At 48.2% G+C, this 144,179-nt stretch overlaps 1 protein-coding gene across 3 annotated transcripts; it reads right to left on the bottom strand.

Annotated features, from left to right (window-relative positions):
* Positions 1-1,112: 1,112 nt before the first annotated feature.
* SCARA5 (scavenger receptor class A member 5) lies at positions 1,113-120,279 on the bottom strand. 3 transcript variants are annotated; one of them, XM_045986107.1, is made up of 9 exons: positions 119,940-120,279; positions 115,801-115,913; positions 91,768-91,896; positions 48,998-49,672; positions 39,628-39,708; positions 37,454-37,552; positions 35,381-35,437; positions 11,682-11,879; positions 1,113-3,229 (listed from the first exon to the last, which is right to left on the bottom strand). In XM_045986107.1, exons 2-9 carry the CDS (start codon positions 115,910-115,912, stop codon positions 3,093-3,095), a joined length of 1,488 nt encoding a protein of 495 aa, XP_045842063.1. In that variant the 5' UTR covers position 115,913; positions 119,940-120,279; the 3' UTR covers positions 1,113-3,092. The 3 variants fall into 3 exon arrangements, with proteins under 3 accessions (XP_045842063.1, XP_045842070.1, XP_045842054.1); XM_045986114.1 differs by having other exon boundaries at positions 11,682-11,876; positions 115,801-115,918; XM_045986098.1 differs by having other exon boundaries at positions 115,801-115,918.
* Between the last annotated feature and the right edge of the window lie 23,900 nt (positions 120,280-144,179).

The following is a 144,179-nucleotide window of genomic DNA, read 5'->3' on the forward strand; positions in this document are numbered from 1 at the left end:
CCAACTCACCCTCCCCTCCCCCAACTAAAATAGGCTAAAGAGCTTTCAAGAAGGACTTTCAGTCCCCTAAGTAATTCTCCCACTCAGCCTGGAAGGAACTCAAATGATTCTCAGCTCTGCCTGAGCTCTGATAATGGTACTTTCCTCAGATGCTGTTTTAGCTGGTCTCATGGGCTTCACACAGATTTGTTATTCAGCTGACACCCTGAGGGAACCCTATGAACCTATCTGGAAATTTCTATATATTGTTCTCTACTCTTGAACACCATGCCCTGCAAATTCCAGCCACCTTGGCCTCTCCTATCTCCAATCTTTGTTTCTTCACCTTAGTGAGATTCCTGGACTCAGGGCTCCCCTCAAGTATGCCACAGTTGGACAGAGAGCTCAAGTCAGGGTAGGCTTACCTCACTTGTTATCATTTCTCGAGGATCACAGTCTTGTGTTCCATGTTGTCCAATGTTTGAAATTATATGTCTCAAGCAGTTTGGACAATGTTCTGGTTACGACAGAGGGAAGATAATTATAGTAAGTACCCTTTCATTCCTAAGTAAGAACTCTGGAGATGTGAGGAAATAGTTAGGTGTTCTTTCCCTGACTGAATAAAAATGCAATTCTCCTATAAGCTGGGCCTTGATTTTTCTGTTGCCTGGGACACTTTCCTTAGGTTACGTACTAAGGCTTGAGACGTCATGTTCCACCATGTTCTTGGTCTAGACTGTGTTTATTGTCCTCTAGAAGTACAAAGACAGCTTCTCTCTCTCTCTCTCTCTCTCTCTATTTTAAGAGAGTAACAGAGAGTGAGCAGGGGAAAGGGGCAGAGGAAGAGGGAGAGAGGGAGAATCCCAAGCAGGCTCTATTACCCAGAACAGAGCCTGACACGAGGCTCGATCTCACAACTCCGAGATTATGACCTGTGCTGAAACCAAGAGTCGGAAGTTTAACAAACTGAGCCACCCAGGCACCCCTGAAGGCAGCTTCTCATAAGCTGCCCAATTTACCAATCCCCAGTGAGAAATAATCAGACCATCCAGTTTTTACCAGTCCTTCCCACACTCACCAGAATTTCAGGAGAAAGAATGGAACACAAAATTTGTTAGTGACATGTTCTTAGCTTTATTGAAATTCTTCCTTACAAAAGGTCTTATGTATTTTAGGCCAGGCCTAATTTCTTTTAGTCCCTGAAATCCAGGACCATGGTTATTTCCATGTCCTTTTAAGTAAATATGTAAACTAGTGACTTTTCGATTAAGGTTCAAACACTTATCTTTGTGATTTTTATTTGATGTAAAACGAGACTTGTGTTTCCCCAAATGAAAAGACCAAGTCAAAAAGTTTTATGGGTCTTCATTGATGGGATAACTGGATTCTTTGCCAGAACTGAGCTGGAATTTATTTTGTTCAATATGACATCTTCCTACCTTCAGCATTTTTTTTTAACACAAACTTTGTAATGCTCTGAGCTATGTAGTAAAGAGTGCCGTGTTTATATATGCATACATATATTGGTTCTGGAAAAAGATGCATGAGTACATGCGTGTTATGTAAACATAGCAATTGATCAGGAAAGTCTCTGATCATTAGGACATTAATGGATAACAAGCATATTGTAAGCAAAAAACCACCAATAGCACATATTGGTTTAGTTGTCAGCCAGGAACTTTGCTAGTCCTACACCTGGAGGGTCCCAGGTGTCACTTTCCCCAGCCAAGCTGATGCTCACCCCATGTGACAGGTATTTGTGTATCTAAGGTCTGCCTCAGTCTGTGACTCCCCAAGGGAGGTGAGTCCGTGCCCACTTACTACCATGTAACTTCCCTAGTCCTAGAACATGTATATGGCCTGCTTTGACCTCCTCCTCATGTCAAAAGCAGAATATGATCTCCCTGTCACTAGGAGAATGGAGCCAATTGAGGACTGGCAGAGCCCAATGGCTCCTTCTTCTCTGCCAGAGGTGATAGGTAATCCCCATCTCCCTATAGGATCCACTAGGACATGGGTCCTGATCACAGGAGCACTCCTGAAGCATCCTGGAAGCTTCAATACCATCACCTCCAAACAGCTCTGAGACTCAAGTAACTTGGCCTTAACCCTGACTGCCAGAAGGCTGAGTATTGGTCTCAGTTTAACCCAGACAGCCCCCATGTCACCTTCCAAATAAGCCTTCCTCCTAGGTCGGCGGTTGGCCTGGAAGCCAGTCCGTGTCTGATTTTATACTCTGTAGGTTTGGAGTATGGAATCCTGTCGTCCCACATGCCCTACACCCCGAGCTCCCTGCTCAAGCCTAGTAAAGACACACTGGCATTCAGGTAGAAACAAGGGTTATAGTCATTCTCAGTCTTCCAGTTCCGGCCAGGTGAACGGGTCAGCGGAGTGCTACCCAGAGGTAAGGTCTCACCCCAGCTAACAAACCTTGTGGGAATGCTGCCAAGTGGATACATGAATTTAGCACCCAAGATACTGTGTAGTCCACGCAGTCGTCACTCCGTGGATGTCAGTGTCAACATCCAAGCCAGGCTGTCTCCTGCAGGGGCTGTCATTTCCCTCTCCCTCCTACTGGGGCACGTCCTCTCTCTCACTTCCCGAACTAACCATGGTGTGCAGAGGCAAAGGGGAAAGAATGAATCATTTGGTACAGTCTCTTGCTGGGAAGGAAGATGTTGAAACTCTTGGCCTAACTAAGGGAATTACTCTGAAGAGTAAATGACCTGTGGGGCCTCCCTCCTGTCTCCACCTGCTGAATTTCTCTCCAGCAGACTCTCAGCCTTGAAGCGACAGACCAAAAGTGAGCATGGGTATCGGTGGATGCATGGTGCTGGGAAGGCTGGGCAAAATGACTGTCCAGTTGACCAGGGCATCACAGGCAGGGACCCTGGTAGAAGGGAGAGACAGGCAGCAGATCCCAGAGTTGCACTTTGGAGCTGATGTCCAAGAGGAGAATGACGACAGGCCACCATGGTCCTGGGACAGGGATATGGGGTCCGGGGATTGCCAGGCTGGGGAGGGCAGAGATGAGGTCCCAAGTAATGACTCCGCCCCAGGAATGCAGGAAGGAGGCTCGGCAGCAGGCCCCAGACCGTGGACCGTGCCCACTCTCAGTGTCTGTTGCACGTCACCCCAGCATCCTCAGCATGCCCGCAGTTTGTCACCCCCCATTTGGAGAAACTGCAGCGGAAGAGGGAATCTTCCGTGCCCTTGCAGGCGACGTCATCCATCCAAATCCTCCCTGTGCCTGTGGGGACAAGTCAACACGGTTTCTTAGCAGACATGCAGGAGAGCAGGACAGAAGACAAAAAGGGGCATTGCCGTGTCTGTTCTTGAAGAGACTGTCCCAGGCTCTGCCAGCAATTCTCAAATCTAGTGGTGCCCGCCTGCCCTCTCCACCCCACCAAGATCAGATACTCATTTTCTAGGCTCAGTTTCTTGGAGCCAGGATAACAGTAACTGGGGTGATGGCAGTATTTATGTATTTATGTCAGATATCTCACGTCTGATCCTCCTCCATCTCCATCATGGGGCTGTGGGATCAACATCACTGCACCCATTTTATAGATGGAAGGCTGAGGCTCAGGATGCAATTGGTGGTTGGTTGCTCAGCTCCTAAATGGCAGGGTCTGAAGTCAAGGTCAAGTTGGTATGGTCCATGCTTTAGTTGCAACACCTCATGGCTTTTGAGATGTAATTTCTATCAGGCTTTGTTGATGAGTACTCAAGCATGGCCTAATCTGAGGGACAATGTCTGATAGATCCTAGATGAGACAGATTCAGTGCCCCATATCCAAATAGGTCAGGGCCAACATTACCTCCGATGTTTTGAAATTTACAGCAAATGGTTCCATCCTACAAGCGCAAAATAGTAGTGCTAGAATGGCAGGGGATCCCCAAATTTAACATTATAGCCAAACATTTCTTTAACGACAGGCAGAAGCATCCCTAATCAGAAGGAATTAGGTCAGTTTCCAATGTGTAAGGTCCCTAACACAATCTACTGGAGTTTTGCCCACAGCTAGTCTGTTTACCCAGATCTTAAGGGGACACCCTTGCTGGTCTGATAGCATGCTTTAGTTAGCTTTCCCAGGAATGTCCCAGAGCCTTGGGAGCTAGAAACTTGGCACTGAAGTTCTTCATTGAATGTCAGAGAAATAGGGCAGCTGGGTGAGGCTCCAGGAGGGAACAGAGAGGGACTGTCTGGGGTCCGAGGGGTCAGTGGAGAGGGGCGTGGGCTGCACCACAAGTCACCTGGAGCCTCCACTGATCAACTGGCAGGACGATCACTCATGGTTCTGGTGTGTTCTCTGTGCTGAGGGCCATGCCAGACCCCAGATGATGGGAGCTGGTTTGGGAGCCCTCTGGAAATATTACTGAGCCTTAGGACACCCAAAGAAGCAGCGGCCTAGAGCCTGGTTGCTCCAAGTATGGCCCTGACTAGCTGCATCAGCATTGTCTAGACCTTATTAGAAATGCAGAACTTTGGGTCCCACCTAGGACTACTGAACCAGGATCTACATTTTAACCAAGAGGTTATGCACTGAAGTTTGAGAAGAAGTAGGGATCTACAATAAGTAGGATAGATCTTAATTCAACTCCCAGCCCCTGGGACCCATTTCAGTTGTAAAACTGGGAAGGGCTTCCCGAGATGTGAGAAGTTCAGTGCTAAAACCAGGTACATTCTAGATAGACCACAACTGTTGTTCACTCCAGGACCCTAGCTCATTAGGTCTATGAGCTGGACTCCAAAAGCATGAGGTCAAAGGTCACAAACCAGCAGTGTCAAGCCGAGCAAATTGGATGAGGCAATACATTGTTCCTGATTTTTAAAGGGCTTTGAAATCTACCAAAATCCTATAAAAAAGGTAGCTCAGGGATTGGCACTAGCCCTGTCTCCTCCTCACCCCATCTTCCAGCGCCCAGACAGCTTCTCCTTTCAGAGGCATTGTCGCGACAACTACAAAAACCTTCAAACCGCCACGCACTCTTGAACTGCATGGGAGAATTCTCTTCACAAAGAACATCCAGGAAACACCGAACCCATTTTGCTGCCCACAAAGTCTACCGCGGGAGCTATGTAGTTTAGACGAATTTTCGTTACGCAGGGATTTCCAGCGTCTCTTGTCACGGGATGGCTGAGTGGTTGGTGAACGTGGGGACAGAGCTGGGAGGAGGAGAGGCCTCCTTCCGCTCTCTTGGCCGTTGCTTCATCACAAGAGCCTCTTCCCTGGCCCGGATACCCTGTGCGTCTTACACAATAAGCCCTTTGAGGCCGAGCAATAATTTGCAGATTAAATGTCTCCTGGAAAACACATCAGTTTACAAATTACCCAGGAAAAGCCTGCAGGCCCAAGAGCTCTGTGGGATTAGTCACACCCAAAACAAATAAAGAAGCCAATAAAGGAAACTGACAAATACAGAACAGGCCCCTTTGCGTACATAGGCTCAGGAAACTTCAAACTCTGGTGGGTGTTTTTGCCAGGGAGTTCGGGCTATTGTTCAGTCATAGAGGAGTTCATAAAATAAGAGTAGGGTCATTAAATCAACAGTGCTGGATAGCGATGGCCATTTAACCTGCAAACCAGCCCCCTGTTTGCCATGTCAGAGCCTGGAAATCCCACTCTGTGCACCGATAGAACTGTGCTTTAGAACTGATATCTGAGGACTTAAAGTGTGGCCCCAAGACCAGGAGCAGTCAGCATGACCTTGGGAGCTTGTTAGAAATCAGAGGTCTGCGTCTGCCCAGACTTGAATCAGAATCTTTTAAAGAGGATCTCCATGATTCACACACACATTCAAGTTGGAGGAGCCCTTCTCTAGATGAGGTCTGTACTTCCACATAGCTGTCTCCACAAGCTCCAGAACAAAGCCCTGGGATAACTAAGCAGGGTAGGGTGCTCTGCACCCCACTGCTGGAGTCAGAAAAAGGAAGCAGTAGGGTGACATTTTATCTTGAGGAGGCAAGGTCGGGATCAGAGGCCAGCTCTTCTGACACTCAGACACTAGGGGCTGCTTGAAGGTGATATTGTTGGGAATGAGTAGGTGGAGATTTTATTTTATCCTCCTCATTCATTCATTTGTTCATTCATTCATTCAACATATATTTGAGGGTTTATTCCAAGCTCAGCGCTATTCTGGGTGTTTGGACTGCATCAGCAAACAAAAAAAATGATGGAACAACAACAAAAATCTCTGCCCCATAGAACTAACTTTTGAGCTTCTACATGTTTATTTTCAGTAATATTAATAGAAGGACTAAGTTCAGGCTCCCCTCAGAGCCTCACACAGAGGTAACGAGGCTGGTTTAACCAATAGATATTTAAGAGATGGGAAAACTCAGAAAGATTAAGTGACTTGTCCCATAATGACTAAGGGTTAGACACCATGACCCAGGCCTCTGAGCTGCAGGCAATCTGGGACCCGTGCCTTACGGGAATGCAGTGCCCAGCACGAACACCAGGCCAAGGGTGGCAAACTGTGGACCGCTTTGGCCCACTGTCTGCTTTTGTAAATAAAATTTTATTGGAACATAGCCCCACCTGGTTGATTATATTTTGTCTATGGCTGCTTTCCTGCTACAAGAGTGGAGTGGAGTAGTGAGAGAAACTATTGGCCCACAAAGTCTAAAATATTTATTTACCTGGCCCTCTCAAGTTTGCTGACTCGTGCACAAAGCCATCTCCCAGTATTTGGATTTTGTCTTAAAGGTAATAATAAGACTGGAAGTGAACACTCCCAGTTCCATCCCTTGCGCTCTCACCTACAAACCTGTCTGCATCTGTGCCCAACCTCACGTCTTCTGTCTGTCTCCCAGAAAGATTTTCTCTGCAGATCCAAGACTACCTCCCAGCTGGGCTACGTGTGGCTCCTCCCCTGTCTTCCTGGACCTCTTTCCACCCATCCCCCACCATCTGCTCTATCTGCATTTCTTCCCTCTTCAACTATTCAAAATTGAAAAACACCTTTACAACTCTCCCACATGGTGTTTTCCTTGCCCTTTTCCCCGGAGAAACAGATACTTTGATGATTGAGCCCCGTCCAGGGAAACGTCCATGGTGCCAGACCCCTAAGAGAAGGGCCAGGGATTGGAAGTTTCTTGTATTCTACTGGGGAGGATTCAGGTTAGGTGGGCACAGAAGTTCCTTCCTTCTTCCCTCCCTTGTCCCCCCGCCCTTCCTCCCTCCCTCCCTTCCCACCTTCTCATATTTAGCCGGTACCCATGAAGTCTGAGCCACAGTCCTGGGTTTGGGAACTGTGAAGGTAAAGCCCCCAAGATGTTCTCACACACATCAGAGCTCAGGAGGTGCCATGACAGAGACAGGACGGGAGGGGAGCTCGGAATAGGGTGGGGCTGGAAGTCACCAGCAGAGCTCCCCTCAGGAGCTGATGACTGGGCTGATTTTAAAAGCTGAATAGGAATTAGCTAGACGAAGAAGGAGGGGAAGGCATTCCAGACCAATCTCGGGAAGATAAGGAAACGTAAAACAGCCATGAGAGCTCAGAGAACGCAAGCGTCCACGCTAGGGGGTGAGAGGGAGGTGGGAGGCAGAGGAGGAGAGGTCTCATTTTAGAAAGGACTCTGGCAGCCACCAGGAGGGAGGTGACAGGAGCTGGGCTGGAGGTGGAGGTGAGGAAGTAGCTGGGGGAGGGTCATGGCCACCCCTGCACCCAAGCCGACTGGCACCCGACCTCCTCCCAACACAGAGCGGAGGAGCGAGCACACAAGCCCGCGCTCTGTTTGCTGCTTGACACACGTGATCTCATCGAGCAAGTGCCACAATCCTTCTAACTTGGAAAGGCGCAGGCTGGGGGAGGCGATAAAATCTAATCCAGGCCACCAGCTGGAAGGGGCAGCCTGGAGATTCTAACCTGGTTGGACCCACAGCCTGAGCTCCTAACCACTGCTCTACCCTGCTTGGGCTCCTAAGGCAAGAACACTGAGAACAAAGAGCAAGGGACAGAAATAAGGGACACTGGAGAGCCCTTACCAGATGCTGGTAAAAATCTATGGGACCCGGGGACTGGCCACATGAAGGGTTGGGGAGAGGGAGAGAGCAGGATGGGGGACAGGCCAGCAGTCCTGGTGGGCAGGGCAGGAAGCACCCAGAGGGCACAGAGAGAAGCCAGGCCATGGAGGGAGGGGCCAGGGCTTGGGAGACTGAGGCTGGGGATGGGCGGGCAGACCTGGATTAGGAGTCGGCCCTAGTGGGAAAGAGGGCTGTGGTCAGAGGGGTAGCCTGGTCTGAGGCACAGCCCCAGCGCTGCCCGGAGAGGTGGTATCACCTGCCCGCTGCCGCCATAGCCACCACGGCACGAGAGCCCTTCCCATGCTGTTGGGAATCAGTAAATACACCTTCCCCTTCCCTCTATGCTGCGCATGTTGAGTCTGGAGAGAATGGTTACTAGGCCTGTGTCCCAGCACTGAGCCTAGTGCCCACCGAGGGGAGGTGCCTAGAAGCTGCTGAAGAAGCAGGCAGAGCAGCCTGGCTTCGGGCCAGGACTCAGAAGAGCCTCAGCTGGATCAGCCCCTTCTCATCCCCGCTGTGAGCCCATTCATAACACCTGGCCAGCTTACCTGTCGAGGTCTCCAACATCACATAAGACTAGACCGTGATGGGGAAATGACAGCGCAGATGTGATATGCGAGGGGAAGGGAGTCCGACTTTGCACTGACTGGTTTAAAGTGATGATTTCAGGGGCTCCTAGGTGGCTCGGTTCTTTGGGAAGTGAGCTCTTTGTTTTGGCTCAGGTCATGATCTCAGGGTTGTGAGATTGAGCCCTGCGTTGGGCCCTTCACTCAGAGGGAAACTGGCTTGAGATCTCCCCCACCCTCCGCTTCCTCTCCCCCTCTCCCCCTCAAATAAATAAATAAATCTTTGAAAAAAATAATAACGTAGCAATTTCAAGGCTTCTCCACATGTCACATGCTACAAAGGTCGGGGGGGTTTGAAAGAGGCCATGCATGGGTCTGTTTGGGACTAACACTGCCCAAGACATAAAGACCTGTCTTGGCTTCTCTGAAAGAGAAGCTACTTCTTCCCTGACAAGGTTGGACTTCCACTCACTAGGAAGGAGGTCCTCACTGAAGCCAAGAAGGGAAAGCAAGTTCGTGTTCCTCATGTAAACGGAGACAGCGTTTCCGAAAGAGACACTGAAAGCCGGAAGCTTTCAGTGGGAGGAAAGCGCTCCCTCCCAGTGGGCTGGCCTCTGAGGAGCTGCACTCTGGGAGCTCCCCATGCGCCCTGGCCTTGGCCTTGGGTGGAGAGGCCAGGACGGGCGGGGTCGGACAGCTGCTCTCTGCCAGCTGTCACAACAGATTTCACCCAGAGTCACTTTCAGTCACTGGGATCGGCTCTGCCTGCTCGGAGGGCGGTAACAGAGTACCATCTACTGAGGGGTTTCTCAACAACAGACGCGGGTCTCTCCCAGCTCTGGAGCTCAGAGTGCCAGCCGACTGGGGTCTGAGGCAGGCTCTCTTCTGGGGTGGAGACCGGCTACTTCTCCACGTATCCCTGGGGAAGGAGGAAGAGGGAACTCTTCGGGGTCCCTTTTATGAGAATGCAAGTGCCATCATGTCATGACCTGATTGCCTCCCAAAGGCCCCACCTCCTCATCCCATCACGCTGGGGGTTAGGATTTCTGTCTGTGGATTCGTTGGAGACACAAACATTCAGTCTGTAACAGTGCCTGAGGTCTCTGGGCTGAGATTCTGAATCAGAGGGGCAGCAGCCCCTGGTGGGAGGAGGTGAATTCTGATTGAGGAGTGGAGAGTGCCACGTGGCTGTTTTTCTCTCTCTGGAGACAATGCGTCAGACCCTCCCCTCATGCCACAGTGCCACACCGGGAGTCCCTTTAGTCACCCGGCATGGTGGGTCGGGCAGCCATGGTGTTGGGCACGACAGGGAACATGCCTGGCTTCCCTCCATGACCCAAAGAGGCCCCATGGCCGGGCCAGCTGTTCTCCACAGGTCACAAGGGGGACCTGGCAACCGAGTGCGAGTGGATCATGCCAAATCCTTCCCCACACCTGTCAGAACTTGGGTCCTCCTGATAGGTGAGCAGGAACATTCCAGGTCCCAGGGGGCTCGAGCTGGAAGGCACATCACAGAGTCTGCAAGCCCTTTTAAGTTACAGACGGGGAGGCCAAGACCCACCGTGAAGGAGCAACAAGATCACATAGCCACGGGGTCAGCACGCCCTCCTGGGGGGGTGGGGAGTCCTGCGTGCAGTGCATGTGGGACTGTTGTTTTAGCTGGGAGTCCACACAGCTTTCTTGGAGTTCAAGGTCTGATGGAGGAAGAAGCGTGTGTGAACGTGAATTTTGTATTTGAGTGTGGAGATGTATGTGGTGCCATGGATGTTTAGCACATGTCGGTAGGTGTGTAACGAGTGACCCCATTTTATGTGTCGCTCAGGCGGTGGTCAGAGCAAGCAGGCCACGGTACAGAGTGCTCTGTGCTCAACTGTTTTCCCTCGAATTTCTGTGTTGAAGTCCTAAGCCCCGGCACCCCCGAATGTTGCTGTTTGTGGAGACAGGCCCCTTAAAGAGATGATTAAGGTAAAACAAGGCCATTGGGGGGGGGGGGGTTCTAATCCAAGATGGCTGTGTCCTTAGAAGAAGAGACACTGACACACACAGAGGGAAAAATGGGTGGAGACATAAGGAGAAGACAGCCACGGACGAGCTGAGGACGGAAGCCACGGGAGAAACCAAACCCGCTGACACCTTGATTGTGGACCCTCCAGCCTCCAGAACTGTGAGACAACAAATTTCTGTTGCTTCAACCCCACAGGTCTGTGCTATTTGTTTCAGCGGCCCAGCAGACTAACACAGGGAGCTAGCGTGAGGGACACACACGGTGCCATGGGTGGGGACTGGAGCTGGGCAGAGCTGTCCTCCTCAAAGCGGGAAAGGGATGGGTGGTTCAGATGAGCCATCTGCCCAGAGAAGGTCTGCACCCCTCCCTCATAGTGTCTTGTATCATGGGCAGGAAGGGAGGCGGGCTTGAGCGTATTGAAAGGAAAGCAATCAAGATGTCACATGAAGACTAGACGGAATTACTGGAGATACTCACCTGAAGAAGCAGAGATCCAGAGGCGGTCAGGGACGGCTCATGGAATGGATGAGAGCCTGGCCTCCTAAGCCACCTGCTAGGGTCTGAATCCAGGGTCTGCCATTTGCTAGCTGTGGGACCCAGGGCAAGTTATTCAACTTCTCTGTCCCTCTGCTTCCTCATTTGGAAAATGGGGATGATATCTGTATCTACTTCCTAGTGTTGTAAGTGTTAAAGGAGTGAATATTTGTAATGTGTTTTGGACCAAGCCTGGCCCACAACGGGCACTATATAAGTATTCAACACTCGCTGTGCACCATCGGAAAAATGTAACAGAGCGAAGTGGGAGTGGATTTGGACCTGAGACAATGGGCTGAGAACGAGAGCCCACAGGGGAATCCGACAGGAGACAAGAAATAAAAGGAGGTCAATTCAAGGAAAGGAAGAATGTTCTAATAAACAGAACTGTGTGAGGACGTGCCAGTTGCCTGGGGGACAGCGAGCCTCTCACTGCAGGAAGTATGGGGGGCAGAGGCCAGGTGCCCCATGCTGGGACTGCTGTGGGGGGCACTCAGGCTCTGGGAGGAGACCGATGAGACTCCTGGGCCCTCTCCCCGGGTCCTTCTCCCCCAAAGGACTTACCTTGCCCAAACCGAGCTGTCCTGTACACCTCCTCCACGCCACGGAAGCCCAGCATGCGGCATACCACGTCGCCGTCCTTCTTGTCCCAGCCGTCGTCGCACACGGTGCCCCAGCGCCGCTCGTGGTACACCTCCACGCGGCCCTCATGCGGCCCCGAGCCATTCACCAGCCGGATCATCACGGCCTCCACACTACCTGCTGGGAGCAGCCCACAGTCACTGCTGTGCTCTGGACACTCCTGGGACCTGCCCTGCTTTCCCTCTGACCCCCACCCCACCCCCTGCATGGGCCAGAGCTGACTCAGACCAAGACCAGAACAAACCCGGCTGGGTCTCCCCCGGTCCCTGATCGACCTGCTTCTCTCTACCTTTCGTTTCTCCTTTTAATAGACTTCCTTTTGGGGGACACCTGAGTGGCTCAGTCAGTTAAGCTTCCACCTCTCCCTTGTTGCTCCGATCATGATCTCAGGGTGATGAGATCGAGCCCCGCATGGGGCTCTGTGATCAGCGCGGAGTCTGCTTGAGATTCTTTCCCTCTCCCCCTCCCTCCCCTCTTGCCCTGCTCCCTGCTGTGGTGGACGTGCCAGCTCGCTCTCAAATAAATACATAGATAAATAAACAAATACATACATATATATATATATGTATATACACACACACACACATATATATATATATATATACATATCTTTTAAAAAAAAGATAGACTTCATTTTTTCAGAGCAGTTTTAAGTTCCCAGAGAAAGTTCCCATCTCCCCTTTGCCCCTACGCAAGCAAGCCTTCCCCCACTATTACGAGCCCACACCAGAGGGTTGTATTTGTTACAATTGGTGAACCAACCCTGACACGTCATTATCACCCAGAGTCCACTGTTTACCTTAGGGTTCCTTCCTTCTTGGTGTACATTCTATGGGTTTGGACAAATGTCTAAGGACATGTATGCAACCATTACAGTATCCTACAGAGTAGTTTTATTGTCCTAAAAATCCTCTGTGTTCCTCCTCTTCCTCCCTCCCTACTTCCCAGCCCCTGGTGGCCCCTGGTCTTCTTATCCTCTCCATAGTGTTGCCTTTTCCAGAATGTCTATTATACAGTTGGAATCACACAATATGGAACCTTTCCAGATTGGCTTCTTTTACCTAGTTGTATCATTTAGGTTCCTCTGTGTCTTTCTGTGGCCTGATAGCTCATTCCTTTAGAATCCTGAAGAATATTCCATGGTCTGGATGGGCGCAGCTTTATGTATCCATTCACCTCTTACAGGACACGTGCCTCCAAGTTTTGGCAATTATGAATAAAAGTGCTTTAAACCCTCCTGTGCAGGTTTTTGTGTGGACATCAGTTTTGAACTCATTTGAGTAAATCCCAAAGGAGTGTGATTCCTGGATTTCTCTCCACCTTTTGGGACCTGGTGACCAGCAGTCATACCTGCCAGGGAGGAGAGGGCAGGGGGAACAGAGAAAACCAAGGGAGGATCCAGACTCTCCCAGCAGGTGGCCTTGCTGTACAGCCCAGTAGCTGGGGACGTCCCCACGAAGTGTCTCAGCCCTGAGTCCTGGCATTCATGCCTACTTTCCCACTAGGCCGTGAGCATGAATGTGAGAAGCCAGACATACCCGGGTGTGAATTCTGTCTCTGCCACTCACTGTCTGTGAGTGGGGGACAGTAGTTCCTCAAATCTAAGATGCACTTTTTGGGGCACCTGGGTGGCTCAGTTAGTTAAGCCACTGCCTTCGGCTTAGGTCATGATCCCGGAGTCCTGGGATCGAGTCCCGCATCGGGCTCCCAGCTCCATGGGGAGTCTGCTTCTCCCTCTGACCTTTTCCCCTCTCATGCACTCTCTCACACACACTCTCTCTCAAATAAAGAAATAAAATCCTAAAAAAAAATAAGATGTCGTTTTCGTACGGCACATCACTATTGTATGTGCTACTAAGAAGGAAAAAGTTCTGCCAGTGGCAGCGGCAAGTTACGTCAACTGTGAGATGCTTCCAGACTTCAGAGATGTGAAATTGTGTGTCACAGAACCGGTGAGACGTGGCAACAATCCATGAAGAGCTCAGAATAGCACCTGGCACACAGAAAGCTCTTCTTTCTACCTGAATGACCTTAAGAAAGACTCACAGCCTCTCTAAGGGTATGTTCCCAAGTGTGACATGGGGACAACAGGTAGGGCTATTGTGTAGTCCAAACGAAACCATGTGGGGGCACCTGGGGGGCTCAGTCGGTTGAGCGTTGGACTCCTGATTTTGGACTCATGATCTCGGTGTCGTGGGACTGAGCCCCAAGTAGGGTTCCATGCTCAGCACAAAGTTTGCTCATCCCTCTCCCTCTGCTTCTCCTCCTGCTCATGCTCTTTTTTATTTTTTTAATTTTATTTTATTTGAATTCAATTATTTAACATAGAATGTAATATGAGTTTCAGAGGTAGAGGTCAGAGATTCATCAGTTGCTGATGACACCCAGTGCTCATTGCATCACGCACCCTCCTGAATGCCCATCACCCAGTTACCCCATCCCCCCACCCACTCCCCCCCCCCTTAAAATAAATACATGAATAAAATCCTGAAAAAACTAAATGAAGTCATGTGTACAAGGCTTGGAACATGGTGCCTGGCACACTGTAGACCCTCAGCAAATCCTAGGCTTCTCCTCCTTCTCTCATGGCCAAAACTCTATCATCTTGATCAATAAACTCTACTTAGCACAGAGCCCGGCTCTAGGAAATGAACAGTAAATGTGCTACATGGAGGAATGAAGACTCGTTCCTTTGCAGGATGAAGCATTATGTTATTTCTCCAGGGGGCTACCTGGGGGGCTCAAAGAACACTGGAGCACTGAAACAAGCCTTAAGATCATCTCCACACCGGGGAGGTTCTGGCTGGGAGGTCACAGTGTCGGGCCATTCATGCTGTTAGTGTCGGGTCTCAGGGCAGGCCAGGCAGAGTGCAGGGTGCCAGGTCGAAGTAATAATAATGCTGCTAGTGGGAGCTCAGGTCCCCTCATGTGTCTTCTAAGGCCTTTTCACCATCCAGTGGTGGGGTAGCGGTCTTCATCCCTCGGGGACCAGAACTTCCTCACTTGACAAGATATCGGAGTGGTCGTTGGGTCTTAAATCTAGTCACACATCAAAATCATTAAGAATGGCCGTGAAATGCAGATTCCTGGGCCTACCTGGACCTACTGGATCAGAGGCTCGGTGGTGGGAGTCGGGGATCTGTCATTTTTAGAGCTGTCCCCCATGATTTCAAGGTACTACACGTATGTGCACAGGCATCTGGGAGTGACAGCAGTAGATGATCTGTAAGGTTTTTTCCAGCTCCATTGTTCAGTGATTCTAAGGCCAGGGAAGAGGTGGAAGAGGTCAAAGTTGTCTCTTTTTCGTTTTTCCTTTTGCAGCCAGAAACCACTTGGGATGTGCAGGACATGTAGGGTGGAGGTGAAATCATTGTACCCTGACACAGTGACACGTGAGTGCCATGATGGCGAAAAGACCCTTATGTGAACTGCCAGAGAAAACAGCAAATCCCATCAAGTTCCCTGCCCAGTAAGTACTGCACTCTCAGACCATTTTTTCCTTCTTTTTTTGGCCAGGTGGGCTGGGGGATCTCCCCTTCCGATGACTGTGACTTCACAGGCCCCTGGAGGAGATGGCAGGATTGATAAACCCCACGTCTGTACCACATGAGAAAGGAAAGGAGTTAGAATTGGCCACAAGTTCGTTATGTGCTGTCTGGACTGGGGAAACCCCAAGAATATTCTGTACAGGGGAACCAAAGAAGTCACCAGAAAACCACAGCGTTCTCAAGGTGCTGAAAGATCACAGATGGATGACTCTGGAAGGCTTCTTGAAATGTTAAATGGCATTTTCTACACGTCCTTCATCCTCGACCATACTCCTCATATGGATTTGTTGAAAACACAAGCTCATACCAGGCTGTCAAGGCTGAGGAAGAGCAAGAGAACATGGGAGTCCTGGAGAAGGAAAACACGGAGAGAAGCTGGAAGGCAGAGACTGAGTCTGAGACCGAGAAACTCCCCAGGGAGCGGTAATGACAAGCTAAGCTGGAGGCAGCCCGAGCAAATGAGGCCTGGCCCCTGGCTGGGGGCTTGCCCTGGGTGGGTTGGCCAAAGCTGAGATGTCAGCCCTGATTTCTCACAGACCTGCCTCGCCTCTGTCAGCAGTCTGTTATGGTGGCAGTGGGCCACACCAGGCCAGCCTCCAACAGAAGCCTCAGTGTGGGGTCATAAGTAGAAGAGAGAAGTGACAGGAGAATGTTGTGGGTCTCAGAGCAGGCCAGGCACAGTTCAGGGTGTCAGGTCAAAATAATAGGAAGAGGCCGCCTGCGACCCAGGAAGCCAAGGCTGACGTTCAGAGTTCCCCCATATCCTCCCTGCTCAGGCCAGCCTGAATTCACTTCATTCATGTCTTTGTTTAGAAAAATAAATGACTAACCATCTGTTCAAGACTTGGTCCTGTTCTAGGAGCTATGGATATACTCTACCCTTAAGGACTGGTGTTTTATTTTATTTTATTATTTTTTATTATGTTATGTTAGTCACCATTTAGTACATCGTTAGTTTTTGACATAGTGTTCCATGATTCATTGTTTACGTATAACACCCAGTGCTCCATGCTCTACTTGCCCTCCTTAATAACCATCACTGGAAGGGCTGGTATTTTAGCGGAAAGACTAGCAGTAAAACTGGGGGTAGGGTGGAGAAAGTAACTATGGCCAGGTAGTAATGAGTGCATGGACAGGAACAGAAGCACAGAAAGGGGAGAGAGAATGAGAGGAGGTGCTATCTTGGTTGAGGAGACAAGGAAGGAAATGGAGAGCGAGGGTTTATGCCATTTTAGGTGAGGAGATAAGAAAGTGAATGAAGAGGGGCGCCTGGGTGGCTCAGTGGGTTAAGGCTTCTGCCTTCAGCTCAGGTCATGATCCCAGGGTCCTGGGATCGAGCCCCGCATCAGGCTCTCTGCTCAGCAGGGAGCCTGCTTCCCTCCCTACCTCTGCCTACCTCTCTGCCTACTTGTGATCTCTGTCTGTCAAATAAATAAATTAAAATCTTGAAAAAAAAAAAAGTGAATGAAGAGTGACAGGGATACAAGGAAGGGAATGGAGAATGAGGGGATGTGCCTTCTTGGAGACAGGGAAGGGAATGAAGAATGAGGGAAGATGCTATCTTAGAGAGAGAGAAACAAGGAAGGGAATGGAGACTGAAGGGAGGCGCCATCTTGGATGGGAGGAAAGAAGGAAGGTCTTCAGGAGAGATCTGAATGAGCCAGAGGAGTACATGAACTTCCCCATCTCAAAACAAACAAACAAACAAACAAACGCCCCCAAAACCCTCATTGTGCTCTGGCCTCAGCTTTTCTTGTGCTTTAAATTTCAGTGTGCATGTCCCATCTCTAAATCCTCCTTGCATACCCCACACCTGGCGGGGGCCTCTTCTTTGAATATATTTATCACTTCATCTAATGATTGCCTATCTGTCTTCTTAGGACGCTGTGAGCATTCTGGGGAGAGATCACAGGGCCTGATACAGTGCTTACACATCAAGATGTCCAAGCTCTGCAAAATGAAGGCATGCATGAATGAATGAACTCAGATAATAGACCCAGGTGGGCGGGTCCTGTCTATTGGACATAGCTCCTCAGAGCCTAGGGCTTTGGTATGAGCCTGGAGAATCAGCCGTCAGGGCATCCCACAGCTCCAACAACCACTTTATGACATCACAGCCCCTTCTACTCACTCATTCACTGACGGCTTCTTCTGGTGGGATGGTCCTGGGTTCTGGACCCCAGGTCGAGGTTATTGGTACAATGACTATACATTCCCAATGAGAAAATAAGGATGTGGTCTGTCATATGATATGGTGGGTACTGGAAGAAATCTGGAAAATGTCATCTGGATGCTGAAATATTGGAATTCCCAGGAGTCTTCGATGTATATGGAAGAGGCAAAAGAATACTTGGAAACAGGACAACTTCAAAAAATTAGACCCATGTGGTAACCATAATTACGAGACTCTCAGCATCAATTTCAAGGCTGTCTCTCTGGTTTATGCCCCACAATCCACATAAGCCAAGCAAAGTTGTGGCCCTGAGGACTACCCCACCCCTCAGACCCTAGGTTGGCTCCTTGAGGACCCTGGAACCTGTCCCCTGTAACTTGTTCCCAGATTCTCCAGATTCAGGGTTTCTTCTCACAGTGGAGGTTGAACACAGTCACCCGCTCATGGGATGCGGCATGCCCCAAAAGAATTAAAATGATTCTGAAATCCACATGACCTCCCCCGGACTCAAGGAAACGAAAATTCTGTCCTAGTTCCGTCTTGTAGAACTTGCCACTCAGTCTGGTTTTTGCCTCCTTTTCTTTCATGTAATAAAAGCTCAGCTCTGTGGGTAATTGCCTTGGGAAAACCACAGGCTGAGATTTGATCTGATTATGCAGCAAACTGCCCCAATGCAGGCCCTTGGACCGTCCCAGGGGCTGTTCCATGGACAATATCTCTGGCCTCCCAAGGAGTGGCAGGGGAGGCCACAGGCAGGCATGGCCACAGCCCTGAGCGGCTACCTCCTGCAAGGTTTTGGGGAATCACCAAATGACTGCAACAGGGCCCCCCTTTCTGGCCTGGGAAGGATGTGATGACTCGGTGTAAGGTTGGGGTTTCTGTGGGCAGAGAGTTTGAACTCTGCCTTTTCCCAGCAGTTTCTGCCCCAGGGCAAAGCTTTCCCACCAAGCAAACAGCCACCCCTCGGAAACACTCTGACACAGATGTGGTGCCTAAGAGGCGGTTTCAGCCTGGTTTGTGACCCCCCGCCCAGGACACTTCTTGTAAGTCTGGGGAGCGAGTGTCTTCCTCAGACACCTGCCCAGAGTGGTCCACGAGGAGTGTGTGGGGCCACTTGAGGTCAAGGAGATACCTCTCTGCACAGGACAGGAAAGGAGAATGGCAGGCAGACATTTTGGATGGTACAAAACTCAGGCACGCCTAGGCCAACAGAAAGAGGGCTGGCTCTGGTGGAGGTCAAAGTGCAAGAGTCCTCCTGGCGACCGTAGGCTTTGCTGATTGCATGTGACTCCCTTAATAACTGCCTTTGCATTGTCTGACAGGCCCCTTGACCTCTTTCTTTCTTTTTAAAGGTTTTATTTTTTTATTTGAGAGAGAGAGAGCATGAGCAGGGGGAGGGTCAGAGGGAGAGGGAGGAAGCAGACTCCCCGCTGAACAGGGAGCCTGACATTGGGCTCATCCTAGGACCCCAGCATCAAGACCTGAGCGGAAGGCAGACGCTCAGCAGACTGAGCCACTCAGGCACCATTCCCTACACCATTTACCTCTTTCTTTACATCCCACCTTGGGGGGCCCTGGAAAATCCTTCCTGAGCAAAATGAAAATCAACAACCCCACTGAAAACCCGGCCCCCCACTGATCCCTATGTGGATATCTGATTTTCATTCACAGAGGGAACCCTCTGAGTTCTCTTGTTCTGGGGTCTCTACCCTGCAGACTGGACCCTACCTGGATATGTACCCACGGCTTGCAAGCGGAAAGGGCAGTCATGACCACAAGCTCTTTGCAAAAGGAGCACACTCTGGAAAATCCGAGGTCAAGGGAAATACCAAGGAACTCTTCCTCATCCAAAACCTGCAGGACAACCTGGAGAGTTTTCTGACTTGAGAGCTTGGCCTGGTCCCTGGCCCGGTAAATCTTGGGCAGAGTGTCTCCTAGTACAACCCCAGAGTAGGGACATCCAGATGTTTACAAGATCAGGCCTCTGTGTCTTTTGGCTCTGCTGCCAGATTGGGGATCAGAGGTGCTCCTCTTTTATAGAGAGAAGCAGACAGAGAAGAGTGCTTTCAAAAAAGCTCATATCGGAAGTGGTGACTTCTTTGTCTGGTTGTGTAAGCCTAGGGGAGGAAGCTGATGAACAGGAACCCAGGGCAGAAGACCAGCACTCTCCAGCTAGGCAGCCTCCCTGCCCTCTCCCAGATCAAAAGGATCAAGCATTTCTCCAACAAATATTCTAGAGTGTCGGTGGTGCTAATCTCTGCTTGGAGCTTTCTGCCTAGCTGCAGCTCCAGACCATAGAACCCACCTCCTCATTCCCTGACCTGCTCTACTGACCCTGCCCATCACCCCGGCCACTGCTGGGACCTGCCACGAGGCCCTGGTCCATCCTCCTGTGGGAGGACCCCAGACCCGCTCCAGTCTTGGCCTGGCCCCTCCATCAAGGGGCAGGGGTGCTGAGGCACAGATGGGGTCAGAGCGTGGAAAAGAACAAGCCATGGTGTCCGGACTGGGAACCTTTACATACTCTGGGGCTATCTCTAGCAATGACTTCCTCAAGCTTAGTGGGGACTACAGACAACTGCAGAGAGCTGCTTTTAGTCACATTGTCTCAAACGATGGGGAAGCCTAGAATGCCAGCTGCCAGGGACTTGGAGATCACACAGTACAAACTGTTTGTGTGATACTTGAGGATACAGAGGCTCAGAGAGGTGATGGATCTTGCCCATGGTCATCTCATAGCTGGGTATAAGTAGAAGAGCTGGAACTTAACCCTTGAGCCAATTCCTGTCTATACCGTTCCTTCTTCATTTTTCACGAGTTCACTCACTCTTTCTGAGCTCTCTCAGGGAGCAGGGGAGGAGTCCCCTGATTCTGCCTACGACTTTGATGCGAGATGCCTTTTGATGGAGAAGCACATTAAAAATAATTCCTTTAACCTTTGAACTATAATGCTTCTACCCTCAATTCGTAGGAACAGTTTGGCTTCTCCTATGTCTTACTGGAGGACCAAGAATGCGGGGATGCCCTTGTGAAGCACAGCAATTGCCGAGCTTGTATTTGAAGATGACCGTGTCTCTGTTTCCAGGGCAGGGGAAAGAGAAACCAGGCTTAGCTTTTGAGAACAGTGCTAATATTTACTGAAGTAAATTCTACCTTCTGTGCACAGATTTGGGGTGCTGAAGATGCATTGTTTTTAGTTCCTTATACATGTCTTCATCAATGTATGTACTTCTCTCTCTCTCTCTCTCTCTCTTTTTAAAATTATTTATTTGACAGACAGAGATCACAAGTAGGCAGAGAGGCAGGCGGGGGCGGGGGGAAGGGGGGAAGCAGGCTCACCGCAGAGCAGAGAGCCTGATGCGGGGCTCGATCCCAAAACACTGGGATCATGACCCCAGTCGAAGGCAGAAGCTTTAATCCACTGAGCCACCCAGGCGCCCCTGTATTTCTCTTTTTAATGATCCATTTACTTATCCATCCAGATGCATTTCTGGAATCCTACCACCTTCCAGAATTATACTAGGGGCTAAGGATGGATAAGTGTCGTCTTTGCCCTCAAGCCTGACTAATGAACTGATGGGCTACAAGGGATAAGAGCACAGAGTGTCAGAGCTGGCAGAGGCTTCCCGAGTCCAAACCCTCACCTAGAGATGAGGGAACTGACATTCAGAGAGAAGAAGGAACCAGCAGTCACCGGGACATCAGATCTCTTTCTTTCTAGACCACTGCTCCTTCCAACACAGGGCATTTTCAGTACCGCCTAAGCCATAACACAGTTAGCGGGTCTGAGGTTACACCAGTAACCAAGACGGTGGCAGGCTGGCACTCCCCAGACTGGGGCACTGCTTGAGAGAGCTCAAGCAAAGCCTGGGGTCTCTGAGAATTAGGGAAACATAGCCCATGTTCCCTCGGGCAGAAAAATGGGGCTTTGTTTGTCCATGATCCCGTGATACTTACTATGGTGCCAGGTTGGCTGAAGATGCTGATTCAGTGTCGGGTGGGATGGAGGGCAGATGGGTCGATGGATGCATGACTTTGCTAGTGGGTATGATCGGAATCCCCAGCTGAATGCCTCATGTTTCTTGTGTCTCTCTGGGTCTTTCCTGTATCTCTGCTTCTAGTACCTTTAGTGCCTGACTGTGCAGAATGGGCCTGTGCCCATCCACTGATCCCATTAGCTTGGGCAGGAATGGTGTTACCCCAGGATAGAGGCCATGTGCTGTCCATACACACACCGACTGGGGGCCCTGGTCCTGGGTTGCATCTACTTGGGCTGTCTTTCTGTAATTCATTGTAAACTCCCTACTACTGCTTGATCTCTAAGTATTGATCCAGTCCTGGGGACACAGAGGCATATACCCATGCTTCTCCTCGGGACACAAAAATGCTACAAGGCAATTCCAGGCCATCCCTACCAAGCACCACAAGAGATCCAAGACAGGTGGTGTGGCATGGTGAAGAGGAGGAGGGGACTGGTGAGGGCTGGTCAAGTGCTAGTGTTCTTAAGTCTAGAGGCATTAAGATACTTTTTCTTCATGTCTTCACCTGTCGTACTCGCTGCCCAGGGTTGTTGAAGGCACATCAGTGACAAAGATTCTCTGCTTGACCAAACCCTAGGCAGGCTCCTGAGTCCTCTCAAGGAGGCCTCAACTTTGACCCATTAGGTCTTGAACGAAACAGAACATAATTACTAACAGCTCAAGACCATATCCCTGGAATGCCCCCTCTTTAACGTGCCTCCTTTAACGTGCCAGCCTTAGAAAACCCAAGGCTTCCAAAAGAATTTATTGTTTGTTCCAGGCAACACCTGAAGATAGGGCCCTGTCTCCCAGGCTCTGTGGGAGGGAAGGAACCTAACTTGAATAAGAACCAGTTAGCAAACCTAGAAGGATTTTCTAGGGACCCACCTCCTTCCTGCTTTTTGTCATTTTTCACTCTTCTGACTCTTCTGAATCTCTACTCACTTACTCCCTCTTCACTCATTCTCTCTTTAAATCACCCAGTCTCCTCTGTACACGTGGAAGTTGAATTCAGTTCACACTGGCCTCTTCTCCCTATTGCAAGAGTATGTTACTAATTTAAGATCTGTCCTGACCACTTTAACTAGCATCCAGCTTTGTTTATCTCTGACATCAGATGCGATAAGACCGGCATTAGACAAGGTCAAGGTGTACGTCACGCTCCCCGCTTGCGAGCACTTCGTTACATGTGCGTAATGCCATGAATGACTGGTCTGGCTCAAGACCGCGGACCACTATGAGGATGATTAGCAGGACCACCCAGATTCCCTTAGGAACGTGAGTTGGGGGGATATGGAGATAAATGAGCAGAAGCAGCCTCAAGAAGAGGCTGGGGCACTGAAATTAATAAGCCACGTTGGAGATGAGACATAGACTGAAGCCACAAACCCCAATTGCTGTGGCCCCCAGAACTGCCTTGGATTCTGGATGACCTTTGCCTCCTAGACTCCGCAAGGCCTGTTTGTATTATGATTCCTGATCTTCCAAAGTCTCCCCCAGTGGCTTTACTATAAGCCCCATTACTTGAGACCCAGTGAGTCTGGTCCTTGCTACCAAAGTTGCCCAAAGAGAGAACCTGGGAACGCCAACCATCAGTCTAAGGCCTGGTTAGCTACTTGCTTCTTGGGTGCTGGGTGGACATGGGAATTAGGATGGAGGAGAACACAGTGGTGATAATCCCTGAGGGGAGGCAACAGGGGAAAGTAGAAAGAGCCTGATTCTGGACTCAGGAACAGGGTTCGAATTCTGGCTCCACTATTGGCCAGATTCAACCTCTCTACACCTACCTTCTTCTTAAAATGGGTATAATGGGGGTGGTTGGAAGCCACATCACACGTAAAGACCTTGGTACATCAAGGGCACCCGTCACTGGGAGCACCCCCCCCCCCCCACTGGCTGTCCCGTACTTTGCCTAGCAACTTGTGGGTCAACCCTGAGAGGTCTTCATGGGTTGCTGAGGATGCCTGATAGACAGTGGCCTGAGCTGGGATCATAGCCTTGAAAGCTTCTTTGCGAAGTCAGCCTGCTGTGTGGGGAGTGGGGGCGGGGGGCTCACCCCTCCAGTTGGATTCATCTCCTGACTTCCTCTGCTCTCCCCAGAGCTCAGTTCCTGGCTTCTTAGTATATTAAGGGAGGGGGATAGGGGCGTCAGCAGCAGTCTGACTCCTGCTGTCAGCAACTTTCTGCTCACTAATGCGAGCTGAATGTGACTCCTGAAGCAAAGCAGCTTCAGAATGGTCCAGGAATGCAGCGCTCTGGCTGAGGCTGCTCTGGGGCTCCAAGCACAGACCTTACAAATCTAATAGGTGGGGTTTTGCTTCTCGAAACAAATGTTTCTTTGCTCTCTTTGCCTTATAAATATATACATAGGGAAAGCAATTTCCCAACGCAGGCTGGGTCTAGTCCAGATTCGCTTGGCTCTGAATCCTTGAACCCCAGAACTGGAAAGAGCCCTGGATGTCAGTCTTGAACCCCTGATCCCACTTTAAACAGAGGAATCCTCTCCACTCTGTACCGGTCTTGACAGGGGCTCATCCTGCCTCCCGTGGGAGCCCGTTCTAGGAGTTTACAGCCAGGATCTGGTTTCATTTACAGCATGCTGGCATCTCTGGATGGCCCCAGGGGTTTTCATCCAGATGACTCCCTACCTTGTTTTCCTCTATATGCTTCGGGTTTCATAGTTATTGGGAAGCAAAAGGCAGAATATCTTCCTCTTTCTCCGGCATCTCGTGAGAGCACAACCACGGGAGTGGTTTCATCACTGGGTCCCTCAGCAGGTCTGAGAGGACAGCTTAATGGCCAGTGGCTGCCATCTCATAACCGGTTTCCAGGACTGGGCTAGGCTTAGAAATGTCTACTGCCCATGGAGCTTGTCTGCCTCTGGCTCAGAACTGCCCCAAATCCAAATACGGCCAAGCCATGTTCTAGACAGCGCCCCCGGAGATTTTAAATCAAGGAAGGCCTCTGAAGGGAACTAACACATACACAGGTCCTATGACATACCAGACGCCGTGCACAGTGATTCATATGTGCATTCTCTCATTGATTCTTCAAGACAGATCCATGAGTTTATCGTGAATTTCACGTCATAGAGGAGGAAATGTGCCCAGAGAAGCCAAGCAATTTGCCCAGGGTCACACAGCGGATACCAGGGAGAGCCAAGGAGAAGATCAAAGGCCTTTCATTTTCAAACCACAACGCCAACTACCAGGCTAATACTTCAGACAAAATTTAAAAACGGCTGTCTTCTTACAAAAAGTGCTTTTCACCTACCACCCAGCAGCCCCACGGGGTCTGCAGGAATTAATGTCTTTAAGAGTAAGGGAAGGAGCCTTGGTGTTAAGGTGGTTCTGAGGCCTGGGCTGCAGGTAGGAATCATGAAGGGGATGCTTTAAAATCTAGCCCTGCAGGGGCTTTGAGCAATTCTTGGGTAATATCTGCGCACCTCGGGGTGGAGAAACACTGCATGAAGAACCAATCGGGCATCAAGCCCCGGCTATACAACTTACCAGTTGTGGGACCTTGTAAGACACGTAGGAATCACCTCCTCCAGGAGGGCTTCCCTGATCTGTTGCCCCAACAAACACTCCCCACATATTAGCAATATTATACCATCATTCCTTCTTTCAGGTTTGTGTGTACTCATCAGGGTAAGCTCCGTGAAAGGGAAAGCTGTTCAGCACCCTTGTGGTCCCCATCTGTGGGAAATGTGGTCGGTCCTCACTTGTGGGCACAGGGCTTAACCCATTGTACTGAGTGAGTGAGTGATCGGATGTATGAATGGGATTCACAGCTTTCTGCTGGGCTCCAGGAACAGAACTGGGCTGGGCTCTGGGAGACTCTGCTTGGCTGTGCATCAGAAGGGCCCCCTGGAGCCCAGGGCACTTTGCTTCTAAAGACTAGGAGAGGAGGGAAACCTAGCCTGAGTCCGAAACATCACAGCTCTCTTCCATTTGTTTATCCTGCCTTTCAGGCCAAAGCAAAACAAGTTAAAAGAAAGGAGGTTGTGTAGAATAGAAATAAACACATGGGGCTGGGAAAATAGGCTCTGATTTTCTGCAGCTGCAGAGTAGAGCCCCGGGGATAATTTGGACCATCTGCCCATTAAGGAAGTTGAACTTTTCATTCTCTTGTGAAGAAAGAACTCCCCATGGCCCCCGCCAGCCCTCAGCACAGGGGCTCTGCACGCCCCCCCCCAAGGTGGGGGATGCTGGGCTCCAGCCTTCTCTAGACAGGACACTGCTCTCTTCTCTGACATCTGTGGGAAATGTGGTCCTTATGGGAAGGACAGAAGCCATCCCACAAGCAAACTAAGGAATTTCTGGTCAGGCTCTGCTGGAGGGCATCACTTTTAAAATGCGGTCTGGCCTGTGGGTGTGTTTTATAAAATGTTACTTCCCAGTGGTAATCTGCTCTTAACTTAATATGGTGCTTTGTGCCTCTTCAAAGCACTTTTGTGTCCCTGGTTTCATGTTGATCTTTGCAGCCCTCCCCTCAAGAGGGTGGTACTTATAATACCCATTTTCCAGGGGGAGAAGCTGAGAGTCAGGGAAGGAAGTATTACACGATAAAGTGGCCACACTAGGGTCTGTCTCCAGCCCCAGGGGCCACTGTACTTGGGGCTCACATGGGGTGCTCGGGCCTTTGCTTGGTAGAAAGAGCGGCACAGATACTCCCAAGTTAGCACTGAGCTTAATAGGCTGGATTTTTTTTTTTTTTTAACTGTTTTTAATGTTGGTCTTCCCAACTCTGTTGCCTATTCTTTTGGAAACTGGGAGCTAGTCTGGTCTGATTTTCTTTCTCCAATGCCTTGCTCATGGCTGCCCAGCTCCTCGTAGAGGTTCGCGCTGATGTGTCTGATCAAATAATAAATGCTTTTCCTGCCCAGCTCTGAACCAGGAGCTCACCCCATCACACTGGGAATGCCCAGAGGGGGATTTGTGGGAATTTACAGGGCAGCCCAGTGGAGAGGTGGAGTTCTTTGCCCTGCTTTTGCTGTTGGGCATCTCAAAGGGCACTGAAGGGTCAATGAGTGGCAACAGGCCTTTAGGAGGAGAAAGGAAGGCAGTTGAGCCAGGAGAAAGTCAAAGCCACCGAGCTCTCATTTTATCACGCCTATAGCTGTAGGAGGCTCCAAAGTTTATATGGGATTCCTCTAAAGTCTTTGTGGACCTGCCGCCTTTACCTCCAGGTCCCCTGTCCAGGACGGGTGGCCTTTGTTAAAAAGGTACTTTCCCCTCTGCCCTCACCACACTGTCCCCACCCTGCCCTGTCTCCTCTCTCAGTTCCATTCTCCTTCAAGTTCAGGGTCTGAGAGTCCTTGGCTGGGATGCTTCCCAGCCCTGCTATTATAACTTTTTGAAGGCAGAACCTGCCTCCAGCACCACGTACACCGTGTTCTAGATTTATGACCTTGGGCGAGTAATTTGACTTCTCAGCAGAGTTTCCCCATCTATTAAATGAGATAACGATACATGCTTTAGAACGTTACTCAGAAATATGTGTGAGCTCCGTGACTGGGGCGGTTGATTCTCAAGAAATATTGAACTCAATCTAAGACCCAAGGATCATGCTGGGGGTGGGGGAGGTTGGAGGGGAAGTGCGAGGACCGAGGCACTGCGGCAAGGGACTGGCCCAGCATTTGAGTCAGTGAGGAAGCCAGCCGTGACCCCCACCTCCCCACCGCACCATCCACAAGACCTCCCAGGATGTCCACGGGCTTGGCCTCCCGCTTTCATCTTCTCTTTCTCACATCAGAACTCTACAACAGAGCCCTTTCGGAGACAGACAGAAGGCTAGGACTCAGAGAAGTCGGTCCCTCTCGATAACTGGTTCCAAGGACACCCCAGCGGGGTTCGCCATTGTCCAAGGGCAGGATGGGAAGCGGAGCCACTTATTTAATACAGAGGTGGCTATGGCTGACTCAGTGACGTCACAAAGCCCACACGCAGACCTCCCAGGTTCAATCCGCAGGGCCTTGGGCAGGCTCTACATCCAACATCAGAGCAGGGAGAGCAGGGTGGTGGGATTAAGAACAATTCCTAAGTTTGTTTGAGCTGCTTTCTCCATAAACAGTTTAACCACGCCTGGTTTTAATGTATGCCTCAACTGAAAACTTCTTCATACAAAACCCACATCAAAGACCAGAACTTCAGTTCTTCCGTGGTTCCAAGGTGGTGGTGTTACAGAAAATTCGCTGTTCACCTTCAGCCTGAGGTTTATACTACAAAAAGAGTTTTCTTCACAGGCGTCTGGGTGGCTCAGCCAGTGAAGCGTCTGCCTTCAGCTCAGGTCATGATCCCAGGGTCCTGGGATCGAGCCCCATGTCCGGTTTCCTGCTCAATGAGGACTCTGCTTCTTCCTCTCCCTCTGTCCACCCCCACATGCTCTCTCTCTCTTTTTCTCTCTCAAATAAATAAAATATTAAAAAAAAAAAGTTTTCTTTGGGGCAAATCCCAGAAACCACCATGTGTTTGCCAGGGAACTGGGAATGCCAGTCCTTGCGGGGGCTGCTTCTAGCCTCCTCTTGGAAGGATGAAGACAGCAGTGTCAGCTAAATGTGGGTAATAAGAGCAACAAAGGCACGGCATGTGATGCTCCCTTGCTCGCTCACCCTGAAACGAGTAGGTGCTTCGGGAACAATCGACCTCTGCTGGCAGTATGAAAGAGCCCCACATGTGCTCAGTTAGAAGGAGCAAACCTTCCCAAATTTCACCGACACACCTCATCCCAAATTCCTAACATTAGTTGCAAACCAGGGCTTGCTTCTGTTCCAGCTTGCCCTTGGCAAGGGCCCTCGGTTGGGTCCTGCTTTCACTTAGCTTGTCTGCGGAATTGGGGTACAGTTGTCCCTTGAACAACACAGGTTTGAACCACGTGGGTTCACTTATACGCAGGTATTTTCCACTAAATACAATACCATTCCGTGTATATATGTTTATTCGATTCCTTATAATTTTATTTTCTCTAATGTACTTTATTGTGAGAATAGAGCTTATTGTGAGCCTGCTAATGACCTCTTAGCACTCCTCTGCCTCCCAGAGAGCACCCATTCCCGCACAGGGGCTCTGCCTCTCCTCACCCAAGCAGGTTTTCCTCACCAGACCCACACTGCAGCTCTTCCTCGCTCCCCTTTTAGAAGACACCAATAGTTTCCATGCCAAGCACTCCAGCACTCACTGCCCCCTAACCTCCCCCGCCCCACTCTACCACCTGGTTTCTTAAAGGAGCCAGATCTTTTGTTTTTTCCAGGCCCTCTTGAATTTATCTTAAGCCAGTCACACCAAGGGCAGCACAGATTAATCTGAACTGAACTGTTTTCTGCACATAGTGATTTAAAGCTCTCCTGAAAGGGGTCACTAGGAAGCTTTCAGGAAAAGTCGGTAGATTTGTTTTTGGAAGGCTTAAGATAAACTCTTGGCAAAACAGAACGTCTGGTAGGCCAGATCCCATCCTCTGCAGAGAATAGGAGGTTAAAAAAAAAAATGAGGACATTGCTGTAGGGGAGGCTGAGGGCCTGGCCTCTGCGCTGCCTTGCCAGTGGGGCCAGAGGGGACTTGGGTCTCAGGCTTGTGATTCTGCAACCTGTGCTGCTCCTCTGGAGCTCACGTCTCATCTTCTCCTCCAGAGGACTTTCTAAAGGGGGAGCAGCTCAGCCAAGAGAAGGAGCAAGAGCAGCAGAGAAACGTGGACTTGGAATGTGGACTTTTCTGGGGGAGGGAGAGTCTGCCTACTGTGATCCTGGCCTTGGTCTCAGAGTTGAGGGTCACTGCAGATGGCTGAGGCTTCGTTTTCATGACCTTGACTTGTGACCCCTTGGTCCCAGTTCCAGTCTGCTTCTCCCCCTGGCCAGTCACCTCCTGTTGCAGCCGTGTCACTCCCTGCTTACACCCATTCTGGCTTCCCAGTGCCCAGATGTCAACCCTAAACTCCTGACCACTCACCCCCATATACCTCTCTGGCCATAAATCTCATCACACCAAACTATTTGGGTTTATTGGGCAATGCTCTCCTGTTTCATGCATGGTTCTCTTCACCTGGAATACCTGTGCCTTCCACACCCACCTGTTGGACGCCATTTTGTCAAAGACACCTCATCAGAGGATTCCCACAAGAGCAGGCAGAATTCACCTCAATATATAACATCTACGATAGTCCTCACCACAGGCCACTGTGATCGTGTGTTTGTGAGTCTTTCTCACGTGCTAGACAGTGAGCTCCTCAAGATGAGGCCAGACCTGACTCCTCTTTGGTTCCCCAGCCATCAGCCAGTTCCTCAGTACCAGTTTGCCAAAGAAGAGAATAAAGCAATGCTCTCCTCCCTAAATGTTTCCTTCCTGTCACGTTTTGTCTTTTCTTTATGATGGAAGTGAGGGAGATCAATCTGTCTCACCTCTGGTCCCTTCCATGGCCCGCTCCACACCAGCCCCAGTTTCTGACCCACGGGCTTCTGGCCTTTGCTGTCTCTGTCATTCCTGCTCAGTTTCTACCCTGTTCTCTAGTCTATCTACATCCTGGTTGCTCATTTCTGGCTCTCTGGCGCCTCCCACTCTGCCTCAGCCCGGACTGAAAGCAGCGTTTGCCACGGGACAACTTTTCCAAGTGGACCCTGTGTCCCTATGCATTTTCAGTCACTAGACATAGACTCAGGGGAGGAGACACTTGACTATCTCCACACACACAAACTTGTCCCCATCTCCACACATCTGTCCCACCCACGCTATGTGAGGATAAAGAGAAGGAAGGAAGGGTTATGCGACCTGAATGAGTGTGTGAGGGCCTGCTGTGTGCCGGTGCAGCCGTGGATGTTACGCCAGTCAGGCCCATGGGCTCGGGTGACCCAGACCGAGGGAACAGGGGAAGCAGGCCAGGGCAGGGCTTTGCTGGTAGATGCAGAACCCCTGGTATGAAAACTGGGCTCTGGCCTATTGTGGAGCCACAGGTGGCCAAGGTGTGGTGAAAAGTAAGCAAACTCTGAGACAGGAAAGAAGACCTTCGAAGTGAGAATTAGCACTTTCATATCAAACCCACTGAGAAGAGACAGTGGGCCACGAGGACCGCATGCTGTCAAAGGCCAGAGAGAAAAAAGGTAGTCCCAGGAGGCTGCAAAGGATGGAGAGTGGGCTCGAGGCCTGACAGGCCTGATTTAGAAGCTGGCTCTGCCTTTTATGAACTCTGGTGACCTTGGGCAGCTTCCTTCTTCTCTACCATTAGCCTCCCCCTCCCTCGAAAGTGACAGAGCCATGCCTCCTGAATAGTACTGTGAGAAGTTAGTGAAATATTGTGCACAGAAACTTGACTCCTCTCCATATGAGTTACATGGCTGATAGTAATAGTAAGCGAGTGGTTAATTTTTCTTAGAAATGTGGTTTACTTTTAGAGTGTGTTGTTGCTGTGGTATGAACGTTGTATAAGGAATTACAGACATGCACACAGTTACATTAATAAAGAAATGTATTTGCATATAAAAGGTCTAGAAGCTCTGTTTCTCAGGGCCAGCAAGAATGCTAATTGCAGGTGCCAAACGGATTCCCCGGGCACCCTGGGGCAGCTAAGTGTAAGTGCAGGGATGGGAAGAAGGGAATTCATGTACTCTGAAGGACTCTTTGCATTCCTTATTCTAACACAGAGACAGAAATATTTCAGCAGCTGTGGAAAAAATTGCCTAGAAATCACCTCCCAGTTAATTTCTTTTGAGCTTACACTACACAACAGGGGGCTCACTGCTCTTCCCCCCTGCAAACTTACTTCCCTAAATACTGAAAACACACACAACGTGTTAAACATTTTTCAAGTTTTCTGAGATGCCACTGAGAACTATCAGCAAGCACTGACTTAGAATTTACCCCTGGGTCATTCTGCATATTTTTTTTCCACAGGAAACCAAATTGAGGAAAAGTTTTCAAACAATTGGAACTTATATCCTGCTTTAAATTCATGCTGTGAGACTTAAACAAAACTGGATCCTTAACCCGCCCCTGAGCTGCAAAAATATTATTTATTTTTCCTGCAAATGGACCATATATGAGGGTAAAACAAATGTCTTTCTGTCTTGAGATATGTATATGTAACTTTTTTTCCTGGCCAAATTCCCAAAAGCCAAACATCTAACCGAATGACTGGTATCAGCCTTGCCTAAAAAGAAAAGAAAAGAAAAGAAAACTTGACCTCTTATAAAGCAGAAATCAGATCTGGATTCTAGACTCAGTCTGAACCATGACCTGGCCATGGAATGTGGGGATTCTCTCCAGCACGGTCCCTATTCAAGGAATGGGGCGGGGGGGGGATTGGGGGGGGGCGCTCAGGAACAGGAGAGGAGTCGGTCTGAAACCCCATTTGGCTCTAGAATCATATGACTCCACATCAAAGCATAGGTAAACAATCGCAAGATCCTATTCTGAAAAATATTTTAATACTGACTCAAAACACGGTCCCGAGAAATCCTCCGTAATGCCCTCGTCAAAGGAAAGCCCCCAGTTTAGGATTCTGACCTGTGGGGTGTGTAACTTGGGTCCCTCATCAATCCCTTGATGTAGTAATATCCCCACCTGCTGGAACTTTAGGTTTTTGCTGCTAAAGGGGGGAGGTATTTGGTAAAGCTTCCCCAGGCTGAGTTACCTGAGGAAGGTTCCTCTTCCACCGTGTTCCTTTGTGGAGGAGGCCAGAGCTCTGGTTCTGAGTCTTCTCCCTCCCACTAGATCTTATGGTGGGGCTGCCCTGGGCTCTGGGAATGACAGAACCTCCCAGAAGCGGGCATTCGGTGCTCGTCAGAATTTCCACACTTTCCTGAAAGATGATCTTTGGCTTCCTCCTCAGAGTCTGGGTCCCAGGGATCCAGTTAACGCCTCTTGGGCTGGAGATCCTTAAAAACCAAACCCGGAGTCTGGGTTTGGTGTGGTCAGAAGCAGGCCACTGGGTGGAGGCCATGGGAAAGCAGCACACCCGCCCCTCGTGTGGGGCAGTCCCTAATTAAGTCAAAGGTTTCCTTAAATCCATATCTCCAGGTGAGGGACTCACTAGGGGCTGACTCTTCAAGACGGGGTCCTAAGATCTCATTCCAGAATTGGAGAAGCCAGAGGCCTGGCTTTTCTGTTCTGCCTCAGCTCCTGCCTTGGGAGAGTTTGCCTTCCACTGAAAGCCTCTGGAAGCAGAGGCAGGCTGGCTGGCCCATCACTTACATCCTATGCTTCCTATGTGACTCCCATGTTCCTCTGCACCCTGTGTAAAGCCTCCTATCTGTGGAGCCATCTCTGCTGAGCCAGCTCCCTTTCCAGGTCCATCACCCATGGAGATATTTTTGGGTCCTGTCAGAAGACTGCCCTGAAAAGCTTAGAGCTTTGCGTCAAGGCCACCATCTGAGCTCTGGGCTCCAGGGAGGGCGTAGCCTCTTCAGGGCAGGAAAGAACGCTGTCATTCCCTGGGGACGGGCTGTCCTGAGCTGACATCAGCCTTTTGTGGTGAGGTCCAGAGACTCCAGGGCCAAGTGGACACAATGCCTTTCCCCCCTGCTCCCCACCCATGCCTGGGGGAGCCCCACACCGCTGTGGCTCAGCTCCCCACACTGCGCCCTCGGCCCCACAGCCCAATCCCATCGCAGAGCCCAGCCAGCCTGGCCAAGAGAAGCGAGGTAAATAGTAATGAAAGAGTCTTTTTTGGATTCACGGTGACTGGCAACCAGCACCTCTTCCCAGGCTAGCAGAGACCTCCTCTCTCCTCTCAAGTTGATTGAGGAATAGTTGCCAAAGAGTTCCTGACAAGAACCTCCTGCTATGCGGGCAGCATTGCCGATCTCAAAGGTCATCTTTCCACAGTTCCTCCCTGCCTGCCCCCCCATCAGGAATTTTTTTTTTTTTTAAGATTTATTTATTTGACAGATAGAGATCACAAGTAGGCAGAGAGGCAGGCAGAGAGAGAGAGAGAGAGGAGGAAGCAGGCTCCCAGCCAAGCAGAGAGCCCAATGCGGGGCTCGATCCCAGGACCCTGGGATCATGACCTGAGCTGAAGGCAGAGGCTTTAACCCGCTGAGCCACCCAGGTGCCCCAGGAATTTCTTATTTCACAGAGCTAAATGCCACAGTCCTCCTCAGCTACACTGGCAGCCTTCCCTCAGAAAGCAGTCACCACACAGAGCCGAAGGCAGCACCCCAAAGACAAAGTACAGTGCCCAGTCCATTAGATAAGTGTGACTTGGATCTGTTGCAGATGTCCTAGATCACAGCCAGACTCCCTTCTTTTGTCTTCAAAACTCTCCTTTTGGCTCCTAGCAAAGTCCACCAGGTCTCCTCATCAAGCCAGGACACTCCCACTTAAACCCATGGCTGCCCTAGAAAGGGGCTAAGGACAATACTAGAAAGGCTGCACCGCCTGAATTATTCTGTGGATTCTAGCATCTGAGGTAAGGTGGATGCAGTGAGCCCAGGAAGCTTAGGCATAGCTTGTCCTCAGGTATGGCCACCACTTCAGAGTGACAAAGTGCTGTCACGTACATTTTTCCTGTTTGATCCTTTTTTTTTTTTTAAAGATTTTATTTATTTATTTATTTATTTGGGAGAGAGAGATCACAAGTGGGGTGGGGGAGGGGGAGAGGGAGAAGCAGACTCCCCACTGAGCAGGGAGACTGACTCTGGTCTCAATCTCAGATCACCACCTGAGCCAAAGGCATGTGACTCAGCCACCCAGATCATGTGACTGAGCCACCCAGGCACCCCTCCTGTTTGATCCTGAATCACTACTCTGGGAAAGAGAAGGCCAGAGGAAGTAGGAGGCAAGTTCAAGTTTCAGGAGATCTTAGAAAAAGGTGTTACTTAGGAGAGAGGTCTCCTTCTTGGTTCTGCATGACTGGGATGGAGGTATGATTTTACTCCTAGAACTAAAGACCAGCCTTTGGGAAACCCTTGGTCTGGGTCCAGTGTGTGAATGTGCAGTGGCATCAGTCCCTGAGTGTCACAGCAGAACCTGGGTGCAGGTGCTCTTTCCCCAGCCCGGTCTTCCCAGAGAGCCAGGACTGGAGCACAGATGCCCCAAGAAGGAGATCATCTGCTCATGGCTACACCAGGAGTGGCAGCATTCCAGAGTCCAGCAAATACCATATGCTGGTATTTTGTTAAACCTTGGCTAGGAGACTCATTCTTCTCTGATAATATCCCTGAGGTTCTGTATGTAGCCCTTTTTGCGGGGGAGGGGGGTAGTAAGGGGAAGAAACCCTAGAAAACAGTGTCACAACCAGATAGGCTGGCCTCCCTTGTCAACATGTGAGGGAGAACCCTTGTCAGAAAGACCGCCATTTCTAGACTCGGTGCTCTGCCCAACTACGAGATCTCCAACATCACTGCTCAGTTCAAGGCAAAGGAGGAAAACAAAAGGGATTCTTCTTTGCCTCTGCACCTTTCCCCATGTAAGCACCAGGGAAGTCAGCATGTCTGAACTAATTTCTGGGTATCACACAGAATAATAATATTCAACACATACTGAGTCCTAACCACAGTCCAGGCATTATAATAAGCACTTTATGTGAATTAACTCACTTAATTCTCACAATGATCCTATGAAGTAAGGATTCCTCTTGTCCCCATTCTATAGATGAGGAAACTGAGGTGCAGAGATTTTTTAGCTATCTCGTGAGGCAGGCAGGAGGGAGCACAGGCAGCCTGCCTCCAGATCATTCCATACAACCACTGGGCGTATACCATTCCTGGGTTGCATCCCCTGGAGTACAGCTGTCTCTTACTGGGCCAGCAGAGCCTTGAAACTGGGGGTGGGAGTGGAGAGCTCCTCTGACACTGGAGCCCTGGCCCATGGTTCCAACCTCCCATACCCCAAACGTTTGGGGCTGCTTGAATTCCAGCTGCCCCAGAATCCAGTAACCCCAGTAGGATGTCCTTACCAGCATCCCCCGCTCTGTCCCCTTTGTCTCCTTTCTCTCCTTTTGGGCCTCGGTCACCTGACACAGAGGAGGAAAATTGACATTAGAGTGGAAATAAATCCTGACCATGGATAAAATATTATGTGCAAGAGACCCAAGACCTGAGAAATTCTCACCGGGAGCCCCCAGCCCTGGAGGGCCTGGCAAGGAAGGAAAGAGAAGAGCTTGAGTCAATTATGCTACATGCTTTGGTCACCCCAGAAGGAGGTCAGGGGGTTCATCTGAGAAATTAAGTTCCCTCTTAATTAAAGTGTGGAAGAGCAGTGTCTACTAGCACAGGCTAGAGTTGTGGTTTTCAATGGGAACAAGACAGGGCAAAGCTATTTCTAGTAGGTAGTCAAGGTTTTAGAAGTACATGGCCAAGTTTGCTGTAAGAAGCACAGGAGGAAAAGATGGGGAAAGGTCTTTAGTTACTTTGGGAAGACAGAGGTTATACGTCGGGCAGATTTACCATGGGGGGGTAGGGGAGTCTGGGAAACATGAGGGAGAGCTTCTGGGGAAACTGTAGAATTTCCTTCTCAGGATATGGTTGAAAGGACAGAGCTCTTTTTCCAGCTAGCATCTTGCGCTCCAGAGAAGTAGAAGGTCCTGACACCATTTGAGGGGGCACTAAAATGACCAGGGAATTCTATTCCAAGTACTTCCAGAAAGGTATCTGCAAGTCAAAATCCTGTGGCATATTGTCTGGTGCAAGAAGCCAGCCAGCAAGTTCCAGGGAAGGATGCCTATGTGATCCAAGTTTTGAAAACAGAACAAAACAAAGCACCCCAAGGCAATCATATACGTAAATATGAATATGCTTAGAAAAAGATCTGGCAGGGTGTGCCCCAAAGTGTTTACAGTAGTTACTCTAAAGAGTCATAGCGTAAGGGACTCAGGGAGGGGATTCCCTTTTTAGTTTCTACTTTACATACTTCTGTATTGTCACATTTTTTAAACAAGCACAAGCTCCTTTTGTAGTCTATTTTAAAATCATTTTTTTAAAAAATGTCCTTCATAAAAGGGAGGAAAACCTCAGCCTGTTTAATCACTAGAAAGGAGCCTAAAAGTTCCCAGTGATCCAAGATGCAGCGACCCTCCTAGACACGGGGTGAGAATGATGAATAGTACTCTTTCTTCGTTTTCATCTTCACGAGGGAGGAGGTCAACATGGGGGAACCAGCACCCAATTTCTTCATCTTGCCCTGCAATTACAGTAGAAGTCCATGCACTCTTGAAGAGAATATGGAAAGCCGGGCACTGACTAACACCGTAGATGCCCCCTGACAATGAACGAGGGGACTGCCTTCAGGACGAAAACCAATTCAGCAGGAACACTATCGGCAATGCAAATCTGAGAACTGAATTAAAGTTTCAAATACTGGAGGAGTTAAAAGCATGGGTCGGACTATTGGGAATCTGGGGGTACGGGGAAGGAGGTGGGTGTCCTGGGTCTGCAGCCCCCCATTTCTCCTGTGAGCCTAGTCTCCCAGCTTGGCTTCCTCTGGCTACACCACTGACCTGCAACCCCCAGGGACATTGGCGTGCATTTCTGTTGCACCGGAGAGCAGACCAAAGTTTTTCACACAAACATGACCCGTGTCATCCTTGTGACAGCCCTGTGAAGTATGGTATCGTGAGGATTTCTGGGTTCGGGACAAAGAAACGAAGGTTTAACAAGGCTAAGTGTGGGGCACCTGGGTGGCTCAGTGGATTAAGCTGCTGCCTTTGGCTCAGGTCATGATCTCAGGGTCCTGGGATCGAGCCCCGCATCGGGCTCTCTGCTCCGCGGGGAGCCTGCTTCCTCCTCTCTCTCTGCCTGCCTCTCTGCCTACTTGTGATCTCTCTCTCTGTCAAATAAATAAATAAAATCTTAAAAAAAAACAAAACAACAACAAAAAAACAAGGCTAAGTGACTTGCCCAAGGTCACTGAGCTAGATGGTCAGTGGCAGAGCCAAAAGGCAGATCCTGTTCATCCACTCCAGTGTCCACACTGGAACCCAGGGGGCTAGTGGCAAGCAAGGCTACATGGGGACTCGGGGATTTGTTATTACCTTTGAACCCACGTATGCCCATGGGTCCCGTGGCTCCCATCTTCCCATCATCGCCCTTGGGGCCTGGCAGTCCTGGGGTGCCTCTCTCCCCTGGAAGACCTGGGAAGACAGAGGACAAGTTGTAGAGCGTCAGACTCAGAAGTGGAAGGGTCTTTGCAGGTCATGATCTGGCCCAGCAGTCTGCCTCAACCAGACATCCCGCTGCAGCTTTTCCTTCCTGATTCCTCTCAGTTAACTTAAAGATGCTGCCAAAGCAATTGTCCGAATGGTCAGCACAAGCCTCCCCCCCGGCACCTTTTATCCAGTTCGGCTGGACCTCTCCCTGCCACCCCCTGAAAGGTCCAGTTCTATTGTGAGTGGTAGCAGTGGTGCCCTATCCATTTGGGAGATGTCCCTCTACCTCTAGCTATGCTGGAGATTTAAATTCAGCAAACTTTTTTTTTCTTGAGTACTTTCTGTGTGTCAGACACTATTCTGGAGTCTTCTCATAAAGTATCTCATTTTATCCTCACCATAAATTGAGGCATTATTTCACCTATGCGACAGAAGAGGAAACTGAAGCCCAGAGAGGTTAAGTAACCTGCCCAGGGTCACACAGCAGAGAGTAGCAGGGGTGGGATCTGAGCCCTGGCCTTCCTGAACTGAAAGCCTGTGGTTAGTCAGCTTCGCCTCATGCTGGATGAAAAGGGACTTACTGGCATTTAGGGTAGGAGGAAGATGAGACAGCACCCCATCCTCCTTAAGAGAAAAACCACGAAGATCCCTTCTGTGCTATACATCCAAAGAGATATAGCAAAGGGGACCGTAGGCTGAGGAGGAGGGAGAAAGTCAGCAAGGCCAGTAAATGGGATGGATGACCTGCTGGCAGATCAGGCGCCGGGGCTCCTGGCCACGAGGCCCTGTGGCCACTGCCTGCCTTTCACCATGGAGAGCCAGAATCAACAAATGCTTTCACCCAGTGAGAGCCCTGCGCCCCCAGAGGCCTGACCTAAGCCCACAGTTATCTCTGTAAAGCAGAGAACTCTTAATTAACTGATTACTTGTTCTTTCCTGCTTTGAATGTGAACTTGGCTTTCTCTGGTCTTTTTCCGTGACTTGGAAAAACCTATCTTCCAGTAATTATTTCTCCAGAGCTAACATCAAATGTCTGGAAGAGGACGCGTGGCCCCAGAGGATGGTGGGACCTCAGAGAAGGGCTGATTGGTTTCTTTTTTCCTGCCTAATGCAAGATACCTGTTTGGAGTCCAGCTGCCTTGTTGCTGTAGAATTCTAAATCTAGTATGAGATATGCCCCGAGCTCCCCATCGTATAATTTAATAAGGCAGAAAAGGAGATTCCACAGCCCTGTGAGTGTCCAGGCATCCTTGGTTCTAAATTTGAGGAGTTCCCCTGGAGGGGAGCCAGGGGTGGAGGCCAGGTCACAGGCTCTCCTTCTACTATCTTCTGTCCCCTCTCTGGTTCGCAACCTCGTCAAGATTTAGGAAGAGGATAGTTAAGAGATACAATCCCTGACATAAACAGACATCTTTCCCTGAATAAACTTCCCCTTTCCTTGCATCATTTAGAAGGCTTTGCACTCTTCTAGAAAAATGCTGCTCACAGCAGAGGCTCAGAAGTGAACAGACTGGGATGCCAAGTCAGATAGTCACAGGACAGGAACTTCTGAGACAATGAGTCAAAGAAGAACGCCCTCTTTCCAGAAGGCCAGGAGCCACCCTCCCTGCCAGACCCTGGACCTTCAGAGCTGTCACTCATGTGTTCATTGATCTGGGCAGAATCAGCAAGCAGGAGGGAACATCCAGGGTCTGGTGACTTGGGAAACACTGCAGGAAACAACACACTTGCAGAACACTCTCCAATGCTTCTGAAGGCCTTGGTCATGTGAACCCTGACTCTTGGGGTGGGAAGTGGCTTCAGGGAACTGTGAGCCTCTCGGGTACCCCTTTCCTTCAGATCCCGGTACTTTCTATGAAGAAGTGTTTGCTCCATCCTATGGTCATACCTACAACCTATCAGTCTCTTGACAGAACAGGGCATTTGAAGGTAGGTTGAGTGGGCACTCTCCCAGGGAACCCCATCACCAATGTCAACAAGAAAGTAGAGGGCCAGGGATGGAATGGGGGTACCCTCCCCTTCTTCGTATGTGCAGCTTCCTCCTGGGGCTTCCCAGTCACCTCGAAGTCCAGGTAATCCAGGGATCCCAGGCTCGCCTTCCTTCCCTTCATCTCCCGGATCACCTTTGGGGCCTGGTGGTCCTGAAAGGGTTACAAATGGCACCAAAGTTAGAAGGTAGCTTTCTGGAACAGGACACCTGTAGAAGAAACAAAACCTCTCTCTTCCAGAGAAGAAGGGTCAACATTATGCTTTGGGAGCACACAGGGCTCCGCCTGCAGGGAAAATCAGGGAAAGCTTCCTGGAAGAAGTGTTATCTAAAATGAAATCTCAAGGAGTAACAGAAGGTGGCTAAGTAAAGGGAGGACTGCATATCTCTGATCTACCCCCCACCCCAACAAATGTACATGCTGAGGCCCTAATCCTCAATGTGATGGTGTTTGGAGGTGGCCCCTTGAAAGTGATCGGGTTTAGATGAGGTCATGAGGATAGGGACCCCAATAAGAGACACAAGACAGTATTCTTGCTCCTTCCTTCCCTCCCTTATCATGCTTGGAATGCTCTTTCTCCCTCTCCCTCTCCCTGTGCCATATGAGGAGACAGCGAGAAAGCAGCCACCTATAAGCCAGAAAGAGGGCTCTCCTCAGAACTCAACCATTCAGGCACCCGGATCTCAGACTTCCAGTCTCCAGAGCTGGGAGACAAAGTTCTGCGGTTTAAGCTCCTGGACCGTGGTATTTAGTTAGAGCAGCCTGGACTGACTGAGACAGAATGAAAGGGAGAGCTCTGGGCGGAGGAACAATTCCTATAAGAGCTTAAAGAAAGAGACATGTGAGCCACTGTGGGATTAGAGCTGGGATCACATGATGGGATGAGAAGGGTGAACAAGTGGAGGTCTTGGAGGCCTGGCTCAAGTGTTAGACTTGACCCTGAGGGCGCCAGAAGCCACAGCGGGGCATGAGGGAAACAAGAGTGTGATCTGATCTGCACAGGAAGAAGATGGCTCAGGCCGCCATGTTGGAAAACGGCTCAGGACGGGAGGGAGCACAGACGCAGGGAGGCCACAAAGAGGCTGCACCTGGGTGGGAGGCGGTAGAACTCTGAATTAGGGAAGTGATGGTCCAGAGGGATGTGAGCGGCTGTGTGGAGGCAGAACAGACAGACGTTGGCTAAACTTAGGTGAAGGCGGGGGAGAAGACCATGATCAGGTTCAGATTTCTGGCTTGAACACCTGAAGGGAGGAAGCGGGTCTAACTGTTCCTGAGCAGGGCTTTCTTCCAGGGTCAGGTGCCACTGTGGCAGGGATTCCAGCCTATGTGACTGGATCCAGTCCCCACTACGAGGCTGAGTGTTGAAGTTACTTGTCTGAAGCCACACAACTGGGTAATGAGAAAAGGAGCACAGGTTCCTACTCTGGTCTCTCTGGCCCCATCCCTGCTGTCTCACAGGAGATAGCTCCCCATTCCCAAAACACAGTTTGACCTTCCCACCCCCCAGCCTGCTGCCCACCAGGTCAGTCTCATACACTTATCTCGCCCTGCCTTGTCCTCCACTCAGGACTGTACGTGTTCTCTGTTTCCTAACAAAATTGCCAGCTCCATCCCAGACATCCCTGTCCTAGCTGTGAAGATCCAGATGCCAAGCTCCCTGCTCCTGCTGCCTTGTGACAGAAAAAGACCAAGGAAAATGCCAAAACCATATTGTACTGAATGGAAGAGCATCCCTCCAAATTTCATGTACACTTGGACCTCAGAACGTGACCTTATTTGGAAACAGGGTCATTTGCAGATGTAATTCATTAAGAGGGGGGTGATCCTAGAGCAGGGTGGGTCCTAAACCAATAGCAGGGCTTCTAGAAGAAGATAAAGCACAGACAGACACCCAGGGAGAATGCTATGTGACAAGGGAGGCCATGTGTCTACAAGCCAAGGAATGCCAAGGATTATCAGCGACCATCAGAAGTTAGGAAGAGGCCCAGAAGAATTGTGTCCTGCAGCTCACAGAGGGAACGTGACCCCGCGGACACCTTGACTTCAGACTTCCAGCCTCCAGCATGGTGAAAGAATCAATTTCTGTTGTTTCAAGCCACCCAGTTTGTGGTCCTTTGTTACGGCAGCCCTAGGAAACCAAAACATGTACACTCACAGCATAGCAGCGATGGATTGCACAATAAATATTTGATGAATGAATGAGATCAGAGGGTGTTAATACATACAAAACAATCAGGCGGCCAAGATCGAGATGTACTGATACGTTCCAAAAGTTGGCACCGTCCTCAGACCCTAACCCAAGTTGACAGCTCTTTAATGATTCAATGGCACACACACAGGGGAAAAAGCAATCAACAACTTAAAAATGCATGCGTTACACACACAAATCATTTAAAGGGGACTGGGTTCTGTGGCCATCTTCCTCTCTTCTATGAAGAAAAGCAAAGTGAGCCTGGCTATAGCAATCCCAGTTTCCAGATGACAGCGTTTAGACACAGAACCGGCTTAAAACACAGCGTTTAGAACACATCTCAGATTACACGGCAAAGGAAAGGCTTAGTGGAAGAGCAGATGAGCTTCCCACCCCTCTTCCAGCAATCTCTGTCAGGTCAGAGGGCTGCCTGGATGTCTGCGCCAGTACACTCCCCTCCTTGTCACTCTCCTCTGTCCCTCCACCATCCCCAGGTGGAACTCAGTGCTTCCAGAATCAAGTGGGTCAAGGAGGCAATGGACTGAGCACTAGTATTCTATTCGTTGTCCTGTGGGCATGATTCAATGTATAATCTTCCCAGGGGTAATGCTCTGCCCAGGGAATGGCCCTGGGGATGGGGCCTCAGGGTGGTGGAGATCCTCCAGAAGGTAGGTGTTGAGTATGAATATGGAGTGTCTTGGGTTCAGGTCCTGGTTCTATAAAATCTAAGTTAAAATTCCTTCCCAGACATTTGAGGAGTCAGTGGATTACATGACATGCTGGATATAAAGGGGCTTGATAACCTTTGAGTGGCAAGGCCATGCTGACCATCTGTACCCCTACCCCTTTCATAACGCTTCACCAGAACTATCCCAAGACCACCATATATGGTCATCTTGGGCTGCCCCTGAAATAGCCTTGCCAAGCTTGGCTGGCTCTTTCAAGGAGATGCAGGTCTGGAAACATCCTACACGACGTGGGTATAGTTTTTAAGACCCGGATGAGTGGTTCCTGAGGGCCTGTACAGGAGATGAACTGGGAGGGAATGGGGTGAACAGCAGAGGTGGCTGCTCTAAGTCATACCCTTAGATGGAACCAGCCCCGCAGACTCTGAAGGACCTAAACTGTGGCCCGTGTGAGCCTCATGGGGCCAGGCTGCCATGGGCTCCAACGACTTCAAGGTCGATTCAAAGATTCAAGGTCTTCTTGAATCACTTCTGCCTGTGGGTAACGCACACCTGGGGTCTGACTTCTTATCATTTCCCTGGGAATCCAGGCCACAAATCTTTTTTTTTTTTTCTTTCCAGGCCAAAAATCTTGAGCCTGTTTTGATTCCTCCCTTTTCTCTGTTCCACACACCCCCTTGCTCACCAAGGCTCACCATCGGGGTCATTCCCATGTCATGCCCCCACCTCCTTCCTCTCAGCTACCACGCTCATCCAGGTCTTGCTCCCAGCCCTTTTAAAGACCTCCTTGCCTGCGGTCTCGCTAAAACCCATGAATCGAGTCAGAAGCTAGTGAATTCACCGTCTCTGAGCTCCTTCATAACCCAAGGGGTCAGAGCCCCTCTATTGGAGACCCCTGCAGATTCCACACCTGACCCCTTCTGCAAACTCAGTCTGATGCTTCTGGATACAAGCTTCCTTTCACCTCAGCAAAAACATTCTCACGTGTCCCCGGACACCCACCAGATCTTTTCTATTCCAAAAGCCCCGTCCCCCCTTGGGCCTGACGCTCACCTCCACACATACCCATTCTGATCTTTTAGGGCCCCTGGGCAGAGCCCCCAAATCTGAGAGCTGGAAGGTCCCTCAGGCATGACTGTAGACAAACTCCTCAAGGGAGCACCCCTGAATCTGGGCAGGCCACCCTGGGCCCACTTCCTGGGACCCATCACTCATCCTGCACCGTGGTCCCCAAGGAGTTCAGGCCCTCTGCCTCACACACCGCAGAGAGTCCACTAAGGAGTTCTGGGCAGTCCTAGAAGCTGTTACGGTATCAGTGGTCCTAATGGTACCCAGCTGAGCTTTTTAAGCTCTTGACTCTTGACACTGTGACTTGCTCATCTCTTCTATCACTTGAGTAGGCCAGAGCATGCAGGTTGTCTGGGACAGGGAGGAGCGGGGCCTACTTCTCTGTTGGTCCACCTCCTACATGGGGGTTGGGGAGGAGGAGGAGGAGGGGAAGGGGAGGAGGTGGAGGAGGTTGGAGAGAACCCTCTGGCCCTGTGCCCGGTGCCCGGAGTGCCCTCCCAGAGCCCACCCACCAGTCCAGTCCTGTCCTCCCCCATCCTCCCTCACTGCCCCCAGTACAGCTCTACCCCCTGAGAGGGCTGCCCCTGGGCTGCACCAGCTGGAAACTTCTCCTGAACGGAACGAAGCGTATGTGACTGAGCACTGGCTACTTCTGGGGCCCAGCCAACAGGGAGGGAGAAGCCATCCATTCTCCCTTCCCAGATCCTGGCATGAGCAATGGGGGGGGGGGGGACGCGTCGGGGCTGGAAACAGGACAGGGACAGCTGATGAAGTGGGCCTGAAGCCAGCAGAACCGAGACCAAGATCAAAATACAGACACTGCCTGCTGCACCACACACGCTAATCCCGGCACGGCTGACCAAGGTGGAGTCCCTCAGTTAATTACTCTCCTTCCCCGCTTGACGTCACTGGGGCCCTGGGCTGTCAGCTTCGCCTCTAGGGTTTTGCACGCTCTCCCCCTTCCTTCACTGAGTGGGCAGTGCCCATCAGCAGCATTACCCAGCCTAGGGGACACTCAGCCCAGACCCACAGGGGCTGCCCCCTCACGTCAGCCCATGCTGCGGGGCCAGCTCTCCTCGGACCGCACAGCCTGAAGCTGAGGCCACTGTTTGTTTTTAGGCCAGGCTCTCCACTCCCTTTCCAGCAGAGAGGCTGATGCAGAAGGCGACAGGACAGAGTCCTCTCGTTCAGCCCAGGGAGCTGCTGCCCAGTCCATGCTTGCCAGGCCTTAGTGGGACAGAAACGCTCTTTACAAATGGCCCGGTTCACAGAGATCCTTGATCCCTCCAACACGTCCCTGCATGCTAGAGGCCAGAGTCGGAGCCCAGGACCCGAGGCCTCCCTCCATCACGTCAGCCCTTTACAAACACTGCTGCGTTCTCCACTGCACGGTGTGCTTTCTTGAAAAAGCAGCTCACACATAAATCTGTCCTGCCAATAGCTTGTTTTCATGAACTGAGAGATGGATTTTCAAGTCCCAGCTGGATCACCGGCTTGGGATTTGACTTGGACAAGTCATGTCCCCCTCTCTGGGCCTCAAGTCCTCAACTGTAAAACAAGAGGAGTGGACTAGCTGATTACAGAGCCTGTTACTATTGTACGGCTCTATGATTCTGTAACTGTCCATCTAGCAAAAAATATGGTGGAGAGTCCAGCCTTCCTGCCTGGCTCACACCCTCCTCCTCCTGGATGTCTCCCTTTCCTGGTTATCTCCCCACTCCTGGTATGCCTCACCTCTCTGGTCATCTCCCCCCTCTTGCTATGTCCCCCACTCTGGCTATTTCCTCCCTCCTGCTATGCCCTCCCCTCTGGTTATCTCCCCACTCTGGGAGGCCTCCCCTCTCTGGTTATCTACCCCCTACCCTGGATGTCTTCACATTCTGATCATCTAAGTTCTCTGCTTCTTTCCAACCACAGACAGGTTTCAACAGACATAATTAATACTGAAAATCCAAAGCAGAAAACAGAAAGCACTGCTGTGAGTGTCCACAAAAGACAAGCCAGAGACAAAATTCATAGAAAACTGTATAACGAAGTGAGAGAATGAAGCCACTTGGGGTCAAATCCCAGAATAATATAAATAAGGTCATGTTTGAAAAATACACATAGTTGAGTATTTGTGGATTCTGCAGCCAAGGACAAAAAGTGGAAGAGTGTGAGTGTGTGTTTGTGTGTGCAAGTGTGAGTGTGTGTGTGTGTTTAAGGACTAAGAGAGGAACTGAACAAATTCAGGGCAGAAAGGCCATTCCAGAGAGCAGTATGGAAATGCCTAGAAGTTTAGCAGGTAACACATCCCTTATCCAAAAGCCAGGACAGAATTCTGTCTCATTAAAGTTGAATGGTAATTATATATGTCAAATAGAATCCTTGGGAATCATACCAGTTGGGTACCTGACAACCACGAGAGAGGGAGGAGGTGGGAAAGGGAGGTGCCGATGTGGTGGTGATCCTGGGAGCCAGAGGGACTGGGGGGCATTCATCCCCAAAGTCCCACACCCCATCGAGAAGGCAAAGCTTGAGGACTGGAAGGCAGGCGTGGGCAGGACTGAGGTGAAACTTCCAGTTCCAGGGAATGGAGTGTGAATCTTAGTTTAAGAACCAAAGAAAGACTACTTGGAGAATCCCACTGGAAGAACCTTCACGAATGGATGCCAGAGCTGCTTCAGTCCAAGCCAAGGAGAGGGCACTTGGAAATTATAGAAGCAGGCAGGCTGTGAGATGCTCAGTGAGGCCCAGGAGGAGGCACCCCCAGGAGGCATGGTGATGTCTGCTGACTGCAAGAGGAAGGAAGGGGCGGGGTGGGGACTACCCCTAAGGACCCCCAAATGGAATCCAAGGGACCATGCTCTCTTCTCCCTTCATTGCTCAGAGCTGGCAACTTCCCACCACAGGAAGCAGGATGGTCAGTGACAAGAACATGGATTCCGAACCAGAAAGATTCACATTCAGACCTTGATTTTGCCACTTGCCAATTGGGTAAGAAACAGTGGGAAAGTTATCCAAGTTTCTCATCTATAAAATGGGGACAGTAATACCGTTCTACAGGATGTGAGGATCTGTAGTCTTTAACGGCTATTTAAAGAATTAATGTCTGGCTCAGAGTGAGTCATAATTTGGTACCATCGCTATTATTAGTAACTACCTGACAGACTGCTGTGGGCAGAGGAGGCAGAGGAAGAGAGAAGGCGGGAAAAACTAAAATCCCACTGGTGGGGATCTAGAAGAACAAATTCTACGTCCTGTTCTCCTTGATTCCTGAGCATCCCAAGACAAGAAAACCAATGCTCTCACTGTCCAGGTTCAAGACCTAACGGTTGCTTCACCAACATTTACGGGGTCCCAGTTACTGTGCTTTCGGGCACTGGGGGAAGCAGGGGGAATCCGGGGGGTGGGTCGGGGTGGAGTGCAGTGTGGTAAGCACTGGCCAGTGGGTTCAACATCCTGGCCTGATCATTGAATTATACACTTCAATGGGTGAACCCCCCAGCATGTAAACTATACCTCATTAAAACTGTTTGAAAACAAAAAGTCCTGGGTCAGATCATTACCAGCTGTGTGGCCTTGTGTAAATCAGGCATTTCCTCCCAGAGCCTCAGTTGTTTTTCTGCAGGAATCCTACCCTGCCCTCAATAACAAAGCCCGCCTTCAACCAACCTCATATTCGGTCGTGGGGACCTACTTTAAAACAAAATAATGTACCCTAAAGCTCTCTGTAGACTGGAAAGGACTGTGCGAATGGGAGACCCCATCATTCCTACTTTCTGCTCTAATACACGGAGAAGCTCAGAGGAGGGAGGCTTCGTGAGCTAGCAGGGTTGCGGGAGGTGGGTTTGAGTGAGATCTGAAGGATCAGTGGGATCTGAATGAGGAAGAGGAAGAGGAAGGAGGCGCTGCAGCAGGAGGAAGAGCTGGAGTGAAGTTTAGGCTGTGGGAAGGACAGGCTGTGTCTCTAGAGCGGTGACAAGATGTGTCCCACTGGACCAGATGCTTCCCACGGGGGAGAGGGGTGGATATTGGCTGTTTATGGACCATACACGACCCAAAGAATTAGACAAGTGAACAATTTCTAGAACATTCTATATTTCTGGTTTCTTACGAAAACCGGGAAGACTCTGTCAATGCCAGGTCCATATTCCAGCCTGGCCCAAATGAGGTGGACCTGCCCTAGCTCCTACTACTCCCTGGACACCAAGGTCACTTTACTCATGGGCATTGCTCAACCTGCTCCTACACACTGTTCCTTTTGTAACCTCTGGTAGATTGGAACAATCAGAGGAGAAGGCAGGGAAGTCAGGCTGGGGTCAGGTGTGCGATAGAGAGCACACCAGCTCTGGGATCAGAAAAGCCTGGGTCCACATCCTGGCTCCGTAACCTCCTGGCATGAGGCTGTGAGCAGCTTCACGAATTAGTACACTCACCGTTGTTTTTAAAAGACATTATACGGCGGTAGCTACACTCGTGGTGAACATAGCATAAGGCATCCAGAATTATCTAATCACCATGCTGTACACCTGAAATTAATGTAATGCTGTGTGTCAACTATACTTCAATGAAAATGTAAAAAGAAAAGGCATCATACAAGGCATGGTTCATACAAGGCACCGTACCTGACACAGTTAGTTTTCGCTGTGATATCATTATTGTCTACTATCAAGCTAAGGAGTATTTATTGAATCTGGCAGAACCTGGGGGGCCATGGTGGAGTTCTGACCAGGGGGGCAAAGTGGGAAACGTGCATCTCACGAAAGGTGCCTCTGATGCGCAGGGCAGATAGCGGCAGGAAGGTATGGGGAAGAGGAGGGTAGGGGACCAGTTAGGCCTGGAAAAGAGGGAAGCTGGTTCTCGAGTCTGAAGGCCTTAAGCAAGAATACCAGAGGAGGCCTACACATTTCTGCCATCATATTTAAGAGTCATAAATGAAGCTAACAAATTGTTAAATAAAATATTTTCTTCCATCTCGATGAACATACTTCATAACTTGGCCTGGAAGGCCAAGTTCAAATTTGGGATTCTCCAGTTCCTGGGTGCTCTATGCAATGGAACACCATGACCCTGAAGGAGCACCTCCCTGTTCCCCGCCTGCACCTGCAGCCTGACCCCTGCTTTTCTGCAGCCAGAAACACTTGGAAGCTCCCATTGGCACAGCCAAGCTCTTGACGACCTGGTCCCCCATTAGCCACCCTTGGCCATTCTCATGGGTAGAGGGGGGTGGGTGGACGCTGAGTGTATTCTCCTGGAGGTGGAAGGGAGGTTAGGGTTAGCCAGGGGAGAGACCCACACAGGCTGGAAAAGGGGCACAGGCCATTTGGGTAGAAAATTCCAGGGTCCTGTAGGGCAGGATTTAATAGACGGGGCATAGACTCCTGATGGCAAGTGGATTGGGGGAGGTGGGGGGGGGGGGACTCCAGGGCCCTTGGGGAGGGGCAGGCAGGAAGAAAGCCCCAACAGGCAGGTCCCAGGCATGGGCACTGCGGGCTCGGGTTTGCCATGCGGCTACCTTTGGCGAGGGAGATGTTCCTCAGCGCGATGGAATGCTCCCAGTCCTTGAGGCGCAGGTCCTCGGTGACCGTGTTGAGCAGGGCCAGCTCCTGCTTGAGCTGCAGCTCCATGCCCCTGTGCACCAGCCGCAGGCGGCGGGTGTCCTCGCTGGCGTTGCTCACCAGCACGTGCAGGTCCTGCAGCCGCGTGGCGTGCAGGGCCACGTCGTAGGACAGGCTGTGGTTGAGGCCCCGCAGCGCGCCGCCCACGTCGGCCAGCTCCTCGCCTAGGACGCCCACCCTGTGAGCCAGTCCGTCGAGCAGGCCGGCGTGGCGCCGCAGCAGCAGCTGGCTGCGGTTGCTCTCCACCTGCAGCTGGTACAGCTCCAGCTGCGCCGCGTCGCTCTGCTGGCCTGTGCGGTCCCGCAGCAGGGCCACCGCCTGCTCCGTCTGTGCCGCCTGCGCCTGCAGCCCCCACAGCGCGCCCTCCAGCCGCTGCACCGCGCCCACCAGCGCCAGCAGCGAGTCCGACTGGTTCTGCAGCGCGTCCTGGGCTTTCCACACCTGCTCCGTCAGGTCCGCCTGCAGCGGCGCCTGCAGCAGCCGCAGCTGCAAGTCCCGGAAGCTCTCATTCAGCCGGTTCACGTTCCGAGTAAGCGCCTTCAGGTCGTCCGGGGAGCTCCGGGGCCTGGACACTGCAGAGGGGGAAGGGTAGAGGTCAGCTCTGGTGGGGAGGGTCCCGGGTACCAGGAGGCTGGCCTGGCATGTAGTAGGTGCTCAAGAAATGACAGATGAAGGGAAAGCAGAGGGGGACTCGTAACAGATCCCAGGCTCTGTGCTAAGCCAGTGGTCCCCAAACTTGTCTGCCCATTAGACTCACCTGGTGAGGTGTCCGGCCCACAAATACGGTGATTGAATTGGTCTGGGGTGTGACATGGGCTTTGGCGTTTCTAAAAGAACCGGAGATCATTCTAGGGGGCGCACTAGTCCTACTCAGCTCCCCATTTGTCTGAGGTCAGCCCCTGTGCTATTGTCATTTCTATATGCAAAACACAACTGGATATCAGCAGTTTCAGGTGGCTAGTCCTAAGATACTGAGTGTTAGCCTCTCAATGTTAGGAGGCAGATGCTATTCTTATCCCCCTTAGGGCGAGAGCTGTTAAAAGTCACCCAAGGTAGCACACGGCAAGTAAGTCATGGAGCTAGGACCCTACCCCGCAGGGCTTGCTTGCATCAGAACCGGGGTGCTCTCCTACAAAGTCTGCTCCAGAACTGATTGAAGAAGCCATGCCAGCAGCGGACTCAGCCCAGCTCTGGGCAACACTGTACTTCCCAGCATCCTGGGTTCAGGGTCCCACCCCTTTACCCCTTCCCTTGCCGGGGCAAGGGCCCCTTTGTGCAGGTACAGATGCTTTTATATTCATCCCCTCCCTTCTCTGCCCCCTCCAACCCTTTTTCTACATCGTCTATTTCCCCGCTGAAGCAAAGAACCCATCTCGGTGACTTCTCACCCTTTCCTCTCCAAGAGGTTTCCTTTTCTTGGTGATAAGCAGCTATTTTATAGTACTGAGGGGAGAGATGTGCCTCTTACTAATTGCATCCTGGTGTTTCCTCGTAGAAGCTTGCGGACCGCGCTGACTCAGGTATACCAGAAACCCTGGTGCTAGGAGCCTCGGGATGCCTGTGGTGTGTTTGCTGTGCACTGGCCAGACCTGTACCCACCACCACTAGAGAAATGGAAACTACTAGTAGAAGTGGGACAGGGTGGGAGGTGGGGGCAGATGAGGCCCAGAGGGAATTCTGCCTTGGAAATCTTGGAACTGGCACAGCAGGGAACTTCGTCCATAGCCTGTTCAAACACTGAGAAATTGCGATTAGGATATCTCTCTTCCAGAACCTCAGGCAGGGAAGGGGGCAGATAGTTGTGCGGCTGCTTGAGCTACACGAAGACCGGCTGCCCCCATGCTTCTGGAGAAGGTAAGTCATTTCAGATTAGATCCAGAAGCCCAAAGTGCTAGGTGGGGCCTCGAAGTCCCCATCTCAGCTTCTCCCTCCCCTGGAACTTTAATCTCCAAGAAAACCACATGCCAAGTGGTCACTCATTTGACACCTACTTTTCTTGCTCCAGCCACATGCATCCTCAATCTTTACAATCTGCTTATACCACCTCTCTGCCTTCAATCACTTCTGTTAGAATGCTCTGCATTCTCTTCAGATTGGAAATTTGCCTTCCTGTAATTTCTATCCATTAACCCTGCCCTTTGGGAGGTCACATAGACATAGTGAAATATTTCTCCATAAGACAGGTCTTCAGAATTTCAAAGTTTCTGGTTGAAAATCTGCATTTCCTTCATCTGTTCTCTCCTGACTAGGTTCTGAACCTCCATACATCCTGGTGGCCCTCATCTGCCCGCACTTCAGGGTGTCCATATCCCCTTAGAGGCGGTGCCTGATCTAACTGTGGTTTTCCAAGATGTGGACACACTGGGCAAAGTATGGCAGAAGGATCGTCTCCTTCATTCTGGGCATAACACATGTCATGTGGCCCAAACTGGTCCCTGTTGAGCTTCATCTGTCTGCGCTTTTCAGACCTTAGCCATTGAATTGGGATCTATGCGGCCTTCAGTGAAAATTTCCCCCAATTTCCAGTGAAAACACAGAGGCCAAGACAGTGTAAGTGAACTGCTTAGTGGCATGCTTTCTGCCTCCTGGTCCAAAGGTTCCCACCACTGCTCCATGTTCTGGAAGCGTAGCTGAAGCATTGTCGATAAAAGTAGAGGATCTGGGGAAATGAACCCATGACCCAATCACCACCTAAGTAACCACAGGAACTGTCTGCCGAAGAAATCCTCACAGGGCAGGATTTGATTTTTTAAAACCAGTGTGTTTGGCCAGTATTTGATCCAGATTGGTTGGCAAGTGTTAGAGACAGGGTGGCTGGAAAACAGAAAGTCCGATAATTTAGTTACAGTCCCTGCCTGTGATGGCCCTGGAGTTCAAAGAGACACTACAGCTTATCGGCTGCAATAGAGAACACTGTGGGCTTTGCAAATTCTGGTTTGAAACGTGGGATTTGTGAGTGACTAAGGGGAACAGGGCAACTTACTTGCTTTAAGTTCCAGGCCTGCCTACACCATGAAGCAGACAATCTCCTTTACTCCCCTTCTCTGTTGGCTCCCTGCTCCCTCCTTCCCTCCGCAGGTGGTGCCCATGCCTGACAGGTGCTCTGTGCCTTCGAAAGGTCCTGGCCTTGCCCAGCAGCCCCCTCCCCTGAACCTGCCAGCTCTGGGGCCCCCTCTCTCTGTCCAGGAAACTGGGCTGACAGTTGCCCACGTGGTAATGATTGACAGTGGGCTACCCCTGCCCTGAGAGTTCATTTGGGTCTCTTATTATTGTTCATTGCACAACCGGTGTTAACATACACCCAAATAAAAGAAAGAAAATAATTCCTCCACAATCCCACAGCCTCCAACGAAGCACATTGGTCTTCTTTTTCTTGCTCCACCCATAGGCATCCCCATTCTTTACAATTTGATTTCGGAGTTGTTTTTCTTTTTTTCCTAGTATGATTATTTCCCAAACATGTTCCCATCATTCTCTCTCTCTCTTTTGTCATTATAATTTTGGTGGCTGCCCCCATAGAGTCCATCAAGGGCATGTGTTGAAATTTACCCATTCTCTTACCGTCGAATATTATTTTTTCAGTCATGGACAATAAATGCAGAAAGGGCTCTCCTTGTTTTGAAAATGTTCCTGACGATAAATTCCCAGAAGTTAAATTAGTAGATCAAAGGGTATAAATATTTTTGTGATTCTAAAGAACTCCAGCCAAATCACTTCCCCCAAAGTTACATCTATTCATGTGTCCATCATGGATGTTCTGGGGTGCCTGTTGAAACAGGCAGATAGAAAATCAGTGCAGCTGAGTACCCCAATCCTCGTATTATTAATTGCACAGATGTAAAACAGCACCTTATTATTTTTTATGCTAATATATTTGCATTTGAGAAGAGAAGTGGCCTTTTCAAGGTAATGCATCAGCTCAGAGGAATGGTTTTGACATTTTAGGTACCCAGGCTAATCAGAACAGAAATTACTTGGAGGGGTAAATAGTCTCTGGGCATCAAATCATGCTGCATAAGCCCAGGGCAGCCTCCCTTTTTTTTGGGCTCACTTACCCACCCCAGAAAGAATTATCTCCTTCCAACGGTCACAGCGTGTTCTCACCCCACACCACCACCACCCACCCCCTTCCCCCATTTAATCCCTTCCAGATGTTTGCTGTCCTCAACAGGGAACAATTCTTCCTTGAGTGTGACTCTCCTAATTCATGTTTATGCAAACAGTTCATTTATCTCTCTGCCTGGCATAATTTCTTTTAACGTGCTTTCATTATTCCTCGACGTTAATACTTTTACAAGGGGGACAAGAAATCATAGAGTAACAGCCATAACTGGCATTTCCTGAGGACTTGCAATGTGCTTTTCACATGAGTACACTCAATCACCTAACAACCCTATGAGATAAGTATTACGAGGACCCTCATATTCCGAATGAGGAACCCGAGGCACTTGAGGTTAAGGAGCTCACGAGGTCACACAACCAGGAAAGGGAGGAGATCAACCTTGGGTCCCAGGCAGGGTGGTTCCAGAGTTCCTGGCTCCTGACCCCTCTGCAGTAACACTAAAGGAGGGAAGTCACAGAACCATTTTTTAAACAGAGACAGGCAAATGTGGACTAAGTTTGGAAGGTAGTGAGTTCCCCATCGTAAACCCAGGCGGGAGTCAGGCTGCTCGGCAGGAATCACGCAGACATTCAAATTTGGATTCTGATTCAGTGCTGAGGGCTGAATCCTAATTCATGTATTCCTGCATGTAATAGTGTACTGATATATGATAAATGCCTTGGGGGCTGCCTTAGGCTGCACCTGAGGCTAGGGGGCTTGCTCACACACATCTCCTGCAGCCTTCTTACCTGCACAGCCATCGAGCCTTGCCTTCCCACCTATACCCTGGCCCCGAGTGAGCCCTCCATTCCATAGTTGTCCTTTGTAGTCATGGAAACAAAAATCACATGCTGGTCATGTGAAGGTGCTCCAGATGTGACTGACCTCAGGGCTGTCTTCCCCAAATGCCTGTGGTATACCTGTCATGCCGGCAAGGCAGAGGACCTGGTGTGGGCCGGGAGGAAGAAAGCCAAGCATTCTGTTTGATGTTTAGTGGCCTAAACCTTGGGCCACTTTCTCTTTGTATGAAAGTTCACTTCCATCACCTCCCTTAATTTTCAACATAACTCACCTTGGGAGGTAGGCAGGGCAAGTATTCATATTTCATGTGAGAATGAAAAAAAAAAAAGAGGCTCACAGAAGTCAAAAGATTGCTAGGAGTATAAAATACGGAAGAATCGGGGTTGTGGGTCCCTTAATCCAGCCCACTGTCCCTCTCCACCTGCTGCTGGGATAGTCCAGCACATGCTGAACTCCAAAATCTATATGGGAAAGGGCAGCAGGTGACATTTATTAAGCACCTGCTTCCTGCCAAATTCAGTTTTTATCTCTTTTTTTTTTTTTAAAGATTTATTTATTTGACAGATAGAGATTACAAGTAGGCAGAGAGGCAGGCAGAGAGAGAGAGAGGAGGAAGCAGGCTCCCAGCCAAGCAGAGAGCCCGATGCGGAGCTCGATCCCAGGACCCTGGGATCATGACCTGAGCTGAAGGCAGAGGCTTTAACCCGCTGAGCCACCCAGGCGCCCCTCAGTTTTTATCTCTTACAGGAGATTCTCTCTTTCCAACAACCTCACGGAGTAGGAATTACTGTGCCCATTTTCAGGTGAAGAAGCGCAGGAAGGTAGCAGAGCACGAAAGCAGGCTCAGCCTGCTCAGTCTCTGAAGGTCCTATGGGCTTTCTCACTTTTCCTTCCCTGCACAAAACAGCGTAGGGCATCTGTCCCTTATCTTTCCAGGGGAGCGTGGCTGGAGGGCTCTGGCAGGCCACCTGAGCGGAGGCCCTATTCCAGCCTGCAAGGTGGGAGGACTAGTTAGTGGCTCGGGAGGGCACCAAGTGAAGTGGCATCTGAGCAGTCTGAGGGGAGGTGGCTCATGTGGGGGATGTGGGGGGGTGTTGGGGGGGGCAGATGTTAGAACAGGGCTGGAGGCCATGCGGTTCTCCTGTGGTCCTCCCAAGCCTGTGGGCAGGTGGTATCACCATTTTATAGAAGAAAACACCAACACCAGAGATAGTGAGTAACTAGCACCAGGCCCCCCTGCCACAGGAGCCCACTCTTCTTCCATTGTGCCACGCAGTGGTACTGCCTTGTGTTCATTTAGGCCGGTGACACTGCAGACAGGCAGGCAGGTGGGTATCAGAATTTGGAGATCGTATAAAGCACCCATGTGGGAAAGGATGGGGCTGAAATGAAACAGCAAAGTGAGCAAGTGGATATAAACACCAAGGGAAAGAGAAGGGGCCTTCTTTCAGGTGTTCTGCAGAGCTGGCTTGAGCGTGCTGAGCTCTGGATACCTGTGACATTGACAGAAAATGAAATTGAAAGTGGTGCATAATATTCCTCCTGAATTGCCGAACGATGAGGATCTCAGTAGAGCTTTAGCACTTAGAGTGATGCACAGTGTTATTAGGGTTCCCCTGACGTCGTGATGCAGGAGAGAAGCCAGGCCAGCCTCAGGGCATTCCCTCAGCCGGCCCACAGGTCTCCAGGCCAGAAAGACATTGTGCTGGCGGCTTCATGCCCTGTGGTCGCCAGCTTGAAATTTTGAGAACTTTTTCTTGGAGTCTTTGTAAGTGAAGTCTGATGGGGCCTTGGCTCCTCAGCTCATGTGCAGCCCCACCTCCCGCCTGCCTGGGATGAGGCCTTGGCCTCCCACTCCCACCCCGGGGGCCCCTGCAACCCTCTCTTCTGCCCCCATGGGGATGTCAGGGTGCAGTCAGTTCCTATGAGGATCTGTACTCATGCCTCAGAATCCTTGTGCCTGTTATTGTCATTGTAAACAGCAAATAAAAACCAATGTGACAGGTGGTAAAACAATAGAAGAAAAGAAAGAGCTTTTTTTTTTTCCTGTTTCTGGAACAGGGAACCCTGCATTTTCATTGGTGCCCTGGGCCCTGTGAATTATGTAGCTGGTCCTGGAGAAAACTAACAACCATTCATCTTCTGGGGCCTGTATAGCAGCCCTGAATAGTTAAATCCCAGGCAGGTCTATCTTAGTTGGCTCGGGCTACCATTAACAGAATACTAGAGCCTGGGTGGCTTAAACCACAGACATTTATGTTCCAATTCTGGAGGCTGGAAGTCTACGATCAAGGTGCCAGAAGGGTTGGGTTCTCCTGAGACCTCTCTCCTTGGCTTGCAGACATGTGTCTTCTAGTTACATCCTTTTCTCTGTATGTGCATCCCTGCTGTCTCTTCCTTCTTATAGGGACACCGGTCCTATTGATTAGGATCCCACCCTTATGACCTTATTTAACCTTAAGGACCTCCTTAAAGACTCTATTCCAAATGCAGTCACATTGGGGGTTAGGGCTTTTACATACGAATCTGGGGCACAGGGTAATTCAGTCCATGGAGTGTCTTTAACATCCAGTTACCAGGAACTACACAGGCATAGAGAATGGGTTTCTGTCACATTCTTGGGGATACAGAGAATAATATTTAGGACTAGCATGTCCAATCTATTCTTCCAAGCAGCTGTGCAGTGAGAAGTGATCAGAACAGGACAGATCTGCAAGGTGACTATTGAGGGGAGAGGGTTTGGTTCATACTGTGTGAGGTTTCTAAGGTACTTCCAAGCAGAGGTGTCCAGAAGGCTGTTGGAAGTGGGCCCCAACCAGGAGAGAGTTTGCAGCTGGAAGTGCAGATTTTGGAATCCCCAGCCATACATATATGTGGGATGTCAGACAAATCAATGAGGTCAACCCTGATGACAGGACAAGTCTTGGGGTGGGACTGGTGTCCTGAGGGGAGAGGAGGAGGACCTGTACTACCGATGAGCATTAACAGACATTCTGTAATGCCACCTCAGACAATGAGTCCCTCGGTGCAAGGGAGACATGTGGTCTCCCAGTCTTCTCCATATCTAAGCTCTCAGTTTAAAGTACTCCATGAAGTTTTGTGCCAACACTGGAGGCAGTCATGTGGTTTGGTCAAATAAATGTCCTCACATTTGTGGCTGGCAAAGAGCCAGACGGGCCAGGAAACAATGCTCAGCCTTTCAAGAGGTTCTGCATGGCTTATGTTCAATGGGCCATCCCCCAGGGACCAATCACTTATAGAGAGATGGGGGACCTTCTTGGCAGCCACAACCCAGACACCAGGTGAGCTGTTTACTTCTGTGGGGAAACTATGAGTTCGTGTAAGAAATCCTGGAAGGATCAGCTCAAGAATTATGACCAAACTGGTCCCTCTTTACTTAGAATGCCTTGTCTTTCCGTAACTATTTGTCTTAACCACCATTAGTTCACATTTCTGAGAAGCCCTCCCAGAGCCTTCTCTACTCTCAGCTGGATAGAATTGTCGCTTTTATCTCTATTATACTAATAATCACCATAAAATGCAATGCAGGAGCTAATCATACCCATCAGCCTCTCCCGTTATCCTGAGAGCTCCAGGGGCCAGGCACCATATCTGTTCATAGACCCCGGGCACTTGTTCAGGGATTTGAGTGGGGAAAACACTGGCAGGAGTTACAACAAAATAACCCCTTTTTTTCCAGTATAACTTAAAATTAGAGTACTGTAGGGGGTTGAATAGTGTCCTCTCAAATTTGTGTTTACCTGGAGCCTCGGAATGTGACTTTATTTGAACCTTATCTGAAAATGTCATGAGTAAAGGTAAAGTCTTACTGGATGAGGATGGGCTCTAAACACAGAGACTGGCATCCTTAGAAAAGAAGAGGACACACAGAGACACGACATGGAGAAGGCGGCCATGGGAAGATGGAGAGATGCCGGCACAAGAGTAAGAACAACAAGGACAGCCGGCAGCCACCGGAAGCTCGGAGAGATGCAGAAAGTGGATTTTCCCTCTGTACCTGCAGAAGAACCCAACCCTGCTGGCGCTTTGCTCTCACACTCCTCGCTTCCTGGGCTTTGAGAAAGTGTGATACTTTGCCAGGGAGCCGCAGGAGATGAATGCCGGAAGCCCTAATCCTCAGTGGGACGGCATTTGGGGGTGGGGGCTTTGGGATGTACTTAGGTTTATTTACATATTTAGTTATTTTTAAAGTTATTTATTTATTTATTTGAGAGCCAGAGAGTGAGCGAGAGAGAGAGAGCACAAGCTGGAGGAGGGGCAGAGGGAGAGAGAGAAGCAGGCTTCCTGCTGAGCAGAGAGCCTGACGTGGGCCTCGATCTGAGGACCCCAGGATCATGACCCAAGCTGAAGGCAGTCGCTTAATGGACTAAGCTCCCCAGGCGCCCCGGTGATTAGGTTTAGATGAGGTCCATGAGGGTGGGGACCTCATGCTAGGCTTAGTGTCCTTGTAAGAGATCCCATGAGGACTCAGCAAGAAGATGGCCATCTGCAAACCAGGAAGAGAGCTCTCACCAGAACCTGACCATGCTGGCACCTTGATCTCAGACCTCCAGGCTCCAGAACCATGAGAAATAAATGTCTGTTGTTTAAGCTATAGCAGCCTGAGCAGAGTGAGCCTGGGCCATCAGTGGGTGGTCTCAGTGCAGCAGCAGGACCACCAGGGTGGGGAGGGGCGTCTTTAGCTAGCCACATAGGTGTCATCCAAAAGGACCACCTGCAGGATGAGGGCATCTCAGCCATGAGACGAGTCAGTGAGCAGGACTGTACAGCCTAGCCTCGAGGGGCGGAGCTGGGAAGGGCAGGCTCGACATAAGTACCAAAAACAGGAGCCAGTCCTGGAGCTAGAGACATAAAGAAATGGAGCCCACTGAGGCGGAGAGAGTGTGAGGGGCTCAGGATCCCAGGACAGCTGGCAGTACAGTCAGGGCGAGCCCCAAGAGTCCTGGGGCTCTTGCAAGGTCACATCTGGATTCTAGAACCAGCCTTTCACCAGATGGTGGGGGGTGGGTTGCTCAACAGCGCCTGACCTTGGCCACATGTGGGCATGGGGAAGGACTGAGGCAGGGGAAGCAAAGCAGATGGGGAAGGCAAGTATTGGGGGACGTTCATAAGAACCCAAAGAGGAGAACAGCAGATCGGTACATTTTTGGTGAGATGGATCGATCTATCTATCTATCTTTAAGTACTGTACACCCTTGTTTCCAGCTCAGCAGGATGCCCGGGATAAACATTTACAGGTTGGACATGAAATTCTTCTTTGCTGGTGGCCCTCCGCACCCAGCCCCTAAAATACACAAGAGGGAGCCAGGAGCTTCAAGCTGCAGCTCAGCAACATGGGGCCCCTTGAGAAAGAAGCCAGACATGCTCTCTGTCCTTGGGCGGGTGGCCTGTGTTTTCTGATGCCCTGTCAGGTTGGAGACTCATCAACCAGTGGCTCTCAGGGTGACAAGTTTTGCCTGCGGAGGTCTGGTGTCCTGACTGCCTATGTGCACTTTATCAGGTCACTGACAGGCAGGAGCAAGCAAAGGTAGACAGTTCTGAGCCTCAAACGCAAGGTCCAGCAAACCGGCAAATGGCGAGGACCACCTGCTCACTGGGATTGGCTGCAACCCAGACATGCAGCCTTTGCAAATAGATGCTGTCTCTGGCCCTTCGGTGAACCCAAACCGCGAACTGGAGTGTGCACGGACCATGCTGGCTAATGGCCAGCTAATGGCCATAGATGCTCATATTAGGATGGCCTGGCACAACCGCAAAGGGAGAAAAATATTTTTTTCTACCAATATGTTTTTTCTACCAATATATTCATTGCTTTCTGCAGAGGTGTGGCTGGATACCCTGCGCTCCTGGCACAAGGGTTCCCTTTGGCGGTCCAAACAGATGGCGTCTCTGATAATTCACCACCTGTTACTGTGGAAACGAGATCCAAGATGAGGTATAAATCAAAAGACTCCTATTGAGGAGACTGTCACCAGGATTCCCATTTCAAGAGTAAGAGCATCTGAAATCATGACCAGAGATGTCAGGAAACGCAGTGTTTTGATGGCATGCACACATCTAGGAAAGAGACTAACTCTTTGTGAATTCACAAGTGGAATTAGGGACTTGCTGTTTAGACCAACGTGGTGCCTAACAGAACTTTGAACTAGGTAGGCGGTCAGTGAATAAGCTGTCAATGATTGAGTGAATGATTCGGAGATGGAGAGCATGCGCCTGCCTCTCTTCTCAGACATAGAAGGGCTTGGAAGAGCAGTGATGGATGGAGCAGCCCTTGGGCCCTGCCTCACACTCTAAGCCCACATTTGATCCACCCAGAGCCACAGGGAGCCATGAGCAGGCGAGTGAAAGCTGGCAGCACCTCACTGCATCTACGCTGTCTTCTCTTGCTCTCCTCCAGGGCTTCTGTGACGTCTCAGAATTGTGAAAACCACCTGGACAGCATCCATGAATGGCCTTGATCCTCAGAGGAAACCTGCCCTATGGGGTCAGGGGCCAGTGGATAAAAGCTCTTAACAAGACAGGCAATTCTGCAGCCCTTGCTCAGTAGATGTCCTGGCAGGACTGGCCCCCAGTGGCCATGGTGGAGACCAACTCAAGGACGCATCCTTGTATTAGCTTTAACCTTCTTTCTGATCTTCCCCATCCCCCACTCACTGCCACTTGCCAGGATCACTTCTCACAATCAACTTCCAAGCACATTTCTCGGGCTCGAATGTCCATATCCCAGACTAAGACAAGAGGCATCCCTTTCTCCCTCAGCACGAGGTGGCTGGCTCTTTTCCCATCTTTTTTTGTTTGTTTTTTCGTTTTTTGTGTCTTGGTTCCCTGTTGTCCCAAGAGGCCACAGATAAGTTCGAAATTAGGATATTCATTTTTCATTCATGCATTACCTCCTCGTTCAATACCTTGCACAAAGTACTGACTCGCTATATGGGTCTGGGTGATAATAAATACAGAGAAGTCTAGAATGCAAGCTTTGCTATAAAAAAAGTTATCATTTACTTAGGGAGAAAACTGCACACCAAAAGAAACCTGTTTAAAATTCTTCTGTTCTACTGTGTTTCAAAATGTCCCTTGGGAACAGAACACGTTAAACCCAACATAAAGATTATCTGAAGAAGGTAGATACAATTAGTGTAATCAGCGGACAATCTTCAGTAGTTGGGGGTAGGGGCGGCTTCTGTTTCTATTTTTGTCAGATGCCCCCATCAGCAAAGCGGAGAATGAATTGGGGAGGTCAGAAACTCAAGGAGGAAAGCAGGGTAGGAAGGCTGTGGTCCAGGTGACAGAAGAGGGTCTAGAAGCAAGACCAGGCCTGTCAGGATGGAGAAGAAGGGCACACAGAAGGCACGATGCAGAAATAACATTGTCAGAACCTGGTGGCCTCTTGGAATGGGAGGCTGGGAAAGAGGAAGGCTTCAATACCACTGAATGACTTGGCATCTGGCGACAAGCCATCCTCAGCCCTGCTGAGCCAATACGCAGCTGATGACCGATAGCAGACGACCAAAGCTGGCAAGAGTAACGTTGCAGATGACGAAACTGAAATCCAAAGTTACTGTAATAGACGTGAGTGATTACGCATGACAGAGGACTGCATACAACAGAGACAAATGTGGTATTCTGCCTTTACGGTCAGATTCTGAAAGAGTCTGGAGTCCACATTAGTCAATCGGTATTTGTCAGATTTCTACCTAGATCTCGGTCACTCCATACACCACGCCATGCCCCTTAATCATCAAAACGACCTGTGAAATAGGCATTGTTATCCCTGTGTTGAAGATGGGGTAGCTAAAGCTTACAGAAATTAAATCAATCTTCCCCAAATCTCAGAGTCAGGGAAGGATGAAGGATGAACCCAGGATGGGAGCCTGGGTATTCCGATGCCAACTCCAGAGTCTCTCTCTCCACTGGACTCTCCTCTTGGCTTCACATCATGGTGGGGGGAAAACAAACAGGCACCATGGAAAAAAGAAGTGGGTTGTTATAATCAAGTGTTGTAAGAGAGATTACTGCTTGTAGTTATTCTAAGTTGCACCTGAAATCCCCCAGTAAGCTTCAATGGGTCATCTAGGGACAGGCAGGTCTACTATACATTGTCCCTGTGGATGACTTGGTTGTTGTTTCCCTCTCTCTTTCTGGTCTTTATTTTATTTATTTATTTTTGGTGGGAAAGATAAGTTTTGAGAACACAAGTAAGTGTGTTTTGCGTCTGTGGTATCTGTGTCTGTTCAGGCCACCATCACAAAATATCACAGGCTGATGGCTTAAAGAACAGACACTTGGTTCTGGAGCCTGAAAGTCTGGGATCAAGGTGTCTGTGTGGTTGATTTCTCCCAAGGTCTCTCTTTTTGGCTTGGAGACGGCCAGGTTCACCCTGGGTCCTTTTCTGGTCTTCATTCTCTGTGTGTCTGTGTCCTCATCTCTTCTTATTATAAGGACACTAATCATATTGGATTAGGGACCATCCTAGCAACTTTATTTAAAGACCATATCTTTGAACAGAGTTACATTCTGAAGTCCTGGGGGTTAGGGCTTCAACAGAGGGATTCTGAGGGAAACACAATTTAACCTATGACAAGTGGTAAGTGAGGCCCTTTACTGGAGATGAACTGGGAGGGAGGCGGGGTGGACAGTAGAGGTGACTGCTGATTTCCAAGCCTTAGTCACACCCTTAGATGGAAACAGGCCCACAGACTCAGAAGGACCTAAACTGAGGCCCTTGTGAGCCTCATGGGCCCAGGCTGCCGGGGGCTCTGACCACCAAGTGCTTCTTCAAATCCTTGCCACATGTGGGTAACATACACTTGGGGTCTGACAATTCTGCTTAGAAACTTAAAAATCCTCTTGTGGGGAATCTTCTTCAGACTTCAATGGGGCTTGTGGGTCCATTCTTGCAGTTAGTGCCAGGAAGTGGCCTTCAAAAACTTCATCATTGAATATAGTTCTAGAAACAATAAAAACTTATCCTGACAAACCCAAAGCCTGTTCTCAAAGCACTCGTGGAAAATGGAGTCCCATTTAGAGAAAAGTGACAATTTGCCTGTGATACACTGATTTTTCCTAGTATAGCATTTCAGAGTTTAAGCTAAAGTCCCCACTGGTAAACAATATAACCAAGCCGCCAATCCATAATGACAGGATACAAGAATGAAGGGTGTAAATACCACTCTTCTAGAGCCCAGACCTATCCTTGGCAGTTTTCATCCTATTTGAAAAATAAAGGGATTCCCCCCCTTCTCCCCGCCCCCTTGCTGGATTTCCCTTCAAGCATGACCTTTTTTTTTTTTTTTTTAAGATTTTATTTATTTATTTGACAGAGAGAGATCACAAGTAGGCAGAGAGGCAGGCAGAGAGAGTGAGACGGAAGCAGACTCCCTGCCGAGCAGAGAGCCCGATGTGGGACTCGATCCCAGGACCCTGAGACCATGACCTGAGCCAAAGGTAGTGGCTTAAACCACTGAGCCACCCAGGAGCCCCAAGCATGGCCCTTTTTATTCAAATGTGGTTCCTACCCATCACAAAGCCAAAGCTCCTCTCTAGACTCTCATCCCATCACTGAGCTAGCCACTGACCAGTTACATATTTCTAGAAGCAAACAAATGGCTTGAACTTTATTAAGAACTGACGTGAGATAATTTCAGCACTTATTGCAGAAATATCCTCTGCTTATGTAATAATCAGGCCCAGAATATTTAATAAGAGGGGACACTTTCACTGAGCCAGCCCTTACTGACCGTCAGGCATAGTGCTGGATGCTTTCATTTTCATTTCATTTTTATAGCAGTCCTCAGAGATAGATGTCATGGGGCAACTTACAGTTTCTGATCTACAGGCCCGAGACTCACATCAATGTGAAAAATATATGCAGGGGGGTGCCTGGGTGGCTCAGTCAATTGAGTATCTGACTCCTGATTTTGGCTCAGGTCATGATCTCAGGGTCATGAGATTGAGCCCCATGTCAGGTTCCAGGCTCAGCACGGAGTTGGCTTGAGATGCTCACTCTCCCTCTGCCCCTCCCCCTGCTCATGTGCTCTTGCTAAATAAATACGTAAATAAATAAAATCTTGAAAAAGTGTTGTGTATGTGGTAGAACAGGCATTTTTTGTGTTCCATGACCTTAAAGAGCACGCCCCTTCTCCTTGCCTCACCCAAGTCTGGGTCCATGGTCGGGCATTGGAAAGAATACTTATGTGGCTCTACAAAGACTCTCCAGGGCTGACCACTGTGTTGGAACTGAGGTCTGGGCTTGTGAGGTGTGGCCAGTCTCTTTCTCAATCTGATGACATTGTTCCAACTTCCAAGCTCCCTTTGCTGAGTCCCCCAGCGGGACCTCTTGTCCCTGACCTTCTGACCCACCAATGTGCGTGGCAGCTCTCAGCAGGAATCAAATAAGCAAGGCCTGAAAGTAATCTTGGCAAGCATCTGGATGCCGTTCCTTACTTCACAGTTAAGACGGGGTCCTAGATAGAAGGACCCTCTTGCCCCAGGTCAAGAGAGAGGTAAAAGATGAGCCATCTGTTGAGCTGGATGGAGGAAGAGAGGAAGGTACTCCTGAGTACAGGTGTCTACTTAGTACCAGACCGTGGGCTGCGTGTTGTTAACTATTTTATCTCATGTGATGTTTCGAGATCATTGTTGTTCATATGTCCAATTTTAGATGATATGTGTTCTGTATTGTATAATATATTACATATACACATAATATTATATATGTATAATATATAATTAAATATATAATTATATAAAATATGAACAGATAAATAGATAAAATATTATATATGTATAATGTATACAGATATATAAATTAAACGTATGTTATAATTATATAAAACTTATGTATTATATGTGTACATATAACTGTTTCCTATATATTATGTCTTGACATCTTAAGAAACCTTTCTAGGTGGGGAGAAACTGCTCCTCCTGGATCTAGCCAGTTCTAGAGATTGCAAAGGGCCCAGCATGGAGCTCATCTTTGCTGTCCAATCTGGAGCCACACTCCTCTCTCTGGCTCCCAGAAGCAGTATTCCTCTGTCTCCATCATCCCAGCAACAGGGAGGAGGCGAGCAGAGACCACCTCTGTAGCCTAAAGTCCACCAAAAAGATCGAAACTAGCCAATCTTAAATTACGTTCCCTGCGCTGCCTTGCCTTTCTCACAGAAACCACAATAAAGGTCTTGCTCTCCGGTTCCCACCACGCCCCCCTTCGGCCTCCTGCAGCTTCCCCACGTGGCCTTGCGTGGGCGGCAGTGCCTCCTATCCCCAGGACCCAGATGTCCACTAAACTCTGCTTTCCTGGGCTTCTCCTCTGTCCCCTCTTGTGTCCTCACCTGACTGACCAATTCAGAATAAAAATACAAAACATGTTCACGTGTCCAGGTTTATAGGGAAAGCCTGTGGAGATTGAGTGGCTCATTGGAGACGACACTGCGGGTAGAGGGCAGAGCCTGTTTTCAACCCCAGCTCTCCGACTCTGCCCTACCCCCGTGCGCGGTCCACCCCCCTTGCAGGAGCCTATTCCAGGAGTTATGGGAGTCTCACTCCAGCTCCCCGTCTGCCCCCAGCCAGTCACATGAGGCCCTAATCTGACATTGGTGAAGGCAGCAAGCATCTTTCTTTGTTTCTATCTTTCTGGACAATTTGTTCCATAAGTGCTTGTTTTCAAACAGCTCCATATCAGTCCCCCAGGGTTTCCACCCGGCTCTTGGTTGGACGATTTTCTCAAACCCATCTTTCTTCCCTTCTTGAGCCTGTCGTAAAGTACTTTAAGGAGGTTGGAAATGATTCTCGCTAAGAGGCATGTAAGGAATCTGGGCCACACTTGCCAGGAATCTAGGCACTTACTGGGTTTCCTCTTCTCCAAACAGGAGGCTGGCAGCCCCGTGTCGGAGCTCTCACGTTGCGGTTCTTCCAAAATCAGACTCCCGGTGCAGTAAGATGCTTTGAGCTGAAAATGACCTGAATAATCATTTACTTCTCATTTTCAGGTGAGGAAATGAAGGTTAAGAAAGGGGATATGAAATGGTCCAGGTCATCTAGATGGTTGGCGGCAGAACCGGGGCTAGGACTCATATTTCTGGAAACCCAGGTCCCATCTCTTTCTATCAGACCACCTGCTCTTCTACCCACCCACCCACCCACTCATCCATCTAATCCATCCACCATCCATCCATCCATCCGTCCCCGCAAATTGTCACTGACAATAATGCAAAAAGCATTTCCACCTACACAGACAGAGCTTTTGCAGTGAAAAACCTTGACACTAAGACTAAGAGTTACATTGAAGTATTTATTGGTCCCCAGAGCATCTTGAATTATTAGCTTGGGTATCTACAGTATTGCAAAAGAGGCATCTGAAATCCTGCCAGTGACAATCATCAGTTCCAATGTCATATCATGTGAATTCAGAGCCTTCCTATAATAGGAAAAAATTTTAATAACAACTTTAAACATACTGTAATAAAAAAAACCCACTGCCTACATGTCATGTTTACAATGTCAATTTAAAAAACTGACAGCTTTGTGCGGACAAAAAATGATATAAAAGAAGCAGATTTTAGAATTTCATAGATTCTAAGACTTAGCTGGGTCCTTAGATGTGTTAGAAAAGAAGGAATACTGAACTTACGATCCAAAGGCCTGCCCATCACTTAACTAAGATTCATCACTCTGAATCTCTTCCTTTCCATCTAAAAGTAGAATTAAAATCGTCTACCGTAGGGTATTGCTGTGAGGACTAAAGAAAAGAATAAACTTTAACTGAGCACTTACTATGGGCCAGGCACTCAGTTATGTGTTTTACGCAGATATCATCTCATTTGAGAAGAATGTCTGTAAAGAAAACCCCACCTATATTGCAAAGCCCTGTTCAATTTCAAACCATTAGTATTCACATATGCCCTCTGCTCCAGCCTCCCTCTCTTTCTTCACGGAGGGTCAGATCTGTGGGTGTTCGTACTCATTACAGAACATCAAATAGGAGTTTACATTTCACAAAGCACTGTCATGCACTTGATCTTTTTCGTGTTTGTTACTTTCTGGTGACCTGAACACACAGCTCTTCACCTTCTTTGCCCGCAGTGTCCCCCAGTACTGTTCACCCCAGGACCTGTAATCATTTGGTACTTTGACAAGAGATCCCAGAACATCGACTCCCCTCTTTTCAAACCACCCCTAAGCTTGTTGGGTCTTTCACAACTGATCCTGGTAACTTACCCTCCTCCATTTGCTCCCCTCTGGCCATACTTGAATCACTGTTGGATCTGGATTCGGAGCTGCTTTCCAATGTCCTAGGCCTCTGAGGGAGTTTACCTACCTCTCTACACATCAAAGATAAACCCAACACAACTGCTTGTAACGCCTTTCCTTGCTTTACCTCTTGGACCACATAATACTACTAGAGAAGTATGCGGACTTAGCCCAGGCTCATGTTCGTTTGAATATCCCTGGCACTGAACTACTTAGAGTCGGTTGGTGGGCTGGGGAAAAAAAATCCCTTAGCTGTCATTCTAAACCTTCTCCAAGCCCCCTAGTGCCCAAGCTGGCTTTAGCCCTCACTGCTTGAAGTTAAGCTGTACCTACTTTACCAACATGAAAGCCACTTAGCATGAACTCTATGTCCTCTGCACCTCACACCTCTCTGCATCCACACTGTTTCCTCTGGAATCAGAGGGTGAAGCATCCAGATCCCTTCTGGAGGTGACCTACAGCCTCCGGGTTCTTTGCCACACCACTAGCTTCCCACAGAAAGCATGTGGGGGAGATGCCTGTGATTCCTTCAAGGACTCACGCACAGCTGGAGTGCTTAGTGTGAGGGTGGGCAGGATGTGTTAAGGAGTTACCTCCCAACTAGGGAGGATCCCTCACAAGAGAGTCATTTAAATATTTGAAGACAGATCTCCTTTCCTTAAGGTTTCTAGTCCCTCCACCAACAGAGTCATTTTTTTAATGTGTTTCAGCTTGTCTGTATCAGTGTAAAGGTTTAACAACTTGTCCTCCAGGGGAACAACAAAAATCCCACTCTATAGTGTTTGCCAATTTCTGAGGTGTAAATACTCCCACTATGGCTGATCTCAAGCTCCCGATGTGATGTCACTAAATATGGAGCGGGGAAAAGGTGCATACAGTGGGAGCCAATTCCAGCACCCCACAGTCTGCATCCAGCTATAACTGTAGTGCCCAGACAGGAAAACAACACTGAGGATGGTTAGAAAAAAAACCCTCACCTTAGGACCAGCTTTGTAATAGTGGAGTCAGGAAAGCATTATCCACGATGCTAAAATCATTGAGTGAAAAAAGATGGCTGGTATCCACACAATATCAAAGGGAATAAAGATAACTTACAGTAGATAAAGACTTTAAGCAAGTGATCATACTGAATGTTACCAATAAAGGAAAAAAAAAATGATACAATATGCCCCCTGATGTGATGCATTGAGCAGGCTTTATGATGTATTTCCGCCATGAATGTGTAATCTACATCCAATCATGGGGAAAGAATCAGACGCACACAGATTGAGGAACATTATAGCAAGCAGCTGACCTATGTTCTTCAAAAATATTGATGTTGTGAGAAACAATGAAAGGCTAGAAGCCATTCTAGATAAAAGAAGACCAAAGAGACATGGTATAACTAAATGCCTGACACTGGGTCAGATCCTGCATCAAGTTAAAACAAAACAAAACAAAAAAAGCAATGAAGAACATTACTGGAGCAATTGAAGAAAGTTAATTATGGATTATGTGTTTGTAATTATATAAAAGTTAAGTTTCTGAATTTAACAACTATAAGGGGTGATATAAGAGAATTCCCTTGCCCTTGGGAGTAAATACTAAAGTATTTAGGTATGAAGCTTGCAACTTACTTTCAAAGGATTCCACAACAATAAAAATAGTAATAACAATGGGGGAGAATTGCAGAGAGGGAGAGAGAGGGAGAAGGAGAGAAGGGAAAATGTAGCAAAGTGTTAACAGTTGATGGACCAACAGTTGAAGGGTATATGAGTGCTTATTATATGTCTCCAAATTCTCTGTAGGTTTAAAATTTTTTTAAAAAATGGAAAAGAAAAAAGACAAATACTGAGAAGTTGTGGAGTTGAGGACTATCACATCCCTTATTCTCCATACTATACCTCTATTAATATGAGTACTATTGTGATCGCTTTTGGTGAGCAGCCACATCATACATTTACTCATGCTGCCAACCTCAAACCCTAAACCTTGCTTTAAAAACTGCTATCAAGGGCATCTTCGCTCTGCTGTAGCACAGAATCTCATGATCATCCATATTAGATTCTAAGGTCTAGGCTAACTCCCTGGGTCTCAGACTCATTTTGGATTCTGGTTCTGCATTCCTTTGAATTGAAGGCAGATCTCTGTGAACCGCAAAGAACATAAACATGTTATCTGGGATTGAACTACATTCGACAAAATTTATTGAGCAAAACGTGCAAAGCAGGGGATCAGGGACAAGGAAATCAGCAATAACTAAATAAGATGTGATCGCTGATTGTATGTTTCTGGAAGGTTAAGAACTAGGCCTTACACTTCCTTGGTCACCCATAGCACCCAGGGGTACTGAACTTAATAATGATCTGTTTTGGCCTCACATAGGTAAGCAGGCAAAGGGCTTAAAGAGACAGTTCCCTTAAGAGGTGATATAATGAATAATCAAATATATGAAAAACATTATGAGATCATTAGTTATTGAAGAGATATAAAATAAAACAAATGAAATCTCTCTAAAAATAATGGGACAGTGCTACATCATGCTGGCAAGAGTACGGTGAAAACTAGTATGTTTATACATCGCTGATGACAGTGTAAAATGCTCTTGGAAAGCAATTTGGCAAGATGCATCAAGAGCCATAAAAATGTTCACATCCTTTGTGAACATAATCTCACCCCTGGGAGTTTACCCTAAGGAAATAATCCAAAAGAAGGGAAACTATATAGCACAAAGAAACTCATTGCCCTTTTATTTGTAGAAGTGAAAAATTGAAAAATCATGAATGAACAATTCAGGAATAATTAAATCACGGGTATATCGGTTAGCCGGACTTTGATGAAGCTCTGCAAATGACAGCTATGAGGTCTGTTATGCAACAGTGTGGGAAATGCATGCGCTATAATACTGAGCAAGCACCCATGAACACCCACCCACACACACAGAGGATTAAATGAGAATTGGGATTGCAGGGGAGCCTGGGTGGCTCAGTCAGTTGAACATCCGACTCTTGATTTCAGTTTAGATCAAGATCTCAGGGTCTTGAGATCAAGCCCCCCATATGGCTCTGCTCTGGGCATGAGGCCTGTTTACAATTCTCTCTCTTTCTTCCTCTGTCCCTCCTTGCTCCTCTTTCCTACCCCTGGACAGAGGTACATGCACACATCCTCTCTCTCTCTCTCTCCCCCTCCCTCTTGAAGAAGAAGAAGAAGAAGAAGAAGAAGAAGAAGAAGAAGAAAAGAAGGAGGAAGAGAAGAAGGGGGAGGAGGAGGAGGAAGAAGAAAGAAAAAGAAAATGCATTGTTGAAAATAATTGATTTCTTAGAGCAGTGGAATTATGAAGAGTTTTTTACTCTATTTCCTGATGGTATTGCTTTGTTTGAGCAATACAAAGAAATTAAGATAGTCAAGAAAGGAATGAAGAAGGAAAGGATTGTGTTGTGGGCTAAAGTGTGTCCTCCCCTGGCAAAAAAAATTTTTGTATATTGAAGTCCCAACCCTCAATACCTTAGCATGTTAACAATATTTGGAGAAAAGGTCTTTAAGGAGGTGATTAAATTAAGATGAAGTCATTAGGGTGGGCCCTAATCCAATATGACTAGTGTTCTCATCGGAAGAGGAAAAGACACAGCTATATCCCAGGATCTGATATCCAGGAGGCGGGATGTGCTGGAGGGATCCTGGCTGACACCCTCAGCGTACCCAGAACCAGAGACTCTAATGAGGTCCCTTTTGCCATCTTCATCCCAGTGAGTGGAATGTCCAGTTTTCAGGCAGTAGCTCTAAAACTTGCAACAAATCAGAAACGTAGCCAAGTGACTTGAAGATTACAGCCCGAAGGTTCTGATTCAGGAAAAGGTGGGCTGTGCAAATCTGCATTTCCAAAAGCCACCCTGCCCCATTCCTGTTTTAGTGACGTAGTCCTGTGAGAGCTGTGGGATAATGGGAGTTCATGATCCCAAGTGCCTTCTTTCCTTTTCTATGCTCTCCCAACCTCTTCTGTCTCTCCCAAGGAAACAGAGGTCTCAGGTGGTCAGAATGTCCCGTTGGAAATTCAAGTGCAAGCCGACTTAAAAATCGGAAGGGCAAGCAAGGCCACTTCTGATATACACCCAAACGAATTGAAAGCAGGGATTCAAACAGGTATTTGCACACCCGTGTTCACAGCAGCATCATTCACAATAGCCAAAAGGCTGAAGCAAACCTAGTAGCTGAACCAACCCATCGATGGATGAATGAATAAACAAAATGTGGTGTAGACACACAAAGGAATATTACTCAGTCCTTAAATGGAAGGCAAGCCTGTCTCAGGCTGCAATATGGATGGACCTTGAAGATACTAATTATGCTAAGTGTGATTAGCCAGTCACAGAAGGAAAAATACGGTATGATTCCACTCACATGGGGTACCCGGAGTAGTCAAATTCACAGAGACAGGAAATGGAAGAGTAGTTGCCATGGGTGGGAAGGGGGGGCAGGGAGGAATGGGAAATCAGGGTTTAAAAAATACAGACTTTCCATTTGGGAGGATGAAATGCGCTCTGAAGATGGATGGGGATGATGGTTGCACAGGTGACTGTACTTGTCACCACGTAACTATACATTTAAAAGTGGTTAAAATGGTAAGTTTCAGATCTATTTCACCACAATAAAAGCAATTCTAAAGGGGAACTAAAGAGAGGAACTAGGGTAGGGTGGAGCCAGGAAGATGGACCAGGCCTGGGGCTAGGGGCCCCCTAGGGTGAGGGTGGGACTTGGGGGAAGAGTCTGGCTGGGTCCGGGCAGGCCAGCACTCTGGGCAAACTTTACTCAGGCTCTGCCCGGTCCCACCCAAGGCCACATGATAAATGGGCCCACTGAGAGCCGCTCCGGCCAGCCCTGCTCCGCTTGCACAACTGGAGTTTCAGGACCTGGCCTGGAGCCCCGGGGCTGGAATCTGCTTTCCCTTCCCCCACCTTCTCGGTCATCAAATGTCAGGTGGAGGGGTCTGGAACTGGCCCTGCTCTTTGGGGACATCTGGACTGCCCACCAGCCTTTCAGCCTCCAGGAGGAAGAGTGCAGCCTGCGGCTCATGTGTTTGGGGTTTGTGTGTTTGGGGCTTGAACGCCCTTCAAACTGCCCATTCCCCTGTGGGATTTGGTGGGTAACGTTCCCAAGTCCCTCTCCAAGGAAGAAAAACAAACAGCTGAGAGCTGACGGTTCCAGCTGTGGGACGCTTTCCAAGACAAAAAGGAGGAAAAAAAAAAATTCCAGCCCCAAATGCCTCGTTAAATCAAAAGCTTTGGGCTACAGAAAGGAATGGGAACGTCTCCATAACCTCCAGTTTTATCAGGGAAATTTAAAAATCCATCCTTGACTTACTTCATAGTGGGCAATGCGGTACTACAGTCCTTTCTGTCGATCTGTTTGGATAATATGCACGATGGAGGCCGACATCATGAAAAGCCACATGGCTGGGCTGTGGGAATCAGTACACATGGGTAGAACAGAGAACTGACTTGGAACTAGCCTTCTTTGTGGAAAGTCACCCTCCTTGTCCCTCAGGTTCGCCTCAGTTTCCCTCTCTACTTCTTGCCCCAAAGCCAAGTGTGTGGCGGACAGAACAGGGGACTTCGGAAGACTTAGAGCCAGGCCTGTTTCGATCACATGGGAGCAGAGCCGTTCCTGCCTGGCCCAGAGCTCTGGTTTCAAGCTGATCCGCATTCCCTCGCTGCGGGGGCAGGCGGAAACCAGGCAGGGGCAGTGGGGGTACGCGGCATGAGCTCTCTAAACCAGAGGCTGAGTCCCAGCTCAGACCCTAGCTACAGGTGCCATTTACATTTAATGAACTCCTGTTCACCTATGAAGACTATCAGGCTCTCTGAGCCTCGATCTTCTCACCTGTAAATGGGGCTCACTGTCTCTAGCTCACAGTATTACGTGAAAATCGAGTGACATAACGAATGTGAAATATAACAGTACTGTGATATCATGGTGGCGGTGGGGGTGGGGGACAGCAGTTGCCACCTTTGGGAAGGCGGGGGGTGGGGGGCTTGGGCACTGCACAGGGGGTGGCTGGGGGAAGCAGACCCTGGGGCTGCAGGAGAACTGAGAGAGGGAGGGAGGGAGGCAAGAAGAGTGCAGATGAGCTGATTCACCCCCAGCTGACCTCCTTCAGCCTCAACCGCATCCCATTAAAAGAGATTTTCCCTGTGGAAACTGCTATGCTCCCAGCAACCAGAGCCAGATGGGAAAAGCTCCTGCCTGACACACAGTGTTTCGGGGCTGCATCCTCCCCTGCCAGGGCCTGGGGCGAGGAGAGGCTAGTGGACGTGGGTGTGGCTCCTGAAGGGGAGCCGGGGGCTGCACCGGGGTGGATGGCAGAGGAGCTGCCGTCCCAGCCACCAGAAGGAAGCTGCTGGAAGTCCTGGGGCTTGTGTGACCTGGTGCCAGGCAGGGGGAAGATCAGGCTGCCACAGGGCTGGGCTGGGCAGGGCTGGGGAGCAAGCTTTTGATATGCAAACTAACCAGTGATGAGGTTCACTAGGGGTCCCTAGCAGCACACCATCATCCTGCTCCCCCAGGGTGAGACCCAGGCCAAGAGCATCACCTCCCACCGGCAGCCTCAGAGTGGAGTCCTTGCAGCAGGGGGAGGTCCAGAGCCCCCAAGGAGGGAAGGGCTTAGCACACTGCCACTGCCAACTGGGGGCCAGCCCCCTGGTCCGAGGCAGTGACATCAAACGCATTCATTGCCATTAAATGACCCGTGTCTGGGCTTCGCTGACAAGAGCCCAACTTCAGAGGTGCCAGAAACATGTATGCCTACCCAGAACCCGGTCCAGGCCCCCTCCCATCCCCTGTGCAGTCCTGTACCATGGAGAGCCTTACGTGCAAGGTTGGGGACACCAAGCTTGGCTGCACATCCAAGTTCCATCCCCCTGCCCCCTGACACCTGTCAATGGCTCCCGCTTTGCTGCCCTCTGGCCAGCAACGTGATGGACCCTCGGCAGGATGACCTGGTGTCCCGGAAGACAGCTGGACCTGCAGGACAGCGAATTCCATGGTGCCAGTTTCCCGGAGCTTGGCCCAGGAGAAAAGGGTGACAGGTTCTGGAAGGGCATGTTCTCGTAGTCCTGAGGACTCCTTCTCACCTTGTGGGATTGGATGTGGCCAGCTGGGACTGAGGGGGTCCTCTAAAGTATGGGGAAGGGGTAGGGGCTCCAGGCCATTTGCCTGGGTCTCAAGGCAGCACTAACCTTGTCCATCATCAGGAGCCTCAATTCTGATTTTTTCCCCCTCAAATATATGTGAACAGATACCATCTCTGCACTCATTCAATCAATCCCATTGAGATCTATTAACAAAAGGCCTACTCCAGTGTTCAGCTCCATGAGAAAAGAATATGGACTAAGCCGCTTATTATGTACCTCCCACCAAGAATGACCAGAGGGGGGCGCCTGGGTGGCTCAGTGGGTTAAGCCTTTGCCCTTGACTCAGGTCATGATCTCAGGGTCCTGGGATTGAGCCCCACATCTGGCTCTCTGCTTGGCGGGGAGCCTGCTTCCTCCTCTCTCTCTGCCTGCCTCTCTGCCTACTTGTGATCTCTCTGTCAAATAAATAAATAAAATACTAAAAAAATAATAATAATGACCAGAGGATTCCCTTGTACTGGGATTCCTTCCCAAGAGGAATGGTGGTGCTTGCATCCACTGTCTCATTCAAGGGCCACCATGGCCTCAGAGGTTGACATGAAGAGCCCCACTTTACAGAGAAGCAAACTGCAACTCAAAGAGCTTCAGTAATTTGCCCAAAGTCACAGAGTAAAAACGGAAGAGTAAGGGATTGGATCCCCCAGTCTGTGTAATTCCAACATCGACGCTAGTGTGGATGATACAAAGGTATTCAAATACGGCCCCACACTCACGGAGGTCATGGTTTCCTGGACAGCCAGAGTAGAAACCACCAACCTTTGTATAATACCTATATGAAAAACACGCCAAATGCACACAAAAGGGGAACATGGCAGGATCAGGTAGCAAGGATGCTTGTGGGACCTAGAATTTTCACAGTTAATGGGACTTCAAAAGTCCAGTTCAGAAACTGTCAACCTGGAGTCCCTCTAAAGGGAGCATAACCTCTGAAGAGTAGAAAGGGACTCTGTCGGAGGCCAGTAACTAATGACCACCGATGTGCCAGAAGACCAGGTCCTAAGGCTCCCAGAGGCAAGGCCTCCTGCCTGAGGTCACATAGCCAGTGGCAATGTGGGAACCCAGAGCCAGAGGCTGGACCACCAGTGGGGACCAGTGGGGACCTGTCCTCCCCATGCAGCCACTGACATTCCTGTGTCCACAAGGGAAAGCAGAAGATGAAGTCCCTTCTAGAATGTGAGCACAGGCCTGCCAGAATGCCCAGAAGACTGCATGAGTTTATAGGAGCTGGGGACCAAGGCAGCCGGGTCCTTCCTCTTTCCCATGAGAGAGAGTGTATTGGACATATTTTAAGTTTTCTTGTATATTCTAATGTTTGACATCTTAAAACTACCTTCTTGGCAGGGGAGAGACTGCCTCTCCTTAGGCTAGCCAGTTCTTAGAGATAGCAAAGGGCCCCAGCAAGAGCGTGCTTTTGATAGGCAAACTAACCCATCCAGAGGCACACTTCTTCTGGGGGGCTTGGTGCATCCCAGGAGGCAATTTTCCTCTGTCCTAAGTATCTGCAGGTCCAAGTCCAGGCAACTGGAGACCACTCAGATAGTCCAGAGCCCACCAAAACTATTCACACCAGCCAGTCCTGAACTGTTGTTCATTTTTTGTTACCTGCAGAAACCCCAGTGAAGACCACAGCCTAAACTCCTCCTCCTGCTCCTGTCTCCTACCTCCTGCCCACCCTGCTGCTTCCCCGTGTCCTTAAGACTTGTGAGTACTATTAACTCTGTTTTCCCAAGCCTCTCTTCTCCCTCCTCTTGCCGCACCTGACTGACTGCATCATGAAGAATGCAAAACCCGGAGGTTTCTTGAGATTCTGTAGGAGAAGGGCAAGTCCCAGATGCTTTCTTCCTTTCAAAACTTTTCACCAGGAAAAGTATACTTTCATTCCCTGGTGTACTGGATTGAATAGTACCCCCCCAACCCCAAGTTCTCATCCACCCAGAACCTGTGGGTGTGGCCTTTGGAAAGAGGTTCTTTGCAGGTATAACCCAGTTAAGGTCATACTGTATTAGGGTGGGCCCTAAATAATACCACCGATGTCCTTTCCAGAAGAAGGGCATTTGGATAGAGAGACACAGACACACAGGGAGAAAGCCATGTGAAGACAGACGCACAAATTATAAAGATGTATCTCTAGGACAAGAGAGACTAAGGGTTGCTGATAACCACCAGAAGCTACTAGAAGAGATAAGGAAGTATTCTCCCCTAGAGTGTCCAGAGGAAGTACAGTTACTTACACCTCGATTTGGGACTTCTTGTCCCCAAAACTGGGAGAAAATAAATTTCTACTGTTCTAAGCCACTCAGTTTGGGGTACTTTGGTATGACAGCCTTAGGAAACTAATACATGAGGACAGTCACTTTCTGATCAACCTGAGTTTGAATATGAGGGTCTAGCTAGGGATCCCAGTTTGTATGGACAAATGTCCTTGGAAAGGTGGTGAACAGTGACTCTCTGCCTTTGCTGCCACCATCTAAGGTCATGGGCTGTAGACCCAGCAAAGCACTGCTGACATTGGCCCCTGAGCCCTCAGGCTGGTGCCCACTTTTGCAGAACAAGGTCTGATGCACACAGATATCTGATCCCTGAAGTAGAACTAGTGGGGGATTTTTTTTTCATCCTTGTTATGGACTGAATTATGTACCTCGCTCCACCACTACACAATTTATATGCTGAAGCCCTAATCTGCACTGTGATAAGGGCCTTTGAGGAAGTAATTAAAGTTAAATGAGGTCATAAGGGTGGGGTCCTAATCCAACAGGACGTGGTCCTTGTAAGAAGAGAGAGAGAGAGAGAGAGAGACCAGAGATGTATATGCAGAGAAAATATCATGTGAGGACATAGAAGGTTGTTGTCTGTAAGCCAAAGAGAGAGGCCTTAGGGAAAAAGCAAACCTGCCGCCATCTTCTTCTTAGACTTCCAGGCTCCTGATGGTGAGAAAATAAGTTTCTGTTGTTTAGGCTGCCCAGTTTGTGAGACTTTGTTACACTAGCTCAAGAAAACTAATACAATCTTGTTCCCTCTTTCTGCAGCCTAATCCAGAGGGAAACCAGATGGCCCCCAAAGATGATAGCTAACCAGGACCAAAGGCTATGAGCAAGCAGTAGGATGGGAGGGGGGTGAGATGGTGGAGTATGTTGCCAAGAGGAGGGATCTGAAAGACCTAGGGGGAAGGGGCCCATGGAACCAGGTAGTCAAAGCAACAGGGAGGCTCTGGCAAGGGTCAGGAAAGGGACCCTTTGAGTGGCCCCAAAGTCCAGAGTGAAGGGGCATGGGTGACATGCCGCAGGAGCCCTTTCCTCTTCCCACACCTTTTCCACTGGACCCTGAGCTAAAAAGGGCAATCCTGCACCCTCCTGGACTTGGGCAGCCACAGAACAACATCTTCATTAACCAACTATTGTGTCCCAGCCCTCAGGCTGAGCTGGAATCTTTAGCATCCAACAACAGGGATTTGGTTAAGAAACGATAATATATCCATAAGATGGACTTGAGTTTGGGTTTGGGCATGTTGAATCGGAGGTGCCCAGGAGTACTGCAAAGGGAGCACTTAAGAAGGCAGTTGCCCATCTGGGTGGGAGGTCGTGGGGAATGGGAGGGGAAAATGAAACAAGATGGGACCGGGGAGGGAGCCAAGCCGTAAGAGACTTTAATCTCAGGAAACAAACTGAGGGTTGCTGGGGGTGGTGGTGGGGGGAGGGATAGGGTGGCTGGCTTATGGACATTGGGGAGGGTACTGCTATGGTGAGTGCTGTGAATTGTGTAAGACTGATGATTCACAGACCTGTACCCCTGGGGCAAATAATACATTATATGTTAATAAAAAAGAATTAGGGACTTGAAGTCCTCAGAACATAATTGAGGGGGCAGAATCTGTGAAAGGAGGTACATATCAGAAAACACGGGTCACAGCACTGAGGTGTGCTCCTAACATGGAAGGAGGTGGGCATGTTGGGCAGGGGAAGGGGTAGTCAGAAAAAAAACAACAGTCTGCCCTGTGCGCAGCTGATAGGAATGCAAACTGGAGCAGCCTCTATGGAAAACGACTTAGGGAGGTTCCTCGAAAAAATTTAAATAGAGAACTACCTTCTGGACCAACAATCCCACTTCCAGGCACCTCCCCAGAGGAAATAAAATTAGGAACTTGAAGAGATAAGTATCTGCTGCCGCGTATTTATTGCAGCCTTATTCACAATAGCCAAGACATGGAAACAACCTCAACTGTCGTCTGCAGACAGATTAAGGGATAGAGAAGATGTGGTACAGACACGCAGTGGAATATCGTTCAGTCATGAAAAATAAGGAGATCCTGCATTTGCGACAACATGGATGAACCTGGAGGCCGTGATGCTGAGTGATGTAAGTCAGACACAGGAAGACAGACTGTAGGGTCTCGCTTATACATGGAAGCTGAAAAATCAAACTCATAAAAACAGAGAGCCGAGCGGTGACTCCCAGGGGCTTCGAGTGGGGGACGTGGGGAGATGTTCGTCAAAGGGTACAAAGGTGCAGCTGTACAGGATGGATAAGCTCTGGAGAGCGAATACATGGCGTGGAGACTGTAGTTAACAAGATGTAGTGTATACCTGAAATTTACCAAGAGGGTAGACATGACGTTTTCTCACCACACACAAAAAAATCCCAATTATCCAAGGTGATGGTTAGGTTGATTAGCTTAATTAGCTTGACTGTGGTGATCATTTCACAATGCCTATGTAAATAAAACATCACGCCATACACCTGAAATATGTATCATTTTTATTGGTCAATTACCCAGTAAAGCTGGGGCAGGGAGCTAAAGACAAAAAGAAAGGAAAAAAGACAAAGAAAACCAGTTCAGAGAGAAACTTGGAGCATTCGACTTTATTCCCATTACCCTGGAAGAATGACTTCACCCCCAAAGAAGGTAGAAGTTATTAGAAGAAATAATCATTTCGCCAAGCACTGAGAGCTTCAAGAACCAAGGAAGTTCCAGAAAGCATGTGTCTGGGTGGGCGTGATAGCTGGGACCCCTGAGGAGGGTGCCCGGGAAGATAGAGCCCTCCCAGAGGAACAGGAGTCTGGGGGCCTCCAGAGCCTGGGATGCAAGTCCCCATCAGCCCCAGAAGCAAGTGGAACTGAGGAGCAGGACACTTCCCCACCCCGCCTTGGTCTCATTTACAAAGTTGAGGCCAGGACTAATCCTTCCCAGCTCCGGTTTCCTTTGTCATTCGGCCTCTCCCTTTCTGTGTGCCCCAGGGGCACTTGCCCAGCTTCTCCATCTGTTGCAGGGGTGTCTTTTGGTCCCGGACTCCAGGGAGCCTCTGTTGGCAGCCCTCCACACCCAGGTCGGGGCAGCACAGGCACACATTTGGGGAATAAATAAGGAGAGACCCGCTGGCCCCACCTGAAAGTAGGGTGATGGCTGATGGCTCCAGGACAGTGAGAGCCATGCTGGGTGCCATGTTCTCGGGCTTGCAGAAGGATTCCTGTGGCTTTTTAAAAGGATGGCTTTATTAAAACACCAGCATTAGAGGAAATTGAAAGAGAAGAATGTGTACCAAGAAGCCTCTCACGCCACCAGCAGTTTTCATTCCTCCTAGTACCCCCCTCCCTCCTCCTGTACAGTATCTGCTTGCACATTGCACACCGAGGGCACAAAAGCAATAGGGCAGTGTGTTTTCCCCTAACATTACTTCGTAAACACTCTCCCATGTTGCTTATTAGTCAGCATTTGGAATGGCTATGTAATATTCCTTTGTGTTGTTTTGTCATAATTGAGTTAAACAACCTGCTGAGGTTGGACATTTAGGTTTTTTCCAGTTTTGAGTGATCATGCGTAACGTTGCTAAGAGTTTTATATACATGTCATTTTCCTTCATTGTAATCATTTCCTTCGGGCCAATGGAGTAGGATTTCTGAGCCAAAGGATATAAACTGCTTTTATAGATCCTGACAGGACATTGACTTCCTTAAGGCAATCTGCTTGTTTATTTGTGCTCAGTGGCCCCAGCTAATGGTCAGGGACAGTGTTAATGGGTAAATAAGAGATGCCTTTCCTCAGACTCCTCCCGGAAAGATGCAGTTTTTCCCAAACTCTGGCAGATAATATGCTGAAATATTTCACAGAGGACAACTGGCCTTCTCATTGTTGACAACGGCAAGAAAGAGCAACAAAGCCCTGTGCAGAAGAAACCCCTCCCAGGGTGACTCAGGGTGGCCCTGTATGAATCCCCTGTTTCCCGTCCTGGGAACTGGCACTGTTGTCTCCTAGGAGTCACTTCGGTCACCTTCACTGCCCTCCCCATGTTCTTGTGGATGCTAAGTTAGGGAGGGGGTCTCAAAGACCCCTCTTCGAGATGGGGATCTCTGGAAAAAGGGGGTCTGGCTCCAGGTTGCTACTAGATGACAGCTGAGCTCAGACAGGTGCTCTCATTAGAGAGAAGCACGGCGAGAGACCATTGGGAGAGGCCACCCATGGCCCCTGAGCTGGAGCAGAGCCTGGGCCTGCCTTTCCTCTGGGATTTCCCAAGGAGGAGAGGCTGTGGGATAGGACTGCAGGAGGGGCTTCCCACCCTCCCACCAAGTTCCCTGTATCCCTTGAATGGCTCTAAAAAGGATCTCAGCGAATGGGGCTCTTGCAAAGTTGCACAGGGAAAGGCAGGAGCCCAGGGATGCCTGGCAGTCATCAAACCACAGGGGTTCCCAGCTGGAAGGGCATTTGGGGCCAAGAAGGCCAGCTTCCCATCCCTGAGGAACTTCTCAGAAATGGAGGTCATGGGTGAAAGGTGGACATTATTCTAAGAGGACAAAACATACCATCTATCTGGAGGCCATAACAATGGGCCACCACCAACCTCTCCTGGAACCAGAGAAAGACAGGGAGGGCCATGACCCACCACCAAAACCAACACAACCACCACCACCACCATCAACATCCCCACAGACTTGAGACTAGCTGGTTATGTGAGAAGCTCTCTGCTTTGCTATCCTTCCTCATGGGTCTGGAAAATTATTCAACATTTAACTGAAATTCAAATTTATTAGGGCATCTTGTATTTTTATTTGGTAACTCTCCACAATTGGGAGGCAACTGGAAGGGTGCAGGTGAGAGATGATGGTGTCCATCAGAGTTTGCTGATAGGGTGAACATGGGAGGCAGGGGAGAGAAATCTAGAAGGATACCTTTGTGTTTGGTTAATACAACTGGGTAGATCTTGGAGTCATTTACAGAGATGGAGAAGAATTGGGGAGGAACAATTTTGGGAGGGAAAATCAAGAGTTCTGTTCCCATGCTGAGTTTGAGATGCTTATGAAATATCCAAGTGGGGATGGTACAAATAGGTAACTGAACATTTTAGTCTGGGATTTGCAGCAAAAGTCGGTGGTGAGGACAGAGATGAAATATGATGGAATTTGACGAAAGGCACCAGCAAGAGAGCTCAATGAAGGAAGGGAAGAAGGCCAAGGACTGAGCTCCTTGTTACTCCAAGATTTACAGGTGAAACAGGGGGGAGCAGAGCACCATAGGAGACCAATGGATTGCTTCCCTGAATTAAATCAGAACTTCTCTGAATATGTTAGTACCTCTTTTTTGAGATTTATAGGGAAACATTTATTGAGCCCCTGGCATAAGTCAGGCATTGTGCAAGGCATTTTATGTGTTAGTTCAGTGAATCGTCACAATACTGGCAAGCAATCATTATTGTCCCCATTTTAATGTTTTTTTTTCAGTGAGTATTAAATCATTTCCCCAGATCACAACTCATACACGATCAAGCTGATGTTTGAATTCTGGTTTGCCTCATTCTAAACCATCTGTTTTTTTGAACTGCACCATATTTTACAGGGTTGTTTGCTTTTATTTTTTCACATCTGCTCTTCCGGTTGGTAAGGTATTTATGTCAGGGACCGCTCTTTATAGCCTCCTGTGCCTCGGTGCCAGGCACATTGCTGGCACTCAACAAATGCTTGCTGTTTTGGATTTGATGCAAGAGGGCTCTAAGCGCTTGGGCAGGGGCAGAAAACGCACAATGCCTACAGGAGCCTAACAGAAATGCTGAGAGTTTCTATCTTCTCTCCAACAGGGTGGAGAATGAGAGCCTGTGAGCAGCTCAGCTTCCATCCCAGCCCAAACTCAAAGTCACCAGTTAGTGACAACATCTACTTGATAGCTCCGGCACATGCAGGCAGAAGATAGAACCATAAGGCAGGTTTTGAAAGTACGAAGGCTGAGCCACACAGAGGGAAATGTGAGCTGCAGAAGGAAGTAAGTCCACTCTTGCTTAAATAAGAAAGTTCATCTTCTGAGCAAAATCTGGGTGCTGTGTTCACAGTGCCTCCAAAAATTCCTCCAATCCTGGCTCCTTGGACAGAAATCAAAGCAGCTGACACGTCTCTCTTGATGTTTCCTATACAGCATGATGAACTGAGGGCTGGATTATGATACCATTGAAGGGAGTTATATTCAATTAAAATCACCTAACAAACACTGATGATTCCTACTACGTGCCATGGACTATTATAAGCAGTTTCCATCGAAGGACTCATTTCATCCTCATCATGACACTTAGAAGTAGGGAGTGTTATCACTTCTGCTGTATAGATGGGGACGCTAAGTTTCAGGTAGTTTGAATAACTTGCCCAAGAGCCCACAGTAAGCGGTAAAGCCAAGATGTGTAAACTGGCAGGCTGACTCCAGTGCCCAGAAGCTTTGCCACTGGACCACAGATGATGCCTCCCGCAGGAGACTGGGTAAGAGAAGTACTAATCGCACACAATCCTATCATCCAAGGTTCAGGCTCCGCTCCCCCGCTGTGGGACCAGGAGCCGGCATGCTCAACTTCCCTGAGCCGCAGTTTCTTCAATGATACCTATGGACTCTCTTCTGGATTCCTTCAATTGTTAGGAGAATTAGATGACATGTGATATGCGAAAAGTCTTTAAAAACATAAAGCACAATCCAGAGGTGAAAGATTGAAGGGCTGCTTAGTGGTCAGTATAAATCTAAAGACAGGTGGGCAAACTTCTGTAAAGGGCCAGGGAGTAACAATTTTTGGCTTATTAGGCCATATGGTCCCTGTTTAAGTTACTCAGCTCTGCCGCTGCAGCGCGAAAGCAGCCATAGACAATATATGTCATAAATGAATGAGCACAGCTGTGTGCCAGTAAAACTTTATTGGCCAAAACAGGCAATAGCCAGATTTAGACCTTTGTCTAGAGGAAGGATACCAGGGAGATGTAGCTGAGATAGGTCCTCTGCACTGTCCTATCTTATTTTGTAACAGTTTGACTGGAGACCCAGACAGTATAGTGTCAGATTTGCAGGGGACTTTCCCTCATGCCCACTTCTCTCACCTTAGAGGTGGTCAGAAGCATCCGCACAAGTAAGAGAGGTATGACAGGTTCTCCATCTTGGGTCATGGAATCTTTTGTGGAGAAGTCAGGATGTCAAAATTCTCTTCCTCTTTCTCCCTCTCACTTGCCTGGAGCTAGGGAGAGCCCCAAGTCCCTTCGGCTGGAAAAGCCCCGATGGCTTGGGAAGGCTCACACTGCCAAGGTGGGATGCAGGGGGAAAGGTAGTGTTTCAGGTGAGTGGGGTCTAGGTTGAAGGAAAAAGGCTGGTAGAAGGGGAGGGGTCTTTGAGGGGATCCCACCTCACAGGACAATAAAAATCTGTGCATGCTGGTGTGCCTTCGGTCATATCCAGCACACGTGGCGGCAGGCTATGGAATGGAGACGGTGTTGGGATACTGGCTCAGATGTGACCGATGACACAAGCCTGAAAGGGAAAGCTTAAGGACAGCTGTCCAAATACAGATTCAGACTGATCCAACAGGCTGCAATACTTGGCAGAACCCAGTGTGATGACATTTAATTGGGATTCCTAACAAGATCTGCATGGAAGTTAAGGCAACAACAAAACCAGCAAAAGCCAGTCAAACTGACCCGGGATGGAGGAGCCCCCACTAGGCAATATCTCCTTTGAAAGAGATCTGGCGTTGGCGAACGGCCGTGATTATTAATGGCTGCATAGTATCCCATCATTTGGATGCGGTGTCGTGTCTTACTATGAGTCACCATGAGCAAGGCTCGTGCAAATTTAGGCTACATCAGCATACGTGCAGTGTCCAGATCAAAGTGAGCCACAGCCCGGCACATGGTGCCCTCGCCAGACCACACTGACAGTGCTGTGTCTAATTGTGTTTTCCAGAAAATCTGTTGGGTGGGGTGGGATAGGGAGGACAGCCATTACATGGAGACCAAACATTAGCTGAGTATCTACTGTGTGTAGAGCTTGATGTCAGGCACTGGGAGCACAAGACTGAACACGACACAGTACCTTATCCTAAAGGAGGTTTGTTTTGGACCACAAAGGGAGCAGGCACACAAACCGATGATGTCTACATAACATGCCAAGTGTGAAGACAGGCACGCGCACATGCATGCACGCACACACACGCAGGTCTCCTAACCAGATCTAAAGAGCTGCTGTTGAAAGAATGAGGCTCGCTTAGCCTCTTTACTCGCTGAAGAGCAATCATGAGGATGAGGAGGTAGCCTCGTTAGGAGCTGTTCCTGCAGGAGGAGCTAGAAACAGCATGCGTGGGCCATTGGAGGAGGATTGGGCAAGAGTTCCTGTCACTTGTGGCTGCTCTTCAATAGACATGCAATACTTCATCTGTCTGGGAAGTCAGGAGGGAGGTTCTCCCCTGGGAGGGAGGGAGGTCGTACAGGATGTCCTCTGAGACCCCATTCCAAGGCTGCGTTCTCGGGGAGCTGCGGGTGGGGACAGCACTATGGAGTTGGCTGGCTCCCTCTCCCCCACCCCACCCAAGGAGATGCAGTGCTGGAAACCCTACCCTGTTTTTTGGCATGCTGAGTCCTGCACTGTCACAGCAAGTCCAGGATCCCTCAGACTCTAGGAAGCTCAAGGCTTCCCCTGTGGGTTTACTAGAAGTGGGTGGGCTATGGGTGCATACCCTCCCACCACACCAAGCACCACCAAGCTCTCTTTATAGACAAAACCAGTGGGTGCTCAGTCTAAACAAGCACACTTCTAACCCTTGGCAGTTCAGACAATAAAATTCCTCTAATTGTCTAAAAATGATGATAATAACAATATTGTTAAATAGCAACACTAATAATGATGATATCTAATATTTACTGAGTACTTTTTATGTGCTGGGCACTAAGAGTTTTCATGCATAAATTAATTTAATCCTTACAACAACTCTATGGGATAGGTATACTATTGTCATCCCATTTGATAGATGAGAAAACTGAGGATTTGAGAGGTTAAATTTTTTGCTCTAAGATTCAGTCAGTGGCACAGGCCAGATGTGAACCCAGAAATTTCCCCTCAAAGCCTATATCCTGTAGCTATTCACTTAGAATGTTTAAAAGTCCCATGGAGCCCATTGCTTTTCAGATGATGGCTTGTATCTCATTTGTGGATCATGACATGAATGCAAGGGTTGTCAGTATTTTTTTAAAAATGAAGAGTATAGAATAGACTAGAAAATCATCGGCATTCAACACACATTTAGGGTTAGTTGGATTGTGGGTGGGATGTGTGAACTAGTTGTGATGTAAAATTCATTAATGTAGGTCATGGTGGGAAACACTGATCTAGTGTTTCCCACCTGCTCACTTTACAAATAAGTGTACTAAGGTTCAGACAGTGATTTTTCTCAAGATTACAGAGTGTTAATGGGTGAGCTGGCACTAATCCCAAATTTTTTCTGACTCTCAGTTTCCACTATCAAGCTTAATTGACTGCAAAGAAAACCAGGGAAAAAAACCAACAACCAAGGTAATAATACCCATAGTAGTGGTAGTACTCCCACTATAACAACAACAGTACTCCTTCTAGCGTGTCTACTGGGTGCCAGGAGCCACTTTTCAAAGTGCTTTTCATGTGTTAACTTATTTCAATCTCATAACAACCCAATGAAGCAGGCATAATTATTTCCCCCATTTTCAGATGATGAAAGTCAATTAGAGAAAGATCAAGTAACTTGGTCAACGTCCCATAGTTGGTAATAGAGAAGAGGTAATTCAAACCCACCCAGGTCGTCTTCAAAGTCCATGGCGTTACCCAGTATACGGTACTGTGTGAGGCTGTCTGTCTTCCTGTTCTCCCCAAATGGTTTAATGCCAGCACAGTATATACTGTGATTATGTGTAATGATATAATTAATTACGCACTTCTTCCACCAGTCCCATGTCCTTGAGTGGTGATCCTGTATTTACCATGCCATTTAAATTCTTGACTAAAACTGAAATAATCCTATTTCCCCCCAACAAATAAGATCTCCTGCAAGGTTCCATGTCTCTGTTATTCATTCATTCACTGATTCATTTATCATTTGCATTTTTAAAAACATCATGCACTTGCAGAACTGAAGAGAGTAGGCAGAATTTTTTTCAAAAATTGTGCATAACGCCTTTCTTTGTTCCAAAAAGGATAAAGGCAGTTTACAAGGATACAGAAAATACAGTAAGATAATAGATGTGAACAAGATAAAGAAGGACGGATGGGAGATGCTAAATAGAAGTAGGAACGAGACTAACAGAAAAATGCTTTCTGGAAAGTCTATACAGTAGCTACAGGAGGATCACAGATCTGTCTCCAGGTTTTCACTTTAATTACCTTCAAATTCATACATCTTGTAGTGGGGCGACAGTTCACTCTTGGTTTGCATTAATTGCCTCTTGAAAGCAACTTTAATTACTTTCAGATTCACGGTCTCCTTGGGTGAAAACAAACCAATGCCTCAAGGCAAGCATACCTCCTTCTGCAACTAAGACAGAAAATAATTTCTGCATGTGTTGATGTTGTGTAATGGAATGAACAACATCCTCAACAGCACCCCTACAATAAGCACGGAGGAGAATTTCGTGGCACTGTTTCCAACAGGTGGTCTCAATAGAGTCCAAGGGCATCACACTCTCAATTCCGAGATGCATAATGAAATCAGTAAATGGCCATATAAATGGATACGGGCTCTGAGCACACTGTTCTCTGATTTCAGAATCAAAGGCCTGTTTGGAATGAGGTGATCAAAAAAAGGGGTGTTCAGTTCAAATGACATTTGGATCACTTAGTGTTCAGCTGTCTCCAGCCATTCCATCTCTTGGGAGTCAGAACCTCCCAGCCGCCCCCCCCCTTTACACAAGCAGACATTCCTCTGGCAAATAATATTAGCTACATCATACTGTCCTAACGTGTATGTGTGCTGACTGCTGATGATTTTAAACCCTCCCAGAGTAGAAATCACATCTCATTATCCTTTTTATTCCCATGCTACGGACTGAATGTTTGTATCCTCCCAAATTCATATATTGAAATCTTAACCCACAATACCTAACCTAACCCATTTCACAGGAACTCTCCCTGTTCCAGCTCTGTAGTCTACATTGCCATAAAACTCCAGCTTCCCGAGAAATCAGAGACCGAGATGTCTGTCCTTCCCCTTTCTGCTATTACATTTTTACAGCAGGAACTGCAGTTCCTTCATAATGTCATGACAGGAGCAAGGTGGAAGACGCTGATCTTCATGACCACCCTTTGTCACCACAGTGATGTTCCTGAATAGTCATGAGTAATAGTGAACCTCCTCTAACACTTTCACTCCATCACATCTTCCCTAAAGTGCTGGACCAAGGACCTCATAACCCCATGACCATCCATTCTCAACTCTCTTGTTCATGAACATAAGCCTGATGGTCAATATTGTCCCAAATTGAACGTGGAACACAACAAAAACATAATAGGGAACCATCAGTCCCGGTCATAAGCAATGACTTGAAGAGATAGAAAGTCTTAGAGGAATTTCAGAGTGAGAAGAAGGGCCTGACGCAGCCTCCTTGAGAGATGTTGGAAGGCTGTGTGCATAAAACCTGGCGATATTACGGGAACATCAGGAAAGTTCCTAAGAGGATGCTGGTCAGGAACGGATAGGTAGATGGTGGGTAGAAAGCCCAATTGAGAAAATAGTTTAGGTGAAAATAATTTAAATCCAGATGGCTGGATCAGACAGGGGAATCGAGGCTGATGCATAAATAGGAGGTATAGTATTTACCTTCTATTTCATATACTTGGATGAAGAGATGAACTGAGACAAGTCTCCTATGAGGTTTTATAAGAGTAATATTGTTCTGTAGTTGGGTTATAATTTTGCAATACTGAAACATGGTAAGCGCAAGCATTTGTCCCCCTGTCATTTTTTACCAGTTATTCAGACACAGTACTTGGTTGCAGTGGATGATTTTGTCATCCAGTTGTAGGATGTATGATCTCTGTGTCAACTAGGAGGCCTTGAAGTCTGAGAGAGGTTCAGACAGAGATCCTTCTGTGTCAGTCAGTCTGGGCTACTAAGACAAAATACCGGGTGGCTTAAACGACAGACATTTATCAGTCACAGTTGTGGAGACCGGGAAAGTCTAAGATCAAGGAGTGAGCTGATTTGGTTTTTGGTAAGGGCTGTTTTCCTAGCTTGCATATGACTCCTTTCTTCTGTGTCCTCACTTGGGAGATCTCTCTCTCTCTCTCTCTCTCTCTCTCCTTTCCCTTTCCACCTTCCTCTCCCATCTCTTCTTATAAGGGTACTAATTTATCATGAGGCCTCCACTCTCATGACCTAATAACCTCTCTAAGGCCCACCTGCAAATACCATCATATTGAAGGATAAGACTACAACATATAAATTTGGGGGCGGGGGCACAATTCAGTCCTTAGCACCTCTTGTGCAAGGCAACCTCAGCAGGGCAATGAAGAACATGTTCTGTCCAAGATAGGGAAGTAGCCACAGCAGAACTAATGCGAGGCCAGGCAAGCTCTGGTTTACACTGAATCTTGGATCTCCCCATGGTCTTGATATTTTCATAAAAGGAGCACCTGGAGGTCTTCAGTATATGTGCTGCCGAAGCGAGCACAACCAGTGGAGGTCTTCAATCAGCGTAATCTGAAGAAACTAAGATCAGGCAGGATCTCCCTAAAGAACCCTAGACTTGTCCACCACATTCCTAAGTCCCCTCCCTGGGGGAGAGGCCTCTGGTGACACCAAGCTCTCTTTATAGAGCTTTCATTGGCTACCCTCACTGAACCCCTCCCAGGGGCCCACATGATGTTCTAGACAAGAACCTGGGGAAGGGACAGAGCCAAGAGATAAAGTATGATGCTCTGTTTCATCAGATTAGTTCAAATCTACCCCAAAATGTCATGCCACACAGGCAATCTGGTACCCAGAAACTTCAGGCTCAAAGTTAATCATAATGATCAATATCCTCCCCAGGTTTCCACACAGAATAGCTAATGAGGTGTGGCAACATGTCGGTTAGATTGGAAAACCATGTTCTACCCGCCCTTCTGAAACTTCCAGGACGTCATCATAAATCCCATTCAACCTCCGAGTTGACTAAGCCAGGAGGAAAGTCTTTCTGCATCATGCCAGGCAGCACTACTTGTTAGGAACTCTCCTCTGTTTTGAATGGGAATCTGTGTCCTTACAATATCACCCATTTGTCTACTTCTACCCTCTGAGGCCACACAGAACATGGCCTGCTCTTTTCCATATGGCAACCCTCCAGGCACTAGACGAGAACCTTCCTTCCCTGGCAGGTCTCCTCTTCCCAAGAGATGATGCCTTCCAGGCTCCAGAGACCTGCCCCAGGGTCCCCATCTGTCTGGCTTTCTCTTCTAGACCCTCTTCTGTCACCTAAAAGTTCCTATTCAGCAGAGGGATTGTAATACCACAGCCTAACTTTCCTGCTGGGCTGAAACAGTTTCCAAAAATTCTGGAAATTTGTTATGGTTGTGGCTGCCAAGACCACAAAACCCAGATCCCAATCTCCCACCGAGCAGCCCAAGAACATGTTCAAATCATCCTCTGGCTGGACATAAGCCCTGGGTCCTTGAGATGAATCATGAGTTTCTGTCATTGTTGCTATTGGCCGCCCCCCCCCCACCCCCAGGTCAGTGGGTGGTGGGACCCACAACACCCCTAATGATGCCCTTTGCCCTGACTGTAGAACCCCGAAGGTGAAGGCAGCATTGAGCATCCCATCACAGGGCCCAGCTGACTATGCTCACTTGACAGGAAGTGAGACAAGCCCGGTGAAGTCTAGGGCATCTGCCTCACAATGTCCAGCGAAGGGTCATCTGCAAGTGCTTAACCTCCAGATCCCTGTCCTAGAGTTAACTCAAGGACCCCACCCTCAACAGTCGAAGTCATCTCAGCCTGGCCAGCAGCCTTGCTCTGACTAACCCCCCTCCGTGCAACACCCACACTTGCACCACGTGCGCCTCCTGTAGATGACCACAGCATTTGCTGTGTCAAAATATGGTCCCCGACATCATCCCTATTACATTCTACCTTAGGACAGGGTTCTATCTGTGTTCCTGCTTTGTTTCCCAACTGGGAGCTCCCTGAAAAAAGCCCATGGGTCTTACTTGGCTGTGTCTCCACTCCTAGCATGGAACCTGACACAAAGCAGGCACCCATGTAGGACAGGTGAGGGTGAAATAAATGATCCCTTGGCTTTACTTTGTCAACACCTACATACCTCCATTGAGAAAGGTGGGTGGGAGTCAGGAGAGACTACCACAACCTCTGTCTGTATCTGTATCTATACAGATGTACATACAGATGTACCCCACCATCTATAGCACGGTGGGGTAACCTGTGAGTGGTGAGCTGGGCTGCTCAAAACATGGGGGTCCTCCATTTGATCCGTTTCTAAGTCCATGAGCTCTGCATTGTCTTGGCCATAGAATGTGCTCCCAATTCCAGTATATGACCAGCCTGTCTTGCAGATGGAAACCAGGGAGAAGAACCCAACTGGCCTGGGTCAAACCCATCCCACTCCTAGTAATTGCAAAAGGTGTACTATGACAGCAGGTGTATTATGATTCTGATTAGCCTCAACTGTAAAATGTCTCATGACTATTTTCATCATCCCCAGGAAAAGGGGCTTAGCCTGCTCTGTGTAAACCACAGCACAGTGCTCCACGGAGGACCAGTGTGATGGACAAGTCACATGGTGATGTGGGAAAAGTCAGAAGCCATTGGGAACAGATAGGTCTCTGCTCCTGGACTCAGGATTTCCCAAGATCACATAGCCCCTGCCAACTCCTAATCCCACATGAAATGGGCAATGCTGCTAAGAGTTGCGCTGGTTTGAAATACCAGCCAGTGTCCTTCTTCGTGGTTTCCATGGTGACAGGCACAGTGTTTGGGCTTATGACTGGGGAAATGAAGAGCAGAGGCTCCATTTCTCGGGTTCCCATCTGTTCTTGCTCCCTGCACACCTCCTCCTTAAAGGCCAGACCAGGAGAGTGTCCCCTTACCTGCTAAGATGAAGATGCCCACAAGAATCAGGAAGACCAGAAGGTAGAGCCCAAGGACAGCATGCTTCAGGGCTGACAGGGAGCCCAGCTGGGTGCAGCAGCCTCCTGTTCGTCGCTTGTGGCATGGACCTAGACAATAAAGGTAAGAAGAGGAGAGGAAAATTAAAACACTTGAATACCCCACAGTGTTTTTTTTTTCCTTTTGGTCTCATCTCTCCTGATGCATGGAGATGCTCACACAGAACCTCTCATACACCTTCTGCACATCTGTAATGCAGCTATAATGATGCATTATATGCTTTCCAGAACATGACAAGCTTTTGAGCTTTTGGCTCTCCTCCCACCTTCTGCATGCATAAACAAGCCAGACAGGCATGCCCACAGCTCATGCGCCCAACAAACCCACTCTCCTGGAGCCAGTAAAAGCAGGAGAAAAAGCTCAGATAGGCTGCAATATGTGTCCTTTACAAAAGCATCACTGTCCCATGGAACCCAGAGAATATGGAGGAAATTTACAACAGGGGTTGCAAACTTTAACTTCTAGAAAGGGAGGGAAATGAGCAAAGTGGGTCACGTGGGCCTGGGGAACCTGACAGCTCACACCCAGTGTGGTAGAGGTTGTGATGGAGGGGTAAGGGCCAGGTGTTGCCGGACAGAATTTTCAAGACAAGCCAGAAGCAATTTTGAGAAATTGCCCTATTTTTAAAGTGTTGACAACTAAAATAATAATAATACAAGAGACAAAAAACTTACAAAACACTAGGGAATGTAAACAAAACATGCTTACATGCCAGATCTGACTACCCGTTAGCAACCACAGGTTTAGATTAACAGGAACACAGTAATTTCATTCCATGAAACTACATGAGGCTCATCGGCTTCTGGCCAATATGGAACGGCAAAAAATATCAGTGCCCTACAGGACCTCATGGATCTGTTAGTCCAACTTCTTCAGTTTACAGATAGACTCCTCCTTCGAGGCACGCTTCTCAGATGGCCAGGGCAGAGGCTGGGAAGTCACTAACTTCCATCTGCTTCATCCATGGACTGTGGAAAGAAGAGAGGTTGTCTTGCCTGACTCCCAGCAGAGCAGGCAGGAATTGGTAGAGGGCATTTTTTCCAAAACATGCATGCCTCTATTGTGCTTATTCTCCCTCTCCTGGGATGGACAATGTCGCTAACTAACTGGAGTGTGCTAGACATGGAGGAAGATGTGGGAGGAGAAAAAAGTCAAAATAATTGATATTATGAAATGTTTATTTATTTTTAAATTTTTTTCAAAGATTTTACTTATTTATCTGAGAGAGCGAGAAAGTAAGAACACAAGGGAAGAGAGCACAAGGGCGGGAGAAGCAGACTCCCTGCTGAGCAGGGAGTCAGTTGTGGGACTCAATCCCAGGACCTTGGGATCATGACCTGAGCCCAAGGCAGATGCTTAACCAACTGAGCCACCCAGGCGCCCCTCTGAAATGTTTTTAAAGATGTAATGATGTTTGTGATTCCTTGGCAACTGGGGGTTTGCCAGTGAGATGCTTCAAGGGCTACTCATTACCTCTCGGGTACCATGACCACCCTAGGGCCTTTAGGAGGTTTGGTTACCGGGAGCAAGAAGATAGGTGACCACACTCGTGTCCTGGCTCCCCAGAGGTAGTGTTGAGTGAAGAACATTTTCCCACTCACTTACTCCATTTCACTAAAAATACTGCTGCTCAAACAGCTAAGTAGAACAATTATATAATTATTCCATAAAACATCGGGTACAATTTGGAGCAAGTTGTTAAAGAAATACAAAGTCAAACACCATTCTCATCACCCCTTAACTGTTAGCAAATTTTGAAAAGTTAACCTGCTTTTCCACTAAGACTCAAGAAGAGTACATCTTTTTAACTTCCCCTAAGTCTCCTTTTCCAGAAAGTTCTATCCCTTTTACACAACAGACTCTATAAGCTGTTTTGCTCCTGAATCTGAAGGGTTCTTATTGCGTTTTGCCTTTTGTTGTTGTTGTTCTCATGAGAGCTGCTGGGTCTCTGGTTGCAACTTGTTAGAGATGAGGCTATTTTCCTAGAGAGTCAGAACGGGAGGCACAGCATTGGATACTACACAAATACAAGTTCTCGCTATCCTGACAACTGTCCCAGCCCTCCTGTTCTACTTCCCGCTTCCTCTTTAGATGATGCCAGTGGCCACCTAACTGCTGCGAAGCGTCAGAAGATTCCCGTGCTGAAATGCCATTATCCTGATGTTTATCCCAAGCCAGTCTTGGGCTCTTCCTTCATTGCCTTTGTTGGGGCAAACTGCAGTGATCTAGTTCTATTTTTTCCCATCAAGGAAGAAAGGTTCCCTTCCTCTTTATCTGAGGCTTCTGTTCAATAGCCAGCACTCACTGGTGACAGGTCCCTTCATTAACTAATGCACAACACAGGCCTCCCCTTCTTCGAGAGCATCATTTTTTTTTTAGCAAATGTACATTAAACAAAATCTGCCTTCAGTATAACATGTAAGAATTTCAAACAGAGGTTTTCCACAAATGCATTAGACAAGCAGAACGTGAATGATTCTGGCAAGTTAGCTAGAGAATGTGATTGTAAGGGGAAAAAAAAAAGATGATTCAGGGAAAAGACAAGTTACTAAGTCTGCTTAAAACACATTTACGGACTTTTTAAAGTAATGTGGCAGCAGCATGTTAACTGAGTAAACCATTTAAATTATTTAGGCTTATTGGAAGATTAAAAATACTCCAAAATGATACAGTCAGCCAAGGCAAAAAATATGTTCACTTATTTGGGGGAAAAAAAAAAGAGAGAGAAAGAAAATAAAAATGTAAAAACATGGAGGACACTTACAAGCATATTACTAAGTGAAAGAAGCCAACCTGAAAAGGCTACATGCTTTATGATTCTACAGGACATTCTGGAAAAGGCAGGGTCTAAAGGGAGGATGAATAGGAGGAGAAGACAGGATTTTGAGGGTAGTGAAACTACTCCATATTATACAATAATGATGGATACATATCATTGTATGTTTGTCTAAACCCACTGAATACATAACACCAAGGGTGAATCCTAACATAGACTATGTGGACTTTGGGTGATAGTGACAGGTCAATGTAAGTTCATCAGTTCTAGCAAATGGACCACGCTGGTGGGGGATGTTGAGAGAGGCTGTGTATGTGTGGAGGCAGGGAGTATAAGGGAATGCTCTGTACTTCCACTTAATTTTGCTGTAAACCTAAAACCACTCTGAAAAATAAAGTCTATTTAAAAAACAAAAGTGTTGACATGGATTCTTGAGGTAAAAACGTTCACAGGCATTTACTGACCACCCACTATCCATTGCCCTACTGTGGTAGCCAGCCTTCAAGACGGCTCTCGTTGAACCCTATCCCTCATGTAGTCTCCTTCAGCACTGCACCAGGATTTGGTTGGTGTGACCCACAGAAGTGATAGTATGTCACTTCTGAGATTGCACAAAAGACACAGCGGCTTCTCCTTACTCACTTTCTCTCTCTTGGAACATCCATCCAGGGGAAAGCCGGAACTAAGTCATGAACACTCAATGAAGGGATTACTTGGTAAGGAACTGAGACCCATGTGGGTAAGCCTGGGAGCAGACCCACCAGCCAAATCAAGCCTTCGATAACCACACTCTGACCAAGTTCTCGCCAGCAGTCTCATGAGAGACCATGGGCCAGAACCAAGCAAAGCTGCTCCCAGATTCCTGCCAGATTATATGTAAACACATATATATGTAAACATATAATTTGGATCTGAAAAAGTAGACAAAATCTTGGCTTTCCTTGAAAACCCATGGCTTCCTCAGAAACTGGGAAGATAATAAATCTTTGTTGTTTCAAGCTGCTAAGTTCTGGGGTAACTTGTTATGCAGCAACAGATAGCTAATACACTTCTGACAGAGACATAAAAGGGAAAGATGACAAGCTGCATGAGGGAGAGACAGTGTCATCCTGTTCGCTTCCATCTTTCTAGTTCCTAGCCCAGGGCCCAGCATGTAGCAGGCATTCAAAATATTTGTTGAATGAGAAATTAAAATATGGCCGCCACCCTTCAGAGGCTCACATCTGAGGGGAAGAAGGCATGTCAACAGGCATCGGTTACACAGGTGTGAACGAAACTGGTATGGAATAGAGGGATGGCACAAGTCCAGTGCTGCATGGCAGAGACAGTGACTCATTCTGTGTGGGGTTCCCAGATTGTGCCCGAAGAAGGCAGCCACTCACAGGGCTGAGAAGGACAGGCCTTTCCAGATGAGTTAGAATCCACTATCTTCCCCATCAGTGTCGTCGTCTGATTTACAGCTACTATAAATTTGAAAACTGTGCCTTTAAGAAGGAAACGTTCTTCCTCCATGTGAGAACAGTTATGAGCAAAGCGGCAGGCAAAGCTGTTAGTTATTAAACATAGCTGTTGTTTGCCGACATGGTCGCACACAAGACCAGATCGAGGGAGAAAATGGCACACACACACAAAGCAAACAAACAAAAAACTCTTCCAAGATCTAGGGGAATCAAGAGAACGATTTTTCCATCTTGTAGGAGCCTCCTGAAGAGAGGGTGGCTTCACAGGAGATCAGAAAACCAAGAGAAGGGGGCTTGGGGAGGGCAAGGCCAGTGGCTCCAAGAAAACAAGGAGAAACCAAAAAATAAATGCACAGTGACTTGCAGAGCAGGCCTGAGTGCTGGGCTGGAAGATGTTGTCTATCTCAGCATGGGGCCTATGGCTTCCTGATCAGCCGGAAGCAGATCGATTGTTTCCCCACCTCCAGGCATTCTGTCTGCATGTTGCCTGCACAATTTTGCCACAGTCCAGTATTTCTGGGCTATTATTTAATTTGTCACTTTTTTTTTTGAGCTTTCACTTATTTGTGAAGGACACTTTGTATCATTGTAAATGGACAATTAGTATCTTCTTATGACACATTAAAATAAATCCCCTAGCTTTTGAAAAAAAACAAATTTATACCTGTGTATTGTTTAAAGTCCTCTTGAGTAGGACTGTACTGTATATAGCCACATTCTGAGAAACACTGACTACTGTAAAAGTAATTAAATCACGGTACAACGGCAAACTGCAAGATGAAATTGGTTTCATTTATAGAGAAGGAGAATTCTTTTATAGAGAAACAAAGCCAAACTTTTTAGATGTTCAAGATTAAGAATATTCTAGGGGCCACCTTGGTGGCTCAGTTGGTTAAGCGACTGACTCTTGATTTCGGCTCAGGTCGAGATCTAAGGGTCCTGGGTTTGAGACCCACATTGGGCTCCTAGTTCAGCATGGAGTCTGCTTGAGGATTCTCCCTCTCCCTCTGCCCTCCTCCCTGCTTGCACTATTTCTCTCTCTCTCTCAAATAAATAAATCTTAAAAAAAAAAAAAACTCTAGAAGGTAGAACATTAGGGATTAGGTGCCCCTGAAAGAATGATGTCAGAACCTTGCTCAAATCGCTAGCACTAACCTCATTATTCACAATCATCTATGTACACCTATTTGCCAGCGTGTCTAAAAGGTCCTCTGGGGGTAAGGTGGGTCTCATTGACTGCTCTCTACCCCTCAACCAGCACACAGCAGGACCACAATAAGGTTCTTTGCAGGAATGAAGACATGTGTAAACCATTTATTTTCGCTGCAAAGGTCCTGTCTCACATTTATCTTATGCAAATAGTTGATACATTTCTGATGGCTGTGAAAACACATTTTTGAGCAAAAATTTGGTCTTAAAATTAAATTAAACAAAATCTTGGCTTTCCTTGCACACCCACAACATCAGATTGCCACGTAGAGCCCATGTAGGTAAACTGTGGGAGCAATTCATTAGGGCTGAACTGACGCTAATCCCGGCTGAGGAGCGCAATCGTGCATGGAGCTTCTTAGCCATCCTGGGGCCTGAGCCCCACCCCTGCATCTTCTGATTCTCATTCCAGATGAAATCACACATCTATGGCACAGAGATACGCAGTTGGGGAGTAAGGCATTTGTCATATCAAAAGAGAATGTGAAGACACATTCTTGGAAAATCCATGAAAAGCCTCACTATTGTAAAAGCTTACTTTAGATTTTTAATTTTGATTCCTTTTTAATAAGACACATTCAAAGGCGGTTCTCTCAAACAGCCTTATTATTCCCAGGTTAAAATTGTGAAGGTTCCTTTTAATCACGGCAACGAGAGTCTTCCCACCTCCCCGACCCTGCAAAGAGTTTAGGCTAAAGTACTGTGTGCTAAGGATGGAGAGGGGCATGGGAGCAAGGGTTAAGGAACAGAAAAGGAAAATTTATCTCTAAGCCACTCATCCCCAGACTGCTGAGCTGAGAAGGAGACGGTCCCTGGTGTCAGGGACACACTGTGGTGGGAGCCTTGGCAATTCTGATTTTCCGTTTCTTCATAACACTTGCAGGGGGAAAGCATGAGTTTGGGGCCCTGTAGAGGTGGGTTCAAAGCCTGCCTCTGTCTTGTGCTAACTGTAAGACACGGGAAAACATTCTGAGCTATCCCTGTCATCAGTTTAGCCTTTCCTTGAAAAAAAAAAAATAGGTTTTCAATTTCTTAATCATAAGTTTAGTGCATTTGAGGAGTTATCTGTTTGAATTTATTTTCCTCCCATTTAAAAAAAATACAAATTGATAAAAGTATTTACTTCATGCCGAAGAACTGGGTTCCAAACAACATAGAAAACAGGATGCAAGTGATTCAGCGGTCACCTACTTCAGTTTTACCAACAACAAACACTCAGTCATTTTCCTTTTGTTCTCTTTGGTCCCACAGTTCATAAATAGTAGGTGGAAATAAGGGTTGATTGTTGGGAGGGACCTCTGGGCTCATCTCATCCAAGGATCTTGTTAAAACCACCCAAGGCTGACTTCATCATCCTCACTCTGGTTACTCACCACTCACATTGTTCATTGTACTAGCAGCCCCAAATAACCTTTGTCTTTGAAGCTGCTGTCCCTTTCTGGCTTGAATGTACACCACTCTTTGCTTTCCCTCGGTAAAGGGAAGAGGAGGGTGTGAGGCAGAGACACCACGGGGGAGAGCCATGCACCAGCCCTTAAACCTGACCTAAGTCTGGGAGGGTCCTGAACCACCAGCAGCTGTCCAGAGGACACCAGTCACCTGTGCCTGGTGGCCCCACAGGTCTGAGTCCCCGAGGCAGATAAGGGTGGCAGGCAAAGGTGACCACGGTCTTCTGCATGATCAGATGAGTCTGAGACATTCACATCCATTTCTAGGAAACGGAGCTGCGTGGAGGGCAGGATGGCCAGAGCTAATTCAGTTTAGATGTTCTGATGATCTAGTACAGTTTCTTCTCCTACTTCTAGAGATCTCTTGCAATTTTGTAATGTCCCTACAGTATTTGTTATTCTTCTCAGTCCCTATCTATTTCCCACGTTACTCTGCATAAAAATTCTTGAAAACAAGGGCTGTGTGCTTATTTTCAGTAGGAGGAAAGTGGGAGGAGGAAGGGACTCTGGCTGGGGTGCCTATTATTTTGCAGCTGGGCTGAGGAATGGAGAGAGAAAGCCAGGTGGGAGGGGAGATGAGGGCAGTCAAGGTGAGCTGGCGGGTCTCAGGGACCCAGGAGGAAGGGAGGGGCCACAGAGTCCCCAGGAAGCAGCAGTGGGCCCTGGGCCAGTAGAAGATGGCCCACTCTTGACCGACATGGCAGGGCATGGATTAGAAGAAATGCTGTCAGTGCAGTCACTCAAACAGCGGGCTTAGGGTTCTGCCTAAATTCAGGCCAAAAGACACTCCTACAGACTGGCCCTGGGTCCCTCTCGAAAAGATTCCCAATTCTTCTCCTGGCCCCTTGTCAGAGGAAATAAGTCATCTGATGATGTGTTTGCAGCGTGGAAGCCAGGGCTCAGCTCTGTTCAGTTGTAAGTCCCGGCTCTTTCCCGGTCGCTGGTGGAACCTCCCTCCCATCTCCTGGTCGCCTTGGTCTGGTGAATGGGTCCAGCCTCAGGGCAGGAATGGATACATTTAACAACCCCTGTCTCATTCCCCCACTGCCCCCAGTTGAGTTGGGAGGGCCATCTGGGTATCTGGTTTGGAAGAGGAAGGCTAAGATCCCAACGCATGCCAGCCGTACGGGACCGAGCATGAAGTGTCCCGGAAACCTACAGGCTCAGCAGCCTCCAGCTCGTGGCCTCAGCTGGAAAACAGAGCTGACTGAGCTGCCAAAGGGGTTCAGTGGATCAGAGCGAAGACGATGGACCTCAGAACCACTCACCCTTTGTCACCTGCTAAGGCCTGGAACCAGCAACAGTTATCATCACAGAGCTTTGTTGGGAAACTGGCCAATTATGGTACAGGTAATAATGTGAACAGTCATATTCATAAATCAATTCACAAAAATACAGATTTGCGGGGGTCAGCTCCCAGAGAGCAGCGTCTGTGTCTCATTTCTGCATCCCACAAGTCCTGGCCTATAGAGCAGTAGCTCAGCGACCATCTATTGGCTGTTTGTGGTTAAATGACACTCATCAACTAAATGCAGATTTACTGGGTACACCAAACCATTATTTGGGCTTTTGTAATAACCATGTTTTCTAGTTTCTGTATTTGATACTTAAACATCCTGGGGCCTTGCTGACTGCGGAGACTGCCCCTCCCAGGGATGGCCTAAATAAAGACACTCGCCTGCCGGCAAGCCCTTCCTGTGCAGACCACCCAGACAACAGCCCATATGATGGACCACTACCTCCTTTCCCACTTCCTCCCTCCAGACCACTGAGCACCTGCCCTTTCAGCCCAGAGCCGGGTACCAGACAACCAGGGAAAGCTGTAGGTCGCAGAGTCTGCCGAAATGATTCAAGCTGTTGCATCCCAAGCTCACTCACACTGCCTCACCCACTCAAGCCCTCCCGTGGCATGGGGCGGTGTGAGCAACAAACTATCTTTTTTTTTTTAAGATTTATTTCTTTTTAATTTTTTTTAAAGAGACAGAGAGAGAGCAACTGGATGGGAAGAGGCAGAGGGAGAGGGAGAAAGAATCTTCACCAGACTCCGTGCTCAGGTCAGAGCCTGTTGCGGGGCTCCATCTCACAACCCTGAGACCATGACCTGAGGTGAAATCAAAAGTCAGATGCTTAACTGACTGAGCCATCCAGGTGCCTCACAAGCCATCTTTTCAATGGCAGTCCTCCCCTGACCTATTGGCCTCACCATATGTGAATAATAATAATGCCTACATTTTATTTTATTTAAGACTTTATTTGTTTATTTGACAGAGGTAGAGAGAGAGAGAGAGCACAAGTAGGCAGAGCAGGATAGAGAAGGAGAGGGAGAAGCAGGCTCCCCACTGAGCAGAGAGCCCAACACAGGGTTGGATCCAAGGACTCCAGGATCATGACCTGAGCTGAAGGCAGACACCTAACTGACTAAGCCATCCAGGCTCCCCCAACCCTGACCATAAAACAGAACTCCTTTACCAGGAGGACCATCAGCAGAGGGCAGGGAAAGGGCACTCAACAAGCCAAAGCCACAGGGGCAGCCCTGGGCATCTGCAAGGCAGGAGGGCGGGCTCTTCTCATGTTCACATCTTCTCACGTCCACATCCATCCACTGGCAAGACCACGCCCTTCTTATCTCTATTCATCAACGCCCTTCAGGGACCCCCAATATAAGCCTAAATGTTAAAACAAACTCCCCTTGGACACCCTGGAAATGCTTAACATACTTCAGACGTTGCATTTACATCTTAATCGATATCCTTAGGTCAGAGCTGCGGGGTCGTCATAACTCGGGAATGAAGAAATGAATTCCCACACTTGGCAGAGGATATGGAAGTCAAACGGTACTGGAGAACCAAAATGCCAAAATACAACTCACCGGGCAAGTGGGACAAGGTCAATTCACTTTCACTTGTGGACAAACCATGAGATCATCTTCAAACAAAGAAACTTTTTAAGAGCAAACTGTGCTCTATTAATCACTATGCAGAAAGAGCGGGCATACACTCTGGAAAACAGCACAGAGATTCCTCAGAAAGTTGAAAATAGAGCTACCCTATGACCCAGCAATCGCACTACTGGGTATTTACCCTAAAGATATAAATGTAGGGATCTGAAGGGGCATGTGCACCTGAATGTTTATAGCAGCAATGTCCACAATAGCCAAACTGTGGAAAGAACCTAGATGTCCATCAACAGATGAATGGATAAAGAAGATATCACACACACACACACACACACACACACACACACACACACACACAGGAATACTATGCAGCCATCAAAATCCCCCAAATCTTGTCATTTGCAATGACGTAGGTGGAACTAGAGGCTATTAGGCTAAGTGAAGTAAATCAACCAGAGAAAAACAATTATCATATGATCTCTCTGATACAAGGAATTTGAGAGGCAGGGCAGGGAGGGTAAAATGAAACAAGATGGGACTGGCGGAGGGAGACAAACTGTAAGAGACTCTTGATCTCAGGTATCAAACTGAAGGTTACTGAGGGTGGTGGGGAGGGATAGGGTGTCTGGGTGATGGACATTGGGGAGGGTATGTGCTATGGTGAGTGCTGTGAATTGTATAAGACTGGTGATTCACAGACCTGTATCCTGAAGCAAATAATACATTATATGTTAAGGAAAAAAAGGCGGGGGGGAAGAGCAGGCATAAACCAAGACCGTTCGTGCAAACTGGGGTGTATGGCCCTCATCAGGAAAGCCTGTCCTCAGTTTCCTTTGCCCTTAGTAACTCTTTTCAGTCTGCCCCTGCTGAGCCGATGGCTGCCATCTATCCCTTTGGGTCTCTAGTATGTTCTTTTCCTAGTCCCTCCTCCATCGGTTAGATTCCCTGTGCTCCCCAAGGTGACAGGTAGATGATAGAAACTAGCCCACACCCAGGTGTCGGGAGAGGCCAGCAGCCAGCCCCCTCCCTGCATCCTCCTCTCTTAACCGCACTTTCTAAAGACAAGGCTTCTGCGTGGGCACTCGGAACATCTTGGGTTTCTTGACTTGAATGGATCTCAAGCCAGAAAGCAGGAAGTGGGAAGGCCGAGGAGCACAGAGGCTTCGGGACACTGTGCGGAGGCTGGGACCATCACACGCCCCCTCCTCTCCCCTCTCCCCCCACCCCCGCAGCAGCTCTGTGAGCCTCACGTTAACCAGCAAGCAACCACGTCTGCAGGTCTGGGCCCGTCCCCACAGCTGTGTTTATATCTTCCAACCCCCACGGCGGAATCTGCATATGGCAGTTAGACTCCAGGCCAGAATCCCACAAGGTAGTAGGGGCAGGGGCGCTGGGGAGGGCAAGACACTTCTCTGACCTGAGAGGTTCGTGTCTGCCTTGAGGTTTGTGTCCCAGGCTTCCCTCTGAAGCCATTTAAGACCCCGTCCCTGTGCTCTTGTCCAAACCTATTTGCACTTTATCTATTTCCTGCCAACGTCACCTCTTGGAATAATTCATTCCATCTGTCTCCTGCATCGCTGCCATTTATTCCCACGGCCCCACCCTGGCTTCGTCATCCTCCAGAATGTCTCGACCTCTGAAACCCTAAACTCCAAGAACCCACGCTCCTAGCCCTCACTGCCACCAGCAGTGATCCTACAGGGGCCCCAAGTCCCGGCATGGGAGGGAAGGGTTGAGCTGCACCGAGGGTGGGGTTTAAGGACCCGACAGCCTATTTGAATCTAGGCTCCGCCTCTGACTGGCTGGGTGACCTTGGGCAGTTGACCTCATCTAAGATTTCACCTTCTCATCCACAAACTGGGGATAATAATATGTACATATGAATGGATACAATATACTGAGGCCCCGAGCACAGGGCCTGCCTGTGCCACATGCCCACCCAGGGGGAGCCCCCATATAATCCCTCCATTATGATCACTTCTCACCATCCTGCTACCGGCCCCAACCCCTCCCGGGCCCCCTGGCTTCCTCACCTTCACAAGAGCCAAAATGAACTCCAGAGCTGCTGAGGCAGTAGGCCCCCCAACCCTGTCCACATGCCACCCTGGTGGGCAGAGAGGTTGCCCTAGGACTCTGTGCGCTCCTGGCAAGACCCCTCCTACAAACACAGCCTCACCAACCATTTCTGCTGAAACCAGCATGACCCGTCTCACCGAGTCCTGGGTCCTGACTTCCAGCAGACCCACAGACGCCCCAGAACCCTCCAGCCTCCCCATCACCCACACAAATCCCCAAACAGCCTTGTTTATCCTCCTTTGGCCATTTCTTTGCCCAGATACTGAAACCTTCCCACAGGGCAGCCCTTGGACCTCCCAGCCTATCCTCTAAAAAAATCTCTAATTTTGTCAACCTCTGCTTTGAATATTTCTTTCACTTTCTTCTTTTTGTTCTAATTGAAACCTATTTCCCTTGCCTTCCCAAGTGTGGCTTTCTCCCTCCTATTCTCATACAACTGGCCTAAGAGTGCAATAAGTGTTTTTCTTTGCTCCTCACGGCTATTTCCAGAACGTTCTCCCCCCCCCCCCCATTTTGGACTCTCACATCACAACTGCACACTACTTCTTGCTGCTAAGGGACATCAGCTCACCCCTCCCCTCTCTGCTCTCACTCTCGCTCTCTCGGTCTCCATTTCAAACTCCTCCTGACCTCCTTTCCTCTCTTGATTTCAACCTCCGCCCTGATGCATTTGAAATGTGGGCCAAACCGAGCCGGGCTTAAAATGCAAAATACACAGTGGATTGTGAAGGCTCAGCATGGGAAAAAAAATAGAAATACTTCAATCGTTTTTTTATAGTGATTACATATCAAAATGATAATATTTTGGATATATTAGAGCAAATAAAATATATTAATGTACCTAAATTACTTTCATCTGTGTCTCCACATTTCTATGCCACTACTAGAAAGTTTAAAATTGCATATGTGGCTCACATTTCATTTCTATTGGTTTTGTCAATAATGGAAACTCTTTCTTAATCTCCATTTCAAATGTCCCACATTATTACCACCTCTCTTGTCTGCCTGAGGGGGGCTCCCTCAAGAACTCTGACTCTGGCACTCCCTGACTTCACCTGGACCCTACTGCCTGCTCCCTGCCCCCTCCCCCATCTCCCCCCTCAGTCCTTCCTTCCCTCTTTTTCCCACGTACATTTCATGATTTGTGTTATTTGCTTGCTAGACACAGCTTCAATCTCCTTGCCTCTTAATGGCATCCTCACACTTGGCAAAATTAAATCTGATTTGAGCTAACTCTGTGGCTCTGCCCTGCCTTCCACATAGCTGAGCATAGCCGGAAACAGAAAACCACACCGCCATGCTTGCTGGGCTGACTTTAAGGTTGTGACCGCTAGACCCAAGTGGGCTCTGATACTATCCAGGGGGCTTGCCACCTGTTCCCAGGCCAACCGCACGCTCATCCCCGGACACCTGTCTCATGCCTCCTCCTCCATCTTCACTTTTGCTTTCCCAGTTAAGAAAACAGAAGCAATGAGAAGAAAGCTTTCTTTAAACTCTCCCCACACCATAACCACTGACCTGGGTCCAGGCCCTAGCACTCTGCCTTCCCTTTTGTCACTGTAGTTGAACCGTGTATGATCTTGCCTGAGCCAACAACCCCTGACTCACATCAGATTCCTTCTCATACTTTCTCAAGGATATAATTCCAGCACATCTACTTAGCCAGTGTTTCTCTCTGCAGAGCATCACTCCGTCGCATAAACCATACTACTTCTTCCATCTTAAAATAAAACAAAACGCGTTCTTGATCTCCATTCCCCTCCACTTCTCTGTTGTCTTGTACAGCAGAACTTCTTGGAAGAATCGCAAGTACACACTGCATTCAATTTTCTTCCTGTTCTGTCCTGAACCCACTCCATTCAGCCTCCTCCCATCTAACTTTGCCAAAATTGCTCTTGCCAGGTATAAAGGGATGAATGGTGTCCTCCCCAAATTCCTGTGTTAAAACCCTCGCCCCCACTGCCTCAGAATGTGACTGTATTTGGAGATAGGGTCTTTAAAGAGATTATGTTAAAATGAGGCTGTTAGGTTGGGCCCCTATCCAATTTGACTGGTGTTCTTATAAGAAGAAAGGCAGACACACAAAGAGACACCAGGGGTATGTGTGCACAGAGAAAAGACCACAAGAGGACACACCAACAAAGGAGACAACTGCAAGTCAAGGAGAGAGGCTCCAGGAGGAACCGGCCCTGCCTGTACCGTGGTCTTAGACTTCCAGTGCCCAGAACCGTGAGAAAATCAATGGCTGTTGTTAAAGCCATGCAATTTGTGGCCGTTTGTTACGCGGCCCAAGCTGACTAATACGTCAGGTCACCATGGATCTCCAATGGCTCAGTCTGATGGCCAATGCTCAGTGCTCCTCCAATTTGACCTTTCAGCAACACTGGCACCGTTGATCACACTTCTGCTTGGTTGCATTTCCAGGGCTCAACACTCATGTGATTCTTGCATTAGCTGTTCCTTTTCAGCCTCCTTTCCTGCCCCACTCATCTCCTGAGCTCTTGGGCCTTTCAGCATGGCGCTCAGCAGAGCCCCTTCCCTGGACCTCTTCTTGTTTCCCACACACTGTCCACCCATCAGCACTAATCTAAACCCTGCATGGCCTCTCCCCTCCTCCACTGCTTTCACCACTGTGGAGGCACAGAATTTCTCACCTAGATTATCTGACCCGACTCTACCTGACACTCCCCACTACCACCCGGCTGAGTATTTCCCCCACTCCCGGCCAGGCACTGGGAAAGCAGAGTCTGCATTGGGTCTTCACTCTCTCTTTCGAGCCAAATTTAATCCACTGGACCTTGGCTTCTCCCCCTACCCACCGAAATGGCTCAGCAGAGGTAACACTGGAAAAATCAAATGTCCTCCTGCAGCTAGAGTGACCATTTAAAAATGGAAATCAGACCTTCTCCTTTCATTTTTTGGAAACCCTTTGCTGGCTTCCTATTGCCTCTAGAGACCCAAATTCCTATGGATGCGACAGAAGACCTTCCATGGCTGTAGCTTCAGTATCATGAAGAGTGTGGGCTGTAGATTCAGTTAATCCTGATTCCAATCGCTATACATTGAATGTTTGCATCCCCCCAAATTCACCTGCTGCAGCCAACATGATGATACTTGGAGGAAAGGCCTGTGGGAGGGGATTAGGTCATGAGGGTCAGGTCCTCATGAATGGGATCAGGGCTCTTATAGAAGAGACCTCATAGGGCTCCCTCTCCTCACCCACTACGTGAGGACAATAAGAAGATGGTGATCCATGTAGAGGCCATCTAAGAGGGTCTTCACCAGACACAGAATCTGCCTATGCCTTCAACTTGGACTTCTCACCTTCAGAACTGTAAGAAACAAATGTGCATGGTTCATAGGCCACCTGGTCTGTGGGACCACCATGGCAGCCTGGGTGAACAAAGACACCAGTCCCTCCTAACTGTGAGCTCAGGCAAGTTACCAGGTCTCTGAGCCTTGCTTTCCTCATGTATCACTTGGCTATAATAATGGGACTCATCTCACTGGTTGATGTAAGGATCAGATGAGCTCATACCTGTCAAATGCTCAGAGCAGTGCCTGCCCTAGCAGAGCTCAAAAAAGTGAATGTCCAGGACCTCCCACCACCGTCCCTCCTCAGCCTGAGTTCTGTGCTACCTCCCTTGACTGAGGAACCCTTCTCTGCCCTTTCTAGCAGGCATACTGCTCTCTGCCCTTCCATGTTTCACTCCAGCGGCTATCCTCGCAGGACACTTTCCTTCCTCCCTGGGGCCGACTTAGGGCCCCTTCTTCTCCCCTCTATCTACACATTGCACCCAATTCCATTACAGCATGAATCAAATTATAATGCAGGACTGGTCTACCTGTCTGTGTCTTCAGAGGACTTTAAGCCTCTTGAGGGCAAGAACAATGATCTTTTATTTCTGCATGCACCAGCAGTACCATAAAACCTGCCATCTTAGGGTGAATGAAGTCACTGTTGCTTTTGTTTTAAACTCACCTCTTTAAGCATTCCTTCACCTGGTACTTATGGATTTGGTGAACAGGGATGCATGCATTCATTCAACAAGCAACAGTACCTGCCATACGCAAGACACAGTGCTGGGCGTCTTGTGTCTATGGTGTCTTGTGTCTAGGTGTTTATGTTGGGCATATTAAGATGAATTCAAAGCCGACAGCATTTGCACTCAAGGGGCTTATGGTCCAGAAGGACTCGAGTGGCCACAGCTGCAGCATAGTGTGAATGGAGGGGCTGACAAGGATCATGAGGGCCTAGGAAAGAAAAAGAGAGAAGCTGGGGCTTCTAGACTCAAGGGGCAGCAGTCATGCAGTTTATTGTCTGACACCAGGAAGCAATACCAGATAAACTTGGGAACAAGGTGGGAATGAAGCTGACTGTCCTAGAGACTGAGAACACAGAATGTGGAAGAAGGAGGGTGCCTTGGGCCGACCCCAGGGCAGAAGCAGAGAAATAGAGGGATGCAACCATGCTTCTCCCATGATAAAATGTGGATGGAGGGGTCCGTATATATCAGGTGTTGTTGAAAAGACTTGATGTGGAGTTACTCAGGTAGCCCTTACAATAACCCTGGGTTGGCGGCTATTATCTCACGGTCTAAAGGAGGGGAAGCTGAGGCTAAGGACGGGCTTGGGGTTCCCCAGCCAGCACGCAACAGAGCTGGGCTTGGAATTCAGCCTGTGGATTTGGGCTGTGGGGTTTCGCCACCATGCAACACCATCCCCGCAAAGACAAGATCATTAAGGATGTTAAGTTTGAACTAGGGTGCCTGGGACGAGCGAGGCTGTATCTGCTCTGTACCAACCACATAGTCCAAACCCTGAGAGTCTTTCCCACTGGGTCATCTCTAGGTAAGTAAACTTTGCTTATGGATCAATGTCTTGCAGGTCTACTACGGTGGGGGGAGGAGTAGGGAACTGACTAACCACAGTGACGGTGCAATGACACAGGACAGGACCATGTCTCATGCCTCCTGGCCCCTCTCCCTGCATGTAGCCAGGATAAAGCCCCTGTAGGGGGCCTGCAAAGCACCTTTCTTATTGAAAGATGAGAACAAAAAAAAAAAAAAAAAAGAATGAGTGAATGAATGAATGAGCAAGGGAATGAAGGCCAAGAACCATCTGAGCAGGGTCTCTGGGTGGGGAGAAGTGGTGATGTGATGAGGAATAGCCATGCCCGGTCAGCACCCTTACTCAGGGCACATTGTGCAGCTTCCGTCCCATGTGTGGTGCTGCTGACACGCAGACCTCCTCCCAGCACCCCTACTCCGAAGTGTGTCAGGCCAGGGGTCAGGTCAGCACCATTCCCCTCAGAGCCATCCTCCCTGCCCTCACTCCCTAGAGTAACGCTGCATGGTACGCCATGGTTAGGGGCTGGGGGCTTGGGTGAGGGAAGGGAGGAAAGGGTCCCTTTGTGCCCCCTTATATTGGAAGGAGCCCCTGGGGCCTCTGGGCTCCTCTCACTCTTCCCTCCACAAGACACCAGCCTCCACCCAGGGACAATGAAACTCATCCCTTGATTCTTCTGGTGGCAAACCTCAGGAAGGCCCTTGGGAGCTTCCTGCCTCTGATCAGGGTGGGGAATGGATAGACTCACACATGCCCCAGAACCAGCAGCCCTCAGGGTCCAGAACATTGCCTACTGATTCTACCAGCTGGGGACCAGGACGAAAAGACTTTGTTCGATTTCCCTGAAAATGTCGGCTTCACGAGGGATCCCACGAGGGATCCCACTAACCAAAACTCTGCTTTCTTCAGCAGAAGGTAAGAACCAGCCTTAAGACACCCTAAGAAGTAATGTGGGTGTCTCCAGGAGACCCTGGGGGGGGGGCTGCAGTTGCTCCTGACCTCCTCTTTCGCTCTGCTTCCTCCCCACTTCCCCAGGATTTACAGGGGACTCCCCCAAAGGGCAGGGAAGTGAAATGTGTATCTTGAGTCTACTGTGCACAAGGTGCTTTACGTGGGTTATGTCACCTGATTCTCCCACGGTTCTCTTGAGGTAACATTATTCCCATTTTGTAGATGGGGACACTAAGGATTAGAAAGTCAAGGCCCGGGGCGCCTGGGTGGCTCAGTGGTTTAAGCTGCTGCCTTCGGCTCAGGTCATGATCTCAGGGTCCTGGGATCGAGTTCCACATCGGGCTCCCTGCTCAGCAGGGAGCCTGCTTCCCTCTCACTCTCTCTGTCTGCCTCTCTGCCTACTTATGATCTCTCTCTGTCAAATAAATAAATAAAATCTTTAAAAAAAAAAAAAAAAGAAAGAAAGAAAGTCAAGGCCCCAGTGAAACAGATGGCCCAGTCAAAATAAGACACTTCACAGGATTTAATCAAGGAAGGTGTGCAAGGCGTGGCCAGTGTGTGAAATACCCACCCCGGCTAGAGCCGTGCCCTCTGGATGCGACCACCCCAGCCCCCCCAGTCAAGGAGGGGAAGAGGTGCTGGAACCTGGAAGGAAAAAACCGTGTGGAGAGGGTGGCTGATAGGGGCAGTGACCTTGAGTGGAAGGACACTGGCAGCCCAAGATGACCCCTTAAGGCAAGACCTGGGGGAAATAAATATTCCGCCCTCCCTTCCATTCTTCCACCTCCTGCCAGGGCTGCTCCCCAATGGCCAACCCAGCGAGGCAGAGCGCAGGGTGAATGGTGGCCTAAGGGAATGAAGGAGTCCGGTGCAAAACACAAGACACCCTTGCACTGAGCCCAGAACGGCCAAACTGCAATGTCCACACGCCAGTCACCTTCCCAGGCCGTTCCCGTCTTACAGAGGGACAGCCCTTTTGGGCAGGAGGGACCCAGCATCCAGACCCAGCCTGGCCGCCCCCAGGGGAACATGGATGGATAAAGCCCCGCTTCGATGCACCAGTTAATACCTTGGCTCTCCTCCTGCTCCTCGGGGAGGGGGGGGGGGGACTCTCCAACCTGTAGAGGGCGGTGACCCTCCGCAGCGGGGGCCCTAGCCAGACCGGCCTAGGAAACCCACCCCTGGCCCTGGGCGGCTTCCCGCCAGCGCTAAGCTGCGCCAAGATGAACCAGGGCATTCTGATTGATGAGAAGGCAGATGAGGGGGTTCCCCGAGGAGAATAATTTAATTTCATGGGGGGAGGAACGCCGGCACGGGGGCCTCGGGCCCTCCACTCTGCGAGCAGCCTGGCTGCAGGCGTCGGGGCGAGGCCAGGAGCATGTGTAACTCATTACCTCCGCGAGCCTCCCATTTGCGGCCGCCGGATGACGCCGCGAGCGTGGTGGAGTGTCTGAGGCCACGGGGTGAGCATGACTACAATATTTTTCTGACACTAACACCTCTCTCTGGCCCTCAGGAAGGGCCGTGGAGGAGCCAGGCCCGGCTAAACACCACTCACACGCGCCCTCCGCCTTCTCCGCCTCCCGGCGCCAGACAGAGGAGGCCTGCAGCTACCCAGGCAGGAAAGGAAAGGAAAGGCCGCACCACCGGGGAAGGTGAGAGCGGAGGGAAGAGGGGAGAGGGGCAAGCAGGTCCAGATGGCCCCCTTTTGGGTTTCTGTTCACAGGAGGTAGAAGTGGTCGTGGAGGTTACGGGAGGCTGGGCATGGGGACCCTGGAGGTCGCATTCTGCCATCAGCCCTTCCATGCAGTTCCAGGGAGACAGGTGGAAGGGAAGCTATTCCCTTGGGGTGGCACAGAGGGAGGGCTGCCCTGCCCTTGGGGCCTGCCTGTCAACAGGGGGGCTCCGATGGGGAGGCTGACAGCTCAGACCCAAGGGAGCAGGCAGGGTCCTGAGACATGGCCCAACAAGGGGTGCAGAGGGGGGAGAGGTCCCTAGACGTGGGGAAGCAGGGACTGTGGGCCTGAAGGGTGTGGCAATGCACAATTCGGGAACTGGGCCAGAGGGCCTCTTAGGGAGGGGACAGAGGAAGGAATGCAGGTAACAGGCCCCCCCCCCCCCCCCCCCCCCCCCGTTCTCACCTGCTAGTAAAGACAGGGTGGGCCGGAAAGAGAAGACAAGTTAGGAAAGGGGGGAGGGAGAGGAGGGGAGGGCGTCTCAGTGTACTACCCCTGAAATAACAAGTTGAGGCCCTAATGTCTTTAAAGTCCCACCTGCATTCAAGTCTGAGTCACTAATATCTGGACTGCATTTTTGCTACTTTGCTTCCACAGGGCTAAGAGGAGACTCACCTCTCCTCCCCATCTACTTTCCTTTAAGGGGAAAATCCTGGAAGGGACTCAGAGCCCCTGCAAGACCTACCAGACGTTACTATTAAATCTACTCGGGGCCCATGAGGCAACTCGGGCCTCCCTCCCTTTCCCCATCTCTGTCCCTCCTCTGCTTTCCATTCAGCCTCCCTCTCCCCCCACAGCCCTTCCTCTCCTCTCCAATTACACTCTCCAGAGATGAGGATCAAAGAACAAAATCCTGGGGAAACAGATCAAATCTGGCTTGAATTTCCCCAAGTCAGAGCTTACTGGTTTCCTCTTAGAAATGGAAAGGGAAAGTGGGGAAAGTCAAACCAGAAACCCATGAGCTTAGGTGACTGATTTCATCTCAACACTGGGGTCTCTCTGGGTTCCTCACACTGACCCCCCATCCCCATGCCTGGAGGCCAGATCACTGAAGAGTGGGGGAGACCAGACAATTTAGAGATCAGGCTTAGGATGTGTTCGTTTTGCCACCTTTAGATTTCAAGGACCCAGTGTCCATTCATTCAGCCATTCATTCACCCAATAAAGAATTAGTAAGCACCTACTATGTGCCAGGCTTAAGAGTCATCAGTGAACAAAACAGAGGTGCCTGCTTTTGTCGAGCCTATATTCTTCCCTCAAGGAACAGACAATGAATATAAACATAATAAAATAAGAATTACATAATGTGTTGGGGGGAAATAGGACTGTGGGAGAAAGGAAAAAGAGAAACAAGGGCCGGGAGTGCAGGGGGACAGGAAGCCTAATGGGGAAGGTGATACTTGAGCAAAGACTGGAAGGAGGTGGAAGAGCAACCTTCCGGGGAGAACAGTCCCCAGGTGAGTACGCAGCAGGGTCAAGGTGAATGTCCACAGCTTCCTTGGCTACTATTAGCACCTGGGTTATTACTCTCATTGAGGCAGGATGTTTTGTGAGCTTTCTCAGGGCAGCATCATGTTCCGATTTAAGTTTTCAAAGGACCACACCCTGAATGCAATGACCCAATCTGTTTCCACACACAGAATTCTAGAACTGGACAGAACCTCACAGAGACCTCCCCTCTGCCCTGCCCCCATTTGGCAGATGAGGACACTGAGGTCCAGAGAGGGATGTGACCCAGTCAGGTCACACAGCCCTGGAGGGGTGAGTCAGCCTCCACCTCTCATCTTCCAACTTGTGTCCATATTTCAGGGGTGCCGGGCCTCAGGAAACCCCTGAGGATTCTTTCTGGCAGGGCTCTAAAACTGTTCTCTGATGGGATCTCTGCCCTGCTGGGGGGCCTGGAAAGCACAGTTGCTGAGACTTTCAGTCCTTCTGGTCCAAATAGTCTTTTTAAATCTGGGGTGCAGAAAAAGAGAGAGCAAGATGATGTAAGGGGTATGAGGCCTGGTGATGCTTCGAACCCTTGGCCTCTCCCTGCCATGGGGTCCCTGCCCTGCCCCAACTGACACCCTAGGCTGGCCCTAGTCCTCCAGACTCCCCCACCGTGCTATACCCCAGTTCTTCCTTGCCAAGCCAGTCCTCTTTCCTGAGGGGCTGGGAGGGAGTAGGCAGGATCAAGGATACGAAAGCCAGCTTGGTCTATGCAGATGGGGGAGTGCTGAGCACTGGCCAGCGACCCGGCCCTCCCAGGAGACAGGAACCTGACAGAAACACTGACCTGGCTTGATGTCACACAGCTGGTGGCTCCCTTCCCCACCCTCCTCTTCTGTTACAAAATTGTGTTCAATCTTTAAAGCCTTTTCTGGAAAGACTTCTCCTAACTTCAGTCCCCAAGTCCCCTCCTTATCCATGGAGGATACTCCTGAGACTCCCAGTGGATGCCCGAAACCACCGAGAGTACCAAACCTGGTATGTACTCTGTTTTTTTCCTATATACTCACACTGTGATAAAGTTTAATTTCCAGATCAGGCATAGCAGGAGATTCACAACAATAACTAATAATAAATAGAACATTCATAACAGTATGCTGTAATAAGTTCTGTGAATGTGGTCTCTCTCTCTCTCCATCAGTATATCTTATTACACCGCACTCACCCATCTTCTTGTGATGAGGCTAAAATGGCTATGTGATGAGATGAAGTGAGGTGAATGACACAAGTCACCGTGATGGCATTAGGCCGTGACTGGCCTTCTGATAATAGGTCAGAAGGAGGGTCATCTGCTTCCAGACCACAGTTTGGTGTGGAGAACAGACTGTGGAAAGCAAAACCACAGATAAAGGGGGGACTACCATGCTGACACATATTTTTGCCTACTTTATGTTATGGGTAGTTGTCCCCAGGCCAGTCCCTTCCGCTGAGATCATAGCCCTTGGAGGGCAAGGATGGTTCGATTTTGCTTTGGAGCATCCTTGGCACCCCACCTGTGGCTTGACACACTGAAGATCCTCAAAATATGTTTGTTGAACGGAATTCAGAAGAAGAGCTACAGTGGTGGGCAGTTTACTAGGGCAGACTGTGGGGGCTTATCAGTCAGGAGCCCAAAGCTTGTCTCCTCTCCCTGCTGAGACTGTCCCCAATCCCTGCATCTCTGAACTACCCAACTTCCCTTCCAGCACTCGGCGCCTTTTAGGAGGAGAGACATGGTTACAGCAGGATGGGGAGGTGTTTCTGTCTTTGAGTAATTTTGAGACAAAGGCAGCTAGCAGAGTGGAGAGAAAACATGGTATTTGAAAGAGCTTTGAATAAAGGCCTGCATAGTGGTTAATTCCTGTCAGCTCGACTGGTTACAGGGGCCAGGTGAAACGTCATTTCTGGGTGTTTCCAGATGAGATCAGCATTTGACTTGGTGGGCTCAGTACAGCAGACTGCCCTCCCCAGTGTGAGTGGGCCGCATCCAATCAGTTGAGGGCCTTTAAAGAGCAAAAGGCAGAGCAATTTTCTTTTTGCCTCCTGCCTGCCCACAGAATTGGGACATAGCCTCTCATCTTCTCCAGCCCTCAAACTGCAGTTTATACCATTGGCTCCTCTGGTTCTTGGGCCTTCTGACACAGATCAAATTATACTGCCTACTTTCCTGGGTCTCCAGTCTGGAGTTGGAGATGGTGACGCTCCTCAGCTTCCATAATCATGTAAGCCAATTCCTCATAATAAAACTTTGTATGCACATATATATCCCCTTGGTTCCGTTTCTCTGGAGAACTCTATGACAGCTTGTCTCTACCTAATTGGCCGACGTCTTTATGAGACTCTTCCGTAAACTTCATTCTATTCAGCTTTGAAGTGGGAACAATGCTGTCCTCCCCTGTGCTCACTGCAAAAAGGTAGTGTCTATTCATATAGCAAGCATTTATTAAGCACCTACTAAGTGTCAAGCTTGGTCCTGGGTATACAGGATTCCGTCTGTTGGCAAGGTGCTCTGGGCTCTTTTGGAGGAAGCATCCTTTGAATTTTCAGTTTTAGCAAATAACCATTTCCCACAGATGCAGTGGGTCACTGCATGGGGAACTCCCTCCTGTGGGCCTGATCTGGAGCCTCAGACCTAGAGGGAGGCTGAGCACCTTGACAAGGTATGCTCTCTCCTCACAGATGCTTCGGGAAATGAATTGGGGCTCCTCACCTAAGGTCTGGGCTCGCTAGCTCAGATGCCTTTTCCTGACCCCAGCCTGACCCACTCAGAGGAGAGGAAGGCAAAGAGGCAAAAAGCCTACCCTAGGATTCAGGAGACTCAGTGCTGGAATGCCTCTGTTACTGACGGGCTGTACGATCCTTAAACACCAGCACCACCAGCTCACCTGTGAAATGGATATACATCTTCCAGGTCACATAGATATGTAGAGATGCATCAATTAAAAGACCTTTCAAAGCATGAAGTTCCACATAGGAAGTATTAGACTTTGAGGGGGGAGTCATCGCTGCCCTGGGGCAATGACAGGTTTGGGTATGGGGGCCACGGCAGGGCTTGCAGTGTAAGACGAAGCCAGAGGCACTCACCGTCCTCACACAGGTTCAGCTTGGACAGGCTCCTGCCGTCAAAGGGCTCCTCAAAGATGGAGCTGGTGTCTCGGTCACTCACTGTGTGCAGGTACATGGCTTTGTTCTCCATTCTGATCTGCAGCAGCAGCAGGAAGGACAGCGAGGGGAGAGGAGAGGGAGGAAGGGGGCGGGGAGAGAGAGAATAAACTATAGGCAGACAGAAATGAATGCACCGAACAAGGCACCCATCCCCAAGATTCTGAGCCTGAACACCAGTAGTCCCTCATGGACGGGTACCATCTACCAGGTCCTTGGGATCCCAAGTCTCCACCCAACTTCCTCGGTGCTTGGGAAGGCCGAGGCCCTTTGGACCTTTCTGATCACTGGATCCATCCATTCTCAACAGCCTTTGGTTGAGGCCAGACCTGAGCCAGAGGGGGCCTGAGGGCCATGCTCGGTAGGGCCTGGAGGTGCCTCTTGACCCCAGTGGGGTGATCCCCTAGCCTCTGGAAATTTGAGCACATTAGAGAGACTTAGGCTCCTGCTCTGTGTTGCAAATGTGCTGACCAGGCTGGCATGTTCCAAAGGAGCTGGGGTGCTGCTCCCACTTTGGGGTGCTGGAGCTGCTGCAGTGGGACTGAAGCAGGGATTCATCTCCCAGGCAAGCCTGAGGAGCAGGCGGCCTTGGTGGAGTCCCCTGGACACTAAGACCCGGGCAGCCTGAGACCAGGGGAGGGACCAGAGTCTGCATGGGCTCCTGAACCAGGTCACTGGGGTTCTGAGTCTACCCCATGGTGTTCTAGGAATGTATCCATTGACTTGGGAAAATGGCATCCTATTTGAAGTAAACCAGCACCATTTCCGGAGTGTATACAATGCCATCCCATTTTATAATATATACACGTGTCCTGAGTACGTGACAAGAAAGATTATATTTGGAGATGTTCCGGGTTATTCTGTATCAGAAGACTCTGGTGGGGATTGTGGGGATTTTGTGCTTATTTTTGTTTGCTGGATATTCTGGGTTTTCTACAATGTGTTTGCATTCTTTGTGTAATAAGAAAAAACTACTTTTGGAGCCAAATTAAAAAGTGTTTATTTAACATAAAACACTTGCTACTCTTTTTTTTTTTTATATATATGCTCAGTGATTTGACAAATTACTTTCTAATTTCAGCTCCGTTCCAGCCTTAAGTTTAGCTTGACCTTTGGTCCTGATGCTCTTGGACTCTCTGTATATTAAACCAAAAATCCATTTTTAAGAGAAAATTCTTTGGAAGATAAAAGCTGCTGGGAGGATGAATGGATCCCAGGACTGGTGTGGAGCAAATTCAACTCTGAGGCCCAGAGAGCGGAGCCAGGGGTCTATCGCTTGAGAAAAGATGACAGGGACCTAGCAGGTGGCATCGGGGTGGTGGGGGGGGGGTGGCGCACAATGCCTGAAGGGAGCAGCCAGTCAGTTCCTCTTCGGAGGCAGTGGGAGAGGAGGCATTGGCATCATGTCAGTAAACAGGGATAATCAAAGAGGAGTCTGGCTGAACCGCTCTGGCAGGCAGAGTCAAACCTAACCGTTACCCTTATTTGCATGGCTTGACATTTGTCTCCAGAGACCTCCAACTTCAGGGCTGAGAAGAGGTCAGACCGGGCCAGATGCCATACAACTGTCCTTCCGATGGCCCAGGAAGGATGGACAGGGGCTTCTTCAAGTAAGGAGATGCTGCAGGGCCTGCACGAGGTGTGCGCATGCGCACATGCACACATGCACGCACGCATGGGCGGGCAGGGTGTTCACAGCCTCTGCGGGCCTTTTTTCCAGCCTGCGGGAGACGGGGGCAGCCGGAACTCGCAGCTCTGCCAGCATCTCCCCTCCCTGCCCCAGGGGTTCCCTGGAGCCCCCAAACCTCTCCCACCCAACTTCTCTGTGCTGCAGTTATGTCCGGTTTGCTAACCTCCCAACACCGTGCTCCATCCAAGTTCTCCACCCACTACGAGCCTCTAGGTGGGGCCCCCTGAGCGACTCCGCTGCTGCTAAGCTGCAGGGAACCCTCCCTTGTTTCACAAGCACTAAGTGCTGCACCCCTCCCTCTGGCCTGGGGAGCTGCAAAGCAGGAGGCCAGTATCTCTTCTGCAAGCGATAATCCTCTCCTGCCAAAGGCAACAGGCACTGCTGCCCAGAGGTCTGCTCAGTGGGGTGCTGCCATGCTGGCGGTGGGGGTGTAGAGATGAGCTTGGGCCAGGTTAGCTCCATCTTCATTTCCACCTTCCCCTCTGCTGATCAGCCCCTGGGCCACAGCTGGAATGCATGTCTCCTTATCTGGAATGTGTCTATAGGGCGGCCCCTTCTCTACCCCTCCCCACCCCAGGGCTGCTGGAGCAGGAGCCCTGGGGATCCTGTTGAGAAGAGAGGCCCCAGGCTGAGCAGAGGCCAGATGTGAGAGAGATGAGATTGGAAGTGTTCGGCCAGCTCTGCTAATGTTTGTTACTTGGGAAGGAAACCTAAGAATGTTCTGTCTGCCCCAGGTTTTATTTTGAGCTATTTTTCTTTCTTGGGAAATGAGGGGCAGGAATTTGAACCCTTCGATCATTGGTCTTACTGCCTTTGGGGCCACATTTGTGCTCTCAAGCAAGGTGCAAACTCACTGCCAAGTGTGGTGATAATAGAGACGATGTGTATGCCTTGCATGTGCTCATGCCCCACCAGGACCACTGTGAGGGGGTCAGGGAGCATCAGTGTGTTGCTCCCGCTTTAAAGATAAGCCATTCCAGGCCCCAAGAGGCAAGCGGCAATGATGTCAGGCAAGGGTGAGGCACCAGGGAAAGGAGTCCCACCCAGGGCATGGACCCAGCCACGGGGCTGTTTCGTCCAGAAAGCATGTATCCATCCCGCTCAGGAGCCACCTTTAGGGGTTCCAAACCAGGCAGTGAAGAGGGTCAGTGGGAGCCCTGGGGCCAAAGAAAGGATCTGAGAGCAGGAAGGGAGGGGACCAGGACAGTAAAAACATGAGCAGGGTGTGGATACCAAAGTGACATAAGGAGAAATCTCGAGGAGCTTGGACTTTTCTGTTTCAAGTCAAAGGATGGGGCCTTCCTCCCCCAGGGATGTCTTGATGCTACATGGACATCTATAGCTTCACCCCAGGCAGGTCTGGGCAGGGTGGGCGGCATGCTCAGAGGACACGGGGTCCTGTCCTGGAGTCACTTCCTACTCCTCGGGAACCTGGCCCAATCCGCGGAGCTCGTTCAGTCTCAGGTCATCACCTCTGTGAAAGGGAGAAGCGCATCTGCCAGCCACTCAGTAATTTCCAGCCTCCGGTGGAATAGTGCACAGGCAAGGGCTTTACGAGCAAGGGTACACAGCAAGTTGGAGCTGGGAATCCGGAGAGAAACACCCACCCCCACCCCCAACCCTGGCAGCTTCTGATCCTGCCAAGCAGTTAGTGAGGGGAGAGGGGCTCGGTCTCTAAGTTCCTGAGGCTTCCCTCCTGCCAGTCAGGCCCAGAAACTGTGCTCTTTGGGGTTCCCTTTGCAAACAACAATTATGAATACAGACCAGAGTGAAATCTGGACCCCTACTCGGGGCAAGTCACTCTCGGGGCAGCAGAAGGGTTCGATCGATTCTTCCTGCTGAAGGTGGCATGAACCTCACCTGTTGCTGCAGAGACAGTGTGTCCGGATTCCAGCATCTAACTATGCTGGGCTGGCATCTTCTCTTTGAATGGCATAGCTTCAAACTCACTGAAACCAAGTAAAAATCAGGGGGCCCTCTCCTCTAACAGTTCCCCTAAATCAGAACCCTAAGCTGGAAAGGTGCAGATGTTAAGCTCTCCCTTCACACGTCCCACCAGTGGCATGCACAATGCACACACACTTCACACATTTAGCCGCACCATCGGCTCCTGCCATCGGCTCAGAGATGTGACACGGACCAGGCAGAGTTGCTTTAGCCTCCGCAAATCCAGGCTCACACCCGGCTGCATCCCCACAGGCCCACAGCTGGAACCTTCCCACCTGCCGCTGCGACCTCGGGCTGCACATCCTGAGATGCCCGCACGCAGCGCCCTGCTCCGACGGCCACATTCAGGTCCCCTACAGCTGCGGGACCCTGCCTCTGGGACACTCGGCTCAGATGCCAGGACAGAGTTAGTGCCAAGACTCACCTGAGCGCCCCCCGCGGAGGCCGCAGAAGCGCGGGTCTGCTCAGTTCCGGGCGTTCGCCATGGTGACGGAAGAGCTGGCCGCCGTCACTGCACTGAGACCCAGGCAGCCCCGCACAGCTCGTCCCCACAGCCAGCCAAAGCCAGACGGAGGCATAGAAAGAGGCTGCACCGGTGCTCAGTCACTTGTCTCAGGGGTCACTTCTCCAGGAGGGTCTGGGCAGGAGGCAAGACTCAACCCTGGGGCCTGAGTCAGGCCTGTGGTTGGGGAGTCCCTGTGTTGGTGCCTCGCCTGAGTCAGCCACAGGCAGCGCTCGGGAGGTGTTCTGTGCAGGCACCAGCGGCCGTGCTAGATGCTGACTGAGATGGGAACTGCAGCTGCTGGGGCAGCCGCCGGTCTTTATAAATACAAAGTTCTGGGAGCAGTCGCGGAAGCTCCCCTGGGGTCTGGAACACATCCCCCCTCTAGTGGCCAATCTCAACATTGCAGTCCCGCCGTCCTCCCGACCCAGTCCAGAGCCAGAAAATCCGCCTCTGCTACGGACTCCTGCACTCCTCACCTAAAGCCGGACGCAGAAGAATTTTTGGAAAGCTTCTACAGGAATGGCAGCTAGACCTGGCTCAGGAGCCACGCAAGAAACCAGTCTTACAAACTTATTTATAGGGCCGAATTGGCATTCCTCAATTCATTCACCAAACTTGGCTTAGAATGAATTTATGTATTTTTCTGTGGTCACATCCACCCGCAAAGGACACAGACTGGCCACACTGGAGCTCTTCAGAAGAGTGTTCTGTGAGTGCCGCAGGAACTCTGCAAAGACGTCTCAAAGCACCTCCGTAACAAAGCCGGCGTTCAGGGAGCAGTGACACCACACGAGGACTTGGGGATACAGGAGTAAGAAGGACGCCCTGACCTCAAGGGGGTTGCAATCCAGGATGAGGGGGTCCTCAGGCACAAGTAACTGTAAACCTAAGCAGGACCGAAAACATTTTCAAGAGGCGATCTCTCCAAAATGTTAAGAGAGTAATTACATTCAGATTGGGGTGGCGGTAGGGAAAGGTGTCGGGAAAATTGCAAAAATTGTTGGAGCCACTAGCCAGCAATGTCAGTTTACAAGGCGCCCCCCCCCCCCCACCGACTCCCTTCCACCACCACCACTACCACCCTGAGGATAGAGCTCTAAAGGTAATGGTCACAAAGACACCCCCCCACACACACACACACTGATTGGTTAAAAATTCAGTCTTGATACTAGATAAGGTCAGACCTCATACACGAGGACAGTTTGCCAAGGCTCAGCCTTCCCCACAGTGCAGCTGCCAACCCACAACTGAGTCAGAAACGTCCTCATCATTTTTAGTGACTGAGCCTTCCGACCATCTCTGGGAGGCAGCTCTGATTTGAGACTCCGTTTCACAGAGGGAAAACACAGGAGTAGTAATAATAAAAAAAATAATCATAAAATAGCAAGGGGATGAGATGGAGGAGTGGGGAGGAGGAGGAGAGGCAGGGGGCTAAGGGTAGGGGAAAGGGAGAGGCAGGAAGTGGAAGAAAACACTTTAGAGTCTATACCATGTGCTAGGCCATTCAGAGGGCTTTCCATATATTAACCCTGTGAGGTAGGTCCTGTTATTATCCCCACTTGTAGAGACAGAGGCACTTAGTAACTTGTCCAAGTTCAAACAGCGTAGAGCAGCAGAGCTAGATTCTGCCCTAGGCAATGTTTCGTGCCCTGACCCTGAAAAAGTATCCTTTAGTTACTCATCAATTCACAAAGATCCCTAGGAATGCAATCTTAAGAACAGCTAGGACTGTGCCCAACACGTTCTGTCCAGGGATCTTTGATGTGGGGATGTGCATATTGGCAAGAAATGCCTGTGGGTTAGTAAGACCTTGGTGATGTCCTCCTTCACCTAAAACAAAGAATACTTTTTAATACTCCCACACTGGTGTACCCTTGTTTGGAGGGAGGGCAGGAGGGGGACCCAAATGCAGTCCCGGCTATTGGCTGAGCCTCTCCTTACCACTTATAATCAATGATACACAAATGGCAGGTCTGGTGTCTGCACATGATACCCACAAGTAGGCACAGAACCGTTAAAATGCAACATTTCAGGAGGAGCAAAGCTTATCCTTTTAAACCCTGTAGCTTTAGGCAAAGGGCCATTTCTGTCTTTTGTTTCTGGTTCGCTGCACTTCTTATAGTGTTAAGATTTGTCCATGTTGTTGCATATACAGTGGTTCCTTCTTTGATTTTTATTTTGTGCTGAGTAATATTCCATAGACCACAATTTGCTTATTCCCCTGTTGAAGAGCATTTGGGCTGTTTCCGATCTTTGTCTACTCTGAGTAGAGCCACCAAACAAGCAAGGGCACATTTGGTAGTGAAGTACAGAAATGACCCGCAGGCTAAGTTTTCTTTCTTTTTTTTTTTTTTTTAAGATTTTATTTATTTATTTGACAGATAGAGATCACAAGTAGGGAGAGAGGCAGGCAGAGAGAGAGAGAGAGGAGGAAGCAGGCTCCCTCCCAAGCAGAGCCTGATGCAGGGCTCGATCCCAGGACGCTGGGATCATGACCTGAGCGAAAGGCAGAGGCTTTAACCCACTGAGCCACCCAGGCACCCCAGGCTAAGTTTTCTAATGGCTGAGAGTCCTTCAGACAGGTGGTAGCTCAAATGATACCTCCTTGTCACCTAAAATCAGAATGGCCCAAAAGCTGGTTTGTTTCCATTCAATCACAGAAGGCATTTATAATAGGCGTTTTCCTCCCAGACAGTATTATGAAAATGGGATTGCACTGAAGGAAAGTTGAACAGACTTCTGACTCTGGCTGCGGAAGCCTTTCAGGCCCGCCTGAACACAGTCCATGTGCTCACTTTTCCTGCAGTCTTTGAATGATTTCATTTGATTGACCCAGTGACTTTCTAGGGTGGAGGTGGGGAGGGAGTTATCTTCCCCCGTCTCCGTAGGGAGGAACTGAGCAGTGTTGAAACTGAACAGCACGATGCCGCGCTCCTAGACACAACATCCACAACTGTCCTTGACCTCCAAAACATCTACATCTATAGGGAATGCTTCCATACATTCCATTATTCATTCAACAAACATCTATAGTGTTCCTTCAGGCAGTATATTCCAAATCTTCTTATGAACATGAATCAGACCCAGAGCCCATCCTTCAGCATCTGAACAAAGGTCAGAGTCAGTCAGAGTCAGACTAGTGGCCTAGTCACTCTAGTGTTTTTTACCTGAAGTCAGAGTCTGTAATTCCTGCTGTCTGTGCCTCTCCATGGACACCAACCGATCTCTGCCTGGTGGATTTCTGTGGGCAGTTCCACGTGCCTGGAATGACTCCCCTAGATGTTTGCTAGTCTCACTCCTTTGCATCCCTCCAACCGTTTCTCCAATGTCACCTCCTCAGGGAAGCTAAACCTAGTGGTCCAGTTTCAAATTGCTGTCTACCCCCAAGCACAGCTGATTCTCCTTACCCTGTTCCACTTTCTTTTTCTTTTCCATCACCCTCATTGACTTAACTTACTATGTAATTCGTTAGGCTTGTCAGTGATTACTAATGTATTATTTATGGTCTGTAGAAATCAGCTCCGTGAAGGCAGCTCACTTACGCCTCCTAAAGGCCTGGAACAGTGGCTGGCGCATACTAAGTGCTCAATAAATATTTGTTGGCTGAAGATCTGTGGAAAGTGCATCCTAGGTCCTGGGAACAAGGTGGTTCTAAGGTCCCAGTATGGAAACACAGTGGACATTCTGGAGGGGCAGACAGGAGGCCTGTGTGGCTGGAGAACAGAAAATTTCAGATGAAGGCAAAGAGCCACAGAGTCTGAGTCTTATTCTGGGTAGAGCTCGAAACCCAGGCTGCTGCTCTTTCTATGTGACTCCCTCTTCTCCCAGGGCATGCAAATGGTATTATGTTATATCTTCACTGAAATTTGCTAATTTTTTAATTTCTAAAAATTTTTAATTGTACTAAAGTACACATGACATAAAATAGACCACCCTAACCATTTTTAAGAGTATAGCTTAGAAACACGTTGACACTGAGTGCAACCACCACCCCCACCCAACTCCAGAACTCTTTTCATCTTACAGAACTATACTAACTGAACTAACTACTCACTAACTAACTACCCACTGAACTCTAACTCCCCGTTTCCCCACCTCCTGGCTGCTGGCAGCCCCCAGTCTGCTTTCTGTCTCTACAAATTTGACTATCTAGTGACATCGCTGTTTCTTCGTTTGTGGATTTGTGGCCTGCTCCATAAAACATATATTCTTTTTTTTTAATTTTTAAAACATATATTCTTTTTTTAATTTTTAAAACATATATTCTTTTTTAAAAAAAGATTTTATTTATTTATTGGATAGAGAGAGAGTGAGCACTGGCAAGGGGAGCTAGAGGCAGAGGGTGAGGGAAAAACAGGCTCCCCACTGAGCAGAGAGCCAGACATGGTGCTCGATCCCCGGACCTTGAGATCATGACCTGAGCCAAGGGCAGATGCTTAACTGACTGAGACACCCAGGTATCCGCAAAACAATATATTCTTATTTTTTGTCTTTAGAATTTTCTTTTTCTTTAGTTTTTAATGCAATGTATGTGAAATATAAATATTTCAAAACCAGTTTTTGTCCATTGTTCACAAGCCAGTGTTTATCTTTTTCTGTTGTTCAGCTTTGCAGAATATCCTGGTGACAACTATGTCATCTCTCAAAATCCAGAATTTGGAGTTGCCTATTTTTTTCAAAGTAACTACTGTTTAATGATAAAATAAATCTCATCAACTTAAGGCTTTTTAAGGAGATAGTTTTGGTAAAAAGTGGTTATTATACACACAAAATGATATCAGAATTTGGCTTTTGTGACTTTATAACATTTTTTATGCCTTCTGACTCGCCATCTTATCGTTTTTCTGAAATCACTCATCTGGTCTCAACTGAAACCCACTAATCACCCCAGACACCAACCCCCTACCCTCTGCCAATAAGAGCTAAATGTGAGGAGCGAAGACAGATCCAAAGAATAGGGCTTCCAAGTGAAAAAATAGCCCAAACCTCTGGGAGAGTCTATGCCTGATCGGCCTGAAGTCATTCTTGGTGATTTTTAGTTCCTCCTCTAGAACTTCCTGTATCTTCCCCCGCAAAATAATTATGCATATTTTATTAATTAGGAAAAATACAATAACCTCTTAAAAAGATGGCTCAGGGCACCTGGGTGGCTCAGTGGGTTAAAGCCTCTGCCTTCAGCTCAGGTCATGATCCCAGGGTCCCAGGGGATTGAGCCCCACATCGGGCTCTCTGCTCAGCAGGGAGCCTGCTTCCCCCTCTCTTTCTCTGCCTGCCTCTCTGCCTACTTGTGATCTCTGTCTGTCAAACAAATAAATAAAATCTTAAAAAAAAAAAAAGATGGCTCAGACATTGTAAGGCTGAATTAGAGAAAATGCCCTAGATTCAAAGTGTCAAGTCTAAACTCTAATCTGACCATTCCTGGTAGCATGTCCTTGGGCAATCACCAAACTTCTTGGTCTCAATATTCTCAATGGACCTAAAGATAAGCATCTCTTATCATGGGGTAGTTGTAGGATCAGATGGGATAAGGTAGATGATAGCGTGAGCCTACAAGTGTCATAAGATGTTCCTAGGAGGGTCCGGAAAAGGAATTCTCTGGTCAAAGCAAAAGATGTTCCTTATTTACAGGACTTATCAGAGCCTTTAAAATGTTATTGAGCACGGTGACTCTCCACAAAGGTAGGGGGAGGGGGAATGTAGTTTTAAGGCTTTTCCATTTTTAACTGAGCACAGAGAACAGGGCTAGTATTCCACAGGATGCACTGAAGGAAGTTCTGAGCTAAGGTAGTCAGGTAACTTGTTTACAATTTTTTTTTTAAAGATTTTATTTATTTATTTGACACACAGAGAGAGCACAAGTAGGCAGAGAGGCAGGCAGAGAGAGAGGAGGAAGCAGGCTCCCCGCGGAGCAGAGAGCCCGACGTGGGGCTCGATCCCAGGACCCTGAGATCATGACCTGAGCCGAAGGCAGCAGCCCAATCCAAGATGTCTTATGCTACTGGAGTGTGGGGAGAAGCCATTTATTCTGAAAGGACAATAATACAATCCTGCCTGTCACCTTCCTGAGGGAGCAACCATGTCGAACTTGTCCTCATCGTCCCGTCCTGCAGGGTAGAGCAGAATGTCTATGAGCTGGACACCCAAAACGTGAGTTTCAGTTCTTTGCACCAGGCCAATGTCTGTCCACTCTTGTTTTCTTTCACTTTGACCACCACCCCCTTCTTTCTTGGCACTTAGGCCCGTCCCTTCTCTACACCCACTTACGGAGACTTCACCTGCTGCCCACTGTCCAGCTCTATCTTCCCAGACTTTCAAACAGAGCTCGTGCCTTGGGGACAGCCCAAGTTCTGTCCCTTACCTGGCATCTTCTCCACTGACTAGGCCTCTTCTTCTTTGGAGGACCATTGTTTTCAGAGACTGTTCCATCTGCTCAGGTCCTTGAAGAGACTGTTTTAGGTTGCTCTGAGCTCACTGAGGTTGGAGTTCATGTGTTATACTCTTGCACGCTCCTAGCATGGAGCCCAGTGATAGGCCCAAAGCAGCTGACAGATCAACACTTACTTATTGGCGACGGGGACAGTAGGCTTCAGAGATGCCATGTGGTGAAGAGAGTGGATTCCCAGGCAGGACAGCCAGCCTGGTCTCCCAGGTCCACCCCTCACCTCCAGCATCGTGAGTACAGACAAATCACTAGACATCTTCGAATCATCCTTTCCTCATCTGTAAAACTGGGTTACTGCTTCCCGGCCTTCCCATCTCGAGGGTTATTGCAAGGAAGAGGGATGTTGAAAACTCAAAGCACTTCTCGAACGTTAGCCACCGTTAATATTTTTCACGGTTGACAGCCCCTGACAAATGGAATATTCATCGTAATGCGGTTTTCGCTCTAGCGTCCAGCTGCTGACAGCTGGTGCTGAGTCTAAGACAGTGGGAACAAGAGGCTCCACCTTGTGGAGTTCCCTGCTCCTCCTGCATCATGGAATCCACCCACCCATCTGCTTCATCTCCGTGGGCTCGGCTCATTTTCATTCATTTCCCAGAAGGTATGGGGATGATGAATTACATCAGACAGCCCAGGTTTTCTGACGCTGGTCCAGGGTTGGAGGCAGCCAGACTAGAGAGCCCTCTCCCACCATGTGCACAGGCCAAGGACCCAAGGGAAGGGCTTGCCCGCACCTCTTTCTGTTATAAAATTTAATGGCCCAGTGTACTTGTAATGGGTCATAGAGTGAGGGGCTCCAAGAGGAACTGTCCTGGAGCTGAGATGATGTAAATTTTGTTTGGGAATTGGATGATGAAGTAATTTGAATGTGTGAGCAATTTTCAGTTTGTAGCCAGTCGTGTTCATTCAAGTGAATCATAAGAAATTTCTCAAAACTAGGGTGAGAATGTGGGCCAAAACCGCGAAGGAAAGATTTAGCGGAATAAATGTACAACAGACAGCAATGTTAGAAAAATTCATCTGCTCACTAACAAGATAGGAAGCAACAGGTTTCTAGGGGCACGTAAGAGAAACCTAAGATTTTAGGTGACTGGGGTTCATGTGAGACTTGAGAGAAATGGCGATTTCAAAACCGGCTGTGTTAATAGAAGCATGGCGAGCAGAAAAATGGAGGTGACAAAGTTCCTGCAGTCTGCACTAGAGAGCTTATACCTGGTAAATTATGCTCTGTTCTAGGTGCCTCTGATTGAAAAACTAAGTCCCAGCTTGGCGGTTGCCCATGGGGGTAACCAGGGGCATGAAGGATCCAGAAACCAACAGGGAAGAACAGTCTGCCCAGAGCAGACCCAGTCAAGGGGACATGATTTCTGTTTGCAGATATATTGAGAACAGTTATGGGGAGCCATGTTAGGATTTTTTTTTAATCATAGTAGAGAGAGAGAGGCAGACTTCCACTCAACATATAGAAGCTCTTATTCCCAATAGAGCCATCTGGATACGAGTGTCTTGGCGGATGACTGCAAACTCCCCAATCACGTTGTTTAATCAGAGCCTGGGTAGTGTCTGCCAGACAGAAATACCATAGCAGGGTCTCCTATATTAGGGGACTGGTTGGACCCAGTGACCTTTGATATCTCACCCAAGTGTAAGAGAGCCTTCACACAAAAATTTTCTCCACCTTAGTAGAAAATAACTTACAACCGATATTGCTTCTTAGATTGCTTCAGTTGGGGGAGAAAAAGAGCATTCCATGCATGCTTTTCAAATTAAGAACTAAGAATAGTAAACATTATATTCAGCATATTTAATAAGTAATAATAATAAAGATATTTCAGCTGCATATTATGCCAGGAGGAGAGAAAAGGAGAAAAAAGGGAAAAAAGTTGGAGGAAAAATTGAAAAAGAATGATGGAGATAAAGGAGAGGAGAACAAGGCAGATCAGTGAGATAAGAGAGGACGAGGAAGAGGGAAGAAAAGAATGAAGGCCCAGGATATACAGTGATACAGTATTTTCCTTTCTTTTTCTGCCTTCTTGAAGCATGATACATATCATGATTAGTGCAAGATGGAGCTTTTCTGTTTCTAATTTAGATTTTACCTTTATCAAAGATATGCATGCATTTTAATAATCTTTTTGAATAATCTGCTCAAATAATCTTATATCAAATAGCTCTACAAGCTTATTATGGAAGCAGCAGGTCTTAACCTTCTCAAACCCATGTCCTATTTAACCACAGGCACCTGTTTCAACCTTTAAACAGTTACTTTTTTTTTTTTTAAGATTTTATTTATTTGACAGAGATCACAAGTAGGCAGAGAGGCAGGCAGAGAGAGAGAGGAAGGGAAGCAGGCTCCCCGCTGAGCAGAGAGTCCGACATGGAGCTCGATTCCAGGACCCTGGGATTATGACCTGAGCCAAAGGCAGAGGCTTAACCCACTGAGCCACCCAGGCGCCCCTAAACAGTTACTTTTTATATTTATTTCCACATTTGTAAATAATACAGTTATAACACTATTTCTTAACTTTTGTTCTGTTTTATTAAATGGATTGTCTCTTCCCCCTATGGAGAAAAGCGTTAACTTTTTTTACTCTATTTCTCATTTAACACACATTCTTTCCTCTATCTTCATGGTGCAGTTATATCATGCTTTCTTTTAGGTTATTTTTTAGTTTACTTTATTAGGATTGTACAACCAAGCCATGCACTGTATTTTCTTATGTAACATTTTATTTCCCCTAGAGTTCATAAGGATCTCCTTTTTCTATTTATCCATCATCAATTCTACTGCCATTTCCCCCACCCCAACCCCTATACCATTTTCATCCATCTCCTCTAGATATAGTCAAATACATCAGATATTCTAATTTATATTTTTGTAGATGTCTCCCCTAAATGTTCTGATTTGCTTCATACTGGACCCATTGCTGTCCACATCCAGCTCGTAGATGTTATCCAGAGATTTTCTTTCACCTTAATCCTGGAGCTTCTCCTTGATTCTGCCTTGGGTTGGGGCCTCTGTCTTCTTACTATTTTGCCTTTCTCTTTCTTAATTTACCTCCCTGTTTTGGTGGAGCACATTTACCGTGGGATACATTTATGGAGACCTTCCATGTCTCAAAATATCTTTACACTCTTACCATTACCCTTGACTGATAGTTTGTCTGGGTATAAAATTCTAATTGAGATTGCTGGCAAATTTTGAAGGCATTCTACCATTGTTCTCTGCCTTCCAATAGTATGAAGTCCAAAACTTATTCCCATTCATGACCTTTATATAGGACCTTCTTTTCCTCTCTAGAAGTGTTTGAAATTTCCTCTGTCCCCACTGTTTTAAAATTTTTGCAAAGGTGAGTGTTAGTGTGGGTCGGTTTTTATCCATTATCCTGGGTACTCAGTGAGACCTTTCAATCTGGAATCTCGGGTTCTTTATTTCTGGGAAATTTTCTTGAATTATTCCCTTCATATTTTCCTTCCCTTCCCCCGCACCCCTTCTTTTCCCCAAATTCCTATTATTTAGACATTGGACTTCCTGGTCAGGTTCTTTCATTTTCCTAACTTCTCTCCCCCAGCTTCCATCTTCTCATTTTTCCTGTTTTACTTTTGGGGAGATTTCCTTGAGTTTTTTTTTAATTGTTAAAAAAATTCCTGCTAGCATTTTTTTTTTAAATTTCCAAGAGTTTCTTATTCTGCAATAATTTTTTCATCATAACACTTTCTTGTCTCATTGATGCAATATCTTTATATCTCCCTGAAAATACTGTTTTTAAGGATCAGCTTTAAGGAATATTTTCTTTTCCCAGCAATTGCCTCTATTTCCTCTAAGCTACTTATATTCTGTTTGTTTTGGTCTTCATCTTTCACATGAGAGACTTTTTTGTCTAAAATATTGGTTGTCTCCTCATATTTAAGAGTGAAGGACTAAAAAGTCTATTTGAAAGCTCTGTGGACATGGGCAGGTCAACTCAGGGTTACTATAGAGAGACTTCAGGTGGATTGTTTTACTAGCAAATCCCCAGCATTTGTCTTTAAGATTTTTTTCTTGTTGTTTGATCATCTTCAGTCTTCTGTGTGGAGAGTCTAGGAGTGGCAGCCAATCTTCTAGGAGCTGAAGGGGGAAAGACAGCTGCAAGTTGGTCTTAGCATTCTGTATGTCCACTTAATCAACTTGCTTTCAGTGTGGCATAACCAGGCTGAGGCCCCTCAGTACAGACAGCTTCCAGAGACCAGCCTGCAGTTTTCTGTTGGAGTGGGGAAGGAACAGTTGCCCAGAAGTATGCAGTCAGAGAGGCTAGCTGGGAGTTGAAATGCTTAATAAGCCTATTCTCAACGAATCATTTGGTTTTAAGCCCCACCTTCAACCCAGTTCAAGGCACCTGGTGCTGTCCTTTCCTGAGACTTTAGGGAATTTTATGGTATGTACCAATTACTATTTCTGTGTAACAAATCACCCAAAAACCCATTCTAGTAGGTTCCTGAGTTCCATGGGTTGGGAATGTGGACAGGCCAGATAAGGGCTTCTTCTTTCTACTACACAATGTTTGGATCTTCAGTTGGGCAAACTCAAATGGCTAGAAGTGACTCAAATGGCTGCAGGCTAAAACAGCTGGGGTTGGAAGACCCATTTCCAGGATGGTTTCATCATCACCAACCTAGTATTTTGGCTGTGACGACCTGCAGAATGGGCTCAGCTGGGACTGTTTACTGGAGCAACTATACATGGTCTCTTCATGTGGTTTGGGTCTCCCACAACACAACAGCTGGGATCTGAGAGCAAGTGTTCCAAGAGGACCAGGTAGAGTATGCATGACCTTTTATGAATTCACTTCAGAAGTCAGGGGCACCTGACTGGGTGGCTCAGTTGGTTAAGCAGCTGCCTTCTGCTCAGGTCATGATCTCTGGGTCCTGGGATTGAGCCCCACATGGGATTCCTACTCACCAGGAAGCCTGCTTCTCCCTCTCCTCCCCACTTGTGCTCTCTCTTGTTATCTCTAAAAAAAAGAAGAAGAAGTCAGACAGCATCATTTTTGCTATACTCTATTGATTGAAGAAGTCACAAGCCCTTCCAGATCAAGGGGAGAGGACAGAGATGTGTCAAAGCATTTGGGGGCTGTTTTAAAACCACATTATGTCTCAAATTAGATTGTTCCTCAGCCTCTCTGCTTTCCCCACTCCCAACTTAGGGTTCAATTTTCCTGAACTATCAGCATCAGGTTCAATAGCAGTAACAACAAAATATCAAAAATGCTTTTATGATTTTCTTAGTGGGGTTCTAAAGGCAGAGGAGATAATTGTTTATATTCAATCTGCCATATCTATCCAAAAGTCCCATTTACTTAATTGATAGAACTCTTTACACATACAATTTTATACTCAGTCATTGATTTTATCACCCATGATTTTTTTCAACCAATTTTAAACTGTATTTATCATTTTACATATGGCATTGTATCGAGACCCTTTACCATTCTGGTCACATTTCTCTGGATCGTCAATTCTTTCTCAAAGAACTTGTTGAGATGAACCACCCAACCCTGAACCCAGATCTGTGGGAATATAGCACCTTGAGACAATTGCCTCCTTGCTTTGGACACAAGTCTTTGCTTTGCAGCCTGAGACCAAATGATGCTTCGTGGCTGCTACCCCACACTGTTGACCAAGTCACCCAAACCACCTTTACACATGGGCTATTAAACCAGGTTTTCTCCCTCTTGTTCTTGTGCAGTTGACTTGCAAATTCTGAGTGAGAGTCTACTTTACATTTATCCCTAGTTATATTTAATCTTACTGGCTTCAATTCATTATTCCAATCCGTTGAGTTCTTTTGAATTTTGATTCTATCTTCCATAGTATTAGCTAATTCTAGCTTTGTGTCATTTACAAATCTGACAAGCCTGCTACACCCTACAACCAAGCCACCGATAGAATGCTAAAAAGCTCAGGACTTAGGCTCTGGGTGACTTTTCCAGCCTTCTCCCCAAGATAATGCCGAGTCACTGAGCAACTGTGCTTGTTTCTAATAACTCAACATGTTTCTATTCTTGGAATTCAACCCATATTTCTCTATCATGACCACAGAAATGTCATGAGTCTTTTTGTTTCTCTATGTCAATAGAAAAATTTCAAGATATAAGGTATCAGTGGACTCGAAGTACACTAAGGCCAACAGATCAGGACATAATTGCCACTGAAAAGATAGCTTGTTACTCAGAGCTCTCAAGAAGGAGCATGCCACACCATGGGAGGGGGGCACCTGGGAAACACCAGGGTTGGTTAGGAGGCAAAGGAAGTGAGGGGAAAATGTGGGGAAGAGACTTTGTTGTGATTTCCTTGGTATATGTGCTGCCGAAGCGAGCACTGTTGTGATTTCCTTGGAAGGAACAAATTAAACAGGGTAATCAGGTTTAGGATGGGCTAATTTGAGTAATTCCAGCATGATCTGGGGCTTAGGGACTGTCCCTAGTTGTCTGGTAACTGGCCCTGGGATGATTAGTGGAGGAGGATAGTGGCCCAGAGTATGAGAACCCAATAAAGAAGGTGGTTTGCAGTGTTGGTTCTGGACTGATAGGTTTGCATTTAAAAAACACATCACACTTACCGGAAGGCAAGTTTTTTACTATCTCTAAGAACTGGGGTGGAGCATATTGCCTCCAGAGTCAGCAAGGTCCCAGATGTCCAAGTATCAGAATATAGAAAATAAATGGTGTGATTAATACACAAATATAATGTCTTAGTACACAAATACAGTGAGCTAATGTTGATGCAGGGTGAGTCTGTGGACAGTCTCTGAAGAGTCCTGCCACAGTGCTCATGACACTATAAATGCTCCCAAATATTTTCTTCTACCTACCTCATCCAAAAGAAGAAGAAAAGGTCAGAATAATCTGACCACTATTTCCACAGACTATTCCTGACTCCTCTCTACTCATCAGCTTTGGGGGTGCTCCACTGGGGGGCATAGCAGGGGTCCAGCATACAGGGAGTAGCCAGCACTGAAGATCCCTTCCCTGCATCCCTCAGCCTGCTCCTTGTAAAGCACGTGCCCTTGTGGGTGTATTTCTCAAGATGGATTCATTCCTAGATCAATAGTTTTCCCTTTCCCAAATTCCTACGGAAACTTATGCATGGAAACCTCAAATCCAAGTTAAAGGCAGTGAATTAGAATTAAAACTGTCTGGGATGAAGAGTCTGCTCCCTAAGATCCACTAGGATGAGCTTTTGGCAAGGGCGAGTGAGCATCCTTGCCGTAGGTCATCTGCCCTTTTTTCTGTTGGGTAACTTTTGCCACTTCCCCAGCACGTCCTGGTTCTCTGCCACACACATGCCTCTGTGCCCCTGACAGGGCAGACCACATCGGCCAGGATTTTAGCACATGCCAGAACTGACTGTGTAGCTCATTGTCTTTCTCTGGAAACTCTTCCTGTCCCTTGAATGGGTAGAGGGAAGCTGCTGAGGACACAGACTGAAGATGGCCAGATCTCAGCCAGAGGCAGGAGCTGAGCCAGGAAAACGTCTCAGGAGCAATTACAACTCTTCCACCCTGGAAAGACCCTTTCCAGGTCTTTATGTGTCGTGTCACCAGATGAAGCCAGGGTGCCAGCAAGTGGCTTATCTGTGTGAGCATAATCCACTCTCCATGTGGTCACATTTCCTTAGGCTGCTGTCTATTGCCACAGGAAATGGAGAGACAAAGCTCATCCAGCCCCATCTCCCTCCACACCCTTCCTTGGAGCCTGCCTCCCCTGCAGGTACATCTTGGATCAGAGATTCATCAGAATCCCTTCCACCTCTTCCGCTCTCTGACTGTGAGTTTTGATTGTAAGATCCCACCTTTAGAGGACACCCTCCAGGGAGGAAGATCTGTTCAGGTTTTCTTCTTTGCAGCATCCTCTATCCAGCCACGTCTCTGACTTTGGGCACGTAGAGAGCCCATTCCACTGCGTGACTGATCTTCAGAGTATATGACAGTAGCTCCTGAGACAACAGACACATTGCTGAGGGGCTGAAGCCCAAGCATCCAGATGCTGACATGCCAAGCCCACAGTCTTGGCCTCTCTGAGCCCTGGTGGCTTTCTGGATCTGTTTGGTGGTGACACTACATTATTCAGTTCAGCACATTCAAGCACGCAGTCTCCTATGACTAGCATAGCTTGGCACACATTCAAAGCACTTCACAGTCACTCCCAAGCTTCCCCTTCTAGACACCATGTCCTCTTCTGTCTAATCTTGTCTGGTGGAAAGGGAAAGGTCCTTCTCAGGATGTCTGGGGACCTGCCATGGGTGGGCTATTGGAAGAGTATTGATCTTCCAAGCTTACAGCAGTCCGCTTAAAAATTGCCAATGTAGTCTACATGGAAAGGAACTTTTGTGGGCACTCAAAAGTTAAAAGAATAAACAGAACTAGGAAAGTTTTCCTGGCAATCCCAGGGCTGCTCCATTGTACAAATCTAGGTGGTACCACTCACATGGGATTTGCTGGGATTTGCACTCTGTGGAGTTGAGCCTTGCTACCTGCTGATTCTTCATCTGGTCTCATTGCCATCTGGGACACAATGCTCTACTTCAAGTTAGTCTCCTAGGATGTGAGAGCAAGAAGGAACTTAGAGCTTAGCGACACACTATTAGCTCATTTTGAGATGAGGAGATTGTAGCCGGAAGAGGTGAAGTAACAGGTGCAGGCATCCCAGGAAGAAGAGGCAGGAGTGGCTCCCAAGGCTCTTGACTTCCTCTTTACCTTTGCTCCCAAAGAATGGTCTAGAGACCAGCAGCATGAGCAGATCCAGGAGCCTGCTGCAAAGGCAATGTCTCCAGCTCCAGCCCCAGCTGAATCAGAACCTGCCTTAAAGACTTCCTGGTCACTTGCATGTGCACATGAAATTTCACCAGACCCAGGAAGGATCAGTGGAGACTTTTAAGCATACTCTCATTTTTAACGTGACCCAAACCCCCTACTGGGGAGGAAAACTTGAATATTGTACGTGGAAAAGGACAGGGGGCTAAGATGTGTGCATTTTATGAATCTGTCCATCTGGAGAGGCTTACCCTTCCAGGTAGATGGCCTCAGAGGGGACATCTGTGGGATAGGCTCCTGTAAGTCTGGGGAGCTGTGACCTCATGTCCTCTCTCATTCTCTTACTTGAGTAGGTTTTTGTTTTGACTTAGGCCTGACCGAACAAAGGCACAACCTCTTGGCTCTTCACCCTCTTGATATCAGGAGCATGACCCTTTTGCAGAAGGGGAGGCCCTGGAGAAGTGAGGGGCTGGGGATCTGAAGCAGCTCAGCTCAGCTACTGTCTCCCAGTGCACTTACCATAGTCCATTGCTCTGCAGGAAGAAGCTGCAGCTTCTGGGGGGCTAGAGACGGCATATTTGTGTTCCCCAAAATTCATAAGCTGAAACCTAACCCCCCATGTGATGGAGTTAGGAGGTGGGGCCTTTGGGAGGTGATTAGATCAAAAGGGTGGAGCTTTTATGAATGGGTCAGTGCTCTTATAAAAGGGATCCCAGAGAGCTGCCTTGCCCCTCCTGCCATGTGAGGACACAGTGAGAAAACAGCCATCTATGAGCCAGGAGGCAGGTTCTCACCAGACTTTAAATATACCAGCACACTGATCTTGGACTTCTAGCCTCCAGAACTGTGGAATGAATTTCTGTTGTTTAGAAGCCACCCAGCCTGTGGCATAGTTACAGCAGCCCGGATAGACTAAGACACAAGACACACGCTCCTCTCCCCACCAAACTCCGTAACTCTTTGGACCTCTCTTTAGGATCTGTTTGGTTCCTCAAAGTCATCCCCACATCTCCACTACGCTGCAAACTGTTTTGAGGGGGGACTGCTTCCAATGCATTGCAGCCTTAATTGGATGTGGTAGATAGGCAGTGCTGACCACAGATTAGTGGAGGGACTGGTGAAGAAAACATGTCTGCAGGGTGGGAACAGCCACCTCCAAGAGGCCAGCATCTGAGGACTTGACCAGGTGTGTCCTGGGCCTCCCTTGGTTCTGGGAAGACTGGCCCATTGTTATGGACTGAATGGTGCCCTACTCACACACATTCATGTGTTGAAGCTTAATACCCTCCCCCCATGGCCTTAGAATGGGACTGTAATTGGGGATAGTGCCTTTAAAGAGGCAATCAAGTTAAAATGAGGTTAGGGTTGCCCCTAATCCAATCTGACTGGGAGCCTCATATAAAGAGGAAATTAGGACCCACAAAAGATGCCAGGGCATGCCGACAGAGGTAGACCATGTGAGGACACAGCAAGAAGGTGGCCATCTACAAACCTAGTAGAGAGGTCTTACCAGAAACCAACCCTCCTGACACTTTGCTCTTGAACTTCTAGTTTCCAGAGCTGTAAAAAGTACATGTCGGGTGTTTCAGCCACACCGTCTGTGGTATTTGGTTACAACAGCTCCCACAAACTAAGACACTCATGAACATGCATAGTGACCCAGATTCTGAATCACCAAGAACTAAATATCTAAGCACTTACCATAGTCCATTTCCATGAAGAACAGTGATTTCTAGGCTCCAAATGGAAAGAATTACTTTGACATAAACAAGTGATAGAAGGAAGTAGAAATTCGTGGACAAAACATAAAACATTCTCCCCACCGGAAAAGAATCCAAAACATTGTTTTGGACTGTCTTATGGCTGTGGTCTTTATTCGCATATTTTGCAACAAAGAATGTATATGCTCACTTTTCCAGGCATAATTAGATTTCCTTTAAAGCTGGAAAACCTACAGTCTGGATCTGATTTGATGTTTTGCTTATCAGCCCATTACCAGTATTTCTAAAACTCTATGCCCAGAAAGGCAACCCTTAAGAAAAAAAAAAAAAAAGTAGTTTTATGCAATCTCTTAAGTGCATGGCTGTTTCAAATATGTGGGTCATATTTGTACTTCCAGGACCCTGAGATCATGACCTGAGCCTAAGGCAAATGCCTGGGCTCAGAGGCTGACTGAGCCACCCCGGTGCCCCAGGCTTCTCTTTTTTTAACTAACAGTCATGTTACAATGTCAAAGAGGCTCCCCATCCCTATTATAGAAGGCCATTTCTTGGAGCTGTTGGTGAGTTCTGTATTCATGGCCCCTCCTTAACCATCTATTTGTAGATACCAGATGTGATTCTAAGGTAATAGGGTCACTTCTGGTTTCTTTCCTGACCTGAGATTCTAAGTTTCCTCCTTACTCATCCCCATGTCCTCAGTGGGGACAGACTTGGAGACTCAAGAGACTTAGCACTCATTTTCCTAGCAGGGGAAGAACACAAACTCCAAGCTCCAAGAAGAGGCCCGTCACTGAGGGAGTGGGAACCCTCACCCACAGATATGGGTCAAACAGAGTGCTATTTAAAAAAATAAAAAGAGGGCGCCTGGGTGGCTCAGTGGGTTAAGCCGCTGCCTTCTGCTCAGGTCATGATCTCGGGGTCCTGGGATCGAGTCCCGCATGGGGCTCTCTGCTCAGCAGGGAGCCTGCTTCCCTCTCTCTCTCTGCCTGCCTCTCTATCTACTTGTGATCTCTCTCTGTCAAATAAATAAAAATCTTTTAAAAAATAAATAAATAAATAAAAAGAAAGCTCTTATTTTTTTATTTGTCAGAGAGTGAGAGAGAGCACAAGCAGGGGGAGCAGTAGGCAGAAGGAGAAGCAGGCTCCCTGCTGATCAAGGAACCTGATATGCGACTCAGTGTCAAGACCCTGAGATCATGGGGCGCCTGGGTGGCTCAGTGGGTTAAGCCTCTGCCTTTGACTCAGGTCATGATCTCAGAGTCCTGGGATCGAGTCCCACATCGGGCTCTCTGCTCCGTGGAGAGCCTGCTTCCTCCTCTCTCTCTCTGCCTGCCTCTCTGACTACTTGTGATCTCTCTGTCAAATAAATAAATAAAATCTTTAAAAAAAAAAAAAAAAAAAAAAGACCCTGAGATCATGACCCAAGCTGAAGGCAGACATTCAACTGATTGAGCCTCCCAGGTGCCCAAACAGAGTGTTTGAATCCACCGACGTGTCTGGGTCCTTTGGTCAGCACCCCTCTCTTCTACCCTATACATCACCGCCAGGTTATCCTTTTCCTCTGAATCAGTCTTTTTGGACCCATAACCCACACCAGTCATAAGAACAGAGAGAATTTAAAATAAAGACTTGTTCACTAGGTATAAAGTTGATAAGTAGGTAACAGAAAGAAGAAAAGACAAACCCTGCATACAGTTGCCATCAGTGTGTGTGTGAGTGTGTGTGGGGTTGGGGGTCCTTCTCCTTCTCTTCATACCTATGTGGGAGAGTGAAAGCATTCTCCTTCCCCTCTGCCTCAACTCAGCTCTAATCTCTGTGCAAACCTACACAAGGCCTGCCTTCTCCATCATCTGCTGAAAATTGCTCTAAAATTAGCCTTCGAGGATAGATTTTTAACAATCACTGCAACCTAATGGAGGCTTGAGTAGGAATGTTTTCTGCCTCCTGAACTCTTTCTAAGACACAGGTAGTTTCAGAATTTAAACTATTCCAGCTTTTAAAATTTTTTCCTACTATAGGTTTAAATTTCAGGGGAAGAGAGAGAAGGAGAGAGAGAGACGAGCAATTGCCTTGAACTTGTCTCCCATACCGCAGTCCTCAGCTTTCTTCCTACCAGCTACATACAACCATACCACCATCTCTTATCTTCTAGCTTGAGGCAAAATCTGCCTCCCCCCCCAACATGATGCCAAAAGATAAAGATCATGGTTGTATAACTTGTCCCCTTTCCAGCAGCAAGAGCCCTCATGTTTCTTCCAGAGTGAAAAATAAGTGAAAGAATTTTTATATAGGCTATGCGGCAAGAGTTTAAAATAGAGATTTAAAGTGGTTTTTATCACTGATGGGATCTAGGATATAGTCTTACCCAGATTTTGTGGATCATTATCAACTCTCTCTTTGTCCCTAATCAGATTAAACTGTGAGGTTTAGGAGAAGGGGGGATATCCTGAGTTTTGACTTGGTACTTAGAAGAAAATAAACCAGCACAAATTCATCCTACTCTGAGTAATTCAATTGGAAGGGAGAGAAATGTAAAAGGAACAAAAGACCAAAAGGTCAGTTAATAACACTGGTTTCCTGTGATACCACATTTTCAGAGAAAGTGAGGGGTCTTTTCTCAATGGCCTTCTTGACATGGAAGTGTTGATGTTGTATTTTGATAATAATAACACCTCCTTCAGCCATCAGGTACGAGGTGCTCGACACACAACACATCCCCTGATGTCACTGGGCACAGAGAATGTTTTATTTTTACAATTTGGATGCTGTGTGTTCTAAATGTTCATTTCCCTTTGCTTAAGCAGAACTTACTGGCTGTAATTTAACATTTTTAATGAATCAATCACCATTTATGACTATCGTAATGTCATTCTGGCAGGGTACATCCCCCAAGGAAGAAACCTGGGGATAGGAAAAAAGCTACTTGAAGTTGGCATGACCCAGCTGAGACAGATAGGGTAGATAGATAGATAGATAGATAGAGATGATAGATAGATAGATGATAGATAGATAGATGATAGATAGATAGATGATAGATAGATAGATAGATAGATAGATAGATAGATGATAGATAGATAGATAGATTAGAACAGAGTCTGTCTTGGGCTTTAGTGACATCAGCCCAGAACAGGAGGGCATACAGGGGTCTTAGCGCAATCACGCCAAGAAACAATCCAAAAGTACACTCTCCTCCTATGAGCTAAGGCAGTGTTGAGTTCAAATAATGATAGTAATAATAATAATGGTAACGATAGTAATAATATTTGCTTTGGAGAAATGTGCTTGCTCACAGGTAATGTACAAGGCCACAGTTTTGGATATGAGTATAAGAGCATTTTAGTCTCAAACTGTTTTCCAGAAACGCTGTCTACTTACTAGCAAGAATGGGAACTGCCGTGATGCTGATGTTTGTCTTTTAACCAAAAATGGATATTATTCTTTTCTATAATAGGAGAATGGGACCCGGTTATTAACATACCATCTTGCACTGCTCACTTTCTTTTTGCCATTTTTTCTTTCACTTTGAAAAAATTTCAAACATACAGAAAAGTTGTAGTGCTAGTAGCTGGGTCCTCAATTGGTTAAGTGTCTGACTCGTATTTCAGCTCAGGTCATGATCTCAGGGTCGTGAGACTGAGCCCCATGTCAGGCTCTGCACTCAGCAGGGAATCTGCTTGAGATTCTCATTCTGTCTCTCTCCCTCTGCCCCTCCCCTTACCCATGCTCTCTCTCTCTCAAATAAATAAATAAATCTTAACAAAAATTACTCTCAAGAAAAAAATCAGAGATAGGGACAAAGATTTCTATACAAGAATATTCTCGGGGCACCTGGGTGGCTCAGTGGGTTGAGCCACTGCCTTCGGCTCGGGTCATGATCTCAGGGTCCTGAGATTGAGCCACACATCAGGTTCTCCACTCAGCAGGGAGCCTGCTTCCCCCTCTCTCTCTGCCTGCCTCTCTGTCTACTTGTGATCTCTCTCTCTCTCTATATGTCAAATAAATAAATAAAACCTTAAAAAAAAGAATATTCTCAGGACGCCTGGGTGGCTCAGTTGGTTAAGCGGCTGCCTTCGGCTCAGGTCATGATCCCGGCGTCCTGGGATCAAGTCCCACATCGGGCTCCTTGCTCGGCAGGGAGCCTGCTTCACCCTCTGCCTCTGCCTGTGCTTGCTCTCTCTCTCTCTCTCTCTGACTAATAAATAAATAAAATCTTTAAAAAAAAAAGAATATTCTCTACAATGTTATTTACAATGGGAAAAAATAGCACCTTCTAAATGTCTAATAATAGAATAACGGTAGAATCAATGCTAGTGCATCTATACACCTCACAGTCTTCTGAGCAACACACCTGCTTCCCTCCTCTCCTCTAGAACTAAGGCCTGCCCTGAACCACACAGCCTTGCTGTCTCTGTTGGTAGCATACTGCTCAACACTTTCCTGGGAACAGGGATCTGTTGTGACTTAGAACCCATGATGGAACTCATGGGCTAGACTAAGGAACATGATGAAAGACTGTTTCTCCTAATATTCACTTTCCAAACCTAATATTAACTTCTCCTAATATTAACTTCCCAAACCATTACATTCAGAGGTTCCTGTATCCCTCTTGAATCTACCCTTGGTGTCTAAAGTTTTTCCTTTCCTTTTGGCATCAGTTCTGACCTTTCTTGGATTCGTGTCTGTATCAGTCTGATACCTCCTGCCAGGACTTAAAGCTCTGCCTCAGTTTCCTCCCCATTTCCTCTTCTCCACCAGTGCTGGTGCCTGTCTGATGGACAGCTCTTGGTTACATTCTTCAGGCGGTGACCATATAGCCCTATTGCCAGTGCCAGCTCTGACTCACTTTCTAAGCTTTGGCTGGAGTTAGTGCCATTGCTCCTGACAATAACAAGGTAATTTCATCTGGGCAAAACTGAGATTTAGACAAGAGAGATATAAATCCAACACGATGTTAATGAACGGCCCATACTTGGCATCAAGGTTATATAGAAGTATGTTGTTTACTTTCCAAATATTCAGTGATTTTCCAGATTTCTTTCTGTTATTGATTTCTAATTAAATTCCACTGGGATCAGAGAATAAACTCTGTGATTTCAATACTTTTAAATTTATTGAGGTTTGTCTGGTGGCTCAGGATCCGGTCTATGTTGGTAAATGTTCCAAGGACCTAGAAATGAATGTGTACTCTGATGCTGTTGAGTAGAGTGTTCTGTAAATACCCACTTATAAAGTTGGTTGATAGGTTGTTCAAGTCTTCTATATTTTTCCTGAGTTATCAATAGAAGGTGTTGAAATTTCCAACTATAATTGTGGATCTGGCTATTTTCCTTCTACGTTCTATCAGCTCTTGCTCCATGTATTTTGAAACTTTCTTATTAAGTGAATAACAAGGTTGTTATGTCCTTGATTACAAGTTTATCACACATAGTGTCTCTCTTTATCCCTGGAAATATGCCATGCTCTGAAATTTACTTTGCCTGATATTAATACAGCTACTCTTTAGGTTAAGATTTGCAAGTATGTATTTTTCATCCTTCTACTTTTAACCTACGTGTCTCTTTATATTTAAAGTGGGTTTCTTGTAGACAATGTATCATTGGATCTTGTTTTTTAAAATTCAGTCTGATAACCTTTGCCTTTTAATTAGTGTTTTAAACCATATACACTTACTGTGATTATGTGGTTTGTTTTAAATCTACTATCTGGCTATTTGTTTTCTATTTTATCTTCTGTTATTTGCTGTTTTTTTTCCTTTTTTCCTGAATATTTAGGATTTTGAGTATTAAGTGGCTTATTAGATATGTCTCTATTTGTTTCTAGTTGTTACTCTATGGTTTCTAGTATACATCTTTAACTTATCACACTCTACCTCCAAGTAATATTACATCACTTTAAGTACAGTATAAAAACCTTACAACAATATACTCCCATTTCCCCTGGCCTTTGTTTTATTCTCATATATTTTACTTCTACTTGATATAAACCTCATAATATAAAACTCATTGTTATTTTTATTTTAAACAACATTTTAATTCTTTTAAAGAAATTAAGAAAAATAAGAAAAAGTCTTTTATGTTTACCCACATATTTACTATTTCCAGTGTTCTGCATTTTTTAATGTAGATCAAAATTTTCATTTGGTGCCATTAGCCTTCCAATTGCAGGACTTCCTTAACATTTCTTATAGTACTAGTCTTCTCGTAATAAATCCCATCAGCTTTTGTATGTCTGAAAAAAAATGTATTATTTCACTTTTGAAAAATATTGTCTTCTGAGTATAGGATTCTAGGTTAACAGTTTTGTTCAGTTCTTTAAAGAGATTCCTTGTTTTCTGGATTGCTTTTCTGAAGAAATGTCTGCTGTCATTCTTATCTTTAATCCTCTGTATATAATATTTCCTCTTAAAATCTACCTGATTTTAAGGTTTTCTCTTCATCACCAGTTTTCAGCAATTTGATTATAACGTGTTTCGGTGTGATTTTCCTATGTTTCTTGTGCTTGGTATTCACTGAGCATTTTGGATCATCGAGCATCTTGGATCTATATTTTATAGTTTTTATCCAGTTTGAAAAATTCTCAGTCTTTACGCTTTTTCCGTGTGTCCATCTCTCTTTTATCCTCTGTGATTCTAGTAATACATGTTTTAGGGGTGCCTGGGTGGCTCAGATGGTTAAGCATCTACTTTCAGCTCAGGTCATGATCCCAAGGTTCTGGGATCAAGCCCTGCATTGGACTCCCTGCTCCACAGAGAGCCTGCTTCTCCCTCTCCTTCTGCTGTGCTCCCTCCTGTGCTCTCTCACTCTCTGTCATATAAATAAATAAAATCTTAAAAAAAAAAAAAGAGTAATACATGTTTTAGGCTGTGTAATCCTGTCCTATAGTTCACTGATATTCTCTTCGTTTTTAAAACTTTTTTCCTCTCTGTTTCATTTTTGCTATTTTCTATTGCTCTATCTTCAGGTTCATTGATCTTTTCTTTTATTCAGTTTTAATAAAGTATAATTAACAAATTAAATTGTAAGATAATTGAAGTGTACAAGGTTTTATTTTGTTTTTTGTTTTCATTTCAATTTTTATTTATTTATTTATTTTTTTATAAACATATAATATAATTTTGTCCCCAGGGGTATAGGTCTGTGAATCGCCAGGTTTACACACTTCACAGCACTCACCATAGCACATACCCTCCTCATTTCAATTTTTAT

Source organism: Meles meles, chromosome 2, assembly GCF_922984935.1.
Source record: "Meles meles chromosome 2, mMelMel3.1 paternal haplotype, whole genome shotgun sequence".
NCBI classification, from domain to species: domain Eukaryota; kingdom Metazoa; phylum Chordata; class Mammalia; order Carnivora; family Mustelidae; genus Meles; species Meles meles.

Bases quoted from the DNA above. Each gene is read 5' to 3' on its own strand.
- SCARA5 (XM_045986107.1), bottom strand. From the start codon at position 115,912: ATGGAGAACAAAGCCATGTACCTGCACACAGTGAGTGACCGAGACACC. The intron at 91,897-115,800 runs GTGAGTGCCTCT...TTTATTGTCTAG, and splicing joins GCTGAACCTGTGTGAGGACG to GTCCATGCCACAAGCGACGA. The intron at 35,438-37,453 runs GTAATAACAAAT...CCTCTGTGTCAG, and splicing joins GGGCATACGTGGGTTCAAAG to GTGACCGAGGCCCAAAAGGA.